This window comes from Ipomoea nil, unplaced genomic scaffold (genome assembly GCF_001879475.1).
Source record: "Ipomoea nil cultivar Tokyo-kokei standard unplaced genomic scaffold, Asagao_1.1 scaffold0688, whole genome shotgun sequence".
Lineage (NCBI taxonomy): Eukaryota > Viridiplantae > Streptophyta > Magnoliopsida > Solanales > Convolvulaceae > Ipomoea > Ipomoea nil.
In genome coordinates, this window is record NW_017617116.1 from 8365952 (window position 1) to 8507500 (window position 141549).

Consider the following 141549-nt stretch of genomic DNA (forward strand, 5'->3'; position numbering starts at 1 on the left):
AAGGGCCCAGAGCTGAACAATCTAATTTGTAACTATTTCCAATCCTTGTTCAAAACTTCTCCTGGAGACATGGAGGATATTCTGGACTGCATTGATAACAAGATCACGGATGAGCAGAATGCCACTCTCACCAAAAGGGTTTCTTATGAGGAGGTTAAATGTGCAGTATTTAGTATGCAACCGGATAAATCCCCAGGGCCCGACGGTTTAAATCCTGGTTTCTACCAAGCATATTGGGATATACTAGGGAACGATCTCGTCCAGTTCTGTAACTCTGTTATTGAGACTGGAAAGCTGCCGGGAATGGTTAACTTCACGCATCTCGTTTTAATTCCCAAAAAGAAGGATCCTGAGGTGATGGGAGATCTGAGACCAATAGCTCTATGCAATGTACTCTATAAGATCATCTCCAAGGTTATAGCAAACAGACTGAAACCCCTTCTCAATAATCTTGTGTCCGAAAACCAGTGTGCGTTTGTCCCTCGCAGGTTGATCACTGATAACATAATGCTGGCCTTCGAATGTCAACATTTCTTGAAGAGAAAAGCCCAAGGCAAGGACGGTTACGCTGCCATCAAGTTGGACATAAGCAAGGCATACGATAGGGTGGAGTGGAAGCTTGTTTAGGCACTGCTGGACAGAATGGGATTTGGAACTCATTGGACTAACCTCATTTATCATTGTGTTTCAACTGTTTCATATTGTGTCTTACAGGAGAATGAGGAGATAGGTCCTATTTTTCCAAGTAGGGGCCTAAGGCAGGGAGACCCTTTATCACCATACCTGTTCATCTTGTTAGCAGAAGGTCTAAGTGCTTTAATAAGGAGGTTGGAGTCAAGAGGGCTACTTCATGGTATATCTATTGCTAGGGGAGCACCGAGGATTTCACACCTATTTTTTGCGGATGACAGCCTCATCTTCATTAAGGCCAATCAACAGGAAAGTGCAATCATAAAAGATACTCTGGAGATCTATGGCAAGGCTTCTGGGCAGTTGATTAACTACGACAAATCTGCTGTGTCTTTCAGTACCAATGTCAATATAGCCATAAGAGATCAGGTCAAAAACATCCTACATATTCAAAGAGAAGGAGCAGAAGGAAATTACCTGGGCCTACCCGCAATCATTGGGAGGAACAAAAGGGGAATCCTGGGTTACATCAAGGGCAGGATTTTGGACAGAATGCAGAGCTGGACTAACAAGTTTCTTACCAAAGCAGGAAGAGAGGTTCTCCTAAAAAATGTGATCCAAGCCATACCTCTGCATGCAATGAGTTTATTTCTGCTGCCTAAGACGCTGGTTAGTGAGATTGAAAGATCCATGAACTCATTTTGGTGGAAAGGTGTCTGCACAAGTAGGCGTGGAATTAACTGGAAAGAATGGAGTCATTTGACTAAACCAAAACCGTTTGGGGGACTTGGCTTCAGGAATTTAAGAGAGTTCAACCTGGCAATGATCGCAAAACAAACATGGAGGATCCTGCAGAACCCAGACTCCTTAGTTGCAAAGGTCTACAAAGCAAAATATTTCCCAGATTGCTCAATTTTGGTAGCAAGGAAAGGGGGCAGTCCATCCTTCATCTGGAGCAGTTTGATTGAGACACATGAGTTAATTAGAAGGCAAAGCAGATGGAGGATAGGCGACGGCAACTCGGTTAGAATTTGGGACGACAAGTGGCTACCGTGTCGTGATAATGCAAGGGTCACTACTCCACCGTTCCCTCTCCTTCAAGACGCCCCAGTTTCTGCTCTTATCAAAGAAGATTTTTCGGGTTGGGATGAAGAGGTGGTCCGTGACATATTTGTGGAAAGGGATGTAAACTTAATTCTGAGTATACCCCTACCCTTAGTGAAGAGACAAGATAAGTTAATATGGAACGATAACAGGAATGGATCTTTCACTGTTAAGGGCTGTTATAAAGACATCTCACCTCAGCTGGATCAAGTTCATCGAAAATCATGGTCGGTTATGTGGAAGCTCAATATCCCTCGCAAAATTAAATCCTTTGTGTGGCAAGCCTGCTCGGGTTGTTTACCGACAACAGACAGCTTGAGGAAGAGACGTGTCCAGTGTCCTGCGGAGTGTCAGATGTGCCAAAGAGATGATGAATCCACATTACATTTGTTGACAGCATGTGACTATGCCAAAGTGGTTTGGAGTATGACTGGGCTGCCATTGAGTTTGAATGGTTACAATTCTTTTGCAGATTGGGCTGACTTCCACTTGCAGAAACTCAATAGTGACATGAGCTGCCTACTCTTGATGGTTTGCTGGAATTTGTGGTTAGCCAGGAACGAGAAAGTTTGGAACGGAAAGCTGATGAGCCCTGTGTGTTTGGTTGAAGGATCTAAACGCTACCTTGCAGATTGGAGAAATGTGGTGGGGAATGCTGATGCGATTTCATCGTCCAGATTCAAGCCGGAACAAAAATGGGAAAAGCCCCACCCAGGATACTTCAAGCTGAACACAGATGCTGCGGTGGACTCTCATCATAATCGGGTGGGCTATGGTTGGGTGCTCAGAGATGATACTGGTCAGTTTCTTGCTGCTGCATGCATCCCCGGAAATGGTCTCTTCACCCCAAAAGAAGCCGAAGCTATGGCTCTCAGGGAGGCGCTCATGTGGACCAAAACGCATGGTGTTAGCAGAATCCAAGTGGAATCAGACGCACTTCAGATTGTTCAAAGCTTAAAACACTGTGCCAATGATTCATCATTCGATCTTGTAGTTTTGGATATCAAAGATATGCTATGTTCACTACCTCACGTACATATCTCTCATGTTAGTCGTACTGTGAATATGGTTGCTCATAGTCTTGCTAGGGAAGCTTGTTCTATGTCTGTACGACAGGAGTGGAATTCTACCCCTCCTTCGTTTATTGTCAACTATCTGTATTTTGATTTGAATTAATGAAGTTTCTTTTTCTCAAAAAAAAAAAAAAAAAAAAACTGTATCTATGTTAAATCCTGAATTAATGTCCCTCTCTCCACCGCTGCTATATATACGCCTATTCTATCCGCCCAACTTCAGTCTCACATCGCAACTGTTTCTTTTCTCACTTGAGCAATGGCGAATCTTTCTTATATTCTCTGCTTCTTCTTCTTCACTCTTTGCCTTACTTCTCCAGTTCTCTCTCGGGTGATCTCAGAAAACCCAAGAACGACGTCGCTCGATATTCCGTCCTCGATACACAAAACACTCACTGTGTTCTCCCCCCTCGGTTTTCAAGCCGAGAAGTCAGTTGAAAGTCAGAAATGGGAGTTTTCTTCTCCGTCTGCGTTCTCTCTTCCGCTACATTCTCGATTGGCTGTTCGGGGAACCTCGGAGAGAGATTACAAGTCGCTAACTTTGGCTCGACTCGAGCGTGACTCGGCCAGAGTACAGTCGCTTCAGACTCGGCTAGATCTGGCGGTTAACGGGATAACGAAGGCGGATCTGAAGCCTATGGAGATGGAGCTCGAGGATGAGAAGCTGGAGGGGCCCATTATCTCCGGAACGAGTCAGGGTAGCGGTGAGTATTTCTCCCGAGTTGGAATCGGTCACCCGGCGAGTGAGGTTTACATGGTGCTCGATACTGGGAGCGATGTGAACTGGCTTCAATGCGCTCCTTGCGCCGATTGTTACCAGCAGGCCGACCCGATTTTCGACCCGGTTAAGTCTTCTACATACTCGCCTCTGTCATGCGACACCAAGCAGTGTCAATCGTTGGACGTTTCGGAGTGCAGGAACAATACGTGTCTGTACGAGGTGAGCTACGGCGACGGGTCGTACACCGTCGGCGATTTTGTGACGGAATCCGTAACCTTCGGCGGGTCGGCTGCGGTGGATAACGTTGCAATCGGGTGCGGACATAGTAATGAAGGGCTGTTTGTTGGAGCGGCGGGATTAATTGGGCTCGGCGGCGGCGCATTGTCGTTTCCTTCTCAGATTAAAGCCTCCTCCTTCTCATACTGCCTCGTGGACCGTGACTCCGACTCGACCTCAACTCTCGAGTTTGACTCGGCCACCCCTCCTGGCGCGGTCACTGCTCCGTTAATCCGCAACTCGAAGCTGGACACATTCTACTACGTGGACCTGACGGGGCTGAGTGTCGCCGGGAACATGCTCCCCATCTCCACCTCCGCTCTGAAGCTAGACGATAACGGTGACGGCGGGGTGATCGTGGACTCGGGAACGGCGGTGACCCGGCTGCAAACAGACGTGTACAACTCCCTCCGCGACGAGTTCGTTAAGGGGACGCGTCACCTGCCGTCAACAAACGGCGTGGCCTTATTCGACACGTGCTTCGACTTGTCAAAGAAGAAGAGCGTTGACGTGCCAACGGTGTCGTTCCACTTCTCAAACGGGAAAGAGTTAGCGTTACCGGCTAAGAACTACCTGATTCCGGTGGACTCGTCAGGGACGTTTTGCTTGGCCTTTGCTCCGACGTCGTCTTCGCTGTCGATCATAGGGAACGTACAGCAACAGGGGACACGTGTCACTTTCGACCTTGCCAACTCCCTCATTGGATTCTCATCCAATAAATGCTAGAAGCCAAGCCACAATATTTAATTTCTTAGTTCTTGGCACTATTTAGTATTTGTATTTGTATTTACCCTCTGAATTTACTTGCTTGTGGGTCCAACCTCACAAGTGTAACGTGACAGGTTTTGGAGAATTTTAGAGCATGTTTGGTGTATAGTACAAGTTATTTATTGCCGTTATGAGGGTATTAATGGAAACATGCCACAATGTAACCAACTGCTACTATTATGGCCGGATACCATTATTTTGTGTCTTCTCTTTAATTATCAGGTCCGATGCGAAGCTTTTAATCTCATCTCATAAGAATAAATCACATCCAACATAGGACTTTAAGAAAATGATAACACTTGACTTTAGTCAACAATAAGTGGAATGCAAACTTGGTACAATAACCCAGATGTGGCGGAATTCAATTCCTGGTCATGACAACATGTGAAAGTGACAAACTTATGCATATTGTGAGAGCATAGAGGGCATTCTACATCTTTTGGTATCTTGTCCAAAGTACATGGATATTTTAGAGCACAACAATAATAGTGTTCCTGAACCTTGGAAGAAGCAAGCATGTCATAACAATCTTTGAATGCTTGGCTAAAACCTTTGTTGTGCACATTGCCACTCCATTTATCATACTCATTCATCACTTTCAACATTTTATCTGATCTCCCAAGTTACATGCAATTATTTCTTCTCCTTTACTCAACAAAGCCCATCCTCCAATTGTGCCTTTAGCTTCATAAGCTAATAACTTTTGGAGTTCTCGTGCAAATAATTGATCCTCGATCGAAACACTTCGAAGTATGGTCCAAAATCACCAATATTCATTAGAGCTAATAAGTGCATAATCACTTAATACCCAATATAGTCCTGGACTTTATGGTTTTACTCAATTTAGTCATCTTGATGATTTTACACAATTTAGTAATATGGTCCTCTAATGATAATTTTTCATTCTCCATCCCATTTGGGATGATTGCTCCACGCAGAAATATATATATATATATATATATATATATATATATATATATATATATATATATAAACAATCATGAATAATATTCAATATAATGTTGTTTGATGAACCTACATCACTATTGATCTCATATTATCGTATCATTGACACCATTTTTTTGAAAACCAGCAACACGATTTTATTAAAATAAACCCAAAATACAATCAGAGGCCCAGAAGCCACCCTCCAAGAACAGAGGATGAACCAGTCATCCGTGCTAGCATGTGAGCGATTCCATGACCTTCTGACATAGCCCCTTCTCACATGGCAAACCAAAGTGTTCCCAATGCCACATGCAGGACACTGTTTAACCAACATAAAAACAATCTGATCTAGTTGAATAGAAATTATTACAAAAGTTTAAACAATCCGACTCAACTACGTAACCAGTCACGGGGCGATCCTTTATCCACGTGAGGGCCTCCTTCCCCCGCCAAAACCTTTGCTAGATACGGGTTGTTACCACAGGGGAGCCGACCACTTTTAGCCGCCACAAAATTACCACAATGATCTCGGAGAACTGCACCATATATATGTCGCTGAATTCCCATGCAGGGCTGCATCCACATTACAAACTAAGGTTCCAGGCGTAGACGTACTGGATGATGTCGGCAAAGCAGCTACAACAACCTCAGTAAATGCACTGGGGGATGATGTCGGCATGGGGGTAACATTCAATGTGCCACCAGTGATGCCACCGTATTTTGCATGGCTGCTAGAGACCATATTTTTCCATGCCACAACCAAACAACGTAACCCAGAATCTAGCTGCCATACATACCGCATCATTGCCATCAGCTTTGCGCAGAGTTGCCCCAACAAACTCAGTAAATGCCTTCCCTTGAAGGACATCACTAAAACCCCACACCACACCTGCTTAGCAATATAATGTTGCAATCACATAACAAATGGAGTAACCGTTTCTGTACCTGAAGAACCATAATCACTAATGTTTTGATATGATAATAATGATTAGACTCAATTAAATTTTCATTAAAAATAAATAAATATTTTAATTTTCACCCGTTTAACATTATCCAAAATTTATTCTCACTTTCATTAATTATTGCATGGTTACCCAAAAAAAAAAAAGCGGAATGGAGAATTTTCACCCGGCCTATGCATTCACTTTCGTACGTTGTGCGGATGGGATGAATGGAGTTTAATTAATTACCACAAGTAAAAGAAGTGGTGATGCACATTTTTTGGAGTCTAGTTAAACACTAAAATCCACATTATATGTTATATATAAAGAACTCATTTGGAAGAGCACTTCATCTATCTCATCTATCTCAATAACAATAAGAGAAGATCGAGTTTGGGGTAAGGCTTGATTTGATCGAAGAGGGTTGAACCCAGAAAAATTCAGGGTTCAACCCACCCTTTTTCCAAAATAAAAATTTTCCCCAAGAAATGGAGGGATTTCAGATCAAGATTTTATCCCTCTTGTTTGTTAGTCTAGCTGCAATAATAATTCCTACAAGCTTGGGTCACATTAGCGAGTTTGATGACGTGTGGCAGAACCGGAAAGAAGAAGCATGGATGCATGCCCTCAAGACTTATGAACCTGATCCTTCTAATGTTACTTCCACCTTGAATCACAATGTTGTCAAGTAAATATTTTACTATCGCTCGCTAATATTAATATTTGTTGTTATATTTATGGGTTGATTTATATATATATTTACATTTTGGTGGCACTGCACAGGGTAATATTAGACTACCGAAATAATAATAATGAGACAGAAACGGAGACAAATAGCACAAGGAGGCATCTAGGAAAAAAAAAGTACCGTGGCCCATGCAATGCCACAAACCCAATCGACCGTTGCTGGCGTTGCGATCCCAATTGGGCTAACAAAAGGAAGAGATTGGCCGATTGCTCTCTAGGGTTTGGGTACAAAGCCAAAGGTGGCAAGAACGGCGATTTCTACACTGTTACCGACAACTCTGATCATCCTCTAAATCCCAAACGTGGGACTCTCCGACACGCGGTGATCCAGATCAAACCCTTGTGGATAATCTTCGCAAGAAGCATGAACATCAAGCTTAAGCAAGAGTTGATGGTGCAAAGCCACAAGACGATCGATGGGCGTGGGGCCCAAGTCCACATCAGTGGTGGGGCCGGGATCACCCTCCAATTCGTGAAGAACGTCATCATTCACGGCATTCGCGTCCATGACATCGTCCACGGTGACGGCGGCATGATCAGAGACTCCATCAACCACTTTGGACTGCGAACCAGGAGCGACGGTGACGGCATTTCCCTGTTCGGAGCAACCGATATTTGGTTAGATCATTTGTCCATGAGGAAATGTGACGACGGGGTGATTGACGCCATTGAAGCTTCCACCGCCATCACTATTTCGAATAGCCACTTCACGGATCATAATGAGGTGATGTTGTTTGGCGCAAATGATCATTCACCAAAAGATAAGATCATGCAAGTCACCATTGCTTTCAACCACTTTGGGAAGAGATTGGTGCAAAGAATGCCGAGGTGCCGATATGGATACTTCCATGTGGTGAACAATGATTACACACACTGGAACATGTATGCCATTGGAGGTAGTTCGGACCCCACCATCATAAGTCAGGGCAATAGGTTCATTGCTCCCTCAGACATTCACAAAAGACAGATAACTCACAGAGTTGGGGCGGCTCCGGAACAGTGGAAGCAGTGGACATGGAGATCAGAGGGAGATACTTACATGAACGGAGCCTATTTTGTTCAGTCCGGGGATCCAAATTTTGTTTCAAAGCACCACAATTTGTACGATGGGATAAAAGCATTCAAGGGTAAAGAAGTGACATGGCTTACTAGGTTTGCAGGGGCACTAAATTGCAAGATTGGATTACCATGTTAGTTCAATCTATTATTATATTATTATTATTGCCACCTCGCGTTGAAGTCGATCTCTTTAATTTCATTACCGCTATTATTGACATACATGATGTCCCAAACAAGTTTTAGGAAGTTTTGTAATTGTTTCGATCTTTAAAATGCTCTGGCAATTTTATTATTATTTTTTTTTGGGTGAAAATTACGTTGTACTTTATTTTTTATGATTGCATGCATGCATGTATAACTAATACAAATCATGCGCTAACTAAATTGGAATAAACAAATTTCACTTGAATTAACATATATATAAAATCCATTCCAGAATGGTAATTAAGTACTGAATAATTAATTAATTAGTTATTGATCCAACCCAACATATATATTATTAGCATATAACTAATTATATTTAATGTAGATCAGAGCTTTTTTTTTTTTAAAAAAAAAAAAAATCTGTTTTCAAGGTATATATATTATATATAGTTCGTATGGTATAATTGATAATATTCAAAACAATTTACCTTGGAGTACGTAAAAACTAAGTTAATCAAGAAAGAGAAATATTGTTCTTTAGAAATTTTTATCATCTAATTATAATTTTTTATGTATTAATAAATAACATTAGATTCTAACACTTTGATTGTTGAAATAGTTATTATAACACTCATTAAAATCTCTATTTCTATTTCTTTCCCGCCAAATGAGATTAGCCATATTTATTGGTAAAGTTTTATATTTAATATAATTTGTGTGTATATATTCATTTAAACCTTAATTATAATTAGTTTGACTCCACATATATAAAAAGAAAAATTATATATAAAATAAACATAGTTCTTACGTTGGAACACGGTTTAATATATACGTTGCCGTCTTAAGTGCTTCATCCCACAACGACTTAGGAAGCTTAGAGTTGCTAAGCATACTCCGCACCATATCCAGAAGGGTCCAGTTTCTTCTTTCAGCTGCACCATTTTGGTCCGGAGAACCAGACATGGTGTATTGGGCAACAATCCCATGCTCTTGAAGAAACTTAGCAAATAGACCAGGTGCTTGCACATTCTCATTGTATCTACCATAGTATTCACCACCCCTATCAGACCTAACTATGTGTATTTTCCTGTTACATTGGTTTTCAACTTCAGCTTTAAATGATTTAAAGGCATCTAATGCTTCATGTTTATGATGAAGTAAATACACATAGGAAAATCTTGAGAAGTCATCAATAAAGGTGGTGAAATATTTCTGACCAGGTATTGTCATATCAGGACAACATATGTCAGTATGAATAATTTCCAACAACGTTGTACTTCTATTGGCACCTTTCTTTGACAAATATTACATGTTATTTTATTTAAATACTTTAGCTATGTAATAAAATTAGCTATTTCAATTTCAAATTCAAATAATAATACAATTAAACTTTTAAAATATTAAATATTACATTGTATTGTTATACATACATTTTTTTAATAAAACTAATTCTGCTTAGTATATATCATACAATGTGTTCATAAATCCATATTATTACTTCTAAAATTCATTATTTACTTATAATAAAAAGTAAATGGGTCACACTTGTGTGATACAATCTAGGGCTGGGCACTTCGAGTTTTGGTTCGGTTTTTTCGGTTTCGGTTTTGGTTTTAAAAAAATTAAACCATTCGGTTTAAAATAGAGTTCGGTTTCGGTTTGAAAAGTTTGGTTTCGTTTTGAAAAGTTCGGTTTCGGTTCGGTATTCGGTTCGGTTTTGGTGAAAGTCTACTATTTGAACGTTTCTTTTTTTGCCTTGATTGTTCAGTTGGCTCACTTGGAGTGCCACTTGAAGTGTTTTGTTGATGAAAAGATGAAGAATCATTCATCTATAGTTAATATTTGAAAAATAAAAATTATTAAAACACCAAATGTTGGGACTTACAACTTGGAGTTGAGATTTGAAGACTTGAGAAGTAAAAATGATTAATTAGTATAACATTCATATATAATACTAGCATTTTGTACGCGTGATGCACGAAAATTTATGTCTAACATTACAAAATTGATAAATGCAAATAATTACAAATTATAGTTCAAATTATATTTCGCAATTCCTTAAAGTAGTAAATTTTAATCATCGTATTTAAAAATTATAGTGATGAACAAAATTTATATTTTTTTTATTAATAATATAAACAATTTTGATATAATTTATATTTTGTTTTTACAATAATTAAATAATATATCTATAACTCTAATCTAGTTCATGGTCACATATATTGATACATGTGTGTATCTTTATATATATACACACATATATGATTTACTATTCATAGAAATTTAATTAAAATATAATCAACAATTAAAGTAATTATATAATGATTTTAATAAAATGATAATTAAAGAATAGGAAAAAGATATCATATATATATATATATATATATATATATATATATATATATATATATATATATATATATATATGTGTGTGTGTGTGTGTGTGTGTGTGTGTGTGTGTGTGTGTGTGTGTGTGTGTGTGTGTGTGTGTGTGTGTGTGTGTGTGATAATAATGATAGAATTATGAAACTTTTAAAATTAAATAGCAACGGTGTAATAACGGTATAATGGTATTTTAGTCTAACAAGAATGTAGTACGGACAATTTTATTCATTATATTTGAAGTGTGCAACATTTAATGAAAAATGTATACCTTTATTAGCATACAAATGTGAATATAGACATGAATGTGGCTATAGCTTAGTGGCTAAAGCTCTTGGTGTATAACCAAATGAGTAAGGGTTTAAACCTCACCTTAAACATTTAATATAATATATATCTATTAATAATAATAAAAAAAAAAATAGAAAACCGATCAGTTTTTCGGTTCGGTTCGGATTTAACCCGAACCGATCGGTTTCCTGGTTCGGATAAACCGAACCGAAATGCCCAGCCCTAGTACAATCTACGGATTTATCCGTTAGACGGGTCGGGTCGGGTTGAATCATTGTACAAATGTAATACTTATAAGTAATAAATATAATACTAATTATGAATAAAATGTTTGTTATGGAAAATGTAATATTTTTATATTTTGATATAAAAGTATTACTATATACATTTTTATATATAAGTAATAAATATTTTATTCCTAATTTAATATTACATTTGCTAGCATATATAAGTGCTACGTTTCATCTTAATACGATCTGTCTCATAGACAAGGATTTGTGAGACGACATCACACAAGTTTTTACCAAAGTAAATAAATAAACAACGTAACATACCAACAATTCGGGGGTGAAAAAATGTATGGATCGGACTTTCCTAAGGACAGATTTTACAACTGTGCATGTACGATCATAAACTTCAAAGTTGATATCTTTTACGGAGTAATAATTTCACTTTAAAAAGATTAGACCTTATTTTCAAATTATCATATTTGTATTCATTCACTTTTTTTTTTTTTTTTAAATTATAATTTCAACTCACTTTGAACTAACAATATAATAATGTCTAAAAACAGTATTATATATGTGAGCTCAAGTTATATTCTCCATATTTTTAGTGCTAATAAATTTGTATATAGAATTTAAAATGATGTACGTTATATTTTAGCTTCACAAAATTGTCCCGTTATAACTCCATTATATTAATCTCCTATATATTAACACTAATCAATTAAGGAACATTTATTGATCATTTTATTAAGGAAATTAAAACAAACTAAAGGAAATATTATGAAAATTTAATTAATCATATTACATTTATTAGTCATTATATTAATTTCATCTCAAAGTTATTGGCTCACATATTTGAATTATTATCATTTTTATCATTATAAATGAAAATAATGTGGTAATAATTAATTTATGATATTTATCAAATTGTATTTTTTTTTCAAAATAGTTGACATATTATTTTGATGTGCTAAAAATCATATTTTTAATAAATATATTTTTAAATTTTTTAAAGAAGTTTAACCGGTATTAATATATTAGGCTCAAACTTTCGCATATTATGCATAAAAATGCCTAGTCATAATAATAATAATAATAATAATAATATTTATAGCCACCTTTAAAAGAAATTTGAGCCAACAAAAATATGTTAGGAACCTTGTATTAGGATTTTGATGATACCAATGTAATGTAGAAAGTAGACCCCTAACTATTAGCTTTTTCAATTGCTGCTTTCGTCCTAGACGAGAGTTGCCATAACTCCTCTGTAATTCGTGTTAAGCTAGACAAACACACGAAAATGAGTTATGACTAGTTGTTAGGGTCTTCAAGACGAAAGAAGACACAAGGCATGATGAACAACAACGAAAGTCAAGCAGGAGTTGTCAACTATCACGAAAGGACAGTTTTGTTAAAGACGATTCTTACCAAGCATTACTTCTTTTCAACAACGAGAAGAATGTTCTATCTGTCTGATTTGACAACATCCTAGGACAATAAGGACCTCATCTTATGGGACACACTAATCAATGAGCATTAAATGAAGGTGTACCATCTCATGGAGCTAAAGGACAAAACCCTAATGCTTTCCATACCTTCAACGGATACATGGTACAACCTCATTAATGGAGCATTTAATGCATGAAGCTCTTCGGTCCTTGCCCACTGGTTAAAAGGTTCGAAAATCTCATCTCCCTCCAACGGATGAATTTTCATCACCTATATAAACCCACCTTCATCGACTAAGAAGGTGCTGGTTCCTTTCACTCGACTCATTTACTTGCAAAAGCTCTTGAACGCTCTCAAATCTCTAAAAGCTTTTGTGAACCAGTGTTAAGGTGTTAAGTTACTTGAAGAAGGTTATTGATCATTTTCTTACACCTTAAAGAAGTCTTGCCATTTGTTCGAAGCAATCATCTCTCACAGTCAAGACTTCATCACGTTGGAGAAATCAAGAAATCATTTTCTACCAACCTCAACCCTAAAGAAGAAGTTGATAGAGGCGGAGTAAACTCGAGGAGTTGAAAAACCTACGAAGGCTGTCCGGCTTAGTGATCAAGGAGGTCTTTGTGTAATTGTACTAAAGAGTGATAGTGCAATCCTTCCATCAGTTGAGGAAGAAGAGTGGAGTAGGCAACGTTAGCCGAACCACTATAAAATCTCTTGTCCTCTCTATCTCTTTACTTACGCATTTCCTTTCTGCATTCATATCATCCTCATTATCACCTTTACCGAAAGCTTTCCTCATATCGTAAACTCGTGCAAAGCAAATAAACGAATCTGACTTTTCCGCTGCGCCAAAACACCGAAAGGTGATTTTTAGGGCATTTCACGAAAAGAGTCTATTCACCCCCCCCCCCCCCCCCTCTAGACTCTCGCTACACTCTATCGGGACCAACAAAATATATCTAGAATTAATTTGCTCGACAAAAGTATATATTTAATTTGAAAGTCTTTCAACTTTTGCAAGCTTTCAAGACTTTTATACATGAAGTAGTAACATAACGTCACATGTGAATGCAATTCTATCCCTTTTGGGAATAAAGAGTATAACCAACGATAATATCCCATGACCAAAAAAAAAGTATTATTTATCTTAATTAATCGTATTATACCACAAGAAAAACTAATTATATCCAATCAATAAGTGTTAATTTTGGATCATCAGAAAGTAGCAACACCATTTCAATGAACAGTTTCATATGTCTTATATATGTTACATTCTTGAATATTTCATATAGATCGGATCTTGGTTCATTAATATTAATATATTATTTCATATATATGTCATGCATCTAATTATGTTGTTGAATATTTCATATGGATGTTGGTTCATTAATATTAATATTTTTTCACGTCTTTTTCACTATATTATGAGCCGGCTAATAAGCTATTGCATGTTGATCTCAACATTTGATAAAAAAGTTTCACATTATATTTAAAAAAAAAAAAAAAAAAAAAAAACATGTAGATCGAAGTACCTTAAAATTAAACATCCTTAAAAATGGGATAGAAAATTTTGACTATCAAATTTACATTTTACTTTATAAACTTTTTTTCCCCCTATTTTTGTTCTGTGGTTGTGAGGAAGTTTACCACAAGAAAAATGAGTGGTAATTAATGCCACCTTTCTAGGATTTAGTTATGGTGTAAAATGAATATATGTGAGTATAAATACTTTAGTATTAAATACATTCTTCAATCACTTAATAAACAGTGTTGTTCGATCAAACCTCTCCGAATAAGAAGAAAAGTTGAGGTTTGGTCGGTTCAATTCAAAAGGGTTGGACCCAAAATAGCGGTTCAACCCCCTATCAAAATAATAATTTATTTTTATATTTAGGAAAAAAAAATGGAGGGATTTAACAAAAATAATTGTTTGTTGTTGTTGGTGGTTTGTGTTGGCGCTATAATCCCCGCAACGGTTGGTCACATTGCTGAGTACGATGAGGTGTGGCGGAGGCGAGAAGCTGAAGCCATAGAACATGCCCAACAGGCTTATGAGCCCAATCCACATAACATTTCAGCATCCTTGATTCACGAAGTTCGAAGGACACTATCAGAAGCAGTAGCTGAGGCTGAGGCTGAGGCTGAGGATGTGACGAGGAACGACACAACTCGGCATCTTCTGGGTTCAAAAAAGTATCATGGGCCGTGTAATGCGACAAACCCGATCGATCGTTGCTGGCGATGCCACGCCGATTGGGCTACCAACCGGAAGAGGTTGGCTGATTGCGCCTTGGGGTTTGGGTACAAAACTAAAGGCGGCAAGTTGGGCAACTTCTACACCGTTACTGACAACGCCGATGATCCATCTAACCCCAAACCCGGAACCCTCCGACACGCGGTCATCCAAAAGAAACCCTTGTGGATAATCTTTTCACACGACATGGACATCAAGCTCCACCAGGAGTTGATCATGCAAGGTGATAAGACGATCGATGGGCGTGGGGCCCAAGTCCACATCAGCGATGGCGCCGGTATAACCATTCAGTTCGTGAAGAACGTGATCATCCACGGGATCCACATCCACCACATCTTCGAAGGTAACGGCGGCCTGATACGAGACGGCCTGGACCACTTTGGACTGCGAACCAAGAGCGACGGCGACGGCATCTCCATCTTTGGTTCTTCCAATGTTTGGATAGACCATGTGTCGATGAGGAACTGTTACGACGGGCTTATTGATGCGATCGAAGCATCCACGGCCATCACAATTTCGAATGGTCACTTCACGGATCATAATGATGTGATGCTGTTCGGTGCAAATGATTTGTCCACAAAAGACAAGATCATGCAAATCACGCTTGCATTCAACCACTTCGGGAAGAGATTGATTCAGAGGATGCCCAGATGTCGGTACGGATACATTCATGTGGTCAACAACGATTATACACACTGGAACATGTACGCCATTGGAGGGAGTTCTCACCCCACCATCATTTGTCAGGGAAACCGATTCATTGCTCCTCCAGACATACACAAAAAAGAGATAACTAAAAGAGTTAAGGGGACTCCGGAAGAATGGAAGACGTGGACATGGAGATCACAGGGAGATATATACATGGAGGGAGCTTTCTTTGTTCAGTCTGGGGATCCAAATTTCATGGACAAGCACCACAAATTGTACGATGGGGTAATGACATTCAAGGCTGAGGATGTGACTTGGCTTACTAGGTTCGCAGGGGCACTTAATTGCAGAGTAGGATCTCCCTGTTAGATTGCATTATTGCATTCCAGGCCGGCCGGCCACCTTGTTTGTACAATTACTTATTGGGATAGGATGTCCCATATTATTGTTTTAACTTTTGAATTTTGCTTCATCAAATCTTCAGATTGATATCAGGTTGCTTTTCATCATTCTGCTGTTGCTTTTCATCATCTTTTTCTTTAATTTTTTCTTCACTACACGACCTGCAGACTCCAATTCTGCCTGTAAATCAAGTTTCCTCAATTTTGTAATAATCAGAACAGGATCAAAATTCCCCGTTACCACTAGCTTATTATCCTGTCCCAAGCTAACAGAGTTAACCCCTGTTGAAAAAATGAAAACATTAAATAAATATAATAATGGCAATTAATTAAGAGAGTTTTAAATAGTCAATAATAATACCTTGGTTCTCTACCTTCATATATCCCAAAATTTCATAAGAGGTGATTGACAATCAAAAAGAGCAAATTAAAGGCATGCATGCATGAATTGGTGCCCAGAGATACTAGACATCTATACTTAATGCATCAATTCTTTTATTTTTTGAAAAAAAAAAAAAAAACAACTTTGCTGACAATTACATATTTTTTTTTTTGATTTTGTCAGAGAAGAGTCCTCCGAATATTTTTCAGCTCGCATAAGTTTCCATATCTTTTTGGAATATGAACAAAGAAGAGAGGATAAGCTCATTATATTCATAAAAAACACAAAAAAACATATGAGAATTTCTTTTTAAAGTAATTGAGCGTGAGAGCCAAATGAATGGAAGAATAATGTACTTTCATTATGTGATTTATTAGATATAAGACATCTGATCTGTACCAACCTAGTTCATTACTCTAAATCTGATCTGTTTAGCAAAGCTTATATATAAGGAGTACAATTTATGTTTATGTTTATTAGTTTAAATATATTAAAATGTGTTGTACATTCAATAAAATAATTATCTTTCTTAAACATGTAAATATGGATTATTTAGTCCATAGTCCATTACACAATAAGTTTACCATACCTGCACTCTGGAAATTAACATCCAAGCATTTAATTTAGAGAGGGTATTGTGCAGTGACTCATGTTAATAGTTCACTTTTTTTTTTTTTTTTTTTCAATGTACATAATAGTTAAAAAAAGAATCTAATAAACTGTAAGTCTACAGACAACAATTTCAAGCAATTGAGAAACACCAGCACTTTTTGGCATCAAGCTAAGAGAATGAACTGAACAAACATAATGATGGTTTTAGGGTTTTCGGGCCCAAGGAGGTCCAACACAACCTTTGGTCGGTGGATACACCTCTCAATAATATATATGTCTAACTCAGAGATAATGTTAGTGCTCGGAAATTCTTTGTTATTCTCCCCTCTTCCGGGTGTCCGAAAGATGTGTCCCCCCCTTTACAAAAATGGAGGAGCCTTTATATAGTGGCTCCTCTTCTGCCGACTTGAAGGCCCTTAATGGCCGACTTCAAGGCTAATCAAGATATGGAGCCGTTGGACGCTATTACTCGGTCGACCAACGGCTCTCCTAGGCTTGTAACAGCCCGACCGGGTCCTGTCTTCAATGCTTCAACGGCTCTCTTTTAAAGGAACCCCTTTAATGCCCTCAACGGCTCCTCGAGCCGGGTCCTTTCCTGGGCTTGGGCCTTGGCCGACTCCTGGACTCGACCTGACTGCTCTTTGGGCTCCTCTCGATGCTGGCCCACTTCTATTTTCTTTGGGCCCCCATCTCTTGGGCCGGGGTCCTTACCCCATCAACTAGTCCCTCACTTTTCCATACCCGGTCCTCCAACCTGGGTTTGGAAAAGTAGCAACCGCTCGTCTCCTTTAATTACCGTATCCGTGCCCTGAATAGCCCCTTGTAACGTCCGGATCATCAGCCATCCTCTCCGGATCTCGCGGAGCCGTTGGGATTCTTTCATCTAGGCTTGGCACCTATAAATGGCCTCCTTCCTTCTCTCTTGTCTTCACAAGTTCATCATGGGTCGCTCTCCCTTGAAAGGGAAGCGAATTGACTTCGGGTCTCCTCGGCGTCCGCTGCCTTCTAAGCGGACTCGTCCTGAGAGGGAAAGCAAGAAAAAAGCTTCTCGTCCGGCTCCTCGGAGATCTCCTGCTGGTGCCACCTCCTCAGCTTCTCAGCTGTCGACCCCACCTCAGCGAGAAGTCGTGCCGCCTTTGCTTCGTCCGCCGACTCCAGCAACCGCCAGGGTGACTTCTCAAGATGGATCCTTTGTGGAGGTGGCCGTCCCTGAACAATTGACTTTCAAAATGACTTTCTCCATCCCGCTGGACGACCCGGACGGGCCGGTCACAGGCCTTATGGACGACGAGGGTTACGCCCGCTACCTGGAGGCGTATCCGGATGATGAGGAACCCATTGCGCCGCCGCTCATGCCAGCTTTCTGGGACTCGTTCTGCCCCTCTCCCCCTGGACCATCGGGGGGATTCTTTGGGGGCGACTCTTCCTCGCCTGGCGAGTGACCTTATGTACCGGGGTCGGTCATAGCTCGGAGGAATCTTTTTTAGGAGCATTTTCATATTCCTTGTTTGTAATAAGCTCCTTGCTGCTTGTACCCTCTTTTCCATAATAATAATAAAAGTGCTATTTTCGTCTTGCCTTATGTTTTGTCGTGTTTTGTTGCGTACCCACCCGGACGACTGGTCAAGGAGTCGGTCACATCGTCAGGTTCTTTTCAGTCTGACACCTGCAAGATTCCCCATAGCTCGGGTAAATCCAATCTTTTCTATGTTGGCGTGCGAATCTTGCTCTTCCCGGGCGGATCTGATGGAACTAATCTCTGACAAAGATTCTCATCATCCGTCCAATCCGGCTCAGTTATGCCAGTCTCTTCCGTAATTATCGCCTAGATATTCGCCTTCCCTGGGCTATATAAAGACCCTTCGCAGTTGATGCAAATCGCAACACTCTTCATTTTGCGAAAGCACGGTGCTATGAGTTACAGGGATGGTGATCGCCGCTGGTCTATTCGCAATAAGGAGCATGCTCGACTGGAGCAGTTGAGGCAGAAAAGGCTGGCTAACGGAGGTCGTCTGGTGGGCGACTCGGCTTCAGACCCCATCGTGGTGCCTCCGGACATGCTGGACCTGATGTGTAGGGAGTCTATCGATGTGGAGATGGAGCCTGTGGTGGAGGATCCCGGACCAGAGGTCGGGAATCCTGCTCCCGAGGAGGAAGAGGTGTGGGAGGTTCCTCCGCTTTTTGGCGTTGCCATGTTGCCGAGCGCTCTGGAGAGGCCTTTACAAATGATTGACGATGGGAAGCCGGCCGTGTATCTGGACGAGATGCCAGAGCCTGAGCCGAGTCCTCTACCATTCCGTCCCCAATACTTTCTAGAGGGTCCTCCGGCTGCCCGCTTGTCGACAGAGAAGGAAGCCAAGCCATGACTCTGTTTTTCTCTTGTAGTTTGCACCGGCCGAGTTCTGGGCCTTGTAATCTTCGTATTAATTTAAATAAACGGTGTGCTTTTCTATCCGACCCCGCAATTTCTTACTATTTTGTCGCCCGACCTCGGATCTATGAGACTGACCCCTAGTCTTGCTATGGCGAGATCCTCCTGCCGAGGGAGTCGCCGAGTCTGATCGCCGACCCCGCAACCGGAATTCCTTCGTGAGCTCGGCCGATATCATTTGATGAGCCGGGTTCTACCGGGTTGCTTCTAGAAGCTTCCAGCTCGTATCTCGTGGGCTCAGAGGCCATGGCCCACTACGTGCTTCCGGCTTAGCAGGCCGGGTCACGTGACGTTCGACCCTAGCCTAGGGCAGACGCGCCGTCTGTGAGCTAACCCTAGACCTGAACCGTCGCCCCGCCTTTTGAGGCATTAAATGCGGCGTCCCTTCACGTCTCGTCACCTCCATCCCCTCCAACGAGAAGGTGGCACGTGGCCGCCCTTTGAAATTCCTACCCTTCAAATAGCCACTTCGTCTCTCTTTCCACTCTCTTCTCCAGTCTTCCTTTTCAGCTTCAACTTCGAGCTTCTCCGGCCACTCTGTTCCTCCTCCAATTTCCTTCCTGACCTAGGTAATGTCTTCTTCCTCACATTCTTCTTCTTCTCGTCGTTACTCGGTTGACAACACCGAGGCGACCTCTCCCTCTTCTTCTTCTCCTTCTTCGTCTTCCTCTTCTCCTCTTCGTCGTATGGAACTTCCGGCGGACGTTCCATTGACGTCTTCCCTCCGTCATACGGAACTTCCCTCGGACGTTCCATCGACATCTTCTCTTCCTCCGAGCCCCTCTTCTTCGGGGGCGGTTACTCCGCTGAGCCCCGCTCCTCTAACGACGGTGGCGGCTCTGCCGGGTGGCGTTATACGGCCGCGGGGCAAGTTCGATCCAATCGTCCGCCCCTCCGGGCCGCCGTCCGTCGCTACTGCGGCGGATCTGGAGATGGCCCAGTACCTTCTTGGGCCCTCGGCCGTAGTCCTTGCCCCGGAGGGCCGGCAAATTTACGACCCACCCGAGGGTTGTGTCGGTATTCACCTACACTCGGTTGCCTTCGGCTTCCGAGTTCCTCCATGTCCTTTTCTCTCTCTTTTTTACCGCCATTATAACTTGGTTCCGGGCCAATTAGTGCCCAATTCTCACCGACTCCTTACTTGCTTCATCAATCTCTGCCACTGGTGGTTGTGCGAGCCGGACCTCGACCTGTTCCGGTATCTTTTTACCGTAAACAAGGTTGGCTCGCACTCGCCGGGCTTTGTTCAAGTCGCCGCTCGCCCGGGGCGACAGCTTTTCGAGGGGCTGTCCGATTCCATCAAGGATTGGAAGCTCCTTTATTTCTTCGTCCGCCCTGCCCTTTCTTCTTTTACTTTTCCGACCCTGTGGCCGGCCGCTCTATTCAAGCCTTGTCCTCGACGTGCCGTTCCCTCCGATGATGCGGTCTTGGGCGGCGAGTTCTTGAAGGGCTTCGGGCCGTACTCCGTCAAGTACTGGTCCCGAGTCCAGGCCATGGCTAAGCGTGGCTTGTTACCGGAGGGTGCGGCCACCGTAGGTAGTCTTCATTACCCCTCATTCTTTTCCTATCTCGCCATATTCCGACTCGGAACACCTCATGCTTTCTCTTTCCTTTTTACAGGTCCATACGACTCCGACTCCTCCAGCTCCGACGAGGCGGTTGAACCGACTCCCGAGATGGCAGACAGAGCCAAAAAGATGAGGCGTCGGCTGATCCAACGCTCTTCCGGTACTGCTGCTGCCTCTTCCTCCCTACCGTCTCCGGCTCCCAGGCCGACTCCTCCTCCTCCTCAAAACGTGGTGGATCTGACTCCGTCGCCAGTGGTGTCGCCCACTCGACAGCCACCTCCTCCTCAGACAGAGAGTTCCGGCTCTAAGCGCCCGGCTGTTCAAACTGACGAGTCGGCTCCCAAAAGGATCCGGCTATGCCATGTGGTAGAGGAGGATGCCCAGATCTGGATGGGCACCTCCTCTGTCCGTAAGTGGTGTGCTAACGTCCTTCTACCTAAGGACGTAGAGGCGACTCATGCTCTGGGGGACGGGTACATCCTCGAGGCCTCACTGCGCCAATCGTACCGCGTAAGTGTTTCCCTTTTGACCTTCCCTTCGTCCTTTCCTTTCATTACCTGACTCGTGTCCGTTTCACAGAACCTCACCTTCCAGATGGAGATGAGTAAGCGGCTGCAGAACTATTTGACCGACATGCGGTCTCTGTCCAACAAGCTGCGTCAGACGGAGGAGGACTTTTCGGAAGAGCGGGCGAAGCACCTCAAGGTGGTGGAGGTGCACAACTCTGAGATGCTGAGGGTTACTCGTCAGTGGGAGGAGGAGCGAGACAAGGTGGCGACGATTGCTGCGACCTCTGTTGAGGAGTACAAGAAGTCGGCCGCCTTCGAGGCGGAGGTGAAGGCGGCGATAGAGGCTCGCCAAAAAGAGATTGCTAAGGAGTGGCTGTCGACGCCGGATGGTGACGAGTTCCTCCTGGACTTGGGCGAGCGCGACTATCGCCTCGGCTTTCGCGAGGCGCAGACTGAGATCCATTCTGCCTTGCTGGTCCGCGACTCTTCTTTCACTCCCGAGAGCTGGGGCCTCAAGCCCATGATAGATGCTCTTCCGGCGACTAAAGGACAGTCGGCGACTGGGGATCCGGCAGCTCTTCCGGCAGCCTCTGATCCGGCGACTCTTCCTTCAGCGACACCTCCTGAGCTCGCCGAGTCCTCTCTTCAGGCCGAGGACCCTTCTTCTGTTCCCCTGACTGGACCAACGGCAGGGGCCCAAGTCGAAGGGATTGATGTCGACACCCCCTCCCCTGTAGTTTAGGGCTGTTCTGTTTGGGGATAGCCCCCTTTTGTAAAGGCTGGCCTCCTTTTCGGGCCTTTTTTAATGAAATTCCCCTTTTCTATTCCTTTTTGTATTATCTTGAGCTCGACGCTTTGTCCTTTAACCTAGTCTCTCTTAACTGCTCACCGAGTCCTTCTGTCGAGGCGACTTTTTAAGGCTTTTCCGCAGGCACGACTAAGGGTCCAGGCCCTTGTTTCCTAACTCTTTCTTGCCGAGTCCCTTGGTCGAGGCGACCCATTAGGCTTTTCTATCTCAGAAACAATTTAGGGTCAGTGCCCCGTCGTTTCTCTCAATACACGCCGAGTCCCTCAGTCGAGGCGACTCCTGTAGGCTTTTCCTCGGAAACGTCTAAGGGGCTGGGCCCTTGTTTCCTATCTTTTCTTGCCGAGTCCCTCGGTCGAGGCGACCCATTAGGCTTTTTCTATCTCAGAAACAGTTTAGGGTCAGTGCCCCGTCGTTTCTCTTAATACTCGCCGAGTCCCTCAGTCGAGGCGACTCCTGTAGGCTTTCCCTCGGAAACGTCTAAGGGTCTAGGCCCTTGTTTCCTATCTTTTCTTGCCGAGTCCCTCGGTCGAGGCGACCCATTAGGCTTTTTCTATCTCAGAAACAGTTTAGGGTCAGTGCCCCGTCATTTCTCTTAATACTCGCCGAGTCCCTCAGTCGAGGCGACTCCTGTAGGCTTTTTCTCGGAAACGTCTAAGGGTCTGGGCCCTTGTTTCCTATCTCTTCTTGCCGAGTCCCTCGGTCGAGGCGACCCATTAGGCTTTTTCTATCTCAGAAATAGTCTAGGGTCAGTGCCCCGTCGTTTCTCTTAATACTCGCTGAGTCCCTCAATCGAGGCGACTCCTGTAGGCTTTTTCTCGGAAACGTCTAAGGGTCTGGGCCCTTGTTTCCCATCTCTTCTTGCCGAGTCCCTCGGTCGAGGCGACCCATTAGGCTTTTTCTATCTCAGAAACAGTCTAGGGTCAGTGCCCCGTCGTTTCTCTTAATACTCGCCGAGTCCCTCAATCGAGGCGACTCCTGTAGGCTTTTTCTCGGAAACGTCTAAGGGTCTGGGCCCTTGTTTCCTATCTCTTCTTGCCGAGTCCCTCGGTCGAGGCGACCCATTAGGCTTTTTCTATCTCAGAAACAGTCTAGGGTCAGTGCCCCGTCGTTTCTCTTAATACTCGCCGAGTCCCTCAATCGAGGCGACTCCTGTAGGCTTTTTCTCGGAAACGTCTAAGGGTCTGGGCCCTTGTTTCCTATCTCTTCTTGCCGAGTCCCTCGGTCGAGGCGACCCATTAGGCTTTTTCTATCTCAGAAACAGTCTAGGGTCAGTGCCCCGTCGTTTCTCTTAATACTCGCCGAGTCCCTCAGTCGAGGCGACTCCTGTAGGATTTTTCTCGGAAACGTCTAAGGGTCTGGGCCCTTGTTTCCTATCTCTTCTTGCCGAGTCCCTCGGTCGAGGCGACCCATTAGGCTTTTTCTATCTCAGAAACAGTCTAGGGTCAGTGCCCCGCCGTTTCTCTTAATACTCGCCGAGTCCCTCAGTCGAGGCGACTCCTGTAGGCTTTTTCTCGGAAACGTCTAAGGGTCTGGGCCCTTGTTTCCTATCTCTTCTTGTCGAGCCCCTCGGTCGATTAACTGTAACCCATGTGCTTTATTTAGATTTTTGGAATCCTTGAGCACGTACGCGGCCTATCCTTTTCTACTGATAGAACCTTCTCAAATGGGTGACATTCCATATGCGATCTATGAGCTTGCCTTCCATAGTCTCTAACTTATAGGTTCCGGCTTGGACCACCGCTGCGATACGGTATGGCCCCTCCCACTTAACCGCAAACTTGCCCCCTTCGGTGGGCTGACTGGCCTGTCGATCGCTTAACACGAGGTCGCCAACCTGGAAGGTCCGCGGGCGAGTCCTCCGGTCGCGATATCTTTTCACCGCCCGCTGGTACTCGACCATCCGTGCACTCGCGGCTTCCCTCCTTTCTTCTAGGAAATTTTTCTCGATCCGCAAATTCTCTTCGTTCGCTGCATCCGAGTAGGTGCGAACCCGGTGGGTGGGCTCGACTACTTCGACTGGAACCTTGGCCTCGAAGCCGTATGCGAGCGAGAACGGGCTCTCCCCCGTCGCTCGCCGCTGGGTAGTGCGATAAGCCCATAGGACTCGGTCAAGCTCGTCCGCCTAACTTCCCCGGATGTCTTCGAGCTTCTTCCGGATCCCATCGACCAACGTTCGATTCACATTCTCGACCTGCCCATTGGCTTGTGGGTACGCCACCGAGACCTTGGTATGCTTGATACCGTGTCGGCGGCAGAAATCAGCGAAGGCCTGGCAGTCAAACTGTCGCCCGTTGTCGCTGACGATGTGCTCGGGCAGGCCGAAGCGACATATCACCCTTTTCCACATAAAACGTCGACATTGGTACTCAGTGATGGTAGCCAATGGTTCTGCCTCGACCCATTTGGTGAAATAGTCGATAGCCACGACACAAAACTTCAGACCTCCCGGGGCGACGGGCAATGGCCCCAACAAGTCTATTCCCCACTTGGCGAAGGGGATAGCAGTGGTGACCGGTGTATAAAAGGTGGCCGGCCGGGTGTTTTTCCTGGCGAATGCTTGACAGACGCCGCACCTGGACATCCATTCGATGCAGTCTCGCATCATGGTCGGCCAATAATACCCCTGGACGACTAACTTCCGGGCGAGCGTGTGGGCGCCTTGGTGCACGGCACAAATGCCTCTATGAGCTTCGTCCATTATTTTCTCGGCCTCGGGTCTAAGCAGGCACTTTAGTAAGGGTCCTCCGAACGACTGTTTGTATAGCTGTCCGCCGATGATCTGGAAGGAAGGGGCTTTCCGCCGAACTCTCGCGGCGACTCCCGGGTCTTCCGGTAACTCGCCTTTTTCTATGAATCGCCGGATGTCCTCTATCCAGAACATTTCGGGATTTTTCCCTCGATCCCATTCCTCGATATCTACTCGCTGGACTTCCAGTGGTGCCTCTTCAACACTCGGCCGATTTAGCTCCTCCTTCTGGCAAATTTTTATCAGGTGGTCCGGTACCCCTTCCAGGGCAATTTTGGACAATAGGTCGGCTTCCATGTTGTCCGCGCGGGGTATGTACTCTATCTCGTAAGCCCCGAACCCTTTTAACATCTCGACCGCACGCTCTTTGTATAGTACCATCCTCGCATTCTTAGTTTCACACGTACCCGAGATCTGTCCGACTACCAGTCTGGAGTCAGTCTTGATTCGCAGCCGCTCGACTCCCAGGGCCTTGGCGAGTCGGAGGCCGTTTAATACCGCTTCGTACTCGGCCTCATTATTTGATGTCGAGAACCGGTATCTCATAGCGTAATATAACCGGAATCCTTCCGGAGTGATGAGCATGACACCGCCTCCACAGTGCTGTCGACTCGATGCTCCGTCCGCGTGCATTTCCCACCACTCGCCTGGGCAGCTCTCCGAGGCGTGTTCTTTTTCTTCCTCACTTGCCGTGCATTCGACCAGGAAGTCGGCCAAGGCTTGACCCTTAATGGAAGGCCGGGGTTGGTACTCAATCCCATACTGAGTCAACTCTACGGTCCACTTTACAAGTCGGCCGGAGGACAAGGGGTTTCTTAGCACGCTTCCGAGCGGCTGGTCTGTCAAAACTCGAACGGTATGGGCTTGGAAATAGGGTGCCAGCTTGCGCACGGTGACTACCAATGCATACACAACCTTTTCCAGAACGGTGTACCGCGTCTCAGCGGCCTTCAGCGAGCGACTTACGTAATAAACCGGGTGCTGGACTCGGTCCTCCTCTCGGACCAACACCGAACTCACTGCTTTGGCTGAGGCGGCGAGGTACAAGAATAAAGGCTCGCCCACCTGGGGGGTAGACAGCACTGGGGGCGTTGAGAGGTACTGTTTCAACTCCTCGAACGATTGTTGGCATTCGGCAGTCCAAGCGAATCCCTCCTTCTTCTTCATGGCTTCGAAGAAAGGTACGGTCTTATCCGCCACTTTGCTCAAGAAGCGGCTAAGGGCGGCCAATCGGCCAGTCAGCCGTTGTAGGTCCCTGACGGTTGTAGGAGGCTGCATGTCGATGATGGCCTGTACTTTTTCCGGATTAGGCTCGATGCCTCGTTTGGTGACCATGTAGCTCAAGAATTTGCCACCTTGGACGGCGAACGCGCACTTTTTGGGGTTTAGCCGAAGGTTGTATTTCACCATTACCTTGAAGCAGTCGGCCAGTTCCTCCGCATGCTTGTCCTCCTCCCGGCTCTTGACGAGCATATCGTCGACGTACGCAGCCATCGATTTCCCAAGCAGATATTGGAACAACCGGGCGACCATTCGGGTGTACGTAGCCCCGGCAATTTTAAGTCCGAAGGGCATGACTCTGTAACAGTAAACTCCGTCCGGTGTCAGGAAGGCGGTCTTCTCCTCATCCGCCTGGTGCATAAATATTTGATGGTACCCTCTGAAGGCGTCCATGAAACTCAGTAGCGCCGACCCGGCCGTTTCGTCGACTAACTGGTCGATCCGAGGTAAGGGAAACGGGTCTTTCGGACAAGCCTTATTAAGGTCGGTGTAGTCCACGCACATTCGCCACGCCGGGGGCTTGGGTACGAGGACCACATTGGCCAACCACTCCGGGTACTTAACCTCGCGGATGTGCCCGGCCGCTAGTAGCGTGCCAACTTCCTTCTTCACAAATTCCCTCCGGTCGTTGGCTAGGTATCGTTTCTTTTGTACGACCGGTCGGTGCTCCGAATCTACGGCGAGTTTGTGCGATATGATTGATCGGTCGACGCCAGGCATGTCCTCCGGGCCCCAGGCGAAAACCGTCCGGTGCTCCCGGAGCACCTTTACAATTTCTTTCTTCAATGTCTCGGAGAGTCCGACTCCAATTCGGACCCGTCGGTCCGGCCATGCAGAGTCGATCTCGACTTCCTCCAACTCGACAGCAGGCTCTGGGCAAGGTAGTATCGTCTTCTTCGGGGGCCTCTCAGTGATCTCATGGATCTGCATCTCGCGTTTGCCCATCCCTCTGCATGCCTGCAGATAGCAGTCGCGGGCGACCTTTCGGTCACAGCGTACCGTGCCTACTCTATTCGGTGTGCGGAATTTCAGGCAGAGATGCTCAATTGAGATCAAGGCTCCTTAATCCTCAAGACCCGGTCGGCCAAGGATCGCGTTATGCGAGCAGGCCAGGTCTACCACAATAAATTTCATGCTGAGTTTCTGTACGTCCGGGTACGTGCCAATCTCCACTGGGAGTGTGATCGACCCTTCCACCTCCACCGAGTCCCCTGTGAAGCCGGCGAGGGGAGTTTTGACGGGGTTCAGCTGTTCTCGAGTCAGCCCCATTTTGGTGAAGGCTTCTAGATATAGCACGTTGACGCTGCTCCCGGTGTCCACCAGGATTCGCCGAACGACGATGCCGTTGACGTCCATGGCTATAACCAACGCATCTCGATGCGGTATTTCTCCGGCTGGTAAATCTCTGTCGGTGAACACGATGGGCTCTCGACACACCTTTTTGGAGTTCTCCTCACGCCCGTACACTGTTCCGACGTACAACTGCTGAGCCCAAGCTTTTCTGGTGTTCGCTGAATCGCCACCTTCCGGCCCGCCGACTATCATGTTGATAACCGGTTTTTGGCGCTGATAAGTGCATTTTTGTCTATATTTTTACCCCTTCTTGAACCCTTTTTATTTGTGAATATCCTAAAAACTTGTGTGAATTGTGACTAAGTTATGTTGGTTTTATTTCAAGGTACAATCATTCACAACAAGTGAGGAATTCAATGATTTGTGGGAAGATACGAGCAATTTTGGGACCAAGAGATCAATCAAAGAGTTTGGAATGCATTTAAGAATTTTCAGCAGCCTCGTACCCCCTTGCGTACGCCCATCCGTCAGCCCATCCAAGATCTCAAAAAAGAAGCAGGTGGCGTACGCCCATACGTATGCCCGTACGCCCTTTCCAATGAACCAAGATTAAATCGTACTACCTCAGGGATGGCCATCCCTAAGGCAGTACCTCTGTGCTCTGTAAAATATTTATGCGATTTTCTTGGATTTTTGGAGGAAGTTAGAACCCTAAATAGCTAGAACTCATTTCTCTTCATTTCCTTAGACTTCCTTAGCTTAGACTAGTCTAGTATTACATCTCTAACTCATCTAGCAAGCTTGTAAACGCGGATTGGAGTGGGATTCAACCACAATTTCTTCATCTTCAATAGAGAAGCTTCTTACTCTTCTTTTAAAGCTCTTGTGCAATGTTTATGATATTTTCTTGTGCTTTGTTGTTATTTATGCTTATGAAGTGTGAGTAGTCCGTTTTTGGGCTCGGATTAGGGTGATATTGCCAACCTAGATGCTAAATAGGTGATTATTGCATAAGGGGGAAGATATCTAACCTAGGGTTCATTTGTTTGTGAAGGATTTATGTTGAATCTTGTTAATATTTGGTACGTAACTCTTATTAACTTGCTTTTGGATAGTTTTTCTCCACAATGAAAGTTGGGGGAAGAATTTAAGCCTCTCCTTTCTCTAAACCCATTTTCTTTCTATGAAAATAGGGAAGAATTGGGGGCCTAAAAGCTTATGTGCTTTAAGAGCTAGGATTTGATACACCATGAAAGTGGGGCAATCCTTGCTCTAATCCTTGTTTATTAGCTTATGAAAATGGCTTTAAGCTAGGATTTTTATGTGCTTTGCCCTTGTGTTCCCTTGGTTGATGTTCTCTCCTAATCCCTAAGTTGTTAAAGCATCTAGAAGGCAACATCCCCTAATTTGAGCCCATCTTTTATCATTGTGTTTACTTGTGTTTAAATTGCATTGTCTTAACTAGTTTTTAGCCTTTAATTATTAACTTTACCCAACCATGAATTTGAATTTGCTTGGATTCTTGTGGGTTCCAATACTTTGGTGCCTAGAATTTTAGTTGTCACTCAAGTACGTGCCATAGTCCCAATCCCTTGCGGAATGACAATTTACACCCGTTACTCACCATCTTTTCAAGAATAAATTTGATTTCCCTATTGGCCAACTCTACTTGCCCACATGTTTGTGAATGGTAGGGCGTAGAGAGCCGGTGATGAATACCATACTTGAGAAGAAGTTTCTCCAAAAGCTTGTTGCAAAAATGTGTGCCATTGTCGGTTATGAAAGCTCTTGGCATGCCAAACCGGGAGAATATATTCTTCTTGACAAACTTGAGCACGGTCTTTGAGTCATTCCTCGGAGTTGCAATTGCTTTTACCCACTTTGACACATAATCCACCACTACAAGGATATACTCATTCCCAAAAGAAGGAGGAAATGGACCCATGAAGTCCATCCCCCACACATCAAACAACTCCACTTCAAGTATACCCTTTTGAGGCATCTCATGTCTTCTTCCAATGTTTCCGGTCCGTTGGCAATTGTCACACTTACGCACAAATTCTCTAGCGGTAGCAAACAAAGTAGGCCAAAATAAACCGGATTGTAGCACTTTTAGAGCCGTGCGGTCCGCACTCATGTGTCCTCCATATGGTGAAGAGTGGCAATGGCTCAAAACACTTAGAAATTCCTCCTCCGGTATGCACCTTCTCACAATTCCATCGGCACATCTCTTAAACAATAGGGGCTCATCCCAAAAGTAATCTCTCACATCATGCAAAAATCTCTTTTTCTTGTTGAAATTGAAATCCTTGGGGATGTACCCGCTCACAAGGTAATTCACAATGTCCGCTAACCAAGGCACATAATTTCTTCCCAATTCACTCAAAATGAAAAGTGTTTCTCCCTTGAATGAGTCATCAATGGGCAACTCATTTTCCTTGTGTCCTTCAAGTCTTGAAAGGTGGTCCGCCACAACATTCTCGGAGCCTTTTTTGTCTCTTATTTCCAAATCAAACTCTTGAAGAAGAAGAACCCAACGGATCAACCTTGGCTTGGCATCTTTCTTTTGGAACAAGTACTTCAAAGCCGCTTGATCGGTGTGAACTATCACCTTGCTTCCCATGAGATGAGATCGAAATTTGTCCATGGCAAACACCACCGCTAGGAGCTCCTTCTCGGTTGTTGCATAATTCACTTGGGCTTCATCAAGCGTATGGCTTGCATAGTGGATCACATGGTAGCTTCGGTTCCTCTTTTGGCACAACACCGCCCCAACCGCATAGTCGCTTGCATCACACATTAACTCAAACGGAAGACTCCAATCGGGGGGTTGAATGATGGGAGCATGGCATAGGGCCTCCTTCAACTTGTCAAATGCTACAAGGCAAGACTCATCAAAATGAAAATCAACATCTTTGGCAAGCAAATGAGTAAGGGGCTTTGCAAGCTTGGAAAAGTCTTTTATGAATCTTCTATAGAACCCGGCATGCCCAAGAAAACTCCTCACTCCCTTCACGGTGGTCGGCGGTGGCAATTTTGATATGACTTCTATCTTTGCCAGGTCCACCTCAATTCCTCTTGCCGAGACCTTGTGCCCAAGAACTATTCCTTCGGTTGCCATGAAGTGGCACTTCTCCCAATTTAGCACGAGATTCACCTCTTGGCACCTACACAAAACTTTGTCAAGATTGATTAAACATTCATCAAATGACTTCCCATAAACGGAGAAGTCATCCATGAACACCTCCATGATCTCCTCCACCAACTCGGAGAAAATAGCCATCATGCATCTTTGAAAAGTGGCCGGCGCGTTACACAAACCAAATGACATCCTTTTAAAGGCAAAGGTGCCATATTGGCATGTGAACGTGGTCATCTCTTGGTCCTTGGGGTGGATAGAAATCTGAAAATATCTTGAAAATCCATCTAAGAAGCAAAAGTATTCGTTTTTGGACATTCTTTCAAGCAATTGGTCAATAAATGGGAGGGGGTAGTGATCCTTCCTAGTAGACTTGTTCAATTTTCTATAATCAATGCACATTCGGTGCCCGGTAACAAGTCTAGTAGGAATCAACTCATTATTCTCATTTTCAGTGACCGTTATACCGCCCCTTTTCGGAATAACATGTATGGGACTAACCCACTTGCTATCCGAAATAGGGTATATAATGTCGGCCTCAAGCAACTTTAAAATCTCTTTCTTTACCACATCTCTCAAGTTAGGATTCAATCTCCTAAGGGGCTCCACAATGGGCTTGGCATTGTCATCTAAATAGATTCTATGCATGCAATACTTAGGATCAATGCCAATCAAATCCCCAATTGTGTACCCAATTACCATCCTATGTTTTCTAAGCACATTAAGCAATTTATCAATTTCATCATTGTGCAAAGAAGAGTTAATAATCACCGGGTAAGTAGAGTTAGAGCCAAGAAAAGCATACCGGAGATTTGGAGGTAAAGGTTTTAATTCTACCTTTGGGGCATGCTCCTCTCCAAGGGGGTCAAGAATGGCAAGAGCTCCCGTCATGTTATCAAAGTTGCTTCTCCACTCTTGCATGCCAAGGTCTACCTTGATTTGGGTGCACTCTCCCAACTTTTCAAAGAAATTTCCCACAAGAGAGCTTCCTTGGTTATCTCCTCCAATTCCAAGCACCTCTCCAACGCATTCTTCTATGGCTTCCACCATGTTGCACTCATCAATGTAAGAAGGTTGGTGCTTGGCCATCTTGAAGATGTCAAACTCAATTTTATGGCCGGCTACCTCCATCACAAGCTTCCCTCTTTTGACATCTATGATTGCCCCGGCGGTGGCTAGAAATGGCCTACCAAGGATTATTGGAACCTTGGTATCCTCCTCTATGTCAAGAATCACGAAATCTCCCGGAATGTAGTATTGATCAATCATGACCGGGATATCTTCAAGTACTCCCACCGGGCGCTTGATGGAACGATCCGCCATTTGGAGTGTCATGGTAGTGGGCTTGGGCTCTCCAAGATTGAGCCTCTTGCATAGAGAGTAGGGCATTAGGCTCACACTAGCCCCGAGATCACATAGAGCACGGCTCACCACAAATCCTCCAACAATGCAAGGGATAGAAAAGCTTCCCGGATCCTTCAACTTGGGAGGCAAATTCTTTTGGAGAACGGCACATGTCAAAGCTCCCTCACTAAGGTCCACCACCGCACTCTTCTCCAATCTCTTCTTGTTACTCAAAATATCCTTCAAGAATTTTTTGTATGAAGGTATTTGAGTAATGGCTTCCACAAAGGGCATAGAAATCTCCAACTTATCAAGCATTGTTTTAAACTTGTTTTCTCTCTCGGTTTCTTTTGTTTTCCACAACCTTTGTGGAAATGGCAACAAGTTGCAAGGAATCACCGAGTCATCTATTTGCTTGCCCTTGTTCACATTCTTCTTACTTGAGTTGTTTCCTTCTTGAATTGGCTCCTTCCCTTTTGACTTGTTTCTTTGAATTAGAGGCTCATCATCATTTTCACTCTCAAGATTTTTTTCAATTTCCTCTTCATTTGGCATTTCCTCATCTTCATCTTTCTCAACATCTTCTTCAATTGTAAGATCATTAGAAGGAAAGGGTGGATCTTTCAAAGATTTTCCACTTCTAGTGGTGATGGCGTTGACATGATTTCTAGGATTTTCGGTGTTAGCCGGAAGTCTACCACTAGAAGATGAGGCTTGTGTAGATCCTTGAGTGCCTCCTCCTTGATTTTGGGTTTGTAGATTCTCCACTTGAGATTGCAACTTGCTAATTTGAGACATTTGAGACATCATCATGTTCATTAATGTCTTCATGTCTACATCTTGAGAAGGTTGAGAGGATCCTTGTTGATTTTGATTGTTTCCATGTCCTTGATTTCCTCTCCATTGTTGATTCAATTGATTTCCACCTCTACTTGCTTGATTTCCTTGAAAACCCGGAGGTGGATTCCTTCCTTGCACACCTTGATTGTTCCAAGAAGACCCAAATTGATTCCTTCCTTGTTGACCATAATTTCCATATCCTTGCCCTTGGTTTTGGGGTCTAGAATACCCAATCATATCCACTTGCTCCATGTTCGATAAAGAGCCTTGGCCACTAGGATCTAACAATTGACAAGCTTGAGAAGCATGGGCTCCTCCACATATGGCACAACAAGCTACTAGTGTCATACTTTGAGAACCGGGAGAATTGCAAGTAGCTTGTGGCAAGGAATACGGAGTAGACATGTAAGATACTTGAGGAGGAATTTGAGTCACCGCTTGCACATTTTGCTTCGGAGCTTGCATCATATTCTTGAGCATGTGTTGAATTGAATCCAATTGAGCTTGCATGGCCATCTTTTCTTCAACCTCAAACATCCCGGCAGTTTTTTCTTTCTTGGGTGGGTCACTTCTTTCATTATACCAATATGCCGTGTTAGAAGTGATCCTCTCAATCAATTGTTCACCATACTCCAGACCCATATCAATAAAAATGCCTCCAAATGAAGATGTGTCAAGAATGGTTTTTGAGCTATCTAACAATCCCTCATAAAAGGATGAGATGAAATCCCCCGGAGTAAGCAAATTCTTTGGACATTGTCTTCTCAACTCCTTAAATCTTTTCCAAGCTTCATACAAATTCTCATTTCCAAATTGTTGGAAATTTTGAATTTGTTTCTTCAATTTGGCGGCCTTGGAAGGAGGGCAATACTCTTGCATGAAGGCCTTGTAAAGTTGTTCCCAAGTTGTGAAATGGTTGGCCGGAAAGGAATTGAGCCAACTCAATGCTTGGTCTCTCAATGAAAAAGGGAATAACCTCAACTTGATTGCATCACTAGGAATCCCATTCATCTTGATTGTTTGACAAATCCGATCAAAGTGGACAACATGAGCCTTAGGATCCTCAACCCTTGAACCTCCAAATTGATTGGCTTGAACCATTTGGATAAGAGAAGTTTTGAGTTCAAAATTGTTGGCATCCACCCCCGGGTAAACAATGCAATCCTCTTCTTCAAACTCCGGAGCTAGATGGGCCGCCACGGGTTGTCTTTGTGGAACACCTTGATAAAAAATAGGAGGAACTCCTTGTGGAAAGTTTTGAGGCATGTTGAACATAGGATTGGCAAAGTTGGGGTGCATTTGATGAAGAAGATTTTGCATACCAACCCCTTGACCTTGTTGTTGTTGAGGTTGCCCATAGCCTTGAGGAATGCCCCCTTGATTCATGTTAGGATAAAATGGGTATTGAGCTTGTGGAAACCCCATTCCTCCTCCAACATAAGGATTGACATTAGGATTTGCCATGAAGTCTTGTGCCGGTAATTGAACGGGAGCAATTGGCACTTGAGAGACATTAGCATGAGCTTCATTGAATTCCCCTTGTCTCGGGCTATGTTGGGTGCTTGTATCATTGGGTGAGATTTGACCGGGATTGCTAGTGTCACCCGTCTCCATGTTTATCTCCAATGATTCAAACTCCTTCAACCAACCGAGCAAGTCTCTTCTTTGTCTCCTTAGCTCCCTTGATAGTTCTTGGTTGAAAGGGTGAAGGTCTTGGCTTCCTTTAGACCTAGTTTGCATGCACCAAGAGAAGTACCTACAACCAAACTCAAGCAAAGACAACTTTGGAAGCACTTAGTCACAATTTAAAACAAACGAACAAAGGAAAATAAAAGAAAATAAAATCTTAATCTCCTTAGAGTTCACTAACTCTAATGCTAGAAAGAAAAAGCAATCACACAATACAACCAAATAAACCAATCCCCGGCAACGGCGCCAAAAAGTTGATGTACGGGAAAGAGATGGTGAGTAACGGGTGTAAATTGTCGTTCCGCAAGGGATTGGGACTATGGCACGTACTTGAGTGACAACTAAAATTCTAGGCACCAAAGTATTGGAACCCACAAGAATCCAAGCAAATTCAAATTCATGGTTGGGTAAAGTTAATAATTAAAGGCTAAAAACTAGTTAACACAATGCAATTTAAACACAAGTAAACACAATGATAAAAGATGGGCTCAAATTAGGGGATGTTGCCTTCTAGATGCTTTAACAACTTAGGGATTAGGAGAGAACATCAACCAAGGGAACACAAGGGCAAAGCACATAAAAATCCTAGCTTAAAGCCATTTTCATAAGCTAATAAACAAGGATTAGAGCAAGGATTGCCCCACTTTCATGGTGTATCAAATCCTAGCTCTTAAAGCACATAAGCTTTTAGGCCCCCAATTCTTCCCTATTTTCATAGAAAGAAAATGGGTTTAGAGAAAGGAGAGGCTTAAATTCTTCCCCCAACTTTCATTGTGGAGAAAAACTATCCAAAAGCAAGTTAATAAGAGTTACGTACCAAATATTAACAAGATTCAACATAAATCCTTCACAAACAAATGAACCCTAGGTTAGATATCTTCCCCCTTATGCAATAATCACCTATTTAGCATCTAGGTTGGCAATATCACCCTAATCCGAGCCCAAAAACGGACTACTCACACTTCATAAGCATAAATAACAACAAAGCACAAGAAAATATCATAAACATTGCACAAGAGCTTTAAAAGAAGAGTAAGAAGCTTCTCTATTGAAGATGAAGAAATTGTGGTTGAATCCCACTCCAATCCGCGTTTACAAGCTTGCTAGATGAGTTAGAGATGTAATACTAGACTAGTCTAAGCTAAGGAAGTCTAAGGAAATGAAGAGAAATGAGTTCTAGCTATTTAGGGTTCTAACTTCCTCCAAAAATCCAAGAAAATCGCATAAATATTTTACAGAGCACAGAGGTACTGCCTTAGGGATGGCCATCCCTGAGGTAGTACGATTTAATCTTGGTTCATTGGAAAGGGCGTACGGGCATACGTATGGGCGTACGCCACCTGCTTCTTTTTTGAGATCTTGGATGGGCTGACGGATGGGCGTACGCAAGGGAGTACGAGGCTGCTGAAAATTCTTAAATGCATTCCAAACTCTTTGATTGATCTCTTGGTCCCAAAATTGCTCGTATCTTCCCACAAATCATTGAATTCCTCACTTGTTGTGAATGATTGTACCTTGAAATAAAACCAACATAACTTAGTCACAATTCACACAAGTTTTTAGGATATTCACAAATAAAAAGGGTTCAAGAAGGGGTAAAAATATAGACAAAAATGCACTTATCAACTCCCCCACACTTAAACTTTTGCTTGTCCTCAAGCAAAGACAAAAATAAATCACTATCCTAGCAAAGAAATTGATCACACTCCCACCTTGCTCAACTTGTCAATCCACAAGCCAACTTGCTACAACACAATTTGTTTCAAGAATCATTTTAGCATTCCACACAAGTTCTATTCTCAAGCCAATAACCAAGCACCAAAATTATTTAAGTGTGTGATGATCAAGTGTGCACAATACTAAGTTGAGATTATGCAAAACTTGGCTTTGAATGAGATCACATAGGCTTGCCCTTCATACTCCCACTAGTTCAACTCTAAGATTGCATGCTAAGATCAAGTAGGACTTTTATTGGCTTGTAACGGGGCTAAGGGTGAAAGGTTAACAAAGAAGGGGTATGGAAATTAAACAAAAGAGAGAACTTCACATTTATTCACGATTAGAGCTAGAAGAGATATAACATCTATGGACTAAGGAGCAAACAAGACTCAAAGGACAAAACAAACCTCTAAAGTGGTGGGGGTTGAGTACAACTCTCAAAACAAATTTCAAACTTTTATTCTTCTTCTTTTCATCACTTTTTCAATACTTTTCTCTTTATTTTTTTCTTTTTTTTTTTACATCATTTTTTTTTTTTTTTACAAATCAACCAACAAACTTATTCAATGAATCAAGACCCCCACACTTAGGCAAAATTATCAAGAGGATTACTTACAAAACAAGCTCCAATAAAGATCTCTTCTAAGAAAAAGAACAAATGCTCTATTCTCTCAAGGGTGGAGGAAAATATTTTTGGCTAAAGGTTGAAGGTTAAAAGATTAGGGTTAACACAAGGAAAAACAACCACAAAGAGTGGACAAGTGCTTAGCACTTATTAAACAAACAAAAGGCTCAACAGGGACAACGAATGATAAAAACATATGTAAGGGTAGGTTTAAAGGCTTGGGCTAAACAAAAATGGCCTAAATCATTTCAAAGCATGCAAATCTTGGGCTTCACTTGGGGAGTAATTAGGCAAGTTCTAGCAAAACCAACAAGAAAGGATTGGTCTTTAAAGCTAGATGATGCACTATGGGCCCTAAGGACCGCATTCAAGACTCCTATTGGTGTTTCTCCGTTTAAACTTGTGTTCGGGAAGTCATGTCATTTGCCGGTTGAGTATGAACACAAGGCATATTGGGCGGTTTCAAGATTGAATTTGGATGAGGACTCGGCAAGAGAAAAGAGGTTGTTACAATTGAATGAGCTTGAAGAGTTCCGGATGGATGCCTATGAAAATGCAAGGATCTACAAGGAAACGACCAAGTACTTTCATGATAAGAGAATTTTGAGAAGGAACTTTGAACCGGGGGACCAAGTGTTACTCTACAATTCAAGGCTCAAGTTGTTTCCCGGTAAACTCAAGTCAAGATGGTCGGGCCCTTTCCGAGTAGTGGAACATTACCCATCGGGCGCCGTTTCAATTGTGGCTAAGTCGGGAGATCCTTTTATGGTCAATGGGCAAAGGTTGAAGCTCTTTAATGAGCCAGAATTCAAAGAAAAGGAGGCCAATGCGGTTTGGGATCTTTTCTATCCCTCATACACTTGAACACCAAAGGTCAAGTCGAGCTAGCGACGTTAAACGTAGCGCTTCATGGGAGGCACCCCATGTTATCTTTTAAATTCTTGCATTTTTCTTTATCGCAATCTTACTTTATTTTCCTTATATGTTTTTTTTTATGTGTTTTAACTAGAGTTAGAAGTGTGTCTCTTGTGTTTTTGTGAGTCCATTAATCCTTTATTGTGTCAATTTTGCTTGCATATCTGGGATGGATTCATTGGTTTTAAGTGGATTTAGTTGAGTAATTGTGTGAGCATTAATCTTAATTGTTTAGGAAGGTGTTGGGAATGGTTTAAGTTTGCATGGTGATATTTTGGTTAAGTTTTTATCTTTTAGAGCCTTAGTTGTTGAGTGAATTGCATGCTATTAAATTTTGAGCTTGTTGGTACTGCCACTGGTACGCCCATCCCATGGGGCGTACGTTTTTTTTCTCCCAAAACCAGCGCTCACTGGAAGGCCACAAAAAAAAAATCGTACTGCCACTCGTACGCCCATCCCTGAGACCATCCTTGTCTATAGCTTTGAAGCAGGTAGCGTACTGCCACTGGTACGCCCATCCCACAGGGCGTACAATACTTCTGCCCAAAACCAGTGCTCACTGGAAAGGCACCCAAAAATGGTACTGCTACTCGTACGCCCATCCCTGAGGCCATCCGTATCTATAAAGTTGAAGCAGGTAGCGGACGGGCTGGCGTACGGCCATCCCTTGGCCAGTACGTATTCTCTATAAAAAAAAAAAAATCAAATTTTTTTTTTCTGCAGCAGCTTTTATTTCCTTTTCCATGCTTCTTCTTCCCTTTCCCGTGACCCCACTTCCCTGCCATTTCCCTTACAAAATCTCTCTTTATTCCCTGAATCTTCCCCCTTCCCTAAGATTCTCTCTTTCTTTCTTTTCTCCCTTCTTTCACGCCACACACACTCACATTTTCTCTCCATCTTTCCCAGTTCAACCAGTGTGAAACCTGAGCTGTTATCCCCTCATTTCATTTTCTTTGCCTTTCTTTTTAAGTATTCAAGGTATTTTTCTCCTTTTTCTTCTTAAAGTTTTTTGTGTTTGTGCTTAGATATAGACTTGATATTCTTAACTAGTATGCTTTAGACTATTTAGTTTATGCAAATGTGTGTTTTAATCTTTGTTGTTTTTCACTCTTTTTATGCTTGCTACTCATGTTTAGAAAATCTCCATTGTTCTTATGTGTTTCCTGTGATTTTTTTTTGTTTGGTTTTAAGCTTTCTTTCTTCTCTAAAAACCAAAAAAAAAAAAAAAAAAAAAAAAAAAAAAAAAAAAGCAGAATAATCTGCCAGTGACGTACTGCCTCAGGGATGGCCATCCTGAGGCAGTATCTCACTGGTAAGTTTTTACTAGTTTACTAAAAAAAATTAAAAAAAAAAAGGCTTTATTTCATTTTCTTTGTTCTTTTCTTTTCCTAACCAGTTTACTCTTACAAAAAAAAAAATCTTATTATTATTATTATTATTATTATTATTATTATTATTATTATTATTATTATTATTTTTCTTTCTTTCTTTCTTTTGCTTTTTCATATGTATATATTGCATATTTACTTCATATTTGAGCACTCAATCCCAAGAATTGGTTGATTTTAGTTCCCTTATCCCATTAATTGTGTTATTTTCTTGAAAGATAAAGAGAACTAAACAGGTGGTAAGGCGTGATGCTCCAAAAGCCTCACCTAACTTTGGAACAGACAAGCTCCATTTCAAAGAGCCAAATTATGAAGCTAGATATATCCAATTCAAGCAGAAACCCATTGCTACAGTGGCAACAATTGACTTGAAGACACTTAAACCTTTTGGATTGGATGCACTGATTGATGAGTTGGTCACAACCCCGGAGTGGAGATACTTGTTGTTTGATTTTCAAGAGAAGACACACATTGACATGTTGCACGAAGCGTTGGTCACAATGCAGGTGTTCCCATTCACTTTCACAACTGCCCGGGCAATAACCTTTAAGCTGGGCAACACAAGGTTTGATTTTTCTTTGGATGATCTGAGCCGATGTATGTGTTTTGATGCCTTACAAGATTTAACTGAATCCCAAAAGGATGCACGGCACCTTGAAGTCCCTAATGAAGACGAATTCTGGCAAGAAATAGTTGAAGGGGCTGTGGCACTGGAGTACTCCCGGAATTCCAATGTTACATTCAAAAGAAGGGAGTACAAAGTTTTGCATTATATTGTTGCTCATTGCATTTGTGCTAGGTATGGCACAACGAACCGGGTTTCTCGACCTGATCTTCTTTGCCTTTATGGCATCATTAAGAAGGAACCGGTTCATATGGGTTATCTCCTTGGGATGCTATTTCACAGCCAGCACCTTCCAAATGTGCATACTCTTTATATCGGGCCATTCTTGACTAGATTGGTGAAGGGTAGTGGAAAAACAGTGAATATCTCAGGGCCATCATCCGATGGAGTGCATCAAATCACCGATCGCAACATGATCAACATTATGAGAGCTGAGTCAAACAAGAAAGAGGGAAAGACGCCACTGAGCCTCCTCCTCTTCGGGAACCGGCTGTTTGCCTCGACTGCTTTCGGCAACGGCGACGGGTTCCTCATCCTCTCGACTGCCCGGCCTCCGCCTCCACTGGTTAGGAGGCGGGGTTCCTTGCTGGATGATGCCCTCCATGATCTTCTTCAGGTAGAAGCACTCCTCCGTACTGTGGGTATAAGATTTATGATAACGACAATACTTAGCGTTCTTACCCATCTCTTCGTTTGTCGCGCGATCGTCGGTCGGCGGAGGCGGAGGCGGGGCAACCGCTTGTACCTCGTGTACCGGACGCTCGGGAATCGGCCGATAGGCGTGGACCACTGGTCGGTCGTACGGCCGTCTAACTTCGGGTCGCCGAGCCACGTCCGGGCGCCTTTCTTTGGCTTCCGCTCGCGTTCTCTTTCCGCTGGCAGATCCGCCGACTTCGCGCTGTCGCTTGTGCTTCATAGCCTGCTCCGTATTGGCCCTCTTGTTGGCCATATGAATGGCTTCTGCGTAGGTGGCCGGCCGATTGTCCCTCAGGTCTCGGTACAGCTGGCCGGACCGCAGCGACTCGATGAAGAAGGTGAGCGCCGTCTGGTCCTCGACCTCTTCTATGGACTGGATTTCTTTCTGCCAGTGGGCCAGATAGGTTTTCAAAGATTCGCCTTCGTCTTGACGGATGTCACCCAAGTGAGTTAGGTCCTTTGTGGCTTAATATTAGCGGCGTAATGGCTCATGAAGCGGTCTGCCAGCTCTTCAAAGTTGTGAATCGACCCTGAGGGCTGCGCCACCAGCCACCTTTGTGCTGACCCTTTCAACGTGGGTAAGAAAGCACGACACATGACCGGGTCTCGTACCCCCAAAACCTGCATCTTGGCCTGATAGCTCAGCAAATGCTCGCGGGGATCGCCGGTTCCATCGAACGTGGCTTGTTCCGGGAACTTGAAGTCACTCGGTATCTTAAAAGTCATAACCTCGTCTGAGAAGGGTAAGGCGGTCAGCAACGTACGTCCTGGGGATTTGGCTTTTCCCTCCATCCGTTCTTTCAAATTTCGCACCTCCTGTACTAGGTTAGCCACTTCGACCCTCTCCCGGGTGCGATTTCCCGTGGATTCCGTGCTTTTGCCGACTTCAGACTCAGCCGGTTGGACGGGGTTGCGAGGAGGTTGCTCCACGCGACGAGTCTCAGTCCTGGCTCTTTTGGTTCGGCTCTTCTCTCGTGCAGCTTGTCGGTCGCGGGCGGCTAACGGGGCACGACTGAGCTCCTTCCGGCCTAATCGTTCCCTTGCCGACCGACGCCCAACGCTGGGACCTAGCCGGGAATGAACGGATTGTACCGGTTGGCTTTCAGCCCGTCGGCTCAATTGCCGGTTGTCGGGCCTCTGAGGCGGTTGCAACTCGCGTTGCGGCTGGCGAGTGATGGACTGTTCTCTCACTCCGAGGCTCGCTTGGGCGCAGGCGCGCCCGATTGCGCGTAACTGCTCCGGGGTGAGCAGCACCTGAGGTAATTGCGGGTTTATCTGCGGCATCGGCGGCGGTGTCGTCTCGTTTTCTTGGCTCCGAGCATTTCTCCTATTCAGCTGGCTTCTCAGGTCGGCCTCCCGTCCGTTGTCGTGACGGCTCGACTGTTCCTCGCTTCCCGCCATGTCTGGAGTTTTCCTGATTCGACTGTTGTTCCTCGGACTCGCCTCACTCAAGAGGACACGTGACTCTTCGTTTCGATCCCCACAGACGGCGCCAGTGATGGATTTAGGGTTTTCGGGCCCAAGGAGGTCCAACACAACCTTTGGTCGGTGGATACACCTCTCAATAATATATATGTCTAACTCAGAGATAATGTTAGTGCTCGGAAATTCTTTGTTATTCTCCCCTCTTCCGGGTGTCCGAAAGATGTGTCCCCCCCTTTACAAAAATGGAGGAGCCTTTATATAGTGGCTCCTCTTCTGCCGACTTGAAGGCCCTTAATGGCCGACTTCAAGGCTAATCAAGATATGGAGCCGTTGGACGCTATTACTCGGTCGACCAACGGCTCTCCTAGGCTTGTAACAGCCCGATCGGGTCCTGTCTTCAATGCTTCAACGGCTCTCTTTTAAAGGAACCCCTTTAATGCCCTCAACGGCTCCTCGAGCCGGGTCCTTTCCTGGGCTTGGGCCTTGGCCGACTCCTGGACTCGACCTGACTGCTCTTTGGGCTCCTCTCGATGCTGGCCCACTTCTATTTTCTTTGGACCCACATCTCTTGGGCTGGGGTCCTTACCCCATCACATAATAAACTCTATCAAGAATATGATAAAATGAATTATATTACTTGAATCTAATAGGATAATAGATAATATTAGAGATAATAATGGACTCAAGTGTGAGAGTCCTAGTAGCCTTCTACTTCTAACTTATATTATCTGTATCAGTTATCATTCCTGATTATCGAATACAAATTACATTACATTCATCTGGTATCAATCACTTTGTTACGATTCTGATTGCTTCCGTTCGCCCCACACTGTCCGATGAGTCCTCCGAATGTACGGTTTCTACCGGACCCTCTGCCTCTCCGGTGGTGGCGCCTCCCACTCTCTCGTCGGCGTACCACTTCGTCTCCATCAAACTATCCTCTAAAAACTACTTGTTTTGGCGTACTCAGATGGTGCTCTTTCTCCGCGGACAAGGGCTGCTCTGGTTTGTTGATGGCTCGCATGAGTGTCCGGCGGTGGTGACCTCCACCTCCGACGGAGTTATCTCGGTGGATAACTCGGCTGTTCTGGTTTGGGAGCAGTAGGATCAAGCCATTTTGTCGATGCTTGTTGCATCATTGTTGGAGGAAGTGATGTACCTGGCAGTGGGGCACTCTACTTCGCGTCAAGTCTGGCAGGCCATCGAAGGTGCCTTTGGTTCTTCCACTCGTGCCCAGGCGTTAGGCCTTCTCAGTCAGTTGCAGGGGTTACTGATAAGTGCATAATTGTTCATATTTATACCCATGTCTACCACATATTTAGCCTTTTTTTTCTTATGAAGTGTCACAATGTTGTTCAAAATGATCTTTATTTTGTTCATTTGATCTATTATGCACAATTCATTATCTTTGAGTAGAAATGAAGGATTTTAGATCATGTTGGATGCATTTGGAGTCAAGGGGAGCCAATGTGAAGCTAAGGAGATGGATGCAACACTTCCAAAGGAGCCAAAGAGTGATGTTTTCAATGGTGTTGATCATATGGACAAATTAAACCAAAGGCAAAAGTGGAACAAGTGTCAACAAGTTGAAATTCTCGCATGGTTTGGCCACTGTTCTGTTTTCGGGGCATATCTCGGTCTAGAAATATCCAATTTATGTGATTCTTGTCCCATTGGAAAGAAGACTCAAAGAGCTACAACTCATATTCAGAAATCAAAGCCTAAAAAGGAAGCCACAGGGGTCTAAATTATCCTTGAAGTTGAAGTTCCAAACTTACAATTCAAAACTGACCACTGTTTTGTTTTTGGACCATATCTCAGCCTAGGAATGTCCAAATGAAGTGATTATTGCGCCATTGGAAAGATAACTTGAAGGGCTACAACTTTGATTCAAGCACCAAATGCTAATTCAAACGTTTGGGGGTGAAAAATAACCTAGAAGACAGACTCAGTGCACAGGCAGTGCACACTGCCTTGTGGCCACGGGTCTGGCCACGGCCGTGGCCACTGGGCAGTATACACTGCCTTTCTGGCTACAGGTGTGGCCAAGGGCGTGGCCACACCCGTGGCCAGGCCTCTGCAACATTTCTCAGCTCGTTTTTGCTTGTTTAAAAGGGGATTTTTGACCCCAAAAACACATCTTTCACTTCCTTTCATTTCTTTTCATTTCCTTAGCTTAGATTAGCCTAGTATTTCATCTCTAACTCATCTACAAAGCTTGTAATCATGGATTGGAGTGGGATTCAACCACAAAATCTTCATCTTCAATAGAGAAGTTTCTTACTCTTCTTTTTAAGTTTTTGTGCAATGTTTATGATATTTTCTTGTGTTTTGTTGTTATTTATGCTTATGAAGTGTGAGTAGTTCATTTTTGGGCTTGGATTAGGGTGATATTGCCAACCTAGATGCTAAATAGGTGATTATTGCATAAGGGGGAAGAACCCTAACCTAGGGTTCATTTGTTTGAGTTGGTTTTATGTTGAATCTTGCTAATGTTTGGTACGTAACTCTTATTAGCTTGTTTTTGGATAGTTCTTCTCCACAATGAAAGTTGGGGGAAGAACTTAAGCCTCACCTTTCTCAAATCCCATTTTCCTTCTATGAAAATAGGGAAGAATTGGGGGCCTAAATTCTTTGTGTGCTTGATGGACTTGGAATTGATTCACCACGAAAGTGGGGTAATTCCTTGTTCTAATCCTTGTTTATTAATCATGAGAATGGTTCGTAGACTAGGATACCTACGTGCATTCCGGCTTGATTCCTTGGTTACTTGTTCTCCCTAATCCCTGAGGTTGTTAAAGCATCTAGATGATAATGCTCCCTAGCTTGAGTCCTATTTCTTTATTTTGTGTTTATCTTTGTGTATATGTGTTAGTCTTATCATTTCCTTAAACTTGTAGTTTGCTTAGCTTCTTGTTGATTTCCTTATGCTAGTGCCTAGTTTATTGTGATTGCATATTGCGTGCCATATCCCCCAATCCCCTGAGGACGATATAACACACCCGAGCTCACATCTCATTTTTGCTACAATCAGTTACGCCAAAGAGACAACACACCTGCGGATTTCTTGGGTCATGCGAAGGTGATTGTGGAAGAGCTTGCCATGGCCGGCCGCCCGGTTTCGCTCGATGAGCAGAATTTGTATGTTTTCCGGGGCTTGCGGCCGGAATTCCGGGCTATGGCATCTTCTCTCGTCACCTTGGGTAATTCGGTCACCATCTCTCAATTATCTGATTTTTTGTTGGCTCAACAATTCATCTGCAATGATGATTTCTCCCCGGCTATGGAGTCCCAGCCGGTGGCTATGGTGTCGCAGCAAGGTGGTGGCCGCCAGTCAGGTTCTGGTGGTTCTGGACGTGGTGGTCGCGAAGGTGTCCGTGGTGGTGGACGTTGGTCTCGTGCTGGCGGTCGTGGACCCCGGTGTCAGATCTGCCGTAGCCACGGCCACACTACCGCGTTTTGCTTCCGGCGGTACTTCGAGCAGCCGCCACAGGCGCATGTTGCCGCGACTGCTGATGGCGGAGAGGTGGCATCGTCGGCGTCGTCCGTGTCGTGGTACCCCGACACCGATGCCACTCATCACGCTGCTCCTTCGGAGGTTGGACTGACGGAGACGGAGCCCTACCATGGTTCGGATACGCTACGTGTCGGTAGCGGTGAAGATTTGTATATTACCCGTATCGGTCATGCCCGTGTTCCGTCTCCTGTTTCTAATTCTCTTAAATTGTCTAGTGTGTTCATTGTTCCTGGTTTATCCAATCATTTAATTCCTGTTCAAAAGTTTGCTCATGACAATCGTGCTTACTTTGAGTTTTTTCCATCTTATTTTGTGATTAAACCATTAAGAACATCGCTACCAACACCGTTCTGCTTAGGGGGCCGAGTTCTGGGGGGTTGTACTCGTTGCGGCTTCCTATGTCCTCATCCGCGGCGTTCTTTTATGCTCGGGCTCCATCTAGTGTGTGGCACAGTCGTTTGGGGCATCCCCATTTTCGTGTGTTGAATAAAGTATTGCAGCATTGTCTTGTTAGTAAATTTGATGTTAGTTCGTCCACTATATGTTCATCGTGTCAGTTAGGGAAATTATCCCGTTTTCCCTTACCCCGTATTAATCTGCTAGTCAGGCTGTATTGGACTTGATTTATACGGACATTTGGGGTCATGCCCCTGTATTATCTATTTCGGGTTATTGTTATTTCGTTTTGTTTGTTGACGATTTTTCCCGTTTTTGTTGGTTGTTTCCTTTACGGCTTAAATATGATCTGTATGCTGTTTTCAATACTTTTCGCATGATGGTTGAGCGGCTGTTTTCCCGCAAAATTAAGGTCGTTTAGTCTGACTTGGGGGCTGAGTATCGTAAATTGTCGTCTGTTTTCTCGTCCCTCAGTATAGTTCATCGCCAGTCATGTGCGTATACACACGGGCAGAATGGCCGTGTTGAGCGTTGTCATTGGCATGTGGTCAAGACTGGTCTTGCCCTATTGGCTCAGGGGTCAGTTCCTTTGAAATATTGGGGCTTTGCCTTTGAGTCGGCCGTGTTTTTGATTAATCGTCTGCCCTCGTCTGTTTTACAAATGCGTAGTCCGTGCTATACACTGTTTCAATCTGAGCCTTCTATTTCCTATCTTAAAGTGTTTGGGTGTTTGTGTTACCTTTATCTCCGGCCATACAATAAGCACAAATTTGTTTTTCGGTCGTCTCCTTGTGTTTTCTTGGGATACCCGTCTTCGTTTCGTGGGTATCGGTGCGTGGACCTTGATACGGGTAAATTGTTTACATGCCGACATGTTCAGTTTGATGAGGGTGTGTTTCCCTTTGCTAAATCCTTTGTGCATGACTGTTCCCAGGATTGCTGTGTTGGTGACCCGTGGGGTGTTAGTCCGATTGTTGTGCTGTCACCCGCTGGGTTGCCTGAACCGCGTACGAGTGCTATACTACCGGCTGGTCACGGTGTTGTTACGAGTAAGCCCAAGCGCCGAGCCAGGGCGGTGCCGTCGCCCCGCTCTCATTTTATGCTTTTGCGGCACATGGAGCATACTAAGCCTCTTCAGGCTATGGTGGCTAGCTCGGGTGATCCTTCGTGCTATTCCCAGGCCGTCTTACATCCGGAGTGGCGTGTTGCGATGGATGAGCAGTTCAATGCGCTCCTCCATAATCACACTTGGCAACTGGTTCCGGCTACGTCCGACATGAATGTCGTGGGGTGCAAATGGGTGTACCGGACCAAGCGTAAGGCTGACGGTTCAGTTGAGCGGTATAAGGTGCGGTTGGTTGCCAAAGGCTTTAATCAGGTTGTCGGGGAGGATTTCTTTGACACTTTCAGCCCGGTGGTCAAGCCTACTACAGTTCGTCTCCTTTTGTCTTATGTTTTGTCTCGTGGTTGGACTCTTCGGCAACTGGATGTGCATAACGCCTTCTTTAATGGGCGTTTGGCTGAATCTGTGTTTATGAAGCAGCCTCCAGGCTATGTTGATCCGGCTTTTCTGGAACATGTGTGTCATTTGCAACGGTCTCTTTATGGTCTGAAGCAGGCTCCGCGGGCTTGGTTCAGGCGTCTGCATGATTATCTGCTCTCAGTTGGGTTTAAGTCGTCCAAGACCGACGTTTCTTTATTTTATTATACTCTTGCGAGGGCACAGGTTTTCTTGCTTGTATACGTTGACGACATCCTTTTGATGGGTGGCGATTCGGTTTTGGTTGATTCGCTATTAAGGCAGCTTGCTACAGCCTTTAAGATTCGTGATCTGGGTTCCCCGAACTTCTTTCTCGGGATACAGTTGGTTCCTATTGATGGTGGTTTTGTGTTGTCTCAGCGCCGTTATATGTCTGATATTTTGACTCGGGTTGGTATGGTGGACTATAAGCCCCTTGCTACTCCTCTGTCGGTTTCCCAGTCGTCTGAGATGTATACTGAGCCTTTTGCAAGTCCCACACAGTATCGGAGTCTGGCGGGTGCGTTGCAGTACTTGACCGTCACTCGACCGGATTTGTCATATGGTGTCAATCAGCTCTGTCAGCATATGCAGTCTCCCACAGTTTCTGACTGGGTTATGTTGAAGCGTGTTCATTCTTCGTTATGCCAAGGGCACATTGGATTTTGGTTTGCGTCTTCGGCCTTCGTCTCACTCTACTTTGCATGCGTACTTAGACTCGGATTGGTCCGGGGATCCGGCAGAGCGAAAGTCTACCAGCGGGTTTGCTGTTTATCTTGGCCGCAACTTAGTTTCTTGGGTATGTCGCAAGCAGCGCACGGTCGCTCGGTCGTCGATTGAGGCTGAGTATAAGGGCTTAGCTGTGATGTGGCTGCAGAGGTTACATGGATTGTGTCCTTGTTGACTGAGATTGGCTTACCGGTTTCTTCACCACCGACCCTCTGGTGTGATAATCTTGGGGTTATGTACATGTGCGCCAATCCTGTTTTCCATGCGCGTACGAAGCATGTGGAGGTCGATTACCATTTCGTCCGTGACAAGGTGTCTTCTGGTGCCTTCAAGGTTCATTATGTTTCTACTCAGGAGCAAGTTGCTCACATTTTTACTAAACCGCTCGCTGCTAAACGGTTCGGGGTTCTTCGTGACAACCTTAATGTTATTTCTTTGCCACCTTAAGCTTGAGGGGGTGTAATAGGATAATAGATAATATTAGAGATAATAATGGACTCGAGTGTGAGAGTCCTAGTAGCCTTCTACTTCTAACTTATATTATCTGTATCAGTTATCATTCTTGATTATCGAATACAAAATTACGTTACATTCATCGAATCAAACTTCTAGGAGAAGGTTGGAGAGAATTAGTGGTAAGGTAAGAAAATTCTTTCGATTACATAATACATTCATTCTTCCAAAGGCTGAACCCCAACCCTAAGGGCCCCCCACACCCCGACCCGACAGAGCATTTGTAGGTCTTCTGACTTGAGAATCCTAATCAAAGAGTGGAGATGATCTATTGGTTGCTTCACTTTGAATTTTCAACAATAAATCTTGCTTCAAGAGTAGCAATATTCCCAAAGCAAGAAGGTACTTCCTTGAGTATGATACATCTTCGTAAAATTAGTCTCTTAAGGCAGGGAAAAGAACTAGTTAAGGCCCTCTAGTATACAATGGAGCAATAATACTGTGTAGTTTCAAATAGTTTGGTTGGCGTGGCCGTGCACTCTTGAACTGCCTAGTCCGGTTGGACCACTTATATCACTTCATAAAATCCAAAATAAATACCCCTTTGACTCCTAATTATTACTCCACTTAATTACCCACAAAGCAGAGTAGCCGTTGTCCTCTTTGTAACCCCATCACTAGGGCTGTGCGTCGGACAGGTTTGGGACGGATCGGATATGAGAACCGGGAAATCGTTCGAATATCGGATTACATAGATTATTCCCCTATCCGTTTATTTTTTTGGGTTCAACTCATCGGATATTTCATAATCGAATTACGGACGATTGTGTTCGGATTTCGAATTAATTCGGATTGGAATAAAAAATAATAAAAAATACAGATTAACTAATGAAGTACTAAATAACTAAATAAGTTTCCTCCCAACAAAAAAAAAATAACTAAATAAGTAAATCAATAAAAAGTGGTTTAAGTAAAGTTAAGTAGTAACTAGTTACTTGTCAAAAAAAAAAAGTAGTAACTAGTTAACTACGGACGATTTTGTTCGGATTTCGGATTACGGACGATTTTGTTCGGATTTCGGATTAATTCGGATTGGAATAAAAAATAATAAAAAATACAGATTAACTAATGAAATACTAAATAACTTAATAAGTTTCCTCCAAAAAAAAAAAAAAACTAAATAAGTAAATTAAAAAAAAAAAACTGGTTTAAGTAAAGTTAAGTAGTAACTAGTTAACTACTATGTAGTTAACAACGTAACTTACAACTTAGAAATCAAAACTTAAAAGCTAGCACTAAGCCACTAACAGAGTAACAGCTTACAAGTTACAACTGATCGACTGAAAATACTACAAAAAATTAATTACATTGAACAAATTTACAAAAAAAATAGTTGAGCACTAGCAGTTAAGTAATCATTGTTGAATATTTCATATGGATGTTGGTTCATTAATATTAATATATTGTTTCATATATCTGTCGTGCAGGTAATTATGTTGTTGAATATTTCATATGGATGTTGGTTCATTAATATTAATATTAATATTTTTTCCACATCTTTGTCACTATATTATGAGCCGGCTAAGCTATTGCATGTCGATCTCAACATTTGATCAAGAAGAGTGATTTTATTGGCGTTGTTTTACATTAGAATTTTTTTTTTTAAAATTACTTGTGAAGTACCTTAAAACATCCTTAAAAATGGGATAAAAAATCACTCATTTTTGCTACAATCAACGTCACATGTGAATGCAATTTTATCCCTTTTGAGAATAAAGAGTGTAACACACGATTATATCCCATGACAAAAAAAAAAAAAAAAAGTATTATGTATCTTAATTAATCGTATTATACCACAAGAAAAACTAATTATATCCAATCAATAAGTGTTAATTTTGAGTCATCAGAAAGTAGCAACACCATTTCAATGAACAGTTTCATATGTCTTATATATGTTACATTGTTGAATATTTCATATAGATCGGATGTTGGTTCATTAATATTAATATATTGGTTCACAAACTAACTCCTCTGTAATTTGTGTTAAGCTGGACAAACACACGAAAATGAGTTATGACTAGTTGTTAGGGTCTTCAAGACGAAAGAAGACACAAGGCATGATGAACAACAACGAAAGTCAAGTAGGAGTTGTCAACTATCACGAAAGGACAGTTTTGTTAAAGACGATTCTTACCAAGCATTACTTCTTTTCAACAACGAGAAGAATGTTCTATCTGTCTGATTTGACAACATCCTAGGACAATAAGGACCTCATCTTATGGGACACACTAATCAATGAGCATTAAATGAAGGTGTACCATCTCCTGGAGCTAAAGGACAAAACCCTAATGCTTTCCATACCTTCAACGGATACATGGTACAACCTCATTAATGGAGCATTTAATGCATGAAGCTCTTCGGTCCTTGCCCACTGGTTAAAAGGTTCAAAAATCTCATCTCCCTCCAACGGATGAATTTTCATCACCTATATAAACCCACCTTCATCGACTAAGAAGGTGCTGGTTCCTTTCACTCGACTCATTTACTTGCAAAAGCTCTTGAACGCTCTCAAATCTCTAAAAGCTTTTGTGAACCAGTGTTAAGGTGTTAAGTTACTTGAAGAAGGTTATTGATCATTTTCTTACACCTTAAAGAAGTCTTGCCATTTGTTCGAAGCAATCATCTCTCACAGTCAAGACTTCATCACGTTGGAGAAATCAAGAAATCATTTTCTACCAACCTCAACTCTGAAGAAGAAGTTGATAGAGGCGGAGTAAACTCGAGGAGTTGAAAAACCTACGAAGGCTGTCCGGCTTAGTGATCAAGGAGGTCTTTGTGTAATTGTACTAAAGAGTGATAGTGCAATCCTTCCATCAGTTGAGGAAGAAGAGTGGAGTAGGCAACGTTAGCCGAACCACTATAAAATCTCTTTCCTCTCTATCTCTTTACTTACGCATTTCCTTTCTGCATTCATATCATCCTCATTATCACCTTTACCGAAAGCTTTCCTCATATCGTAAACTCGTGCAAAGCAAATAAACGAATCTGACTTTTCCGCTACGCCAAAACACCGAAAGGTGATTTTTAGGGCATTTCACGAAAAGAGTCTATTCACCCCCCCCCCCCTCCCCCCCCCCCCCCCTCTAGACTCTCGCTACACTCTATCGGGACCAACAAAATATATCTAGAATTAATTTGCTCGACAAAAGTATATATTTAATTTGAAAGTCTTTCAACTTTTGCAAGCTTTCAAGACTTTTATACATGAAGTAGTAACATAACGTCACATGTGAATGCAATTCTATCCCTTTTGGGAATAAAGAGTATAACCAACGATAATATCCCATGACCAAAAAAAAAGTATTATTTATCTTAATTAATCGTATTATACCACAAGAAAAACTAATTATATCCAATCAATAAGTGTTAATTTTGGATCATCAGAAAGTAGCAACACCATTTCAATGAACAGTTTCATATGTCTTATATATGTTACATTCTTGAATATTTCATATAGATCGGATCTTGGTTCATTAATATTAATATATTATTTCATATATATGTCATGCATCTAATTATGTTGTTGAATATTTCATATGGATGTTGGTTCATTAATATTAATATTTTTTCACGTCTTTTTCACTATATTATGAGCCGGCTAATAAGCTATTGCATGTTGATCTCAACATTTGATAAAAAAGTTTCACATTATATTTAAAAAAAAAAAAAAAAAAAAAAACATGTAGATCGAAGTACCTTAAAATTAAACATCCTTAAAAATGGGATAGAAAATTTTGACTATCAAATTTACATTTTACTTTATAAACTTTTTTTCCCCCTATTTTTGTTCTGTGGTTGTGAGGAAGTTTACCACAAGAAAAATGAGTGGTAATTAATGCCACCTTTCTAGGATTTAGTTATGGTGTAAAATGAATATATGTGAGTATAAATACTTTAGTATTAAATACATTCTTCAATCACTTAATAAACAGTGTTGTTCGATCAAACCTCTCCGAATAAGAAGAAAAGTTGAGGTTTGGTCGGTTCAATTCAAAAGGGTTGGACCCAAAATAGCGGTTCAACCCCCTATCAAAATAATAATTTATTTTTATATTTAGGAAAAAAAAATGGAGGGATTTAACAAAAATAATTGTTTGTTGTTGTTGGTGGTTTGTGTTGGCGCTATAATCCCCGCAACGGTTGGTCACATTGCTGAGTACGATGAGGTGTGGCGGAGGCGAGAAGCTGAAGCCATAGAACATGCCCAACAGGCTTATGAGCCCAATCCACATAACATTTCAGCATCCTTGATTCACGAAGTTCGAAGGACACTATCAGAAGCAGTAGCTGAGGCTGAGGCTGAGGCTGAGGATGTGACGAGGAACGACACAACTCGGCATCTTCTGGGTTCAAAAAAGTATCATGGGCCGTGTAATGCGACAAACCCGATCGATCGTTGCTGGCGATGCCACGCCGATTGGGCTACCAACCGGAAGAGGTTGGCTGATTGCGCCTTGGGGTTTGGGTACAAAACTAAAGGCGGCAAGTTGGGCAACTTCTACACCGTTACTGACAACGCCGATGATCCATCTAACCCCAAACCCGGAACCCTCCGACACGCGGTCATCCAAAAGAAACCCTTGTGGATAATCTTTTCACACGACATGGACATCAAGCTCCACCAGGAGTTGATCATGCAAGGTGATAAGACGATCGATGGGCGTGGGGCCCAAGTCCACATCAGCGATGGCGCCGGTATAACCATTCAGTTCGTGAAGAACGTGATCATCCACGGGATCCACATCCACCACATCTTCGAAGGTAACGGCGGCCTGATACGAGACGGCCTGGACCACTTTGGACTGCGAACCAAGAGCGACGGCGACGGCATCTCCATCTTTGGTTCTTCCAATGTTTGGATAGACCATGTGTCGATGAGGAACTGTTACGACGGGCTTATTGATGCGATCGAAGCATCCACGGCCATCACAATTTCGAATGGTCACTTCACGGATCATAATGATGTGATGCTGTTCGGTGCAAATGATTTGTCCACAAAAGACAAGATCATGCAAATCACGCTTGCATTCAACCACTTCGGGAAGAGATTGATTCAGAGGATGCCCAGATGTCGGTACGGATACATTCATGTGGTCAACAACGATTATACACACTGGAACATGTACGCCATTGGAGGGAGTTCTCACCCCACCATCATTTGTCAGGGAAACCGATTCATTGCTCCTCCAGACATACACAAAAAAGAGATAACTAAAAGAGTTAAGGGGACTCCGGAAGAATGGAAGACGTGGACATGGAGATCACAGGGAGATATATACATGGAGGGAGCTTTCTTTGTTCAGTCTGGGGATCCAAATTTCATGGACAAGCACCACAAATTGTACGATGGGGTAATGACATTCAAGGCTGAGGATGTGACTTGGCTTACTAGGTTCGCAGGGGCACTTAATTGCAGAGTAGGATCTCCCTGTTAGATTGCATTATTGCATTCTAGACCGGCCACCCATGCAATATTATTTTATTATTCACACTTCTCTTGGTGTTTCTGATGGACCGCCTAGCCTGGTTGGATCACTTAAACCCCTCATAAAATTTCCTTTTGACTCCCAACAATTACCTAATTATTACTCTACTTACCCACAAAGCAAAGTAGCCGTTGTCCTCTTTGTAAGCTCATCAGTCCAAACAAGTTATTAGGAAGTTTTGTAATTGTTTCGATCTTTACACTTTGGTTTTTATTAAAATGCTCTGGCAAATTTATTTTTTTGGGGCGAAAATTGCGTACTTTATTTTTTATGATTGCATGCATGCATAACTAATAGAAATCATGCGCTAACTAAATTGGAATAAATAAATTCCACTTGAATAACATATAAAATCCAGTATTCGAAAAAAAAAAAAACATATAAAATCCATTCTAGAATTGTGCAAAAGCTACCTGAGTACTGAATAATTAATTAATTAGTTATTGATCCATCCAACTCAACATATTATTAGCATATAACTAATTATATTTAATGTAGATCAGAGCTTCATTTTTTTAAAATTTGTTTTCAAGGTATATATATATTATATATAGTTCGTATGGTATAATTGATAATCAAAACAATATACCTTGGGAGTACATAAAAATTAAGTTAATCAAGAAAGAGAAATATTGTTCTTCATGTTAAACAATATCTATTAATCTTTGGTTGTTATAAATATATCATTATGTGGACATTATTATAGATTATATAACAGTTGTAACGGTTTTTTATTTATGTCTCCATTATGTCTTTCGTTATATTTGTATATTATATATAGATGTGTTATGGTTGTATGTAACACATAGAGATGAATGGATATGAGATTCCCCTTTTTCTCTCTATTCTATTTTTCCCTTATAACACGTTATCAGCCTTTGCTCTACATCCTAAACGTTAGGCCACAATCCGGCGATCTCCGCGAAAACTCCCAAGATGGTCGGATGGCAAAAATCCGGTGGTCGGAATGGTAGGTTCGTGTCTATGGATGTGCGACGCCAATCCAGCATACTGTATTGGAAAATCTATCCTCTGTATACTGCATCTTCGGTTTCCTTCCCGCAACGGCTGCAGCGAGAGGTGGCAGATGGCAATCGGAGCGATCGGTTCCCCCGCGTGATCCTCGTTCTTTCCACTCTAGAACCGGCCAGCGATCAAGACGAGGGCAGGTTGGTTTTCGCGGACGAAGATCGAGGGTGGCTGGTTTTGCAGGCCAAGTGCTTCGGATCGATCACGCACCAGGTGGCGACCGGCGATCTACAATCGACGTAGGCTGGAGATTCGTGGCGGCTGGCAACCTGCATCCGTTGGAAGCGGTTTGACGGCGATGCACCAGAGTCGCGATCTGCCGGTGGCTTAATCATGGGGACTCGGTTTTTGGGTGGCCAGGAATGAAGTGTCGCTTCCATTAGCGAGACGTGGTGGCCGGCGGAGCCTGTCCGCGGTCGAAGCTGGTGGACGTACTAGGACTGCTCTGTGGCAGTGGAAGGTTGATTAGTCCAAGAGATGAGTTCTGAAAGTCAAAAGTTGTGAGGTTGGTGACTCTTCTCTTAACCCACTGAAAATTCTCAAGTTATGGATATAAATTCTGAAAAGTTATCTGGTAGTGATTCTAATTTTGAGTACTGCCCTACTTGATTTCACATCTTTTGCATTATGACCTACGACATTGAAATATGTCTTTAATTATCCATTCAAAATTTGTGAGGGTTTTCCCACTTTCATTGATAGTCAAACACTGAGGTTTTGATCATGAATTGTGATCAATTTGGCATTTTGATGAAATGGTTGAAAGAATCTCACAGTGGCTTCCTTTCATCATATTGACAATATATCAGTGTGCATCTTGTTGTGGTTGCTTATATGGATATCACGAAACAAAGCTTTAAACAAATATAAATTGATCAAGCATCATCACCACATCACCACAGGGAGAGTATGGTTTTGGTTTATGTTCCACATAATAGACACAGATGGTTCAAGTCTCTTCTATTATCTCTCTAAGATTATGGTTTTTACACTAGTTTGTGATTCCACTCTGAGGCTGTTGCGTAAATGTTAGAGAGCATAACATAAGTTGTTGGTTCAGTTGGTTCTAACTCAATCAACATTTAAGCTATTTGTTATGTTTTCCTGAAAATCTGATTGACACAGCTTGAAAATTAAATTCGTGAAAAATACTTGTTGAACTACTTTTGGTCTGAGTTTTTTTCTGGAGAACCTAGACTTGTGATATTTGATGTCTGTAAAAATATTTCGTTAAAAATATGCTTTGATTTTTCCAGAAAAATTATAATGTTTTGGCAGTGTGCTGCCAATTAATTTTCTGCCTGGCGCAATGTTGGGAAATTTTTTGGGAAAAATATTTCCAGACCTTTGATTGACATGAAATTTTTTATGAACATTCTAGACTTGCTGAATTACATATCTGCAATTTTATTTTTTTTGCAAAAACGTGTTACCGCTTTTCCCCAGAAAATTCTGCAATCTGGGTCAAAGTTCCTGAAATTTGCTATCAATTTTAGTATCTTGAATTATTTGAGCATCTTGAGAAGTTGATTATTTGAGAATATACACATATATTTGCATGCTGATAGAAATACTCACATTGCATCAGACTTGGTATTTGAATGCCTAATTGGTTTTTGGGATAGCAAATTATGATGTTGGCAACACAGTTTCATTTGTTCATAATGTGCTCAGAATTTGAGAACTTCTATTTGTTCAAATTTGCTTTGTAGCTATGTGAACCATAAAACAAAGAGGATTTGTTGTTTTCTCTTGATGATAACAAATATTTGCTATAGGCCATGAATGCTACAACGTGAAGCAAACTTTTAAGACAAATATTTTTAAAGGCATAGTATTATTTGAGCTTTAAACCATAAATCAGTGAGATAGTTCTGTTAAGGTGCACCTGCCGTTGCTAAACCTTAAGCTTGCATGTGATTAAATGCTACTATGACCTGTTAAATTTATTTGCATAAAATTTGTTAGGCTTACTGTTGCTCGGGCATTGTACAATGCTCTTGGCTTTGCTCAAGCAAAAATTTTAACAATGATATGGAGCGGGATTATATTATGAGAGTTGTGGCTACTCTTTCACCAGAAGTGAAAATTCGACAAGATTTTTTTTGAATGTTTGGTGTCTAATTTCATCAACATACTACGAGATGTTAGCTCCATGCATGCAGGTCATATTTTTGCTCATATTATTTATGACATTTTTTTCGGAAAGCAAATTAAGCATTTGGAGGAAATATTTTTTTTGGGGACCTTCAAAATTGAAAAATCAATATGTTGATCCACTACATATCACATACGCTAGTACATGATGCATTTCCTTATCTGCGTTCAATTTTTTTTAATATGCAACCCTTCTAGCTATATCTCATCATGTGAAATCAACAGTGATATTGGTTGCATTATAAGATCTTTTCTCGGCATTAGGGGGAGATTTGAAATTTATAATTAATTAAATGCCGAGAAATTGATAAAAATCTTCAAACCCATGTACTAGCCTTATAGAACCAGAAGTTCAGTCATGGAACAAATTATCTGCTAGAAATCTCAATGAGTGACTAAGTCCATAGAAAATATTTTAAGAGTTGAAATCCCCAACTAGGACTAAAAATCTCTACCATTATGCCAGAAGCATATATTGATTTAAGAATTTACAAAACTAGATCTAGTATAGAAATTTCGTCACTCCAGAAATATAGAAATTTTATCCTGAAGATATTCGTCTAGAAGGCGAAAACCCCCAGTAAAATTGTAGGTGCACCAAATAACTAAAATACTGGGGAAGCGGAACAACCAAATCCAAATACTCTTGGGAAATGCCATATATTTGGTTACAAAATTGCCATGTGTATAAAAAATATTTACAAAGCTGTTACAGTTGTCGACAACATATTTTGCCTCTATTGCTCATAAAATCTGGATCCAGAAATGAAAATAGTAGTATAACGCCTGCAGCGTGCTAACTGTTTTCATAGAAAATAGCAATTAAGGCATACAAATCAGAATTCGCTAATAAAAGGCGAGTGGAGGGTTTTCGCAGAGACCCAATTATAATCATGGCTTTATATTCCGCTATTCAATAAAACTAGCAGTAAATAAATTAGATATGTAGCTAACAGTTATAGTTATCACATATTTATATGGATAACTTGTTACTTATATTTAAAATCTTTGATGGATTTTCTCAAAATGTGATGAATGAAAATCACAAAATAAGAAGTATAAAAGTTAGTAAGTTACTAACTATGATCTTTCTTATAGTCAATAAATTGACTAAAGGCATTTCCCCCCAGAACAAAGTATGAAAATATATTATCATAAACATGCCTAGTAATGTTATATGTGATTGGGAAACTCAAATATAGTTTCCTCTTGAAAATATCCTAAATATATCCTCTAGTTTATCTTGAAAAATCCCTAATGGATTTATAATTCCCGAAATGAGGATTTATTTAAGTGTCATTATTTACTTTTTAGAGAGTTGCGAATGGGGTTATTATCCTCATATAGAAGGAATAATATGTACCATTATGTGCTCAATAAAGAGTTGATAATGGACTTATTTATTATCTCAGTCAATATTTGTGGTGTAAACATCAATGAAATATATAAAGAGTTTAATGATGTTAAGTTATGAGATGAGATAACGAATAGCAAATCAATGTACAAATACTCGTATTGATGCTTTTTGGCATGAAGTCATCATACTTGTTACAGATAAAAACGTATATAGTTTTTCATGATATAAAATACCTTGATCCACATGAACTCCAGAAGAGTGATAAAATATTTGTTCAGAAGGTTTGCTCTAGTGACAAGTTAGCAAATGTATACCTACAAATATTCATAAGATTGATATGTGTAAGTAAAGAAAAATTATTATATTTAGGGGAGCAACAAAATATAAACTATAAATTAAATAATTTTATTAGTCCAGATGATCATAAGAAAATATGATGACAATCCTGAAGATTGTACCATATCCCTTCTCTGCACCATTTAGAAACAATGATTTTACAGGCAATATAGAATTTGAAGATTGTTATCTTCAGGGGAGACAGGAAGTACATTCACTCGAGTCAATCCTGTAGATTGGTCAATCATATAAGATTGGGTCTTAAAAGGACTAATAGTTATACTTTTTTTGCAGCATATACATATCATGTAATCTTTTCCTCACTAGGTTTTTCCCAATGGGTTTTCTAGTGTGGTTTTTAACGAGGCATGAGTATGATATAGTAATGACAATGGGGAAAAGTTGCAAAATAATTGGTTAATAAATGAACAAACTTCAAAATCCTGAAGATTATGCAGATTATGTCTTGAAGACTTATAGTTGTACTCTTTTTCCCTTAACTAAGTTTTTCCCACAGGGTTTTCTTGAGTTAAGGTTTTTAATGAGGCAACCAATACAATATATGATTTTTACATATATCATGTACTCTTTTCTTCAACTGGGTTTTTTCCCACGTGGTTTTCCTAGTGAAGTTTTTAATGAGGCGTGAATATATTTTCTACTATACTCTTTTCTTGTCTAGGTTTTTCCCACAGGGTTTTCCTAGCAAGTCTTTAACGAGGCAAGGTCATGGACAAATAATGTCCAAGGGGGAGTGTTATAAATATATCATTATGTGGACATTATTATAGATTATATAACAGTTGTAACAGTTTTTTATTTATGTCTCCATTATGTCTTCCGTTATATTTGTATATTATATATAGATGTGTTATGGTTGTATGTAACACATAGAGATGAATGGATATGAGATTCCCCTTTTTCTCTCTATTCTATTTTTCCCTTATAACATGATATTAGTAGAATCTATGTTACGCTGGAGAGATAGCATTGATAGCATTGAGGGAATCGAGAGAGAGAGAGAAAATTCAGACAATATGATAGTGCTCAGAGAATATGTACAAGAGATTCTGATTCATCATCCATCAAAAGACTCCAGTGTACAATATAAATGCTTCCCTATAAATTACGAAGCATAACTAACTAATGAAGCATAATGACCACAAACTAAGTCTTCATAACATGCTAAGATAATGGCCATACACAGAAAATAATTACAACTTCAGACATTTTATCATCTAATTATAATTTTTTGTGTCGTAATAAACAACATTAGACTCTAACACTTTGTCCATATTTTTAGTGCTATCTTTTACGATCATAGACTTTAAAGTTGATATCTTTTAATAATTTCACTTTAAAAAGATTAGACCTTATTTTCAAATTATCATATTTGTATTCATTCACTTTTTCTTTTTCTTTTTTTCTCTAATTACAATTTCAACTCACTTTCAACTAACAAATATTATTATATATATGAACGCAAGTTATATTCTTTATTTTTTCCATATTTTTAGTGCTAATAAATTTGTATATCGAATTTAAAATGATGTACGTTATATTTTAGCTTCACAAAATTGTCCCGTTATAACTCCATTATTATATTAATCTCCTATATATTAGCACTAATCAATTGAGGAACATTTATTGATCATTTTATTAAGGAAATTAAAACAAACTAAAGGATATATTATGAAAATTTAATTAATCATATTACATTTATTAGTCATTATATTATTTTTATATAAAGTTATTGGCTCACATATTTGACAATAGTTATGCCGTGCAACCGAATGTACCATGCGCATGGTGCATATGATGCAAAACGACGTCGTTTTGACTAAAAACGCGCGTCCCACTTTAAAAAAAAAAAAATCAGGTTCGACTCTCGGCAATAGCATTATTGTGGATATATAGTTATGAATTTGTGGATATATAGTTATAAATTTGTGGATATATAGTTATGAATTTATGGATATATAGTTATGAATTTCTGGATATATAGTTATGAATTTATGGATATTTAGTTCATTCATTGTGGATATTTAGTTCATTCATTGTGGATGTTTAGTTCATTCATTGTGGATTTTTACTTCATTCATTCATTCATTGTGGATTTTTACTTCATTCATTCACTGTGGATATATAGTTATGAATTTCTGGATATATAGTTATGAATTTCTGGATATATAAAAATGCTATTACCGGGAATCGAACCTGATTTCTTCTTTAAGTGGGACGCGCATTTTTTTAAACCAAAACGGCGCCGTTTTGCAACCGTATGCACCTTGCAAGGTGCATTCGGTTGCACAGCATAATTTGCGCATATTTGAATTATTATAATTTTTATCATTATAAATGAAAACAATATGGTAATTATTGGTTTTAGGGTTTTTGAGCCCAGGGAAGTCCAACACAACCGTGGTTGGTGGATTCACCTTTCAAATAAAGCTAGCTAAAAATATGGGCTCGATAATTTTTACGTGGAAACCGAAAGGTGAAAACCACGGGCCTTTTTGGGTGGTGCCAAGCCTAAATTCACTATATATTTTGTAGGTGTTTTTGTACATATTGTAGAGCTATTTTGTACATGTAGTAATGTAAGAATAAAGCTATATCCCCTTCTTCTCAAATATTTGGGGCCTCCTTGTAGTGAGAAAGAGCTAGTGTGAGGTTTTCTCGTATAGAAAAGAGTGGTGGAGTCTTCCTTGGGTATTTTAGGTGGAAGAGTGCTTGAACTAATGTAGGTGGGAGTCTTTCTATGGGTGTGTAGATGAATGAGATGCCCCCTCCTTGTGCTCTTCTTCTCCTTCTTATAGCTAGCTCATCTAAAAATGTCCGTTGAGAAATTTAGTAGGGTATTGATGGGTAGTAAATGGGGTAACAAATGGTAGGTTATGATGAGGTAAGTAAATAGGTGTTTTAATAGGACTTTATGAGTAGATAATTAGAGGGGTTAGGAATTGAGGGTAATAATTAGGAGATTAATATGGGTTAACGGCTAGTTTAATTTGACTTTAGGTGGGCCAATCGGGGTTAGGCGGTCCAATTAGGCCCAAATATTGAATAGCCATCAGTAATAATTAATTTATGATATTTATAAAATTGTATTTTTTTTTTTCAAAATGGTTGACATATTATTTTGATGTGCTAAAAATAATATTTTTAATAAATATTTTTTATTTTTTAAAGAAGTTTTACCGATATTAATATATTAGGCTCAAACTTTCGCATATTATGCATAAAAATGCCCAGTCATAATAGTAATAGTAATAGTAATAGTAATAGTAATAGCCACCTTTAAAAGAAATTTGAGCCAATTCACAAAAATATATCTAGAATTCTTTTGCTGTACAAAAGTATATTTGAAAGTCAAACTCTTGCAAGCTTTCAAGACTTTTATACATGAAGTAGTAACATAACGTTACATGTGAATGCAATTTTATCTTTGGGAATAAAGAGTGTAACATACGATTGTATCCCGTGGCAAAAAAAAAAAAAAAAAGGTATTATTTATATATCTTAATTAACCGTATTATACTATAAAGAAAAATAATTATATCCCATCAATAAGTGGTTAATTTTGGCTCATCAGACAGTAACAACGCCATTTTGGCTCATCAGAAAGTAGCAACACCATTTTGGCTCATATGTCTTATGTTACATTGTTGAATATTTCATATGGATGTTGGTTCATTAATATTAATATTAATATTTTTTCCACATCTTTGTCACAATATTATGAGCCGGCTAATCAAGAAGAGTGATTTTATTGGCGTTGTTTCACATTAGATTTAAAAAAAAAAAAAAAAATTACTTGTGGAGTACCTTAAAACATGTTTAAAAATGGGATAGAAAATTTTGACCATCCAATTCACATTTATTTTATAAACTTTTCTTCCCCTATTTTTGTTCTTTGGTTGTGAGGAGGTTTACCACAAGAAAAATGAGTGGTAATGCCACTTGTCTAGGATTTAGTTATGGTCTAAAATCAAATATATGTCAGTATAAATACTTTAGTATTAAATACATTCTTCAATCACTTAATAAACAGTGTTCGATCAAACCTCTTTGAATAAGAAGAAAAGTTGAGGTTCGGTCGGTTCAATTCAAAAGGGTTGAACCCAAAATAGCGGTTCAACCCCTATCAAAATAATATTTTTTTTTTTCTTTAGGAAAAAAAAAATAACCATCAAAATGGAGAGATTTAACAAAAATAATTGCTTCTTCTTGTTCGTGGTTTCTGTTGCCGCGATAATTCCCGCAACGGTTGGTCACATTGCTGAGTATGATGAGGTGTGGCGGAGGCGAGCAGCTGAAGCCTGGAAACATGCCCAACAGGCTTATGAGCCCAATCCACATAACATTTCTGCTTCCTTGATTCACCAAGTTCGAAGGACATTGTCAGAAGCCGTAGCTGAGGATTTGACGACGAACACCACAGGTCGGCATCTTCTTGGTTCAAAAAAGTATCGTGGGCCGTGTAATGCGACAAACCCGATCGATCGTTGCTGGCGTTGCCACGCCGATTGGGCTAGCAACCGGAAGAGGTTGGCTGATTGCGCAATGGGGTTTGGGTACAAAACCAAAGGCGGCAAGTCTGGCAAATTCTACACCGTTACAGACAAGTCCGATGATCAATCAAACCCCAAACCCGGAACCCTCCGACACGCGGTCATCCAAAAGAAACCCTTGTGGATAATCTTCGCACACGACATGAACATCAAGCTCCACCAGGAGTTGATCATGCAAGGTGATAAGACGATCGATGGGCGTGGGGCCCAAGTCCACATCAGCCATGGCGCCGGTATAACCATTCAGTTCGTGAAGAACGTGATCATCCACGGGATCCACATCCACCACATCTTCGAAGGTAACGGCGGCCTGATACGAGATGGCCTGGACCACTTTGGACTGCGAACCAAGAGCGACGGCGATGGCATCTCCATCTTTGGTTCTTCCAATGTTTGGATAGACCATGTGTCGATGAGGAACTGTTACGACGGGCTTATTGATGCGATCGAAGCATCCACGGCCATCACAATTTCGAATGGTCACTTCACAGATCATAATGATGTGATGCTGTTCGGTGCAAATGATTTGTCCACAAAAGACAAGATCATGCAAATCACCATTGCTTTCAACCACTTCGGGAAGAGATTGATTCAGAGGATGCCCAGATGTCGGTTCGGATACATCCATGTGGTGAACAACGATTACACACACTGGAACATGTACGCCATTGGAGGGAGTGCTAACCCCACCATCATCTGTCAGGGAAATCGATTCATCGCTCCTCCAGACATACACAAAAAAGAGATAACTCATAGAACTGCGGGGACTCCGGCAGAATGGAAGACGTGGACATGGAGATCAGAGGGAGATATATATATGGGCGGAGCTTTCTTTGTTCAGTCGGGAGATCCAGATTTCATGAAAAAGCATAATGAATTGTACGATGGGGTACAGACATTCAAGGCTGAGGATGTGACTTGGCTTACTAGGTTCGCAGGGGCGCTTAATTGCAGAGTAGGATCGCCTTGTTAGATTGCATTATTGCATTCCGGCTGGCCACTCATGTAGCATTATATTATTTTAGAGTTAATAACCAAAATGGTCCATCGATTGTGTTGTAATTATATTTGATCCTCAATTATTATTTTTACTCAATTAAGTCCTATGTAATTTTTACTCAATTTAATACTCTGTTAATTTATCAATTTGTTGACTATCATATCAAAATTTGGAGCAAAATTGTAATTCTATAAGCTTTCTCCCATTCTTGCTCAAGTGAAGCAGCCAAGCTCCTGAACCTGACTTAGTGAAGTTGGAGCACTGTTGTAGGGTGATGAGGGTGTACGTGAATCCTTTAGGTAGATCCCTTTTTCCTTTTCACGATTCTCTTGATTTTTAGTAGTAAAATAATAAAAAAGACTAGATCTTTCAAACTGGGAAATAGGGTTTTTGTCATCCATTTTCTTTGATAGGAGTTTCTGCCAAATCTCAAAGCTTATAAATGGTCCATACTGATACTTGTTCACCGTCCTACCACCCGCGCGCATTGATATCATTCAAACACCTATCCATTGAATTCATAGATTTACATAAACATATGAAATAATGAACCCAGTTACTATCTTTGCTTTTGATTTTGTTGCAAGCAATTGAATTATATTTCTAACTAAAAAACGATTTATGTATGACATGAAGCTTTTGATGATTGATTCCGGTATGAAGCTTTTGATGATGGATTCCGGTCAATACTTGTTGATATGACCAGAGAAGATCAACTAAGGGTAGACTTTAGAAATAAGAGAATGAAGAAATATTGAAATACTAGGATGTTCCAATCACAACAATATAATTATCTTAAAACTGAAATGTATAATTAAAAAATGTAATATTGTTGAATATTAGTTCTCCAAACGAGTGAGGTACTTGTAGCTCAACAAATATCCAATAGCAGAATTTAAAAAATGCAATATTGTTGAATATTAGTTCTCCAAATTTTGCTTGATTTGAAATGTTATTGTTGAGATTTGAATTGCTCTAATACCACTTGTTAAATCAAGCGCTTACAACTCACGCAAGAATTGATCTGGTAAAGTAGCAAGTTATGGCAATCTATTATAGTTTAATGTTACTAAGAACTTTGTTCTGTCATGCAATCGTGTTGTACATACAATGAATATGATGAGGAATGTAAAGATATCAAAAATCGAGTTGTAGATGCTGCTTTTGAAGCAAAATACAGAATTGATTCATTTTTTTGAGGGAACATCCTCTTTGGTATTATTTGTTGGCATTTTTTGGTCAGAGAAAAGATTTTGCCCATTAAAAGATGGGTCATTACGATTTTTAACAAGAATCTGGAAGCTAGAGGTAAAAGTGCTCAAGAGATGAACACCCAAGTATTAAAGCGCTATTATATTGTCAATTTTATATTGTGTATGTCTCATATGTATTAGATTAGAAGATAAAATATATGTAGCAGAGTGTTATTATCAGAGCAAAGTATGTATATGAGTGTTATTATCATAGTATGTTGGGGTGCGGGAAAATGCCCGACCCTTGTGATACAATACATTGTATTTTTTTTATTATTATTATTATCATTTGACAATCTGATATGTATAACTGCACAAAGATTCAGATTAATAGATAGATGTATTTGTAGTGTTGTGTCAAGTTGAGGACATAAAAGATCTGCTTACTAAACTCTCTAGGCATCGAGTGACTACCTACTATGAATTCGTAGCAAGTTAACAGAAAAAAATATTACCTACCCCAGAAATAGATTGGTGGAATAATGTGTTTCGATCTTTTTCAGGTTTTTAAATGATTTTGTTTTATAAAGTTATGAGAGCTTAGTATATATAAAATGTATTTTCATTTTGAAAAAAACTTGTAAGTCTTGAATGTATGTATGTAGTATTGTTGGATTTTGGCTTTAATGCTCAGAACTCTTTAATATTGAGTGTTTTTTACAAAGTTTGAACCTCCAATATTGTAATTGCATTAACAATTCACTTACTAATTACATGTATATGAGTTTCATATATACTCATTTTATTATAGTTGAAGTAAAGTTAAAGGAACACAATATATGTTTGATCATTAGTTAAATAAATAAGGATAATTGCTTATCATTCAAACCATGAAAATGTTTATTATTATAAACATTTAGTTTGCAAGTCTTTTAAAGCATCAACTCTCTTTCTCCCCTATCCGTATCCGTATAAACAAAATATATTTGTAACGTAATATTAAATTAAAGGAAAGACTTTGGCGGTATTCAATGAAACAAATATTAATATAATGCAACAAAATGAACAGAACACAAGCAAGCGTATATAATCCATAATACAATATTACAGAAACATATAGGAGAAGAGACGACCATGCATGCATATATGGAAGGAGCTGAGAGGGCAGAGAGAGATCGAGCAGGCTTAATTAACGAGTCATTTTTGAGGTAATAGGCATTGGCGGCACGGTAAGAACTTCCCTTCCCAAAATTTCAGCATTGCCTTCCCACCCTGTAAGTGCGTATAGTATGTAGGTACAATCATTTTAGCTATCTTAGCTTAGCAGTTAGCATAGCATATATATATATATATATATGATCGATGGAAGGAAATAAAGAAGGTAGCTAAACGTACCGAGAGAAGGATCGATGCCGCGATTTTTGAGTTCTCTGTACTCTTGGGATAGAGAACAGACGCAGCAGCAACAATGAAGCAGATGATCTGAGGAAGGAGCTTCCGGCAAGTTGAAGAGTTTACGCAGTTTTGAACGGTAAATGCTTCCGTATAGCCATCCGCAGTGAATGCTTCCCATAGCATACGAGATTAGGCATCCAACACCACTGGCTGTTCATATATGATATAATATAATATATTTCCAAGCTAGCTTAAATGGTCGATCGCAAGGTAAATATAGCTAGCTAAGCTAGTGAAAATAATTAATTTGAGTACTACTACTTACATGTTGTTCCTCTATCAAGTATCTCAACAAGCTGCCCATGGATAACGCACGGACAAACACAACTCTTAACACCTTCAATTCCATCAAAACCAAACAATAATCAATCAAATCAAATAATTATATATCCATATCGTCTATGGTATTTAAGTTATGTTCTAAAAGATCGATATAAAGGATGAAGGAAAAGACTAATTATATTTAAAACCACCAAAAATCAGATAGATAGATAATTACAAAGGGAAGGGTCATCCCAACAATCATAGAGTCCAGTAGTCCACTGGCCTTCCACTTCGAGGCTCAATTTTGGACCCAACTTTTCTGTATTATTCATCCTAGCTGCTTTCAATTCGGATAGATTACCAAACAAACTAACCTGCTAAAGCTTTAATTTGTTTGTATATCTATCTGTATTAAGGTTTCAGGTATATATATATATATATATATATATATATATATATATATATATATATATATATATATATATATATATATATATATATATATATATATATGTGCAGGTAGGTAGGCAATCATCTGATCTGGCAATGTGCCTACCCCATTCTTATACTACGTGATGCTAGCTGATAATGAATTTTCTTAGAAAGTTCACGAAAATCTGCAGTTGACTTTCAATCACATTTTTATAACATGGTTTTCTTGACCACAAATAAATAATGAATTTCTTATTATTTTAAATAAGTGATTATCCGCTTCATCAAGTTACGTTTATATGTATTTTACTGTTATTATTATTATTAAGTTTATCTGTTTAGGATAGATTATTGTTACTGTCATTATACAAAATTATAATAAGCATTACTACTTGAGCTAGCCATGCTTACGTAGAGTTACATTGAGCATTGAGGTGATAATATTGATTATTTAGATTGAGCTTTGATTTTAATCTCCCAATTATATTGTTATTTAATTTTTTAACTTTAATTTGAAGATGTACTCAACTATCAATGTTGATAGCATGCAATATATAGGCTTCCAACTATTCAAGTTTATTAAAATTTTAGAAACTCAAAAGAGATTAATTCAATTATTTATAATTATGTATTTGGGATACTCCATATTACATTATATTCCAACTTACTTAGATATTAGTTAGTTTAATGCCAAAAATTAGTTAATTAAGCTTTCGCTATTTTTGCCGCAGGAATCATGACGAACAGACATTGCAACTTATGGAATATTTAATTTATTTGGCAACGAAATCTTTATCGTACAAGAAACCATTGTTATATATTTCAAGCCACCTTAGACGTTAGAGACAATGTGCACAGAAAAATAAATTTTAATAAAAAAAATGAAAATAAAGAAAAGAGAAAATATGTGAAATTTGACTTTTTCAAAAATCTTATGTGATCATAGGTGGGGTGTCTTTCTCACTCTAAGGAAGTCTACCATCATATATATAATATACTGATTTAAGGTATAACTTAGTTTTTAAAATTTTATTCAAATAATAAACTCAAATTTCAATTTGATTATACTAGTATTAACGAATAATGGTATGCTAAAGGGTTAGTTGTAAATAAGAATTTTCGCTGCTCATGAGTATACAATAATATATATATATTTTTTTTTTTTGAATGCTACTAGCTCTATTACATTGTAGTATCTGTTCATATACTTTCTCAACCTACTGAAACACAAAGAGCTAATAACGCCTCCACTAAGGCTCGAACTTACAACCTTCCAAATGGAAGTCCAACCCGGATACCATTAGACCACATAGTCCTGGTATACAATAATATATATAATTTAGCAAGTTTTACTGATTTTCATGCATGAAATAATGTTTAAGCCAGAAACATAATTATTAAACTAAACAATTGATTATCATAACTAAATAATAATGTCTAGAACTTGCATGAAAGTTGTAAATACATAAACAAAGTACCAAAAGTAATATAATTATCCAACATTATTAATGTCTAAGCTAGTTGCCTAGAATTTACATAGAAGTTGTAAGCAAATTAAATAACCAAATCTTTGAATTCGTAGTTTGCATAAATAATCTGCATTATCCCAGCCATGCACTTAATCCAGGTCAAAGTTTTATAAATACAGATAGACAAGAGATAATCTTTTGATCTTGCCAAAATCAACAGCCCAGCCCAGAATGAAGAACAATTAAAATAAAATGCGGTAGTATTATGATCATTTTGCATAAGGTCACAATTTAAGGTGCATAAATTCAAAATTTAAGGTGTAAAAGTTTATAACTTTCAAAAAAAAGTTTGTAGCTTAAGGTGTGTAAGTTTATAGCGTTAGGTGCCTAAGTTTAAAGTTTAATGTGCGTAAAGTTTATAGCTTAAGGTGCGTAAAGTTTATAGCTTAAGGTGCGTATGTTTAAAATTTAAGGTGCATAAGTTTATAGCTTAAGGTGCGTATGTTTAAAGCTTAAGGTGCATTATTTTCCAACTTAAGGTGCATAAGTTCGAAGCTTGGTGTGTAAGTTTATAGCTTTAGGTGCCTACGTTTAAAGCTTAACTAAGGTGCATAAGTTTATAGCTTAAGGTGTGTATGTTTAAAGCTTAAAGTGTTTCACTTTAATTTCTAGTTTAAGGTACATCAATTTAACTCTTAAGTGTGTATGTTTAAAGCTCACCGTGCATTATTTTCCAGCTTAAATTAAAGTGCATAAGTTCGAAGCTTAAGGTGCGTCAATTCAAGCACTGCTAGAAATTATGAAATTTCCGACCACCTGAAAGTGATCTTATATCAATTCGAAAGCAAAAAGTGATCGGAAATAGCAACAAATGTTTTTCCGGATAACAAAAGTGGTCGGAACAAGGCTTTTGACTTGATTCAAGATAATTTTCAGGTGGTCGGAAATTTCATAATTTCCAACATTTTTTTTGGTGTCAACCACACATGGTGGTCCGGGTCTTTCTCTGTCAGTTTAACGGTCCAGGTCCACCTGGTTCCCGGTTCGCTCCGAGAGGCACAGAAGCTGGCCCAAAGGGGATCGTCACTTGTCGGGATCGAACCCGGGTTATCCCAAAATTTTTCCCCACAAAGAAAGCTCATTTGCCACTTGAGCTACCCTGTTGGGTTCATAATTTTCAACATTGAAGACACTTGATCATTTACATTTATGTTGTCAGAAAGAGGGTTTTTTTTTTCCTTCAATTTAAGTCATTGATCTAGATTAAATCAACGGCTCAAATCTCACCTAATTTTTCACTTGGGAGAAACTTCATGAACCATCCCTTATAAGAAGATAGTTGTAAACAAATGATCAATTCTTTTTGACATTGCAACTAACTTGCCCTATTCCCCGGCCGCCCTTGGTCCTGGTCAAGATAATTTTTTTTTTTAAATGCTGACGAAACAAGCAAGTATAGCTATGCTCAAGCTGATGAACTCATGGTGGTGAAGTGAAGAGAAGAAAAATGGAGAGTGTTCACTGTTGCATTCATCTGGAAGATCGGAAAGTGAAGTTACAAGCCAAAGAAGGATAACTGCCATCCTTTATACTGAGGAGGCAGTTATAACAGAAAAAACAGAAATACAAATAAGCTAGAAAAGACAAGATTGCCCTCAGCTTCATTCTTCACCCTTTCTCATTGGACATGGCAGTATCACATCTATCCTTCATCACCCCCCCGTAAGCTGGAGCATGGATGTCTCGCAAGCCCAGCTTAAGTTGAAAGATGTCAAAGGCAGGAGTACTCAAAGCCTTTGTGAAGCCATCAGCAACTTGTTGCCTTGAAGGAATGGGTAGCAGCTTGACCAATCCTTCATTAACCTTCTGCTTGACAATGTGGCAGTCTATTTCTATATGTTATGTTCGTTCATGGAACACATGATTCTCTCCAATGGCTATTGCTGAACGATTATCACAGAATAGAGTAGCAAGATCATCAAAGTTCACTTGTAAGTCTGTAAGCAAATAATAGAGCCATTGGATTTCACATACAGTGGATGCCAAAGCCCTGTATTCAGCTTTAGAGGAGGACTTGGAGACAGTGACTTGCTTCTTAGTTCTCCAAGAGATTAGATTAGGTCCAAGATAAACACAATAGCCTGTGATTGACTTCCTGGTATCTGAACAATTTGCCCAATCTGAATCTGAAAAACCTTGCAATTTGAGCTGAGAATTTTTATGGTAGAAGAGTCCTTTTCCTGGGGATTTTTTGAGGTATCTTAACACCCTGTGTGCAGCAATGAGATGAGTGTCTCTGGGTTTATCAACAAATTGGCTCAATTGTTGGACAACATGGGATATATCTGGCCTGGTGTTGGTAAGGTACAAGAGTTTGCCAATCAATCTTCTATATTCTTCAGGATTAGCAATAAGAGACCCTTCTGTTTTATTGAGTTTGGAACCTGGAGTGGCTGGGCTGCTAGCAGGTTTTGATTCCAGAAAACCATACTCCTTTAAGATGTCCAGAGTATATTTCATTTGAAACAAGCTGACCCCATCATTAGAGTTAAAGGCCTCAATTCCCAGAAAATAGTGAAGGGAACCAAGGTCTTTTATCTTGAAAGACACATCTAGGAATGTCTTTAGGGCTTTGATATCTTCTGGATCAGTCCCAGTAACAAGGATATCATCCACATATATGAGTAAGGCTGTGAAGAAAGTACCTGAGGCTTTGGTGAATAGAGAGGGGTCTGCTGTGGACTGATGGTATCCATTTTCTAACAGAGCCTTTGTCAATTTGAAGTTCCACTGTCTGCTGGCCTGCTTTAAACCATACAGAGACCTTAACAATTTGCACACCTGCTTAGGCTTCTCACTATGAAACCCTGGTGGTAAGACCATATACACCTCTTCATTGAGGTCCCCATGGAGGAAAGCATTGTTGATGTCCAACTGTTGGATATCCCATCCCCTTGCAATGGCCACAGCTAGGAAGGCTCTTATGGTGGTCATTCTTGCAACAGGTGAAAAGGTCTCATTATAATCCACTCCCATTTGCTGTGTATAACCTTTGGCCACAAGTCTGGCTTTGTACCTCTCTATAGTACCATCAGCCCTGTGTTTCACTTTAAATACCCATTTGCATGCAATTGGGATTTTGCCCTCAGGGAGATCTGTCAGCAGCCAAGTACCATTTGCAATTAAAGCTTCTATCTCATTGGACATAGCTTGCCTCCATGACTCAAATTTAGCAGCTTCACTATAAGACTGTGGCTCATGAGTAGATAAAATGGATGATGCACAGACCTTATAACTCATAGGAAGAGAATCATAAGATATGACATTATCCAAAGAGTGTGGAGAGGTTTTCTTCTGTGACTGAGTTGTGAGAAAGGACTGGCAGTAATAATCTTGTAATTTTGTTGGCAAATTTCTCATCCTTCCAGACCTTCTAGGCTGCTGCTGGTTGGATTCCCTCTCAAGGGGAATGTCTATCACTATGCCCTCATTATCAGTGAGGGGGAAATCATGGTTCACATTTTCACTTCCAGAGGCAGCATCTTGATCAGCCTCAGCATCATTCTCATTCATAAAGGCAGTGTGTGATTCATCTTCAGTATAGGAGTTGTGCTGCTCACACTCAGTAGGACTAGGTAGACCACTTTGGCTAGGAGTAAAAAACACCTGCTCATCAACTGGAATCAAAGGCAAGGGAGGACTAGCAATTCCATTATGTGGCTGTGTGGGGTTCACAGCTTTGAAAGGATAAACTCCTTCATAAAATTTGACATCCCTGGAAATGAAAGTATGGTTATCATCTAGATCATATAGAACATATCCTTTGGTATTGGCTGGGTAGCCTAGAAAGATACTCTTTCTTGCCCTTGGCATCATTTTGTTTCTACCCTGAGGAGTGGTGGCACCAAAACATAGACAACCAAAAGTCCTTAGATGATCATAATCTACTGACTTGTTGAGTAAGAGTTCATAGGGTGCCTTTCCATCATTGACTGGTGTAGGTAGTCTATTAATCAGATATGAGGCATGTAATACACAGTGACCCCAGAAGCTCAAAGAAACCCCAGCCTGAAATCTGAGAGCTCTTGCCACATTCAATATATGCTGGTGTTTTCTCTCAGCAACTCCATTTTGCTGTGGTGTGTAAGCACAAGATTTCTTGTGAATAATGCCCTTGTCATTAAAGAAAGAAGTCATGAAAAACTCAGTTCCATTTTCAGACCTTACTGCCTTAATTTTCTTTGAGAACTGTGTAGCAACATAAGAATAGAAGTTTTGAAATAATCCCTTGACTTCTGTTTTGTGTTTCATCAGATGAATCCAAGTAAACCTGCTATAGTCATCCACAATAGTCAAGAAGTAATGTTCTCCCTTAAGGGAGGCAGTGGCAAAAGGCCCCCAAACATCCAAGTGTATTAAATCAAAAGTTTTCTCTGCCCTTGTACTGCTAACAGGAAAACTAGATCTTTTTTGTTTAGCAAAGTGGCATATGTCACAAACAAAATCAAGAGACTTATAACATTGTATTTGTTTTATTCCATTCAAACCATGAATCTTATCTATGGGGTAATGCCCCAATCTATTGTGCCATAGTTGCACAGATAGACTATTACAGTATTTTCCATTCTCAACATACTGTCTAATCTTGGCAGGAGGATGACTGAGCAGATAGAGACCATCTTTTGTCTTAGCAAAACCATCCACTATCCCATGCGCCCCCTAGATATTACAAAAATCAGCATTCATAACAAGACTGCATTTATTTTGCATGGTTAGCTTGCTAACAGATATTATGTTAAAAGTGAAGGAAGGTATGCATAAGACATTTCTCAATATCAAGTTGGGAAAAATTCTGATTTCCCCTATGTGTGTGACTTGCACTGATTGTCCATTAGGCAGCTTGACACAGACACCATGGATTTTGTGACAGTTCTCAACATAATCTAAAGAACAAGTGATGTGGTCAGTGGCTCCTGAATCAACAATCCACATATTTGCACAAGTTAAGGCAGCATTAATATGAAATTCAGAGATAAACCTGCCTTCCTTGGAGTCTGATGATCCTGTGAATTCTGAAAGCATTCCACTTCTGCTCATTGTGATAGCAGCACTAGTGGAAGCTTGGCTATTCTGACCTCCCTGGTTCTGACCTTGAAGGAGGGAAACCAGCCTTTGGAACTGTTCAGATGACATCCCAATATCACCAACTTGATTGACTGAAGAAGTGTGGCTGTGTTGACTGTCTTGGTTCTGTCTATTCTTAGCCTTATATCCAGGTATCCACCCGGGAGGGTAACCATGCTTCTTAAAGCATTTATCAACAGTATGTCCATTCATACCACAATGTGTACATTTTGGTACATTTTTGCTTCCTTGACCATTAAACTTCTTCTTATTAAAAGAACTTGCCATTGCCACAACATTCTGGTCATCACCACTTTGATTTTGGATAGCATTGGACATGGCAATCTCACTAGTTTTATAGCTACTGGAATTATTGAGCTTCCTTTCCAGTTTCAGAGCCATATTCAGGACTTTCTCCATGGTTGGAAGAGGATCCATGACAAGAGCACCTGCTTTTATGGTTTCAAACTCATCATTCAGCCCTTCCAAGAACCTAATCACTTGATCGTCTTCCCTCTCTTTTCTGATTTTACTCATAAGAGTACAATTGCATCTAGGAATGCACTCACATATAGGCAAAGGCCTTACAGCTTTCAACTGCTCCCAGAGAGCATTGCATTTGGTAAAAAAACTCATTAACAGACATATTACCCTGCATACTTTTGTAGATCTGATTTTGGATTTCTGCTATCTTGTGTGGATCGGCCTGAGAATACCTCTGTTTCAGCGTGTTCCATATCTCTTCTGCTGTTTCGTAATATAGAACACTCTCGGCTATAGAGGAACTAAGAGATCTCAGAATCCGATCCAAGCACATACTATGTCATTGCACCTTTTCCAAGTTCCATACCTAGGATCGGATTGACCTGGACAAGCAATTTCACCATTCACGAAGCCAAGTTTGTTCTTGACTCCTAATGCTATCTTCATGGATCTACTCCATGTTGAGTAATTGCACTCTGACAGGGGAGGGGATACAAGGATGGTATTCGGATTCTCAGTAGCATGTAAATACATCGGATCATCAAGTTCATCAAGCCTATGCGTCTGATTCTGAGGCACATGAATCTGATTGACCGGTGTTGACGCCCCTGCTGCATTTCCAGTAGGGTTTGCTCCGGCATTCTCTTGATCCATGACTACAGCAGCAGCGTAGCTTCGACGCTCTGATACCATGACGAAACAAGCAAGTATAGCTATGCTCAAGCTGATGAACTCATGGTGGTGAAGTGAAGAGAAGAAAAATGGAGAGTGTTCACTGTTGCATTCATCTGGAAGATCGGAAAGTGAAGTTACAAGCCAAAGAAGGATAACTGCCATCCTTTATACTGAGGAGGCAGTTATAACAGAAAAAACAGAAATACAAATAAGCTAGAAAAGACAAGATTGCCCTCAGCTTCATTCTTCACCCTTTCTCATTGGACATGGCAGTATCACATCTATCCTTCATCAAATGCAACTACTATACAATATTTATTTGTGAGAGCATTTAAGGGTTTATTTAGGGAAAGATTTATGAAAAAACTTACTGCATTTAATTTATCCGAATGTGTGTTTAGGATAAAACTCGCTTTAATTTGTAGCCTTAGTTAACAAAAGATTACATGAAGATAAACCAACCTAAGTTGCACATAGGTGACAGACTCAAATCGAGAAAGCTAATAATTAAGTGGCTTTCACGCTCGACTTGGGTTGCTCCCTGCAGCGCCTTCCTTTCATATCATATATAGGTTCTATCTGCTTGGTAATGGAAGGTAACTATTAGTCATCTGTGGAATAGATTATCTTAAAGTTTTAGCAAACACAGATACCCTGTAAATTTAGCATTAGGCACATGTTGGTATCGTTGATGTTAATATATATATGATGTGAAATAATGTGCACATATTCGAGCAACTGGATGGCCGGGTTAGATATTTGATAGATGTTGATTGAATCCCATGTGACAGTCGTGATTTAATATAATTCCACATCAACTTGATTATTGTACTAACCTAGCTAATCCTTCCCAGGCCACTTTCTTTTATGTATTCCTATTCCCGGCCATATCTGATCCATACAGCACATTTTGCACTGTGCTTGAATTGCATTTTCTATATAATATCCGAATCTCAGTCGTCTACAACAAAAGGACTTCTTCTAAAGCTCTCTTGCTTTTGATATATATTCAAGATTTGAATCTTATCTCATCAAAAGCATGTCACTCTCTGTCCCGGCCTGGACGTGGTAGTTGGTTAATATAGATTACCCAAATTATGTTGTGGAAACGTGTTCACCACATGGTGAACACACTGGTAGATCCAAAATTTCTATGTTTTAGATTCATAATTTTGTTTTTCATTTGTTGTTAACGACGATTCTCTCTTCGCAATCTCATTATTTCGTCTTCGCAGTACAGAAATTACGAATCTATAGTATAGAAATTATAAATTTACAATATAAAAATTATTAATCTAGAAATTATATATGAATCTACAGTATAGATGTTATGAATTTACAGTATAAAAATTATGAATCTACAGCTTAGAAATTATAAATCTATCACATGTTCACCATGCGCATGGTGAACACCGATTCCACAGCATAACTATTGTATAGATTATAAAGGACAGCTATATATCTGCGCTATGGCAATATATATGATGTATGTTTTTGATTGGTGAAAAAAATGACCAATATGATAAATAATAGCGAATATCTAGTTATTATGATTAATTATAACATTTCAATCACACCATCTTCCTATGAAATTTTACTATTAGGATAGCGATGAGCTCTTCTAAATGCACTTTAAGTAGTGTCCATGTTTGTTCAAACAATTAATACTACCATAATCACCTAAGTTTAAAAATAATAATAATATCATATAACCCGCATGAGCAGCCAGTTAGTCATAGGGGTGGAGTTTAGAAACAATGATCAGGGATGGAAGAGCAACCTCTCAAAGTGGGGGAGGCTCCTTGTGCGCAATAAGCAAAAGTATAGCTTCTGTGTTCAACTGAGTTACCATGATTTACATCCTCTTAGATGCGCTGTCGGGTCGGGACGTTGGGATCCTTGAGGTTGAGGATTCAACCTTTTGGGAACAATAATAATACCATAATAAATGTATTTTTGAGTTCATCTTGATGCTATAATTCAAAATTCATGGTCATGTTTGGTAAATGGATGTTAGCTGTTGGCTGATTGGGTTAATTAGAGGGTATAACTAGTTGATAACATTAGTTAATTGTAGAAAGGTGTTTTGGTAAATTAGCTGTTAGTTGATAGTTGTTTGATATAATTTCTTTTCTCAAAAAAGCTAATTGAAAAAGTTGGTTGGAGCAGCTTTTTGAATTTTAGCATTTTAGAGGTAAAAAAATTTATATTAATTTTTTAACCAAATCAAAAAGTTAATTTATTTTTACCAAACAGGGCCATAATATCCTTAAAATACTTCTCCAATCCGCCAACATTTTAATTCTACAAAAATCTTGGAGCAATTTCTTCTTCTTCTTCTTCTTTTCCTTTAAAGATACCCTTTAGACCAACTAGGGGAAATGATTCCACTTCTTTATCTTGATCGATCCTTTCAACCTATGTACAAGAATCGTCTTGGAAGAGGTTCTCATGCTTAGATCTCATCCTACATACTTTTGGAAACCAAAAATAAAATTATATGAAAAGATTTAAAAATACCTTTCAAAGAATAAATAGAGAAAATGGTTTTGGAATTGTCAAGTAATTGGGTGGATTTTATTCCATCACCAAATTACAGTATAATAAACTATTTTCTATTGGTTTTACATCTCTTATGTCTCGAAATGTGCTCTCAAAAATAAAGTGAATTGAATGATGGGAAGTCACAAAGAATGGTTAACAATACTAAATTTTAAAGTATATAACAACTATACAATGAGATAAAATGAATATATCTTTAAAATTTTAGTTAATGTTATTATTTATCATCATAAAAATAAAATAAAGATTTATTATTCTAAAATAGAATCATCATAATTAAATGTAACTAAATAGACTAAAAATGGAGAGAGTATGAAACTATATAAACATATACTATATTTTCAAAAAAAAATATAAACATATACTATCTTAGCTAGCAGGTTTGTAGCATGCATGCATATAAACAAGCTATAGAAATGCCCTTGGTCAAAACTCAAAAGCAGTACTAACACCTCAGAAAAAGATTAACCTTTTAAAAAAATATAAAGTGAAACATATATTATAAATATATAAATGATCATGAGTTTAATACCACCACCCAATATTCCTCACTCAAATTTGAATTATATTTAGTTATAGAATCTAAAGCATGCATGTTCCATCCATGTCCTCATCAGAGTAGGCAATCAAAGATCACTTCTGGTCTAGATAAAAAGTTGGAAGCTGATTGGGGTCTATAAATTAAAGCAACTAAACCACTTGCCCATTTCAACTTCAATTCCCACTAAAAAGAAAATCATATCCTAAAATTTTTTACATTATTAACTTCAAATAATTTGTCTCAAATAGAATAATTTACCTTAAGTTTCGCAATCTTTTTGTATTGAATATATATAAATTTAGTCGATTTAAATGAATAAATTCAAAGAAGGTACATACATATATAATTTTTTCAGGAAATATATATGGAATTGGGGGAAGGGGGTTGACGTCTTGACAGCAGAATAATAGGTTGCAATGAAAAGATGCTACTGGGGAACAGCCTAAATAAAGTTAGGTTTGACAGTAGCTAGCTGGCATGGATGCATTATTTTGTATTGTGGTTGGCTTCCTAATTGTCTGCTACCCCACACGTACTGCCTTTTCATTTTAATTTATTTAGTGCCTTCTTTTTATAATTCCGATTAAATTCTAAATTGTATAAGTAATTTCAAATTATATTTTTATTTATAAGAAATGTTCACATTATTAATCAAAATTTTAAATGACTCTTTAAATTTTCAGTGAAGTCTAAACCTTCATACATTGATTAGGCGACCACCATGGCATTATTTAGTCCATTATTGATAAGCTTTACATAGTACCATTCAAGCATGAGTTCAATTCCATATGATCTATTTCTATTAAATTGAGTGGAGAAGACATTGGGTCAAACTTTGGACACACGAATGTGGACCATAAAGGCATAAGCTATTGAAATACCACAAACGTAGACATCCACGAAGAGAATGCATTTCATGTGAAATGAAATGTGATCAAAATCCTTTTAATAATAATAACGCCACTGACCCATGATATGATATGATGTCATTACCAAAAACATTTGAATATCTGAGTTCACACCATAGAAAAATGCAAACTAAAGATCCAAACAATGCAGATATTACTTTTTTCTTGTGATTAATGTGATTATAGAACTAAGCCAATAGGTCAAACTTTTTAACTAAATGTTTACAAATATGAATAATATTAATTACGACATGTGTTGGTCATTTTGTTGTCTTAAACTATTGGCAAAAAAATATAAATTCTAATGTTGGTCAAAATGAAAAAAAATCAAAGACAAAAATAAAATGAGAAATATAAGTCTCAGAAAATCACATTCTCATGCGGACTAAAGATTAAAAATCTCTTAAAAGGCTATATAAAGATTTCCAGCCAAGAAAGAAAGCTAAGGTGTGCATTTAATTCTCTATCTTTATGTACTAAGAGTTGAGAAGTATTGAGAAGAGAGATGAATTTCTCTTAGGAGTTGTACTAGAGTTAGTTTTCAATAGGGAGAGATAGTGAGATTTAAATTATAATGTGTAAAAGTGTTTCTCAACTCTGTACTTTGAAGTGGATTCATGCTTTTTCTCAATACGAGAATAATATAGAGAGAGTGAGAATAAATTATATTTTAGAATACAGAATCCTAACACATTTTAGCAATGTGCATTAATATAAGCACAAAAGTGATTCATTGACCAAAACACTCAACCACCCATCCATATATAATCGTTTCGAGGCAATTCAAGCCAGGCCCGAAAGTGATAAGAAGCATTATGCGTTTCGCCAAAAGCACTAGAGCAGCCCGCCCACCATTGTCAACTCCATGTGAAGACGTGTGGAAGCTAGGATAGCATCCCAATTTCCCACTTGTCATCTACAAAGTGGCCAATAATCCACCCCTCAATCTCCACGTACATTCTTATCGATGCTTTCATTCTCCTAGCTTGGCTTCTATATAAAGATAGACCAACCATTCACCTATGCAATTCTTGACCCAAACATTATTTGATATTATATAGTAGTGTCAACTTCCTTAGCTTCTTGTTTCCTTCCTTCCATTTCTATCATATATATATATATTCACATCTTATATATGAGAAGAAGAAAAATGCCATCCATTACAGTAGATCCTAGTTTAGGCCTCCAAATCAGCAAACAACATAAAATAGAAGAGGAAATTCCGGGACTGATTAAAGTTTACCGAGATGGTCACGTGGAGAGAGCACAGATTATCCCGAATGTTTCGTGTTCATTGCCTCCAGAATTCTGTGTGACCTGTACTGATGTGAAAATTGATAAGAGCACGAACATTTGGGCGCGTTGTTACGTTCCGAGATGTGATTATAAGGTTCCGCTACTGGTATATTTTCATGGAGGTGGATTTTGCGTCGGCTCGGCTTCTTGGAGTTGTTACCATGAATTCCTGGCAAAATTGGCAAGAAAAGCAAATTGTGTGGTATTGTCAGTGAACTATAGGTTGGCACCGGAAAATCCACTTCCGGCAGCGTACGATGACGGCGTTAAGGCAGTTATGTGGTTAAGGCAACATGCGGCGGCGGCCATGGGTAGTGTAGCCGCCAAAGAATATTATTGCTGGTCAAACAAATGTGACTTTTCTAGTGTTTTCCTAGGTGGTGACAGTGCGGGCGCCAATATAGCCTACAATGTTGCCCTAAGGTTATGTCCCAGAAGTGACCAAGAATTTAAACCCTTAAACCCTTTGGTCATAAAAGGGACCATTCTCATACAACCATTTGTGGGAGGAGAATCAAGAACTTATTCGGAGATATACACGGCGCAACCATCGCACTCGCCGCTCACATTGGCGGCCTCCGACACGTATTGGCGGCTAGCACTCCCGGTGGGGGCTAACCGTGAACACCCGTGGTGCAACCCCAGCGTGAAAGGGTGCACAAATATGAGGGTTCCACCAAGTCTAGTGCTCATATCGGAGCTAGATATATTGAAAGATAGGAGCTTGGAGTTGTGTGGGGCTTTGAGTAGAGCTGGTAAGAAAGTGGAGTTGTTTATGTGCAAAGGTGTTGGGCATGCATTTCATATTCTTAGCAAGTCACAGATCGCACAAACAAGAACTGATGAATTGATTGCTCAAATCAAGACCTTCACCGCCACCTAGCTTAGCTAGCTACTATACATCCTATCATCATTACAAGAAGCTAGCGCTAGCCATGATTTAATGTCCCTCGTCTGATCTACTGTAAATTATATTATTACATGTTTTAGTATAATGCAAAAGTAAAAGAAGCAGCTAGATATATATGTTACATAACTTACCTTGTTTTGCCTTTTTACATTTTGTTCATGTATTATATATATTGTTACATTTTGTTTGGGAACGTTTTTGCATTTCAAATATGTTTGTCTCCACAGAAGTTTAACTTGTATTCAGGTATAAAGATGGACCCAAAACATGATGCATATATATATATATATATATATATATATATATATATATATATATATATATATATATGTCAATCTTCTGATTTACACTAATAATATTTTCCATTTGTGTGGTATTTTTTTTTCTTAATGCTACTGACTCTATTACATTGTAGTATGTGTTCAAACATACTTTCTCAACCTAATGAAGCACACAACCTCCACTTAAAGTTCGATCTCATAATGTCCCACATGGGAGAGGTCACTACATGCTATCTGAGCACAAGGTACTTGGAATTTTGTGTGGTACTCGGTTTCACCCAAATCCCAATGACAAAGTTGTTCATATTGGGAGAAGCTAAGAGACCATGTCTTATTGAGGATTCTGGGCTGCAATAAATAGCATATGCAGCAAGTTGGGTTACCTCAATTGGACTTCCATACACATGTATAGGCCAGTGAAAAACTAAGGCCCAGCTTCAGTTGCAACTGTATGTCTATAGTGTATAGTGCCTTATCCTCTCAACTCTCAACTCTCAAGTCTCAACCACCTGCTGCGCTGCAATCCAACTACTGTACCTTCCGTTCCGACATAGAATTCAAAAATCTCCATCTCCAGACTCAGAGAAAACTAACCATGTTATCAATGTCGTCAGTTCAAGCCAACATAAAGGGAACTTTCGCTTGCCCGTCTTCTTTATTTTCCAACAAACCATTCTCTGTAAAGCCCAGAGCTCCTGCAACAATAATTCTTCAAGCCAAAACCACACCCATTAGAAGAGACTTCAAGATTGCAGCTACGGCTGCTTTGGAGGCTCCCACCCAGGTAATTAAAAACTTTATTCCAATTCTTAGCTCATAATTATATATTTAGTTGTAAACTAGCTACTACTTAAGTTAAGTTCAAGTTTGTGGTTCAAATGAGTAATTAATAGTCAGTTTAAAGCTAGGCTGTAAGTTTGGACAAAAAGTTTGCATCTTTGGGCAATATAATATGATAATGTATATGCTGGGATTGCTGGGTGGTTAAGTAATAAGTAATATACATACAATTAATTAATCAAAATTGGGTGAATTGTATTGCAGAAGAGTGGAGCGGGGGTGAAGAAGGTGGGGAAGACAAAACTGGTGTTGAAGTTCGTGTGGATGGAAAAGAACATAGGGTTAGGACTTGATCAAGAAATAGCAGGGCACGGTACAGTTCCTTTGAGTCCATACTTTTTTTGGCCAAGGAAAGATGCATGGGAAGAGCTGAAGACCACACTAGAGAGCAAGCCTTGGATATCCCAGAAGAAAATGATCATATTACTCAATCAGGCCACTGATATCATCAATTTGTGGCAGCAAAGTGGTGTCAACATCTCCTCTTAATTCTATTTAATTATTTTGTAATTCCTGCTGCTCTCATCTCCCCCCAATAACCAATACTCTATCTTGTTTCATTTTAATTTTAATTTTAATTTGCTCCCTTTCTTTTTTTGATATATAGTGTGTGACATCGATCATGTCATGCGCGATTTAAAAGTATAATCAATGAGTTTCTCCTGCGGCGGCTATTGAACTAACTACTCAGGATCGATGTTTTGCAGCTAAAAACTAAAAACTGTATTCTGAAATCACACCAACATGCATGCATTTCATCTACGATTAATTGTCATCGAGGTTTAGACAAAGGCAGTAGGCAGCTAAGCCAACTACTGGGACAAACCTAAGATACTTCACCACACCAACCTTGTCCTTCTCAATGTTTTGCAAGTTGTCTCCTATGAGCCATGGTTGGAAAATCGTGTACAGACAAATGTCCCAGATGAAGGCGTACGCAAGTCTTTCCGATCCTAGATAACTCACCACGAACTCCCATCTTTCTGATATGTCCCCAAAATTACCATCCCCGCGCCCAAAGATTGCCCAAAATGTTGACACCAAACAGACACCAACACCAATTAGACCAACAATGCGTGCACCACTAGTCATCACAGAACCTAATTCAGAGGTGCTCTTTCTTGGATCATCATCTGTGCCGCCACCATTTAGCCTAATGGCCATGTATGGTATTAAGAATGCTGCAGGATATACAAACATACAGTTCAATTACTTAACTGCTGCCAAACAGAGTTTTCAGTTTTGTATATTCCATTTGTCCACCAAAATAAACCTTTGAGTTTGAGACAAAACTACTTACTGTTTGTGAGGAACATTTGGAGGCCCCACAGAACATCCAGTGATCCTTTATACCCGTCCCTCTTACGATCAGTGAACAACAAAGGTGCGAACATAAATGTCCACCCGATAACAAAATTGAATAATCCTTCAGACATCTGAGGGAGAGAGAAAACAACGACAAAATTAAAGCAGCACTTCAGCAAAGAGTTTCATGTCAATCAGTTATTAGTTTGATGATGAATAAGTTGATCAAGTTTGTACTTACAGGATGAAGCACTGGTGCCTCTAAGAAATGAATGCCAACTACTCTGCCAAACAATCGTCATCACACAAAAGCAAGATTCAACTCTAAACTAAAGCCTATGGAAACTACAAAGAGAATCCATTTATGTAATATGATAGTAACTAACATCTTAGTACCAAAATCCCTAAAAAAAGTTGTAGCATATAAAGGAGCACTCAGTTAACTTAAATCCACCTTAGGTAAGAAACATACCAATGTTGGATAGAGGCAGAATAAAAAAGAAATTGAGGGAAAGACCAACAATATCATTCACTGTGGCTGAACTGATTCTCCATACAGGATCACCCTGCATTACACAAGATAACATACAATACAATTAGAGGCCGTTTAGTACTTTCTCATCAATTAAATTCCTGGGAAAGTGTTTCCCGAGAATATATTTGATGGGAAAAATTACATTGGAAGAGCACAAATGTCTTGCTCCACTTAAATTAAATGTGCTTGTAGAAAGCAATTAATTAAGCAGCACCAATTGAAAGATGTTATAAGCATGCATTTTCTTAATTATAAGTGGAAGAAGTATAATCGTCAAGTATGAAGCACAATAATATAAATACAGAAAGTATTATCAATAGAGATAATTAATCGAAAACTGATATATTAATGAAACAAAAATGCAGGCAGGCGCAAAACAAACAGAAATTTAACACAAAATTTGATACGAGTTAGTTGTAGTAGAATGAAGATTAGATTACAGGTGCGTAGGGGAGCAAAAAGAGCCAAAGCACATAGACCCCCTCTGCAATCCATAGAATAGTCTGTATGAATCTTCTCCTCTGAACATTATCGTGGTTTTCTAGAATGGAGCCATCGCCACTGCCGCCGGATTTCGCAGCGAGAACTACCTTCCCGCGGTTCCAATTGAGTGTGCTGAATTTGACAAGTTTTTCTCTTGTGCGCAAAGATCCCAACTTTATGCTACCATGAGGCCATTTCGTAGCCTTGATATGAACAAGGAAGTTTTGTGTTCCCCGGAGTAAAGGCCCCGTAGTGGATAGCAGCAAAGGCACCGTCGTCATCGCCGGCGGTCGCCTCAAGTTCTCTACTGTCCTTTTAGTGTATAGTACAGTAGTTGTTATCGTTGGTGTATCGTGGCTGACGCGTGTTCAAGTGTTTGGCCGTCCTGATTCGTAATAAAGTGGCAGAGGCAGGGGCAATTTCGAAACACTGGACTTATGGTCTATCACTCTGCTTGTAGACTTGTAGTCTTGTACTGTGAGGCTTAACTCTTTAAGTTTGTTTTTTTTTTGGCAAACAAAAAACATTAAATTAATTCAAATCCCTAGATAACACATTACAACCCTGCAGAAGTAGATGAAAGGAAGAGTTTCCTAATTTTACATTAAGCCCCATGTACCACCTAGAGAGAATCCGTCTCAATGATCACTCTGTTCATATTGTATGTATATATGTAAATACTGGATCGAGCTCTGATCTGATGAAGTATTATTTTTCATTTCCTTGCCACCAGCGATGTTTGGGTTTAGTTCTCATTGAGATAGGCTTCCTATCTTCATTTAAATTTTCTGCAGTAGCACTTTTATTATTATTATCTTGTGTTTTTGCAGGTTGAGTTTCGGGGTTGAATCCACCACCTTCATTCACAATATCTTTTTCCTCATCATTAGTTTGGATGTTAATAGTGTCTGGATGGGAGCTTTTGTTATCTGCAACGAATCTGGGAGTATTATATGGAGGATGATGATGAGATCCAGTAGTAGTAGCGGATTCTGAGCGAGAAAGCTGGACGGCAGCTCTGGCAGCTGCGGCCGCATAAGCTGCTGATTGAAATGCTGCCTGGGCGGCATCGGCCACGTCCTTGTACTTTCCCTTCACTTCCATTTCTGCACCATCTTCATCAAACACAAGAGGGATACGATGAGCAGTCCCCCGGTCTTCCACACCCTTTTCCTCCTGCAATATAATCACCAATATATAGATTTTACTGGCCCGGCCCGGACTAGAAAAATGAAACCAATTATTCAAGTATTTAATTAATTAATTATACCTTTGTTGCTTCTTCAAGATCTGTCATCGTCTCCTCTAGCTGCAAAACAATGTTATTTTCCTTTGCGATTTCTTTAAGGACCTTCAATCTGTTTTCGTGGCTAGGCATCCTAGTCGACAGCTTTTGAATCATCTGCATTATGCATGCATAATGTAAGGGAAGTGGATATATATATATATATATATATATATATATATATATATATATATATATATATATATATATATATGGATGGTAGTGGTTCAATTTGTTGTTAATATATATATATATATATATATATATATATACATTGTCGTAAATTAATAAAAGTAAGAAAACATTATTATATTATATTAATTGTTTCTTTACAATTAAGTGCATGTATACATAAGATGAGATGTGCATGCAGTTACGTACCTTTGGATTGACTCCGCAGTTGTTCCTGAGCTCAACAGCCCGGGCCGTGAATTCCTTTCCAAATTTTGCAGTGAAAATGGCACGGAGCTCTTGAAGTTCTGGGAATTCCCCACACCTTGTAGCTGCAAATATCAAACTGGATATGCCTTCCTTCAACTCATCAGGACAAACCCTGTACGTATGTACAAATTAAAAGCTGATCGAATTGAAGTCGATCAAATTAAAACATGCATGAAACAAATGTATGTGATACTTTTGTTCCATTCCATCAATTCTTGTCAAGTGTGAATGAAAGAAAGACCACTTACTTTTCGTGTTCTAACTGGTTGACCCTTTCTGTCAACAGATTACAGTAGCCTTCAACTATAACAAACACATCCAGCATGTTCTGCTCCTTCATCACATGCTCAACCTGATGAAACCCAAATCAAAACAAACAACTAAGATTAATTCATTCGTATCATCGATCAGATCACATGCATGCACTTTTAGTTACGTTATCAGATAAGATCAGATCAGAGAACCCAATTAACCCACTAAACAAAACATTAATTAATGATTACCCGAAGAAGAGCTCTGTCGTGTTGGCCGAGGTTGAGCAACTGAAGCACATCGGAGCGGGCTATGGAACACTTGGCCTGGCGCTGGTTCTTAAGAACGGCAAGGCGTGAAATGGCCAGGTTTGCGGTGGCTTTGAGCTTAGCGGTGTTGAGGCTACTTCTTCCAAGCAAGGCGTCGATCCTCTTTCCCATCACTGTACGTACGTATTTCGATCGATCGGCTCGTTTGTTAGTTGTATAGCCTTTGACAACGTAACGTAGTAGGCGGGGGGGAACAAACGAGCCTTAGCTTGTCTGATTACACCTTTTGGTGTATAATATTAGATTATTATTGGAGTTTATATATGGATGTAAGCGAGTGAAATGATCTGAGGGGGGCCGGCGTGTGGGGATAATAATTATGTATTTACCTTATAGGCTAAGTCTTGCGAGAAGAAGCTAAGGAAATTACATTGCGATGGCCTGGGGAACGTCACGCGGTTAGACTTTTTTTGCGGCTGTCTTGTCTCACGCGGTCCAATTTTGTCACTTTCAACATATAACGTTGTGCGTACGTACGTTTGGGGAAAGGTGGACTATGTTGATTGCAATTATACGTTATGTTCTTGCCAGCCAGCAGCCGCTATTTACTATTCACTAATTTTCGTAATCTATGTGTTTCAGGCCAGGTTAACCCTAAAACCAATTGCAATTGATTCTAGCTTGTTGAATTGGTTGGGACTTGGGAATCGTGGAAGAGTGAACCAGCCAACTGCTAGTCCTTTTCCTTTTCTTCCACCAAAAATCAGTTTGGTAACCTAAAAGTACGTCTATCTTCATAAACACCTTAGCTTGCCCCTGCATGTTCTTTATATTTAATTTATTATTAGTCTTGTAACTATTATGCATGTATGATTTACTACAAGTTTAACCAAGTTGATTGCTCGTCTAGCGAATGTCTGTCTCACTTGGTTTAAGGTTCTTTAATTTGCCCAATTCAATTCAAATTAAACCATGATCATCCTCAATTACCTGTACTTATACTAAAAGTGATGCTACGTTCTACTCTGGTCTTTAATTTGCTTGAAGAGAAGAATAATGAGTACAAGTGTGTTTGCAATTTCTCAACTAAAGTAGTAATATATTTCCAAGGAAGATCCAAAATGTAGAGTACATACAAAACTACTGTATAAAATAATCAGATTTCAAAAATAGATACAGTACACCCAGCCTGTGGAATGAGATCGAAAAGGAGTGACGTAGTTGAGAAAGTGATTTCCCAGATGAGTTGATCTTATGTATTTGGAGAACGTTCCACAACATACAATTTCATTAGCAAATGACCCTGACCCACCCTAACAAGGAGGACAAATTGTTGTGTGAATCATGATCCACATAACTGTGTAAACCATGAATGTAATATACATTTTTAATATACTAAAAGTACATTTTATATATATATATATATATATATATATATATATATATATATATAATTATGTACTTTTTGTATATTAAAAATATAATTTTTATCCATGGAATAATGATTGAATAAGATGCAGAAGTAATCAAGACTAGGGGAATTTCTATTTATTTGCCAAAGACACGTACACAACTTACCACTTACGCTGCTGCATTCGATTTTCATGTATGTGAAACCAACACAAGTATATAAATGACTTTGACTTTTGAGGAAGGAGTTGGTCCAATGAAATCAAAACCAATTACCTTACCTACTTCTTCTGGAAACAACTTACAAGTCGGACTAATTAATAGCAAATGATGAAGAAAAAAAAAAGAAGAGTAAAGCAGTCGGAAACTGCTGGTTCAACTTTGAGAGAGATGGATAATTCGTCAGACCTGGATTTAGCCTATGCCTTCCAACTTCTTAATCAAACTAATATTTGTTTGTTTGTCTACAAAACTCCACTACTTCAACTATCTCCAAACAAACACTTTACCAACTCAATAGCACTATAATTGGGCATGGCTTTGTTTTAAAAGAAATGATTTATGTGGATTGACCTGGCAGTCATCAAATAAATGCTGACAAAGTTATCCTGTCATACACACCACACTCATCTTTCCAGTTTTATGTTTCTTTTCTTTTTTGTCAGAACCAAAGAGCATCCAAAAATACAAAGTTAAGGAAAACTGTTCCATGTGACTGGATCATCAAGAAGCAAAGAGAAATTAGCAGACTACATGATGAGCTGCTGCTGCTGCTGCATTATTAATTACCAAAATTTGGTTGAATGACCAACCAAGAAACAAGTCAGCCACCAATAATTTAGACATTCCTTTGAATCTAATATGTACATACAACAAAATATATTAGGATGATACTCATCTACTTCCCGGTTGACCACAGGAACAAGATGACTGACAGTAATAAAGCACCCCCCAGATACTTGCTCATCAAAAATAATATAAACCAAGTCGAGTGTAAACAAGAGTACTTGCTATAGTTGCAGAACCATGAAGCCAACCCCTTACCCCTCCTATCAACACACAAAGTCCAATAAATTTAAAAAAAAAAAAACAAAAACAAAAAAAACAAAAAAAACAAAAAAAAACAATCTTTAGCAAAACTTTCTTATCAACAATCAACAGCACAAAAATTGAAAGGACAACTCACTCTTGAACACTTTCTCAGTTCAAGGCTTCTTAACATCTCCAGACATTCATTGCTCCAGCATGTGACCACACCATGGATCAGACGCAATACAATATGATTAGTAAAATGATATTTACGCAAAAAGTTGACAGAAGCAAAAACAATGTGTTTAAGTAAAGGTCACTGAATCAGTTACCCCATATTGGGAGGCATCACAATACATTCAGGACTTGCATTAAAAAATGTCCCATGCATACAAAAAAAAATTGCATAGAAAGGAAATGTCTGGTCACCATCATCTACTACACCTTCCCAACTCTTGACAGTTAAATTAGAAACACTGACATTCCTCCACTATGAGACACATATGTGTGTGTGTGTGTGTGTATATATATATATATATATATATATATATATATATATATATATATATATATATATATATATATATATATATATATGTATGTATATATATATACAATCAACTAATCAAGATTCAAACTATCCACAAATTGTGGGCCCAAATTCTAATGCAGAATAAGTCTACAATCACCAACAGGACTAATATCAGCAAATAAGCAAAGTTGGCATTAATGGGACACAAAAAGCATAATAACTGCAGATGTTGTTGTCACAATAAGCTCCTAACAAACAAACCAAGGTACCTTCTCCAGGGTGCCTTTCAAGCAACTAAACAACCGAATGCTTGTCCCATAATCCTGGTAGATATCCTGAATTAAAAACCATGTTAGATTTTCCAGGACCCAAACAATTTCAAACATAAAAGGGATATAATGATATGAGATGTAGAACATTAGAAAAATAGATCACAAGGATTCAAATTAAGACTAAACCAAACATGGCCAAAATCAGTAAAATCTCATTTACACGTACATTGATAAACATGCTTCTATCAATGTGAAATCTTTTAATGTGTCTTGAACCATCACAATTGCAACAATTGTGTCCAAGTACATCTTTAAACAATGATTAACAGGAGAAAACATGTTGTGTAGAGCTTGCTAATGGTGACCATTAAGAATTGAGTACAAAAAGAAAAATGCCATTAGCAAGTTATCTTACAATAGAAACAGAAAATAGTCCACTGAAAGAACAGCCAAGAAAGAGGCCTCTCCCAGTCAGCTGTCTTCTCTTCCCCCCTTCAATCACCACAATCACTCTGACCACAGCGTTTAAGCCAGCAGAGTAGATAAAAACAGATAAATGCCCAATGGTTAGACTGAATGTAAATTTAGTTATCATAATTCTACAGGAATCTAGGGCAACAGCATGTCTGCAGTCAAAATCATCATCATTGATCACTTGCCCGTAATGAAAGGATGGCTTAATGCTTGTGAAACTGTGAGTCTCTTATCTGGATCTAGCATGAATATTCTCTCAAGAAGATCTTTAAAATTTGTGAACATTTTTGGATCCTCACCAGGAGAGCCCAAAACAATTGTACCAATATCTTTTGGCTTGATATTAGTAATCAGCTTTCTTACAGCCTGCATGTCAAATAGGAAGTCCTAATTAAAACCAATAAAATTTTCATCAACTATCAAAAACAATAAGGAATGCAATCTGTAAAAATATTAATACCTTTTTTGTGACAGGGTCCTCTTCTGTTGCAAGAAAATTAAGATCTTGATCAAAGTGTCGGTCTGTAAATGCTCCCTGTAATAGTTTTGAAGGAATGCAAAGATGAGTATCCACTTCAGTTCATGCTTTACAAGTTGCAAATACAATGCAAGGACAATAGGAACAATCACCCAACATTATCAACAAACAAAAGGATTCTCAATCTCTAAAACACATTAACCAGATTTAAATGCAAAAGAGGTGCACTTTAACTGACTGATTATACTGACCTTTCTAAGCATTTTCTTTGGAAATGGACCCTTCAATTCCATATGAAGACGAAGCATGTCATTGTTTGTTGGACCAGGAAACAAAACTTTTCCAGTATAAAGCTCATACAAGCAGCAACCGACTGACCACATATCCATTGGGTGGTCATAGGTCAAGCCCAAAACTGAAGTAATAAAAAAATAAAAACTTAGAATAGTGACAACAAGATATCAGGGAGTGAAGAAAAAAAAAAAAGGATGCATCCTAATTTAAGGGGCACTATAAAGCAGCTCATGAGTCAAGAGGTATGAAATCAACTCATTCCTTCTGGGGATTTAAAGAGAAAAAACAAACTGCTGAAGAAAATATCAAGAAATAAGAACGCTTACTAATCTCAGGGGAACGATAAAAACGGCTCACTAGGTATGGAGTAATCTCATTTTTCCCCACAAACATGGCATTACCAAAATCACAAAGCTTCAGAACATTTTTTGCTTCATTCACCTGACAATCAAATGCATTCAAGCCCAAACATTAGCACAAATGTAATATAACAAAAAGACAACCATCATATCTGGATTGGGAGCAAGGAGGAGGCCATGAATAGGGAAGCATGAAAGAAAAGGTCGCATACCAGCATGTTATCTGGTTTAATATCACAATGAAGAACACCACAGTTCTTTAAATGTTTCAAAGCAATGAATAGCTGCTTCGCATATGCCCTCACAGCAGTAAGTTTTAGTCCAATATTCCGGCCAAACTTCTTCAAAACCTCACGAAGATTCATATGAAGAGATTCAAACACTAAGCAAAGATGATTCCGGTACTTGAAGCTAGAAAGAAAGCGAACACAGTGACGCCTATCCTCAGGATCTGTACCAACTAACTTCTTCAATATCACCAACTCTTCCATACCAGCCTTGTACCTATGTGTAACATCACCAAGAAATTAGGTTGCTTGTAAAGCAGGCAGCAAGTGCAGGAACCGGGAAAGGAATAAAACAGAAGAACATACATTGTTTCATTATTACGGATCATTTTTATTGCTACCTCTTGAGGATCGCCAGGTTTAGCCTTTAGATCTTTAGCACGGACAACCATTGAGAACACTCCTTTTCCATGGGCTGCAATGATCTCATATCGGCCATCAAGCACTTCTCCCAAACGGTAGCCTTTGTAAAGGAAAAGATGTAAAAGTATTAGATTGTATGACCACGAATGTGATGACAAGAGAGAGAGAGAGAGAGAGAGAGAAATTAATAAAGCTCAGTTACACAATTATGTTGGACATTGATGTTCTGTATATTGAATGAAAGTTGTGCATTTCCCCTAAGCATAGGGTTATTTACTATGAATAGGTAGTATATGTGTCACGAGACAATCGTTTTTATCACAACATTAGGAATTTAAAATCAGAAACCATAATGCTCTATACTTGCCATATATAAGTTTACAGAAGAATTATAATTAGAAATCCATGAAAAAGAGTTATAAAGGAAAATGATGACAGGTCACCATCATAAAGGAAGACCAATGACAATCATAAAATGGCAGACAAAGGAGCTAACTTACTATAATACCCCTCTGCATCATCCCAGTTATCATTAAGACCACTTCTTTCAATAGCTAAACCATCTCCTTTACCCTGAGAGACAAAAGAAAAAGCTAAAGTTGAGAATATGCAGAACATAATAAATTTAATGAGACATGCTCAACTGAAAGCACTCCAGAATCAAATGGTCACTTCAAAATGTGAGAAAAATAAATAAATAAATAAATAAATATTCACACCCATATTATGGCAAAGGAAGGTATCTTCCTTCTCATAGTATAAGCGGTACTCCATCACTAAGGGGGTATTCTAGATCCTAGGATGGGAAAAGAGAGATGGGGAAGATTCATAAAGTCCAAAAGCCTTAAATTGATATAGTTAACAGTAAAAACCAAAAGCTACCACATGAAAAATAACTGATAGCCAATATCCCCACTTTTCTACAACAAAAAAACTTACCATGTTAGTGTAACCTTGTGCAAGAAAAACTAACATATTAAAATATGGGATTGTATATCATCTCCTACAGTTAATCATGTATGGTCCTAAACATTCGAACAGAAGATGACTTTATTCCAATTACAAAAACAAAACCAAATCCACGACCAGCATGACATGAAAAATAGATGCAACTGCAAACATACTGTCACCTTTCCTTCCTTCGATATTGTATCATTTTTTTAAACCACAATCAAATGCTCACAGTTTGATATTAAAATTAAAGAAAAATAATAATTATATATATATATATATATATATATATATATATATATATATATATATATATATATATATATAAAGAAGAAGAAGAGGATTTGATCTATCAAAATCAAACATAAAACATGAGATTGCTATCATGCTATGATGAATATGTCAACTTCTGTATAGCCAATCCCCACTTTAACATGTCAAGTCCAACAACACCTTCAGAGATGTGTTGATGTCAAAGTAAACAAAGAAATGTTAGTGTGCATAGTTATATTTAAGACTTACTTGTTTGCGAACTCCTGCAGGTGATTCTCCAAATATATCATCACAGAACATGTCATTTGACCTCTCACTCTGCAATATTTAACAATTCTAAGCTGTCAATGAGCTATGTCAGTGAACACTTAAAATGCTTAATTAAAAAATATTATCCATATTCACTTTACATATACACACACAGAGGGAAAAAAAATTAAGGAAAACCAGAAAAGATAGAAATCCATCCATCAATATATTTCCCATACAAAGATATAAATGAAGTTGCAGTAAGAATTCATAATGGAAACCGAGAATTTAAAAATATATAGCAGTTGCAATAAAACTTGGAGTACCTTTGGACTACCCTGTCCCAGTCCACCGACTCCAGAAGTCTGCTCATTCACAGAAAGGTTATCCTGGTGAGGAGATTTTCCAACAGAAAACTCTTGGTCACCAACATAAGTGTCTGCATCATCAGTTCTAGCATCAACTTCTGATGCAAGATTAACACCTTGAACTGGCTGAGCAGACTGCTTTACTAGACCCTTATCTGTTTAATCCACAAAAGGTCATTGTTAAGGAATACGTGATGGCGTGATGCATAACCCATAAAGAGAGAGAACAAGGCAAAAAATCAAGGGCCATAAACTACAAACATATGTGAACTATGAGCTAATAATATTAGATAAATAGCCTACTAAAAGAACTCTAATATTGTAAGAAACCAATGCTGATATACAAGTGTATAAAGTATGCTATAACCAAAATGTTTGTTCAGCAGAACAACCATTGGAACAGCTTAGAACTTGTAGTATACATAAAATATTTCACCCTAAAATGAAATTAAAGAACAAGATTACGCGCACAGCATTAAAGCAGAAGCATCTAAATAGCTGAATCTATGGAACTGCATATAGAGAGGAGGGAAAAAAAAAAAAAAAAAAAAAAAAAGATAAGAGACCAATAAAAATATTAAAAGTTAAAGTGAGGAAAGACTTGCCACTTTCTTCTGAGTGGATTTTAGGGTGCGTCTGTTGCTGCTGATTCTTGTATTTTTCAAGTATAGCTTGCCTTCGCCTTCTACTCTCCTCCTTTATACTCTCTATATCTTCTTCTTGTTCAGCAAGTTGCATCGTGATTTTTTCCTGATACTCCTCCTGTTCATCATCATCTCTGCAATCCACCAAAGCACATAAAAGAGTATTCCTATTAAAATAAGAACTTTTAAATACAGGATGTACAGACATGAGAAAGATATACCTTCTGAATTTCTCATTTCCCATTTCAACTAGTTTTTTGTCAGAATTACTTTCTTCTACATTGTTTGACGTCTCTCTGTGACTGTGGCGAGTCTCATCATCTCTAATATGCCTGGAAGCACTGTACCTATCTCGATCACCATAGCTACTACCCAAGTCATCATATCCACAACACCTGCTGGATCTATCACTATCCCTATCTCTTTCTCTGTCTCCATTTCTACCTCTTCTGTTCTCCCTATCCTTATCTCTCCTCTCTCTCCCCCTCTCCCGATCACTATCAATATCCCTATGTCTATCCCTATCCTTCTCCTTCTCTCTATCCCGGGTTTTTTCTCTTTCGCTCTCCCTCCCCCTCTCCCTCTCCCTCTCCCTTACCCTGTAATTTTCTCTTGCCCTTTCCTTATCTTTATCTCTGACTCTATCCCTGTTAATTTCTAGGCTTGCCTCCCTATATCTTTCAATAGTCTCCCGGCTATGATGCCTTTCCTCCCGGCTAACATATCTACCATGACTGGGACTACGCTCTCCTTTTTCCCTTGAAATATCTCGGCTCCCATGCCGATAGTCTCTGCTACGTCTAGTCATTCTCTCATTATCTGAATCATTTTTGTATTTCCAATCCTTATAATACTTATCATCCAACTCAGATGGCCCAGACAGATTGGGAGATTTTGATTCCTTCCTAGAACGACCTTTTTTATAGTATCCATCATGAGGAGAGGCTCCATCACCAGCCTTGTGTCTCTTCCCAGCATCCTCAGTTGTCAACGAATTTTTCTGATTGAAATCATTTTCATCACCACGGTAGCTCTTTTGCTTTCTATCTTCTTTATCAGGAGAGCGTTTTCCATCACGTTGTCTATGGTCCCCTTTATGATATTCTCCAACAGAATTGCCATTGGCATGATATCCCTCACTAGACATTATTTCCCGACCTACATGCTTGTGAATCTTATCATCATCATGTTCTCTATCTTTCCTCTTTGCATTGTACCCTCCTGAACTTATTGAATTCCTGTCAGATTTTTCCAAATTGCTTTCAGAAGGCAGACTGGGATTAGGGGCATCTACTTGAGCTTCATGAAGTTTCTGCAAGTAAAATACAAAACAAAAGAAATGATTAAATGCACAAGGTCCTGCACTTTACCATCATAAATAAATTACAGAAATGAACATTGTGATGGCAATTGCATTTTGCAAACCACTAACTATTGCTTACACATAAAATGAAAGCCATCAGTCTTCGGAATACACCTAAAGTACTTTGCCCGAACAATATAGTCTAATACTGTGCATGGCTCTGAACAGAATACAAATTATCAGGTCTATGACATGCATACTGGCGGTAACCCCTTGATTCTATAATACAATTAAAACACAATTAATGCATCATATAAATGACACTATGGAATGCTCCAAAAAAAAAAAAAAAAAAAAAAAAAAAAAAAAAAAAAAAAAAAAAAAAAAAAAAGTGCAAAGCCCTTACTGGTTGCTTAGTAAAAGAATCGTGGAAGCTGGACATAAAAGATGTTAGATTAACAAGGATTGTGAAACAAGATTAAACCACATTTAGCATGGTACAATACACAAATGAAGTAACATTTGCATATTTTTTAAGCAATCAAATGTACACTTGTGAAGAACAAATATTTACTGAATTTCCTGATACAACATGAGGGGAATAGAACACACCATGTCTGAATTACTGAGTTTGACAAGAGGATGGTTTTGAAGTAGTTCATCTTCTGTCTCCCTATCTAAATCCAATTCCTTTGTCCTCGCAGTACCATCCACGTCGTCATCGTCATGAGCAACAGCAGCAGCAGCAGAAGGTAAAATATCGTCAACAATCTCCCCTTCCTCCATATCGTAATCAATCCCCAAATTCGAACTGCCCACTACCACACCCATAGCACCGCTGCCAAGTGCCTGCTTTTCGTTCTCAATTTCAGCCCCAGCCTCAGCAATCTCATTTTCGGACTTGGAATCACTCTCTTCGTGCTTCTTGCTGCGGCGATGGTGGCGGTGATGGTGATGGTGACGGTGCTTACGGCGTTTTGAAGCATCCTTAGCTTCGTCATCGGAAGGAGAGGAGCGACGGTGCTTGCGACGAGAGAGGTCAGTGGAATCACTAGCCATTGAGGGTTTAATTGAAGGGAAAGCCTAGAATTAGGGTTAGGGCTTGATTTTGCAGGAGTTGAAGATTGAGGAAACGGGTACGAATTCCTATTTTTGGGTTCTGATCGCAAGATGATGAAATAATCACAAAATCTTGCCGGGGATATGTTTTTGTTAATATATAGTAAGGACTTCAGAAAATGAATTTTATGCAAGGACCCCCCAAATTACTTAATATCTTGTTTTTAACAAACTAATATTACTACTGCAGACTTGCAAAGTATATCAAACTAACTTTGTTTTTTTCCATTTGAAGTAATGAAGTATAGAGACCAAACTATATGAATCTTGTTCACGACTTATTCATAATGTCAACATATAAAAATATATGTAAAAACTTGTGTAAGTATTTCTCGGATACTTATCAGTGATTCAGGTCGAGTTAATATGTAAAATATAAGAAACAATATAATAACTTTTAATGAAGAAAGTAATATTTGATGTGCATTAAATGTAAAAGTATGACTAACAAACATTTTATTCTTAATTAGTATGGAGTATTACATTTGCTAGTATATGTATTACATTTACATATTGAGTTGACCCGACTCGGCAGTTTATAATGTGCACCCAGGCACAAAATTCGCGCGTTTCAATTGTTGACGTCACTTTGTCCGTCCAAACGGCCAAAACCCCATTATGTATATTCAATTAAAAGTTTTTGTGTATTGTGTTATGAGTTTTTGTGTATTCAGCTGTTTGTGTGTATTCATTTAAGAGTTTATATGTATTCAGTTAAGAGTTTATGTCTATTCAATTAAAAGTTTATGCGTATTCAGTTAAGAGTTCTGTGTATTATGTATCATGTTAGATTATGTGTATTCAGTTATGAGTTTATGTGTATTCGAAACAAATATTTTTTTTTTTTTTGACAATGCACCAAAACGACGTCGTTTTGGGAGGCGCTAGACGCACATTGCTATGCGTGCCCTGGTGCACGGTATAACGATTGACCCGATTCACAAATAATGATATGTGAGACAATATTACACAAGTGTGGCCCATAAAAATAGCGTGTGTGTGTGTGTATATATATATATATGTATATATATAGCTCTTATGGATAGGATCATAGTGATGTAATTGAATAAGCTTTATATGGTCAGAGGATAAACCATTGATGATATAATGCAATACTATTCAGGCACTAAAAAATAAATAAAAAAGGAAGTTCAGTTGGAAGTTGGAAGTTTGAATCAAACAGGTCGTCCTAGCTAGCTAGCTCTGACGCTCTGCAGGAAACACTGAGTTTCAGGTACAGTTGCCAACAATTGCTGAAATTAAACATAGAAATAAGCAAATGAAGTGTAGGTACAAAGGAGGAGTCGTACACTAATCTATCTGTATATGAAAGAAAATTAATAAGTACAACGAACAATCTTGTTTACATTCTCTTTCGATCGAACAGCTTTAAGCTAGGTTTCAGTTTACAAGTACAATCCCAGAAAATTAAAGAGAATAATACATATAAAAAGTACAAACTAACTAACTGCTGTCAAATTAAAGACTTTGAATCTATAAAAGGGAATCTGTGAAAAAAAATCTGTTGTTCTTTTGGGGGGTTGGGTTTCCTGTAAAATGCAGAGCTATATATGTATCTTTATATATACTAGGTACATAAGTGGGAATTGAAGTGAAGTGATATGATGAATTAAGTACGGGAAGGAAGAAAGAAAGCCAGAAAAACGGAAGCAACTTTGTTAATAGGATTATTGCAGAAAAAGGAAACAGCAGGAGGAGGAGGAGGAGGAGGTTGTTGTTTAGAAATGTTGAGCCTCGGAAATTTGCAGGTTACTGTGATCTTCTTTTCCAGCACGCTCACCACCACTGATTCTGTTTCTCCTATATTTACAATTAAGAATCACAAACGTATAACAACAACAGTACACATGGTAAGATCAACATTAATTAAGAAACAACATTATCTATATATATCAGACTTCTATTTCATCATCATCATATATATATATATATATATATATATATATATATATGCTTTAATTTCTTAGCTAGCTAGGTTGCACAATTAAGGCAATAACCCCAGCCCAGATTATAGTATGATCTGTCGTTTAGTAGTGCCAAATTAGTTTAAGCAGCTAGCTATAGCGCAGCCACAAATGCAAGAATAGGAAGAAAGAAAATCCAGAATGATAGGATGATGCATGAGGACGGAGAAAAAGATAAAATTAAAGCTAGCTGCCACTGCACTGCACTAACTTTAGCAAAAAGGGACCACTTGCACCATACCAAAATTAAATAAATTAAAGAAAGTTAGAAAAAATTAAAGTATTTCACGTGATTATTTTGTCCAAATTGAAGAAAATGAAATGTAAATTTTTGACTTTTACCTACAAGTATATATATATATATGTTGATATTATTAGAGAATAAGATATATAATTATTAAATGTTAAGGAATAATAATGAAAAAAAAAAATAGTTGGAGATCGACAGATGTCTACTTGAAACATATATATAAAACATAAAATTGTAGAAATTTGAGCAAGCTGAGGTGAGGCTCTTGATTACTACGTGCAGGCAGGGTGGACCAGGGTGGGGGAAATTGCTACCACACTACAGCTGCGCGCATTGTAGTGGGGATGCAACGTTCACCTACGCACTGTCACATCACCCAACGTTAAAAAAAAAAAAAAAAGACTACTCCGATCCGATCATCGATTCGGGCGGCCGGGGAACTTACCGTTCATTTTGGACATAACTTCGGCCACCCTGTTCTGGCACCTGGCGCACCGGTAGTCCGCCAAGAACACCACTTCCTGCACCTAATCGCCGCCACCCACAACCAGCAGTACAGTACAGTTAAACACCACCACCACGACGGGAACTAAAGTAACATACAGACGAAAACGTAGGGCAACTTACGAGAGGTATGGCCAAGGATTCAATGGATGCAAGCGTGACTTTCGGAATTGGCTTCATCTTGGGATTCCTCTTCTTCATATCAATGCCTGCCATTTCGCCACCTACTTAATTATTAGTTCATGAAAGAGATCCAGCTCATCTTATATATACAACATCATCTATCTATATATCTATCGTACGTACTTGAATTGTGAGCTGAGAAAGTAAGAAGCCCAAACCAGGCTAGCTAGCCTTATAATAATTTAATCTCAGACTGAAAACGATTTATGAACAGATGCTTGTAGAATGAAAGAGGAGTCCCATCTTTATGAGAAGTTGATCTTTTATGGGAAAATAAGGTCGGGAATATTGAGGATAGATAGATGGAGATAAATCAATTTTGGAGGGACAGAATCATAAGTTGGAAAAGGTGGTTGAGTTGACAATAACAACAAATAATAATTAAATAATGTTTCATTATATATATTAAAACCCATTCTATACAATTTCCCTACGTACATACTTTCTAGCTTCTACCCTCTATATATACATTGATTTCTTTTTTTTTTTTTTTAAGCATATGATGTTTGTTTTTCAGAGTGGAACAAACTTAAACGAATTAAAGAATATCTAGTGCCTTACTAATTGTGTTATTTTCCACACAGGCACCCAATATTCTTCTGAGATAATTATTGCAATTAAGGTTGCTTGGATGACCAGATCTCTCTATATATGTTTTCCCACTTTATGTTATAAATTACCAACTAGGATGTAGGTGTTTAGGTGAAAAACAGCCCCACATCATATTAAAACTAATGTGCTGTAAAACATTATAATAAGACGTTCATTACTAATTAATATAAAATCAAGTTATTATCAAGTGAATTTGATAAAGCTTATGGTATTCAACTATTCGTGAAGAAATAATCAAAATAGTTAATAAAGTGTTAAACTTTTTTTATAAATTAAATATTTAAAAAGCATGTGATATGATGGATTGATTATGTATACTGTAATTTACCATCATAATTAGGATCTTATCCAAATCCCAGTAGTGGGTTATGTTATTACTATGTATAATAATATATATAATAATACTGTACTAGCTACTACAAATATTTTTGTCTTAGAGCCCATAGGCTCCACTAATTAACAATGTTGTGCATCCGTATGCACCATGCATGGTCCATACGGATGTCAAAACGATGTCGTTTTATTAAAAAACGCGTGTTTTCCTTTTAAAAAAAATTCAGGTTCGATTCCCAGCAACAACATTATATTGTTAATTCATTCTGGAATTTTAGTTCATAGATTATGAAATTATAGTTCATTGATTATGGAATTATAGTTCATCAATTATGGAATTATAGTTCATCAATTATGGAATTGTAGTTCATCGATTCTGAAATTTTAGTTTATAGATTATGGAATTTTAGTTCATAGATTAGATTATGGAATTATAGTTCATCGATTATGGAATTATAGTTCATCGATTATGAAATTATAGTTCATATGTTGTTGCTGGGAATCGAACCTGATTTTTTTTTTTAAGGGGAGACACGCGTTTTTTTAAAACGACGTCGTTTTTGCATCCGTATGCACCATGCATACGGATGTACAGCATAATTTGCCACTAATCAATCCCTCAAAGAAATGGAAAAACAAATTGTACAAAATAATTATGCCCATTTGACGACGATGCGCGCATAACTAAATAACATATTCTTCAAATTGCAATTTAGATGTTTTTTTAAATTAAAGCATATTTGACCATTTTTATGAATCAGGCCATCCAACTCTTCTCCGTTATTTAAATTAATATTAAGCAATAAAAAGTATTTATTTATGAATTGAATGAAGAGGAGTGCATGCATGTTGTGATAGATGAATTGAGACTTTGAATGGGGAATTTAACTTGCAATATTTTAAGGTGTGCAATGTAAATTGAAGACGCTAAGGTTTGGATAGTGATAAAGGAGCTTCAACTTATATGGATAAGGTGGCGTTGTCGAGTTTGGTTAGAATTGCATTTTGAGTTAATGGACAAATGAGTCACATGAGATGATATGCATTTCAGTCTCATATAGAATCTTGTAGATGCTTGTAAAAGAGAGATAGGTAAGTAGTGAGTGGTTGGCGAGTAAGGATATTTTTAGAGAATAGAATTGAAATGCAAATTGTCTTAGCTTGGAAACCGTTCTTGTCAATATGCTCGAGAATTTTTAAGTGTTTGATCATTCTCCTTTGTATGTGCAACAAGCTCTATTAAGAGATGTTGGCATCCCTCGATTGAGAAAGATTCCTTCTGTTTCATTGTTGAGTTGTGTTTGGATTATATCTATATAGAGAAGATCAAGAATGAGTTCAAATTTGAGGTTTCATTCAAACAAAAATGCATATAGATCAATTAACTTGACCATATAAATATTGAAAATATCTAGTTGATTCATCGTCTGACTTAAAGGTCATGATTGGAGACGACAGTGTGGTGCCAAACTGCCAGAGAACTGATTGCGTGACTCGCGATTTACCTAATCACCAAAGTTTGATAATATTTCACCATAATACTATTAATAGAACGAAATTAATACAAGTTCATATATAACTCATAAACTAGAGTTATTAGAGAATAATTAAGCTAGGAAGGAGTCAAGCACCTACCTGTCTTCTTCAAAAAATAGAAAGGATTAACTCTTAAAGCAAGAGTTTAAGTCAAGTACCTACCCCAATTCCTTTGGCTTAATCAATCCCCTCCCCATCATATCCCTACTTCAGCATCTGCACAGTTCAGTTTCAACAAACACTAAACTACAATTATCATTAAACTAAGCAATTAAGTAATAATACCATACAAACAATAAACAAACAAGATCATTAAGATATGATTAACGTAATGCAGAATATGGTGTTCTATTTTTAAATAACCAAACTCGATCAGCAAAAATACATACTGTTCACTGATGTAACATCAGCTTGATTATTGCTAGCTTTCTTCAAGATGCAATGAACCTGCATCATTACACACATGCTGTGTTGGACTGGACAAAATTTGGGAAAATGATATGAGATGTATTTATTGTCTGGATGTAGAGTAACAAAATGAAAGAAAACTAATCTTAATTTGTATGTTAATTAATAAACTTTTTTTCTGCCTCCGAATATGCTTGTAAACATAATGTGATACGGATCATAATATCTTTTTATTAGGTGATGCACCTAAACTTATGTTATGGCACATTCATGTAAAATATTTAATTTTATAATGTTATTAGTTGATGAAATAGTTTGATTAAACAGTTATGTTTGTGTTGTTTAGCTTCTTGTCAGAGAGAGCAGAGGTAGAATGGAAATAAATGCAGTGTAGTTGGAAGAGTAAGATATTGATTTACGATAATGAAGAAAGAAGAAAACTTTATTGGTATCGCAAAGAAAGCAATTGCAGAATACAAGCAGAAATTTAGGAACATAACTCTGACCTCTAAAAGGTTATTCTATTGAATCAAAACTGATTCCTGATGGTCAGTATACACACCAGGCAGGCTACCTCCTACTTCTTACAAATTTATACAGGGGAATGGATTTTTGGAATGCCTCACCAGCTTCACTAAAAACATTTCCCATGCTGAAAAGAAAACCTGTCAAAGGCCTACAACAACTGCTTCAGATCATTTTGAACCATGTACACAACACACACTCTAAACTGATTGTGAAGTGAAGGTGGTCATCACCTAGACATGACCAGGTTAGTTAATGGAGACACAACAGAGGAGTTGAAGAGGGAATCGGTGATGTATTTACAATTGTCAAGATCCACCTTCAAGGATGATGGGATGAAGAGCGTCTCCTTAATTTGCATACCAGATTCCTTGGTGACATTTCGATTTCTCTCAGAACTCAAACGCACCTTGTTAACAGGGCTTCTACACCGTCTTCTCTTCCCCGATGTCTTCCACCTTAACTGAGCCAGTCGATTATCTTTAGACAGATCACGGACCCCCTCCAACACTTTTAATCTCTCACCAGCATCTGCATCAGTATTACCTGATCCTGATGCAACTTCATCTCTTGGTTTTTCAGTACTTAGATGATGGACACCATTGCTACATGTGGTATGTTGTTCCAGTATGACATCACTTGACTCTTTTACTGTTTGCTTCACTGTTGAGTCACCCAACAACACTGATACAAGCTCATGTCTTTCCTTAAGATGTTTCCAACCATCAGCCAACCATTCTTGTGAATGCCTCAAGTCACCGTGACCAAAGATATGCGTTTCTTTCTCTCCTGCAGGATTTAGAAGAAAATAATATTGTCAGATATATTCAACTTTTGCATCATTATAAGCATAAAATCCTAGAAATTGAGAATACAAGTTAAAAACAAGGAAATGATGACTTTTAGGAAATCAGATCTGACCTGGAAAATAGATATGTAGCCTGTCTTCAGATTCTTTCCTGACAACAATGCCTTCCCACCACCCTTCATTCCACCATGCATCCACAATTGCTCCAACATTGACAACCCATGAAACCCTGCCCTTATACGATGAAGGAGAAGGCCGAAGAACTGTCCTCCCATGTATCCGGATGCCCAATTTGTCAGATGCAGCTAACTTGGTTGCCAAAACCCACTCCTGCATCATAAAAATAAAGTCTCATTAAGCAAATAGATAAAATAAATAATGATAATAAACAAATTCAAGAGCTAATATCTTGCTTAGTTGCTTGTAAGGTTGTGCAGGCAAAGAACACTACAGTAGTTAACACTCACCTCAAGATTCTTAGCTTCATCTTCAGCATCCTTGACATCTTTATACTGCACTTTCACCTTATTGTTGTGCTTCTTGATGACCAAAGCTCTAAACCAACACCCTCTAATGCCACTATCTTGAGAAAGTATTTCAACTTCAGAGCCAATGTCAAAATTCTGCTGAGGCTTCTCTGTTACTACTTTCCCGGATATTGATCCATCAAAACAGCCTCCTTTCGAAGTGCGTATTTCCATGGTAGCTACAGAACTGCCATTGCAATGCTCTTGACAAGCTTTAGCAGGCCCTTTCTGAGGAACTGACTGGGAGGATATGTTAGACTCCTTTGAAAAGCGTAGCCTTTTGTTAGGCCTGCTTCCAACAAAGCCTGTGACCCTATCATCTAACTTCAATTCACCAAGAGGAGATGGTTGAGCTCTCAAAGGAGATGAAAAAGACATGTGTTTTAATAACTCTTGATTCCAGTATCCTTTAACATTGGTTATGTCAAAGGGTTTGAGGTCATCATTATCAAACAGCCTTTGGCAGACAAATGGTTCTGATTGAGTGTGCCTTACGTCATTCAAAAATCTCTCATAATGCTGGGGACTGAGGACAGTAGCCCGTCCATCTACGCATTCAATACTGAGATTTTGAAGACAAAGAGAAAATAAAATCTCTCTGTCATTATAGTTATGAGGCAAAAGAATACCAACTTCATCAATTTTGTGAAACCAGCGTACCACAACCATCCTATTGCCTCTGGTGTCTTCATACATATCATCCAGGTAAGCAACAAGCCGCTTATCTTCTTCAGCTAATACATAAACAAACTCATGGACCTGGATATGTACAAGAAAACAAGAAGTCAGCTAATAGTCACATAGTAGGACAAGCTGCAGTATCATCCATTGCAAAAAGAATCGTTTTTAAGTAGAGTCCACTTACTGAAATTGTAACACCATTCCTACAAAATGAAGTATAATGACAACGCTTCTTCCTACAGGTCCATGAAGAACCTAGCCACATGAATTCTGTGACATGCTGGCCCTGTCTCCGCAAATGAACATCCTAATAAGTATTAAAGAAAGAATTGAATGAGAATATAGTCACACCATGCAAGCCAATCATATGGGTAAATAAAAATAAAAATAAAAATAAAACTGACCTTCAATGTGTTCATATCATTAAGAACTGCATCTGTACCTTCACAGGGTTGAGAATCATCTCTTATATCCCGATGGTGACGCAAATCTGCAACTAAATGTCATATATACAATCAGAACTTGAAGAACCATAATTTACTTAAAAAGATAATACAGTCAGCAAAGCATAAAGCACCACAGTTTATTCATGAATGGCACATAAAAGGCAGAAAAAGAAGCTCAAACTTTAAAAGGATTAATTTAACCAAAAAAATACAATAAGACATTCTGATATTGAAAATAAAATAGTTTTGTCCATAAGAAAACATTGTAGAACTTGACCTAGATTGAGGGCATAGGAATCTTGAAGCTCTCAACCAATTTATTGACATTCCTGCAGCCCAGACCATTGGTCAGATTATCATACATGAGCACCATGTGAACTTAGAACACAAATCATGTGTTTCAATCAAATGCAATTATGAATAAAATACAAACTGTTCCATAAAATCCAATGACATCAAGCTAATATCAAACCATAAAAATTATTCATTTAGTATCACCCCTCACTGGTAGTTATGAAAAAGCACACTACCTTCCCCACAAAAATTTAAATTGAAATAATAATAATAATAATAATTATTATTATTATTTAAAAAAACAAAACAAAACAAAAGCCAAAAAAACCAGCATAAACAACAACATATTGCTAGAGGAAACTATAAAATAACAAATGCTTGCAAACTTACTTCAATTCAAATTTCATCTAAATCTAAAAAAAAAAGTATTTACCAAAGGAAAAAAGGGAACTTTCCCAAAGGGCTAGCAGGAAAAAAAATTTAATATACCATTATGATTTTACAACACCAAAATAAGAAGAATATGACAAAGAAAAGCCTGTTTGAATTACAACTTTACAAGTACGGAGAATTACTTAATCTCAGCAATCCCACCCATTTCTAGACAAATAAAATATAAAACGGAGTAAAAATCCCTCTGCATCCAAAATCAACATTTCTCTAATCAAAGATATAGACAAAACTACACTGGCTAAAAATCCTGAGACCTAAACCATTTTACAAATCAATCAATAAGTTCCCAAAAAAAAAAAAAAAAAGTTCCAAACAAAAAAAAAAAAGAAAGATAAGAGATATAAATTCCAGACTGAAAGAGTCACAAAAATTGAATTTTTGTCAATTATATTAGTAATTTAAATCTAAATATGCACAAATAAGTTCAAAAGAAAATAATTATCCCAAATTGATCTTAAGAAACTGAAAAATACGGGTAGAGAAAAAAAAAAACCCTATTTTTTATGCAATACAGCGTATTGTTTTCCACAAAATTAAAACATAAGACGGAAAACGTATGAATTCCATAGATCTAGTATCCTAACTCCGTCTCAGTGTAGAAATTGCTAGAAGAGCTTCCTTATGAAACTTCAAAATTGTATAGAAAGGCTCAATAGAGAAAGAGAGAGAGCTAGAGAACCCTAAACCCCTCCTACCGGCTGGCTTTGGACGATACACTCCGAAGAATTCAGGAATTCAGAAACATGCTAGGGAGTTTCACAGAAGATCTACCATCATCACACAGGGGGGAAAAAAACTGCTACCAAATTAATGAGAAAAAACTAAAGACAGGCATCCACATAGAAGTGCATATATATATAGCTATATATGTATGTTAAAAGGCACCTGAAACAATAGAATTCAGCCAATCAACGACCTCTCTTCGGGTCCGGAGCTTCGAAAGAGAAGAAGAATTCGATACCGATAGTAAAGACATGCCCTTTATAGCGTAGTGATATGAGATGTGCCTCATGGCTTTCTCTGTCCCAACCACCGCCAGATCTGAGAGTCCATCCCTCCGTTTGAGATAGTAGTGAACCTCCTTCCTGCCTTTATCGGTAGACAAACAGACCTCATCCCAACTCACATAAACTGGAGCCTTCGCCGCCGTGGCCATCCGCCAATAACCGCCGTATGAGGGTGCCGGAGTATAGTGGAAATAACGTGAAAAAACCGAATTAAATCAAGAGAGCTTCGAAGAAGGGAGAGGAGTTTCGAACGGAGACTTTGAGAGAGGGATTTATAGAGGCTAGGGTTTGGAGATGAACGGTGAGGATTTGGAATCCGCATAGGGGGGAAATTAGAAGGAAATTTCGGGATCCCGGATATGACCCTGGGGAAATGGAGGATTTGCATGTCATGCCCCTCACGTGTTATTCGTCGTTACTCGCGAGACGAGACTCGCTCTGTTGTCTGTACCCATCCCAGCTGGCAAGTCTTGGATTTCATTTTTCTATCTGCGGAGTAATTTTATACTCCATAACTTATAACAAAATCGTTTTCAATACAATAACGTAATTCTAATTTGGGAATTTGATGTTTTCGCATGTTGGGACCCTTACCCACTTACGACAAAACAATATCGTAACCGTAAGATTTTTGCAATGGTCTGCCTGGCGCCTACTGATGCTGGCCGGCCTTAATGAAGGAGTTATGGAGTTGAATATGGTTTTTTGGTATTTGTTGATTTCTTGAGTTGAATGATTTGGTTCCTCTCATTGTTTTTTTTGTTCTTGAGTATTGCTTTGGTCCTCGCTAGGGCTTGAATCCATAACGTCATTCTTCATCTGATTATTATTAAGTATAAATTGTTTTGTAAATGCATGAGATCATACTTCTTCTAGTAATAATATATCTTTCTATTTAGATTTTTAGCATAAAATGATATTTAAATGGTTATTTTTTGGTTAAAACATATGTAAGTCCACTCACATTTTGGTCGGATCAAAGTGAATTTGAGTTCTTCGTATTGAGACAAATAAATTGATATATTGTACTCTCAAAATGAATAATCCGTGAATGAAAAATTTAATCTCAAAGTAAACACATTTTTTGAGTTGCAAAATGAAGGTGTAAAGATTTTGGAAAAACATGTGTTCCACATTAGTTTCGGAAGTGTCTAAACAAAGGCTCTGTTTGGCAAACTTAGCTGAAAAGCTATAAGCTAAGAGCTGAAAGTTGAAAAGCTATAAGCTCAGAGCTAAAAACTGAAGAGTTGTTAAGCTAGCTGTTATGATTGAAAGTGTTTGGTAAATTTAGCTTTTTGATGAGCTGATAAATGTAAAAATACTAAAAAGGACATCTTCATAAAATTAAAATTAGTTTGTTTACGTATTAAAATTTAACATTTTATCTTTAAAAAAAAATTAACATTTTGAAATACAACTATTAACATAATCATGATCTAGCATCTCATAATGAAGTAGCAATATTGTTGCAAATAATAATGATAATAATAATAATAATAATAATAATAATATTTGCGGTGAAAGTTACAGATAAATGAGAATAGAAAAAGGTTTTAATGGGGAAGGGTAAATTATGTCATTTATTTAAAATAATAAGGATAAAGATGAAAAAAAAAAGTTAGGAAGCTATGAGCTTATTTTGGAACGCTACCTAGGTAGCGTTCCAAAATAAGCTCTTATTTTAAGCTAGGAGCTTATTTTAGGAACATTACTAAACAGAGCTTATAGCTTATTAGTAGCTTAATATAAGTTATAAGGTCCTAAATAAGCTCTGCCAAATAGAGCCAAAATAAAAATAAACAAAAATGAAATAAATAAACGAGTTTTTCTCAAAGGCTCCGTTTGGCAAACCTAGCTGAAAATGAGCTGAAAGCTGAAAAGCTATAAGCTCGGAGCTGAAAACTGAAGAGCTGTTAAGCTAGCTGTTATGATTGAAAGTGTTTGGTAAAATTAGCTTTTTGATAAGCTGATAAATGTAAAAAGACTAAAAAGGACATCTTCATAAAATTTAAATTAGTTTGTTTACATATTAAAATTTAACATTTTGTCTTTAAAAAAAGAATAAATACCCAAAATTGTCCCTCGACTATAGCTAAATTCACAAATTGGTAATCGACTTTCAATTTCAACCAATTAAGTCCTTAACTTTGCAATTTTGACACGATTTGGTCCTCTATCTATTTGACCGTTTGTTGACCGCGATCTTTGAGGATATATATGTAGTTTCACGTGCAAAGTTCAAGAGAATGCTCTTGGAGGTGACATCGTTGTTTCGGAGGGGGAAGTGCTTCTCCGCTTGCTGCTTGGGGATCACGAGCCAGTTCAGCTTAGAGAACGCTCTTGGAGGTGACAGCGCCGTTTCGGAGGGGGAAATGATTATCCGCTTGCTGCTTGGGGATCCCGAGCAGGTTCAGCTTGCCTACATCGCTTGGAGTCATGGCTTTCTCGAAGAGCCACTCCAGGGACTTCGGCGATCTATCTATCAAAAGCTATAATCTCTCCGGCATGGGTGCGTCGCCGACAATGGATTCAAATGTAACAGTGCGGTCTAGAAATGCAACCGGAACCTTAAAAAACCGACGATGGATCATGAAGTTACATATATATCCTAAAAAAGTGCAGTAAACAAACGGTCAAATAGACAAAGGACCAAATTGTGTTAAAATTGCAAAGTTAAGGACTTAATTGGTTGAAATTAAAAGTCGATGACCAATTTGTGATTTTAGCTATAGTCGAGGGACCATTTTGGGTATTTACTCTTAAAAAAAAAAATTAACATTTCGAAATAAAACTATTAGCATAATCATGATCTAACATTTCATAATGAAATAGCAATATCGTTGCAAATAATAATAATAATAATAATAATAATAATAATAATAATAATAATAATAATAATAATAATAATAATATTTGCAGTGAAAGTTGCGGATAAAGGAGAAGAAAAAAGGGTTTTAATTGGGAATGGTAAATTATGTTATTTCTTTAAAATAATAAGGATAAAGATGGGAAAAAAGTTAGGAATCTAGGAACTTATTTTTAAACGCTACCTAAGGTAGCGTTCCAAAATAAGCTCCTATTTTAAGCTGGGAGCTTATTTTGAGAAGATTACCAAACAGAGCTTATAGCTTATTAGTAGCTTAAAATGAGCTATAAGCTTCTAAATAAGCTATGCCAAACAGAGTCAAAATGGTCCCTCGACTATTTCCAAAATGGTCACTTAACTATTTCTCAATGTATATTAGGCATACAATAGGTAAACGGCCGAAAATACCCTCTATTTTAACACTAATTAGACAAAATATGTAACGAATGACTGGATTGGGTGAGTTTTTGAACCTCGAAGGACTACATTTGATGTAATTGAAAGTCAAAATGCAAAATTGAAAATAAACAATAGTTAAAGGACCATTTTGGGAAAAGACTCAATTCTTAATTGTGGGGCAAACGTTGTAGCGTCAATCATTGAAGTCAATGTATACAATATTGCAAAAGGTCAAGTAGGAGCAATTGCATGGGTGGTGTGTTATGAAATTGCTTTTGAGGGATGGATCAATGAGTTCACAAAGGAATATGCGTTTCACAACATACTAATGAGTTTATTGTAAACTTTCATTAGAACAATAAAGAGTTGGTTTCACAACATACTAATGAGTTTATTGTAAACTTTCATTAGAACAATAAAGAGTATAACCGTTTTTAGACAAGATAAATTTGAATCCTTACTTAGAACTTATGTATGGAGGAGCCCACCTTACTTCACCAACACATTCATCCCCTTATATATATATATATATATATATATATATATATATATATATATATATATATATATATATATATATATATATATATATACATGTATTTTAATTAAAAATAAAATAGGTTAGTTGGTATATATGTCAAACATGCATGATTTTTGTTTAAAAGGTAAGGGAACTAAAACTTTTTTTATTACACATTTTAACTAAAATTTCTCCATACACTTAAAAAGGTTTCTTTTTATTAATAAAAAATTATCCCTATAAACCTTTTATAAATACACATATTATGAGACCTCTTCCAAACTGATATGGCTTCCACTATATATATGTTTGTATATATGTGTTTATTTCCGTATTTTTTTATTTATTTCTCCAAATTACACACACATACTATACACTAAATTATTTATTTTTTGTTTGCTATTTGTATATATATTGTCTGGAATTATATTTTTATTATGTTTATTTTGTTATTTTATGGTGGGTGAGTATGTATATATTTGTGTTTCAAATATAGACATTTTGGTTATTTAAATGATATTTATTTTGTATTCCACAGTCTAATTCAACCATGCAACCAAACGCAATAGTATGATTCATCATATAATTATATGATTATTCACATTAAGAATCAAACAGTAGAATAATATTCAATTCATATTGTATTCCTTCTTTATTTTACTTATGTTATTATAATTATATTATTATACTACTCTCATTATTTGTATTCTTTAAACCAAACTTCACATTTGTGTTTAGGGCGAGGATCTAAACTGCCATTTAATATGAAATCTACATCAAATGCATATACACTTGTCAATGTACTAGTTTAATCGATAAAATAATCATTTAATCTTAAATACTATTCACAATTTATTGTGAAACTCATGCATGATTGTATCACTGCTCACCATTTGAAAAGCCAACATCCGTCTAAATCTTATCAAGTATTTACAGCACCATATGAACGAATGCTTATCACTCTAGACTAGTTCTTGATACCAAATACGGAGTAATTCATTATCATTATCCATTGTTAGTAATTTTAACTTTTGTTTTTTCACCTTTTCGTGGAACGAATGTGTAAAAGGGAAATATATAGAGTGATATGCCAATTGTTCACAACAACTGTTGGAACTTGAAAATGGCAGGGTTATATATAATATCTTATATCATAAATGTCACCATATTTCACGGGCTATGAGACACGTCATATCTAATAAAAATTGGTCATAGCATAATTATATATATAATAACTACTTAAGCCTTATATATAATATCTTATATCATAAATGTAATACTTTATAGCGAATTGTAATAAATAATTTGCAGAAAACAAAACAAAACAATACCATAACATAACATAATTGCATATATAATTAATATTTCAAGTCTTACTTTATATTATAAATGTAATATTTTATATCAAAATTGTAATAAACAATTTATAATAAATAAAGTAATAATGTAACAGAATTGTAAATATAATCAATACTTTAAGTTTTATATGTAATACTTGATAACGTAAATGTAATGCACGTTTTTTAATGAGTAATGTAATAACATAACATAATACATATATTATCAATACTTTAAACCTTATAAATAATACTTTATAGCATAAATATAGATCTTTACTTAAAATGAAATAGACAATTTGCAAGAAATAAAATATCAGTACATAGCATAATTATATATATAATCAATATTTTAAACATTATATATAATATTTTAATACTTTATAGTAAAATTATACAGAGTAAATAATATTACTAATCACATTAATATAAGACCAAAATTCTCATTACTTGATTGAGACCTGTAAAACTGCGTCACATAAAAATTTGCACGGTTAGAAAAACTTACCCAGAAAATAGAAGGGTCTGGAAACTAGAATACAAATTAAAAAAAAACAATTGTTTGACGTAAAGAAATGGGGAAGCGATAAAGCCAAAGTGACAGCTAAGTCGGTCCCGCCGCTTGGGTCCCACCGGAAGCGCGGCAAGACTTTTTCAAAATAAAGGAATTTGCCAATTGCTGCGGATTCCCTGGTTGAATTTGCTTCCTTTTTCTGACCGGCTGCTTGCTTCAACCATATTCTTTATTCACCTGCTTTTCCCGGTGAGGATGGACGACGTGGCATCCTTAGCTGCAGGTCAACACGTGAGCACCACCCCATCCAAATATCCAGTAAATCATGATTTACATAGTGTTATCTCAAATAAAAACATAATAGAATTAAAATAATATTTTAATATTGTTATAATAAAATTAGTATGTTGTGAAAAATGAAATTAACAAACATAGTTTATTAAATAATTTATATTGTCAGATGAAATTGTAATATACTTAAAATGATACTTTAAAGTATTATTAAATGAAACTGTTCCTATTATAAAATTAGTGTGCATGAAAAATAAAATTAAAATTCATAGCACATACAATAACATATATTAAAATAAAACTTCAGCATTACTATAATTAAACTAGTATGTGTAGAAACTGAAACTAAAAAATAAAAAAAAAATGATGTTTTGATATTGTTATAATGAAATTAGTATGTATGAAAAATGAAATTAAAAAATAGAGTAATATTGTCAAATAAAACTAAAGTGTAATTAGAATGATACTTATTTCATGATTTACGCTGCTACATGGACTATGGTCCACAATAAAATTTGCCCTTATCCCACCCCGGCTCTAGTCCTTCATGATATATATTAATGGAAAAAATAACTAAACATTTATAGTTTCACGTCCAACGAACATGGCTGCCAAACACCACAAATAGTTCTCTGACTATTAGACTAGTACTCCTTTGGTCCTTTTAGCTATTGATTTTTTTCAATTCGATCAAAACACGTCCCGAGAAATATTGGTATATTTGATCACCATTTTTTGTATTAACTATTTTTTTTTTATTTTTTATATTTTTACTTTTCTCTCTCTTATAGGTTAACGGTTAACCTGGGAAAAAAAAAAAAACAAAAAAAAAAACTCACACTTAAATTTTACCACTATGGTGCTCTTAGTAATTGATATTTTGTATTTAAACACCAATTATTGAGACTGCAGGGAAGGCAAGGGCATGTGGCAAGTTGGGGATAAAAGGGTCCCACGCAAGCAATCATGGACTCATGGTGTATACGGATTGAACAAAGTTTGATTTTGATTAGTGCTTGGTAGTTATTGGTTGACTCTAAATTGCAAAGTAATGAATGGGCACTAAAGATATTTTAATAATATGAAAACGTTAAAAGGAATAAGTTTTGGATTTTTGTTTAACGTCATTCCAACTCAACATCATATAATTATATTGTGAAAATATAACAATGTCTATATAACAAAACATTGTCAACGCAAAACTAATTACATAAATCATAATAAGTTTTAGATGATAATTTTTTAAAACACAACTATGTGATTTGATTATTCATTCAATTAAAAACTTATTCCCTATTTAATAAGTGTATCATTCAATCATATTGGTATTGTGATTTTTGAATTTGAATTAATGCTTTTAGATTTTTTGTTTTTGATTTTTTTTTTTTTCATATTAGTGCTTCGGATGTCATTATATTATAATCAAATGCCTTGATTATATATATATATATATATATATATATATATATGGAATGGATCAGGTGCAGGTGGTGCTTCTCATGCGGTTGTGCGGTGGACGCACATTAAGCATTACACTGATGCACTTTGAGTACACAACGCATGCACATTAAACACACAAACGAAATACATTCAGAACACAAACTCACGCACCTTAAACACAAAAGTCACCCATATTAAGCACAACTCTCACGCACCTTAAGCACAAAACTCACGCACCTTAAGTTTTAACTTTTAACAACAACTCAAATTAAGTACACACTCACGCACCTTAAGCACAAGACTCACGCATCTTAAGCACAAAACTCACGCACATTAAGCACAAAACTCATGCACTTTAAAGTTTCAACAACAACTTACATTAAGTACACACTCACGCACATTAAGCACAAAACTCACGCACATTAGGCACAATACTCACGCACCCTTAAGTACAAAATTCACGCACATTAAGTATCACACACTCACGCACATTAAGCACAATACTCACGCACATTAAATATCACACACTCACGCACATTAAGCACAATACTCACGCACATTAAACACAATACTCACGCATATTAAGTACAAAACTCGCGCACATTAATCACCCGCACAACCGCACAGGAAACCTTCACCCGCACTGGAACTTAAACATACATACATACATACATACATATGTACATACATACATATATATATATATATATATATATATATATATATATATATATATATATATATATATATATATATATATATTAGAGTTTCTCTATGACTTATGAGGGATGTCTTCAACTCTTCAAGTGTGTTCTTTGGAATGAATGAATGGTTCTATTTATAAGGGAGGATATGAAAGCCTTTCACTAGAACTTGAACTCTTCAATATTATCTTTATATTATCAATAAATATTTAGGATAATATGAATATGTATCCAATATGTATATAACCACAGCTGGTTCATGATCTTATCACATATTTAAATTAAATATATGAATATATTATTACATATTTAAATTAACTAATTAATTTAAATATAGAAATATTTTCTTCTTGGGCCAAATATGAATTAGACCATCATCATTATTGGCTGGATTCATTTAACAAGTCTAATTAACATAATCTGAGCCCATAAGCTTTCAATTATATTTAATTCTGACAGTTGGGCCAACTTAATTAATCCAAATAAATTAATAATAGAAAAATAGCATTTTTTCTCCTTGTGTTGTTTACTAATAGCACATTTTTTCTCTGTGTCATTTATATAACACTTTATCTCCCTCAATTGTTTTTGGAGTGGTTATTTTTCCCCTTCTCCGTTAAATAAGTGTTAAGACGGTTAAATATGAGGGTAAAAATGACATTTCACTTATTATTATTATTATTATTATTATTATTATTATTATTATTATGTTGCAATCACTATTCCGATTCCTATGCAGACTTCAATTCATTTACTATTGCATTTCCGGCCAGTAGCAGTTATATTGAATTTTTTTGTTTTTTTTTTTTGTTTTTTTGTAATCCATTTCATTTCATTTCAGAATGAGAGGCCTAGCCTGGAATCCTGCTGGTCAAATGATCTACTACGACGACCCGAATTTTCGCAAATCTCAAAATCTTAAAGGTGCCATTTTCCAATAATAATAATAATAATAATAATTGAAATGTCATTTGTACCCTCATATTTAACAGCCCTAATACTTATTTAACGGAGAGGAGGAAAATAGCCACTTCAAAAACAATTGAGGGGATAAAGTGGTTACGTAAACAACACAGGAGGAAAATGTGCTATTAGTAAACAACACAAGGGAAAAGTGGCTTTTCCCATTAATAATTAACCCAATTACATCAAAACAAAGCCCAAAACACATATGAATCAGCATATTTTCCCCTTTAATTTTTCGTTTTCTACAGTATACTCATTTGTTCTCACCTTAAATAGACAGCTGAAAAATGCACTTAAGATTTCTGTAAAATGTTGTTTGAATCTTAAGTGGGCCTGCCTGGTAGAAATATAATGCATGATAATGTGATATACAATTGAAAAGCCAACAGTATAAAGTATATATAAACACAACCTTAATTAGCTTAACTTGAGTCTTGGAATTATAGATCAATGCATATATACATACAATTTGTTGACTGAATGAGGAACTAGTACAATGCATGCTTATATTGTTGTTCTTGGATTGACTGAATAAGCTAGGTTGCACCATGCAACCACTAAACCTCAATCTTTTGCAGCATATATTGGCCTGCAGGTAATTAATTCTCCTCAGATCAATATTATGTTTGCACAGTTGCAGTACTATATATATATAGTTGCTTAATTAATCTGGGATATATATGATCATATCTGTTTTCCATTTTACAATACAGATTAATTGTATGTGCGTGATTAAAGATCAGTATGTAGTGCAATACATGATTTCTTGTTGGATATGATGTTTAGTTTCCTACTACAGCAGTACAGGCCGGATATATATATATATATATATATATATATAGTATACTCTTTAAATCTATCCCAGATCGAGCTAGTATAGAGCTATGGATGCCAAAGTGTATATACTACTATACATACGTACATATCAAGGCCTGGCCCAAATTAAATTAAAGATGCATATGCTAGTTAATTTGATCTTATATATTACTACATATAATAATCAAATTAATAGCTAAACATTGTTTGCAAGTTGAATCGTCCCATTCCTTTTGGGCTCATCACCACCTTCCATCTTCTGGATCTGAATTGGCTTGAAAGTATAGAATTTTGCACAGAAAAGATAGTAAACAAAGTTGAAGAGTTGCAGCAATGTGAGGAGCCAGTAAAAGTACTCCAACTTGCCCTTGTTCAAATTGTTATCGGGAAGCCAGTTTGATCCGCCGGGGCCAGCGCTGAACTTGTGGACCAGAGAAACCAAGAGAGTGCTCATGTAATTCCCGGCGGAGATGGCGGTCCAGAACAGCGCCGACGCCGTGCTCCTCATGCTCTCCGGGGCTTGATCGTAGAAGAACTCCAGGTGGCCGATTGACATGAAGGCCTCTGCCATCCCGTGCAGGCAGTACTGCGGCACCAGCCAGAAAACCGGAATGGGAATCATTGCGTCGGGCTTATCAGTTATTCCGTGGGCAGCGGCGGCGTGTTTCCGCTTCATTTCTACGAAGCCGGCCACCAGAGTTGCGAGGATGGAGATGAAGAAGCCAATGCCCATGCGGCTGAGAAAGGAGATGCCACGCTCGAGTCCGGTGACTTTTCTGGCCAAGGGGACGAAGACGCGGTCGTAGAAGACTATGGTGCATAGCATGGATGATAAGGTGAAGACGGACATGGAAGCAGCGGGGATTTGGAAGGATTTTGTAAGGTGTCTGTCCATGGTTTTTGCCTGTTGGATTGAGAATGTGTTTTGTTGGGCATATGCAGTGATGAGAATGATTCCGGAGGCCCATATTGGACCCATTCGGATCACGGATTTTAGTTCCTCAACCCGGTGGACCGTATTTAGCCTCCATAAGTTGGGGGATTTTGAGTCGTCCTCCTCCGTTATAACTGCAGCCTTGTCCAAAAATCTGCATCACATTTACAACCCAACAAAAAAATTCAATTTTGGGTCCAACTTTAATTATTTTATTCGAATTTAAACCAGATTTTTCTAATATATAATATAAAGCCATATATAATTGCTTTCAATACTGCCAATAAAAAAAAAAAACAATCCATAGTCATTCAGTCAAACATTATTATTATTTAAGATAATATTTTGTTGGCAGGGCATGGAAGAACCAAAGGCGGTTGGCTAGCTGATCTGATCTGAAAGAGTTATATTACAAATTAATTAATTAATTATTGGAACCGAACCGAACAACGAATTAAAATCATTCTTCGCCCATTAATGATAACAATGTTTGGATTGTTTACATGTGCAAAGGATAGTGATGTTCAATGATTTGTATAAAGGACAACATTCATGAGTTGTCTATATCCCACTGTGTTTGTGGTACCCAATTGCATCTGTTTCACATATGAACTAGCTAGGAATATAAGTATGTACATACATACCAATTTAAGTTACTGTAATTTATCATAATTCAATAATGTTTATTATATTTCACCCAAAAAAAAAAAATGCTCCGTTTGTATGTTACCATATATGTTAAATTAAATAGATGTGGGAAAAATAAAATTAAAAGACTTACTGCATGTGTTTAGTATGAAGAAGGTTCCCGGCGAGCGAAATAGCAGCATCAATCTGGTGGTTCTGATAAAGCAAGGCGGGATTGGAAACCATGGGCACCTTCCTCTTCTTGTAGGCGGCGACGCAGACTTGCACAAGGCGCGTGAAGGGGCTGCCGGCGGGGTCCAGATTCCGGTACAAAGGGTAGCCGAAGATGAAGGCGAGGATTGAGAGAGCCATGGCTATGGTTGGGACACCAAACCCCCAACCCCAACCAATGTTATCTTGTATATACACCACCACCGTGACGGCCACCAGCATGGATGACCCCATGCAGAAGTAGTACCAGTTGAAGAATCTCCAGGTTTTTGTCTTCTGATTGGGGTCGAATTGGTCGGCGCCGAACGCCACCACGCACGGCCGGATTCCACCCGAACCCAGGGCGGTTAGGAGGAGGGAGACATAGAGGATGGCGACTTGGCCGGAGTTTGCTTCCTGGCAAACTTGGTCGGGCTTGCATGGTGGAGGTCTTAGTTTTGGAAGTATTGCTGAAGTTGTTAACAGAGTCATTCCCTAGTAATCAAAATACTTAGTTAATTAATTAACTTTGATTTGATTAATTTGATGTGATGGATGAGAGAGAAGAGATAGAGATAGAGATATACTAGTTGATAAATGATTGAGGCAATAGTGATAGTCCAAAATCTCCCGGCGAAGGTGTCGGCAAGAAAAGCTCCAAGCAAGGGGGTCAAGCTGGCGGTTCCGCCGAAGTTGGTGAGAGTATTGGCCGCTTTAGTTAGTGGAAGATGCAATTGAGTTGTCAAATATATGATCATGTTTGCAGCAAATCCCACTACGGCCAACTTCTCACACACTTCATTCGCTGCATATTATAACACATACATTATTAAACACAACTTAACAAACAAAAGGTTGCTAATTTGCCAAATATAGTACAACTAACTAACGATTAACAAAAAGCACGGCTCCTTAAATTAATCCTAACCTAAGTGCCAGATTCTTGAACTCTTTGAGTACATATCCGGCCAGACATGTATGTGTGTTCCAGAGGTACAGATAGACCACAACTCACAAGATACAGAAGCTAGCTAGATTCCAAGGTTAATTATTGACTAGGAGATAAACGGGTACAGTTCTACAGACTTCTTGAAATACACAAACTTTAAACTACAAATCTTGAACAACTCCATCTTTTAAGATTGGAGGTTCATGATGAGGGAATAATCTAACATATATTGATCGATTGATGGAACTGAAGAAGCTTAGCTTAGCTTACCAAATATGAATGGCATGGTGATCATCCCGCCCTTCACCCTTTCTACTTTGCCACTTTTTTTCGCCGCCATCTCTTCATTCATTTTGATATGATGTAGCGTAGCTTAGCTACTTGGTTGGTTCTAGCTTGTATGAATTATATGGGAGTTGGTTGCAGGTTTTATAGGTGACACAATGCATGAAATTTTCACTGTGGTAACTTTAATTTCTTTTCTGATCTCACGCATGCCATCCTTTTTTGTCTGTCTCCTTTTTTAACTTTCTGGGATTTAATGATTATGAGGTTATGGCCGAAAAGCGTTCACAAGCTAAGTGATAATAAAGCGGATGCATTCTAGTTGGAAGGTCAATACAAAATCATATTATTGGTACGATCTTTTTTCTTTCATTTCTGCCGGCAAAACCTACCGTTTTTTTTTTTTTTTTCCTCAAAATTAACCTACCGTTTTTGATATAGCTTTAATTTATTTTTCTTAAGGATATGAGTGTTTGGTTCAATATAATTCATTTAAGATTAGCTAGGTAATGTAAGTATGATAATGATAATCTTGAGACAACGTAACTCTAACCAAATTTGTCGAATAATAGGTTTGGTAACTATATTAAATTCAATTCGGTTATATTAGCATTCTCAAGTTCAAATAAAATTAGTCCACGCACGCATACATTCTCATGAGACTATCTGACTATAAGGTCATAATACAATGTTTCAAGTTTGACTCTATTAGCATTTTCAACAAGTTCAAATGATATTAGCTTGTGAACAAACAATATGAACTGATCAAATGATGTCAAATAATTAAAAATTTCCTAATTTGACACATGCAGCATTGTAAAAGAGTAAAAAAAAATGTATTTACATATTCTAACTTTTTTTTTTTTTTTTTTTTTGTGAAAATATCTAAGAAATAATTATTTATTTTACTACTTCGTGTTATGAGACGTAATAAAACATTAATAAGTAGTTAATTGACTTAACTAATGATTCGTTTTAACTTTCAGAATAAAAATACATGTAAATTGTATTAAATTTCCACAATTCGAGACTCAGCCCAGAATAACATTATCGATTTGGATTGCCCGATCTATATGTGTGGTGCATATTATAAGGTACCATTCACCTAGTCCATAAAAGTAATGACCACCATTTGAGATTTTTATGATTATTATTATTTTTTTTTTTAAATTTTTAGGTGTAGAATTCGGTATTCCAAACATGTAAAATTAATCTAGTTTCAGTTCAAATTGCATTAGTAAAATTTAAGTGAAACATATCCTCCAACCTTGCGGTATGTTATTAGTGGTCTATTTTACCTATATTCATGTTTATTTGATAAAAAAACTATTGGGGATTGAATTTGTGATCTTTAGATCCTGTTTGGTAACATAGTTAGCTTATTAACTAAATTTGACTTATTTGATCACTATTACTTGTTTGACTTAGTTAAACAATCAATATGAGTGTTTAATTAATTTACTATCTGTAACAGCTTATTGTTCCAAAATGCTAAAATTCAAAAAACTGCTCAAAGCAGTTTTTTCGATCAGTTTTTTAAGAAAGTCATTTTGCATGTAATCAACTATCAGGTAACAACTAATTCACCAAACAGTTTTCTACCATCAGTTAATGCTATCAACTAGTCAAACCCTCTAACACAACCAGCTAACAGCTATTTACCAAACGTCCATATGTTTTTAATATTATGAACTACTTAAACAAGAACTTTTGAAAGATTTTACAATAAGCTGTGATATAAATATTTTAATGCTAATAAAACTTTCAATTCCGAAAATAAATCCAATATCTCCCAAGGGTTTGTACTAGCTAGTAGTAAATAACGTATGGTTCATAGGAAAAGAGTATCGTAAGGGGGATTCAAAAGGACAAACATATTGATGACAGACGTACAACTTCAATTCAACTCTCTTCCACTTGCTTTACATGTATATCTCCATTCGCCTTGTCACTTTCTATACATTTTTTTCTTCTAAAGTTGATTAACCTTGTTGCACATATAGCCTAAATCAATTCTCTATGTGATTGATTGAATGCTTTTGTTTTATATGCATGTTTCGCTCATTCATTTCAGGTGCGATTTATAAATTTAAATGTCTTTCCTCTTAAAGTGGTCTTAGATTTTAAATATCGTATCATTCAGTTCTATTGTTTATACATGTGGGAGGTTTGTAACACAATTCAATCAAAGAAAAAGAAAGAAAGCTAAAAGCGTACTTGACGATTTACCTTGCCAATGATGAGTTCCAATGACAATTTTCAAGATAAAAACTGAGAATATCGATTTACTCTAAGTTTATCTAAAAAGAACAAAACACCATATTTAATTTGGCATTTCATGAATCATAAGAATTGCCATTTTGTTGTGCGTGGGTAGTGCAAGATCTGTAGTAAGAATGACAAGCATAAGATATATAATAAGATATATATATATATATGATTCATACAACTATATATCTATTTTTTTTAATGTAATGAAGTTCATGTTTTTATATTTAAAAGGATACGCCTTTTTTTTTTTAAATCTTGGTGGGGGGAGACCCCATAACAAACAATTAGAGTTTACACTGTATTACACACATGGCGCCAAGAGGGCAATCCCATAATGTCATCTTCTACTATGCCCATTATTGCTACAGGAGGATCATCTAGTATATGGACACCTTTGGGAAAATTCCTCGCAAGCTTGGCCAGTTTGTCTGCTGCTTGGTTTTGCTCACGGGATATATTAGTCACCTCCCAGGCTTCTAACCTTTGCAATTCCTTCTTGCACCCTTCCAGTATGTTGTGGGCGGCCGTCGTTGGTTGTCTTGAATCCGTCATATAGTTCACCAACAGAGAGGAATCTGATTCAAACATAGCTTTTTTAACTCCCATTTGAATGGCAAGCTGAATGCCCTTTAAAAGTGCCCAAGATTCCGCTTCAAATGGGGTGCAGTTTCCCATATTAAACATGAATCCTTTTTTCCAGCTTCCACTATTGTCTCTGATGATTCCTCCACAAGAAGCCCTGTTTGTCAATAGATCCACCGAGCCATCAATGTTTATTTTAACGAAGTCCTCTTTCGGTTTTGACCATGAGAGCATCTTCCAAATGCTGGACTCATCTGCCGTAACTCGACCCAAGGCTCTATCAAAGGCTGTTGTTGTCTCCTTGGCTTGCATCTTGATCCATGATATCTTATACTGTAAGGGTCTCGATGATCCATTGAATACTCTTTCGTTCCTCCATTTCCAAATCCACCAGAGGGTTGTGGAAAACAGCGTGCTTTTACTTGCTGGTTCTCTTCCTTTCCTTTTATCAGATAGGCCATCTTCCAACCATTCTTGAAAGGGGGCCTCCTTCATTCTTTCATAATCAAGTCGGGATATTGATTTCCATACTTCCTCTGCTGCCGGGCACCGCCTAAGGACATGCTCAATGTCTTCGGTCTTGGTGTTGCATAAATCACACTTGTCGCAATCAGTTAGTCTTCGCCTAGCTCTGTTACTGTTGCACATTATCCTGCCATGCTTAACAAGCCAAAGAAATGTTCGAATACGGTTGGGTACCTTCAACTTCCATATGCTATTCCATTTTGCAGCTTCCACTGGTTCCAACATTCCTGTGGCAATGTCGTATGCCGAAGCAACCGAGAATCCTCCGGAGTCTTCCATTTTCCAGCATACATTGTCATTACTTTCCTCTTCCTCATGAATGAGATACAGAGCCAGTTTGTTTAGTGTTTCCGCCGGTAAGAACTGAGTAAGCTCATCCCACTGCCAACCTAGATCTGCCTTCCAGTAGCTGGCCACCAGTCGATCCTGATCAGAAGATGGTATTGTTCTGGTTGCATGCTCTAGTAGTGGGGCTTCTTCTAGCCATTCCTGTGTCCAGAATAGAGTGTTGCGTCCATTTCTCACATGCCTTTTGATTCCTTTCTCCAGAATTGGGATGGCTTTTAGGATTCCTTTCATCGCATTGGACATGTTACTCCTAGCTTGCCACAATCGACAATCAACATCAGAAAGATGGTATTTTGCCTTAAAAATTCTGATCCATAGGCTATCTTCCCCTTGTAGGATTCTCCATCCCAACTTAGCCATGAAAGAATGATTCATCTTTTCTAACCTCTTGATTCCCAGCCCACCATGAGCCTTACTTTTGGTTACCGTATCCCAATTAACCAGGTGAGCTTTTCTGCCATCACTGTCACCTCCCCATATAAAGCTCCGGATTAATTTTTCTATGGCTGATATCACTCCATTCGGTAAGAGGGTGGTCTGCATGGCATAAAATGGGACCGTAGATAGGACTGACTGTGCCAACACATGTCTTCCTGCAAGTGAAAGTGATTTTGCTTTCCAACCAGTCAATTTGGACCGGATTCTATCGATGATACCTTCAAATGAATCTTGTTTGAGCCTCCCATGAATGGACTGGACTCCCAGGTACTTTCCTAAGTTGGTAACTTTAGGGATGCCGAGGGTGTCAACGATTCTTTTTTGCACCTCTTCATTAGTATTTTTGGAGAAAAACACTGACGATTTATGGTAGTTTACTCTCTGCCCCGAACTCATGCAAAATAGATCAATACACCTCTTCATTTCAACTGCTTGTTCTACTGTTGCTTCCCCAAATAAGGTCATGTCGTCTGCAAACAAAAGGTGAGAAACATAAGGGCCAAGTCTAGATATTTTTATCCCTTTCCATCTACCTTGTCTAACGGAGTTAAGAATAATGTGACTGAATCTTTCAATGCATAAAACGAAAAGTAGAGGGGATAGAGGGTCTCCCTGTCTAATTCCCCTTCCCGAGTGAAACCAATCTGTTTGCTGCCCGTTCCAAAGTATTGCCATCCTAGGTGAGGAGATGCAATGCATGATATTCCTTGTCCATGTTTGGTTGAAGCCAATCTCTACCAATGTGTCTTCGATTGTACTCCAAGAGAGTCTATCATAAGCTTTTTCAAGGTCTATTTTCATCACCATCCATCCTACCTTTCCTTTTTTAGTCTTCATTGAGTTCAAGGCCTCTTGATAAACTAGGATATTGTCTGTGATTTGTTTGCCCGGCACAAAGCTAGCTTGAAATGGGCCGATCAACTTGCTGAGGATGGTTCTTAACCTTACTGCCATCATTTTTGTTATGAGCTTATATGCGACGTTACAAAGCCCGATTGGTCGAAACTGTTTTATTGATTCCGGGTTGCCCACTTTGGGGATCAGGGATATGAAGGTATCATTACATCCTTGAAACAGCTTGCCGTCTCTAAAAAATTCTTCTGTGAACTTAATCAAGCTATCTCCTACTAAGCTCCAAGCTTTTTGATAGAATCATGCTGTATACCCATCTGGCCCTGGTGATTTGCATGGGGCCATTTCAAATAATGCTTCCTTAACTTCGTTGGCGCCAAAAGGTTTGTTAATCTCTGCCCAATCAGTGGTAGATAGTCTCGGGAAAGCCCCTTGCAATAGTGGCTGTGAGCAGGCATTTGGTTCCTTTGAGAATAAGGCCATGAAGTATCTTTGAACGTGTTCTCTTATTTCACTTTCATCAGTAAGTATGTGCCCGTTTTCATCCTTCAGAACTTTAATCCTATCGTGTTTGTTTTTTGCTGATGTTGCCGCGTGATAGAATCTTGTATTGCGGTCTCCTGACACAATCCATTCTTCTTTAGAGCGTTGGAACCATAGCAACTCTTCTTGGTAAAGAGTTTCTTCAAATTCATGCCTTAATTTTGTTTCTAATTTTAGGAGATCTCTTCTTGGTTGGACTGTCATGCATTGCTGAATCCCGTTTAGCCTTGCTAGCAGTCTCTTTTTCCTATGAAAAATGTTGCCGAATGTGCTAATATTCCAATCTTTGAGTGCTTCTGCCATCCTCTTCAAATTTGGCTTCAACTCATCATTGGTGCTCCAAGTTCCATATACCAAAGCATGAAAGGTAGCATGAGTAGTCCATGCCATATTAAATCTAAAACTTCTGCTTGCGGGTATTGTCCGGGTTTTCCTGGTATTGACAAGCAACGGGCAGTGATCTGAGCAAAGCATTGGTAAATGAACTACTGCTGCGTCCGGGAATTTAATTTTCCAGTCCAAATTTCCTAGAGCTCTATCAAGCCGAGCTCCTTTGAACGTTTCTGTATTGGTCCCCCTCTTCCAAGTGTACTTCGATCCTTCATATCCTAAATCGATTAAGCCTTGCCTAAATATCCAATCATTAAAATCGCTGCATCTGGTAGATGAAAAGCTTGCTGGATTGCTCACTTCCTCATGTCCTGTCACTGCGTTAAAATCTCCAACAGCTAACCAGGAAGGTTGTGGATCAAGATTCTGATGCGAAAGCTCAGCAAACATCTTCCTTTTAAGACTTTGGCAAGGGCTTCCATATACTAAGGACAACACCCAAGGACCCATCTCGCAATCGTTCACCTGAACAGAAATATATTGAGGATTAGTCCTAATTATTTCAATGCTGATATAGTTTTTCCAGAGGATCCAAATGCCTCCCGAAAAGCCCACTGCTTCTACCCTAATCCACTCATCAAAGCCAAAGCTATTGCATAGCTTATTGGCTTGATTGCCTGAAACCTTAGGCTCGAGTAGACATATCAACGAGGGATTAGAATCCCTACAAAACTGACGAAGGGTGCGCTTAAAAGAACTAGAAGCTGCACCCTGACAATTCCAAACAATAAATATCATAAAAACAGAGGACAAAAGAGCGCTCAAGAGCGCATGTGGCTTAGTGCCACATCACCATCCTGATTCATAAAATCCTCTTGCTCCTGCAAGGCCACATCCGGTGGTTCGTCAAGATCAACATTTCGGTTGGTGTGGGCAGTATCTGGTGGATCATCCATGTATGCCTTCTCTAGTCCAGCCATGTATGAAGATTCTGGGTGGTCCTCAGTATGGTGGACCTGGGTAGTAGTTATGTTCTTTCCTTTGTTTGATCCTCTTACTACTGTGTGGCTGTCCTCAGCAGCGGCTCGGTTAGGCATCGGTCTTTGGCTCGATTGGCCTCTGAATCCTCCACGAGTGGCTGCTACAGGTTGCCTTGGTATGTCCCTTTGTGTCCCATTGTTTGGCATCTCATTCGCCACCCCTCTCTGTTCATTTTGGTCTGGTGTCTTGTTTCGTCTGGTTCTAATTCTGGGCAGTGTAGGTCCAGTCTGTTGTGCTGTCGGGCTCCTTCCTTGCTCTCTTTGATCATGCTCCATTCCAGTATCCTCCAGTCCATCCAAAGAGGCAAAACTAGATTGCACTCCTATACTATTATCTGCAGCTTGGTTAGGCTTGGGCGAAGACTGATATCTTCCCCTTTGTACTCCTGCTCCTGATGTGTTGTCCCTTTTTGGGTATCTTCTCGCTTTTCGGGTAACTAACATCCAAGTACCATATTTCTCTTTTGGTACTTGGTTGTTGATTTGCCTTTTCTCAGGTAAAGCATTTCCTTCACCCGGTTCATTTTCTGCCTGTATCTCCGGGCTGCACTGCTCCGTTCGATGGCCATACCGTCCACAAGAAAAGCATATTGAGTGTATTCCTTCATATTCTATAGGCCATTCCTCAAAGTTTAGGACAAATTTCGATTCTAAAGGCTTGGATATATCGATCTCTAGACAAATCCTTGCGAACTTCCCCTTAGATGCAAGGCTCGTAGCACTATCAATTTTAACCGGTCGTCCCACTGTTTTTCCAATTTTCTTGAGGAATTCATCATCGAAGTACTCAATAGGTATGTCTGGAAATCGCACCCACACCAGAACTTTTCTGGTCTTATTCTTCCGTGGACTGAAGTTAGGTTGCCATTCCTGAACTACCACATAGTGGTCCATAATCATCCATGGTCCCTCATATTTCGCATATTCATAGTCTCTGAGCGATTCAAATTTCGCTATGTAATAATCATGGCTGAGAGCAATCAAGTCGAAGTGGGCCTCCGATCTCCACATTTTCCTTAAACGTTGAAGAAGATACGGGTAGCTAACAGTTCTACCCAAGATTTTGATTATGAGTGACCGGCGCCATGGCCGGCGCAACCTCTCTTTTTCTTCCTTGGTTACCCGGATAATTGGGTGTTCCGAGACACCATATTTAATTTGGCATTTCATGAATCATAAGAATTGCCATTTTGTTGTGCGTGGGTAGTGCAAGATCTGTAGTAAGAATGACAAGCATAAGATATATAATAAGATATATATATATATATATATGATTCATACAACTATATATCTATTTTTTTTAATGTAATGAAGTTCATGTTTTTATATTTAAAAGGATACGCCTTTTGTCTTAAAATATAAATGATATTTATGCGATACACGCAAATAATGTTTAAAAATAAAATATATTTTCTTTTTGAGATTATCATTCTTTCTTTCTATATTTGCAAATTAAATTTAAATCAAATGAAAATATAATTGCCCAACTTCTTGGATTTGGCAAGGTCATTCTCTTTACAACATTTATGACAAAAACAATTATCTAACTCATGCTTGTGCAAATTTAAAAGCCACACAATATGTAAAAGTAACAACAAATTAAAGTCCAAAATCCATAAAACATTTCTAAAAACTAAATACAAAATACAAGTGATACTAGTTTAATTTCATAAAGGTTAGGTATATTTTTCATATTTGTGTACTTATTTTCATGAGGTTAGGTATATTTTTCATAGTTGTGTACTTATTTTCAATTCAATTTATTTAATAACTACTCATGCTTTTTCTCAAGATGTTGAATATATGCCGGGCTTAGCTCAGTGTTTTAGTAGGCAGTATTTGGGAAGAGAGATCAATGTTTGAAACTCAGCAGCGACAGTGTGAGGATTCCTTGCGTGCACCGACATTTAATTTGGCCCTGAGTTACTGTGATTTACCTCCTCCCACATATTCTATCGGATCGAGATGTGGAGGCCCTTAATTAAGGTTGAGGATTCAACCTTTTGGGAGAAGAACTAAGAAGATGGTGAATATATACACATTATATTACAATTAATTAATGATTGAATTTCTCGAATATCATCTATAAATATATCCAATACAATTAAAATGAACTAAATGCAAAACTCCTAATAGCATTATTGGACTTGGATCGTATACATGTATTTTGATTTTTGAGAAATGTTGTAGAAAGGGTTTGATATTTATTAATAAGGTTTATAAAGTTAAAATTTATATTTTATAAATTAGAAATTTACAATTTGAAAATTTATAATTATACAAGTTAAATAATTACTGCATAATACATAATTACATATATAAACATTCTTGTAAATTACCAATCTAAGTGTGAAACTATTTATATAAGTTTTTGGAATCAATTTTACAAGAAATTGAAATTTTACATTCTTAACCTACAAACTCAAATTAAAAAAAAAAAAAAAAAACAGGAAAACAATAAAATTAATGTAGGCCTTGGCCAAGCCACATTACATGGAGGTGGCCTGACATAGCCTCGTATACAGGACCGCCAAACACAATAAAATATGAGATGTGTCTGAGTTAATCGATGTGGGTTGAATCCATGTGAATTTAGCGGGCATTGCTATCTTTATGTATAACCTCATCATCTCCAAATAAGTACTCAGCACAAAATAATTATGTATCATATATAATATAATAAATGCTGATTATTTTACCATTTGGTGTGAATTAAAACAAAACTTTAAAACCATTTGTTTTAGGATATTGACCTCAGGAACTTGAGGTTATTTGTGTTGTAATGACCATTCAAGCCCATAGGAGGGAAGGGAAAGGGTGATTTCTTTTTATTGATTAAGATAGGTTTATCATTTTATCTTTTTGGATTTGATTTTGATTAAACATATTATTCATTAAAAATCAAATATTTCATCATTATGTTAAAAATAAAAAGTCTCGAAATCCACTCGTGTTAATCTCCTTATCGCAATAAATCTAGTACTGACAATATGTTTAGCGACAGAGAGAAAAAAAAAAAAAGAAGAGAAAATGGTATGTATATTAGATGTTTGGCTCATAAATAATATAACAAAATACATATATATTGATGTGACAAAGGTACACTAATTAGATCGACAAATCATATCATATTATGAACTTAGCTGCTAAATAGTGACCACACGGAGTGAATTGAAGATGAACCAATTCAAGATGCATCCATCTGATCTGATCTACAAAGTTATGATTATTTTCTCCGCCATGTTTTCTTCCTCATACAGCATTAGCGTCAATGTTGATCCTTTTATGGGTAATTATGTTATATCCATTAATGATAGAAATTAAATGAAGCGCAGTGCGCACATGTTATTAACGTTCTAATCATGACAACAACAACATATGTATGAACACTAACTTTTTACCCACTAAAATCATATCACCAGTATATATACCACTACTCAACAGGTTAAGGATTAAATCTATTATCACGATTCACATCTCACAAGCTAATGTAGGTTGACCTATAGTCTTGGATATTGAGTGCAGATAAGGATCGGATAATATAAAGGCCCTGTTTGGTAAATTACTGTTAGATGTTAGCTAATTGGGTTAATTGGATGGTATAACTAGTTGATAACATTAGCTGATTGTAAAAAGGTGTTTGGTAAATTAGCTGTTAACTGATAGTTGTTTGATATAATTTCTTTTATCAAAAAGCTAATTGAAAAAGTTTCTTTGAGTAGCTTTTTAAATTTTAGCATTTTGAAGTACAAAAAGCTAATTAACCAAACACTTATATATTAATTTTTAAACCAAGTCAAACAACTAACAATGGTCAAATAAGCCAAAATTGACTTATAGTCTAACTATTTTACCAAACAAGCCAAAATGATTGAATTGATATATAAGAAATGATGATACAAGGCTATGCTTTTCTTTGATTTATGGGAAAGGTTGTAGCCGTTATCCAAATTAAAGTCGCAGTCTATGGGAAGCTCATCTTGTGATCCTAATAACTAGCAAATAATCACAAAAAAGTAAATCAAATAATTTAGGTTGTTTATAGTTGATAATCACGAATGTGCACTCTGTGTGAAGTGTCTTATGATTCTAACCGACAAAGAACTACGAGTTGCCTCAAACTAAGAAGGTCAATAGGTAACTTCCACATAAAGTCCAACTTAAACTTTGTAATTGCCTAACTGTCAGACCAACTCAATTAGAGTGGCCTAGCTATATTTTTCTTTCATGTATTGTGTATTTATTATGAGAGATAAAAATTGGTTTTCTATTTCAAATTATAACTAGATTGACTATAATAATTTTGGTATGTAGTTACATTATATTGTGAAATATTAATATTCTCCCATTTTCGTAATTATATTGGTTTCATAATAATTAAACACACCTTTAAATCAGCAAAATCAATTAAATCCAATACCAGATGGATCTCTCTATTTTCACTTTTTTCTTGAGGGTTATAAAAGCTTGTCTTATTTCAAGCTATAAAGATTAATGGAGGTTTTGAAAAATTAGCTAGTCTGGTGAAAAGACAAATACAAGACATTACAAAATTTTTGATTTGACAAAGATCTCCTCGGATTTATATATATATATATATATATATATATATATATATATATATATATATAAAAGTATAATTTTACGCATGTTCAACTTGAGACCAATTGTGCAATATATAATGGCAATCAAATGTACGTCTTAAGGGAACGTCGATTGTGTAATTACAATCAAATAGCTTAAGGAAAGGAAACACTTAATGGAACATGAATAAGAAGTGAAGATTATAGAATAAAATAGAGCTACGTATAAATTGGAAGATGATAGTGCTTTGGCTTTGATAATCTACATATATGTTTCATTCTCTGATCTTACGAGAATTCTTAAAAAATATGAGTTGGGTGAGAGATAGTTTGTGATTATTCTTAGAACTGAGCTAGGAGTTAACAAACTCCGTTTTGGATGTCTATTTTTTTTTTATTTTTTTTTTGTCTTGTTTTTTTACACATTCATCAAATAATTAACGTGTCAATTATAATTCTTTATGCTTAATTATAGCTGTTGTAACCAAGTGGCTTGTGGTCCGCTGGTACTTGGTCACTCCCCTAAGTGGGAAGTGATAGGTTTGAATCTCACTTGAGGCAAGTAATGTGTAAGTGGTATTGTGTTTCACAACCACAATCCAAACATCTTTGACGAGATGAATGAAGCAATATAAAACCAAGCATAAAAGGCTAACATGTCATTGCCTAATTCCGAAAAGAAGTGATTTGCATTATATTGCCCACTCAAAATTAAATAAATCTATTAAGATTCGCAAGGATGACACACATTGACCCTATAGTCTTGGATCAATGGAATGGAATGGAAGGTTTAAAAAGAGATGTCTAACAAATTATTACTAACCATTCATATTTCAATCTCTTTCCTCTTTTTTTTTTTTTTTTTTTTTTTTTTTTTAATTATTTTCCATTTTCTATTATTATGGTATTATTGGATATATACACAAATTAAATTTGCAAACCTTTTATTTTGTGTCCCATCAAATTGATTGTGTAAAGTCATGTATGACGTAAAAGATTTAATAAACTTTATTTTAAAAAAAAAAATTAAAGTAGTATATTTTCATGATAATTGTATATATACAAACGAAATCATTAATCTAGATTACAAATTGTCGATATCATGATCTGAAAAATCACAAAATTAAAACAACGTAACAATAGATAACGACATTATAAACAAATAAATAAATAAATAAATAATGTAAATAATGAATGTTTTCTACAACGTAAGTTGAGATATTTTGTGGTGTGTAATTGGTAGTTATGACGTCAGGTGTGACATCATGCTCCAAAATAACCTTTGGGGTGTATTCAGTCATGACTTTCGTAGAGTTTTAAAGACTTTTATGAACTTTCAAAGTTTGGAGGTATTCAATTCAAACTTTTAGAGAGTCTTTAAAAGTCCGGTGGTATTCAATCAAGATTTTTAAAGAGTCTTTAAAAGTCGTGTGGTATTCGATTAAGACTTTTAAAGAGTCTTTAAAAGTCATGTGGTATTCAAAAAGTTATAAATTTTTGTAGACTTTTTAATTTTAAGACTTTTGTAGACTTTTCCTTCTCAAATATAAATAATTGAAATCCAACCATTAACCCCAAGATTTCAAAATTTTCTTTCTAACAACTTTGACAGCACGTTTGGTTCACGGAATGAATTTTGAGGTAATAGGAATGCTATTCCATAAGGAATGGAATAGTTAAGGAATAGAATAGGAATTGTATTCTAATATTTGGTTCATGGAAGGAATAGACTTTAGAATTACATTACAGTGTTTGGTTGATTTAAGGAATAGAAATGAAATATGTTTTAAAAGACATAAATACCCTTTAAAAATATGTGATGGTGGCGATAGTGGTGGTGGTGGTGGCGGCGGCAACGGCGGTGGTGGGCGGTGGCTGTGGTGCTGCTAGGGTGGTGGTGTTGGTGGCAGTGGCGGCGGTGGTGGTGGCGATGACGACGACGATGTCAATGATAGCGGTGGCAGTGGTGGTGATGGTGGTGGCGGTGCTAGGGTGGTGGTAGCGATAGTGACGACGACAGCGCCGGTGGCAATGGTGGCGGTCGCAGTGGTGAAATAGGAAGTAAATTTAATTGGGGGGGGGGGGGGGGGGTAAAATAGGAAATAGAAACTTTAGGCTATTCCCGAGAACTCAGGAATAGCCTAATACCAAGGCCCCCCTAGGAATCTCTATTCCCTTTGCAAGGGGAATAGGTCATTCCCGGGAACAATGTTCCTGGGAATACAAGGGGTTACCAAACAGACGAATAGGTCTATTACTGAAAATGCTATGCCATTCCTGGCCTATTCCGTGAACCAAACACCCCATGATTGTTTTCTCTCTTTATTTAAACTCTATTTTTCCTCACTATTAAAACTTTATAAACCTATCTAAATTCAATAAAATTATTATTTTTCTTCATTATCCTATATTTTCCTCATACCTAAACTCTATCAATTTCTCTCTCTCTCCTACACTTTACAATCTTCATCTAAAAATTCGAAATAATATTATTTTTACTTCATTATTGCTTATTTATATTAATTTTTATTTTTATCTATGAATTTTTTATCTCTAACTTTCTCTAATTCTCCCTAAATATATGAACAAAGCAAATTTTTCATCCCTCAAATTTTAGTATATGTTTCATAATATTCATATAAATACTTATATATTTTGATTTTTATTCTTTTTATGTTTATATTCGTAATATATATTTTTCCTTTTTTTTTTTTTAACAATAGGTTACTTCGAATAGCGAACTACTATTCGCAACAACAATTTGGGGTTGCAAACAATAGCACCTTGTTGTTGTTCGCAGTCTCAAATTGCTATTGCAAATAAGATTTCTAATTTGCTTGATGCCTAGCAATAAAGTATAAATTTATATATGTATTATTAATATAAATTTTTGTTATTTTATGCAACTTGTAATTATATTTTTAAATACTTTATTTGATCAATTCTTTTATTATAAATTTTATTGTTCAATATTGTTATGAATTTATAATGAAATAATTTTTTTTTGTTGATGTTTATTAATAATATATATAAGTAATTAGCATATAAGTCTCAGCATACTATGGATAAAAATAATAATGTTGAGAATGCTGATGTGGGTGAAAAACCATATAACAAAAAGAATTTTATGATATATTATAAATGTTTTGTAAGAAAATTATATAAATGATAAGGATCAAAATCATTGAAAGTTTGTAAGGATGTATTCAATTTAGAATTTCAATGACTTGTGTAGACTTTTTAAAATAAAAAGTTGATAAAAGTCTATGAATATTTTTTATATAGACTTTTATAAAATCTTATAACGTTTTAAAAAGTCTTTAAAACTCTACAAAATCATGATTGAATACATCCCTTTAGTCCGTCGGAGGAGCATGTTGTGGTGTACATATATATCTGCCCATCCCATGTATGTTACAAATTTTGCAGCCGGATTGTTTCAACGAGATGATACCACGTGTCCACTGTGTGCAGTGATGAATAATCTTTGAATTGCCGCACCATGATTTTGCATGCCGGTTGGATTGTCGATTATATTGATGAAAGGCTTTTTAGACTTTTGTCCATTATTATTAATGGCTTCCCACGAACCACCTTGCTATTATCTATTACTCCGTATTCTATTCTTCCAAAAGGTTAAATCTTTAACTCCAAAGGATTCTTTCATACTCCAGCTCGACAGAGTTGAACAACAGAAATTAGACTATTATTAACATCTTTATTTACTGTGCACAATAAGCCTCCTTTATTTTGAGAGATTACTCTCACATATATTATTGTTGGTAAGACTCAATTTCTGGTCATTCTTCTCAAACTTATCCATTGATGCGGGCTTATCTATTATTATATTATATATGTAGGTGCAGTGGATGCAACAGGAAATGTTGTAGAATTGTACGTTTAAGTAGGTGATTTGGTTGTACAATTTTATTCACAGTCCTCGCACAACATTATCATGAGAATATTTATGTGTGTTATACACATAGTATATATGGTAAAGCTATCAAAATAATGATAATAATGTAATGTTTTAATTAGTACTTATATTATTTTGTTATTCTCTCAAATACTATTTACTGAACCAACTAGCTAGCTAAGTTTGTGCGGACTTTATTACTGTGTTCTTAGTCATAGAAATAGTAATGATAGATTGATATCAGTAAATTAAAAATTCTATTTATGTAAATTAAATGAATGCATCTTGTAATTAAATAATAATACGGAGTAATTATTTTAAGAAATCACAATATATTAATATATATAATATAATAATGGGTTCTAAGGTATGTTGATTGATATGATATGATGTTGAAATGGGTTCTAGAAGTATTCCATTGTCTTGCAGTGGTCCTCATAAAATTGGTCCAAACTAATGGACTCCACTAGTAAGTAGTAAAGGAATGTGGGCAGTTGTACGTTGTTGACTTGTGTGTTCTCATCTATTGGTTAGAATGCTAATATAATCTTTAAATTTTAGATAAATTATTGTTTCCTATCTTTTAAGGAAGATTGGACAACTTTTATAACACAAGAATGATAAGATTTTACCATAAAAAAGTGGGGAGGGGATTGTAAACGAATGAAATTTAACTTTATATATAGTATATTTAAACAATACATATAATACTTTCAAAAAAAAAAAAAACAATACATATAATAATTATATGTTGATATATATTATTTTATCAAGTTAGCTGACGGTATTCATTTTTTTTTTTCCAATTTAGTGCAATCAATAAGTATGTATTTAATTTGTTTAATTTTTTATATATAATTTAACTTTAATAAATTTTATATTTGTAAAATACAAGTAAGTAATTTTCTCTCACGCATGTATCATATTTAATATATATGATGATGAGCAATATCATATATTTACATATTGATTTGAAAAGATTACAGTAAGCTAATTAAGGTGAGATGTGATTGTGAGAATTGGTATTGGAGTGTGATATGTAACAAAGACATGTACAAAGTGAAATCGCACAAGGCATGTCCTCCTCCACAAGATAATGAATCATAAGACATTGCGCTAAATTACATATATAAAGAGTTAAGTTGATGGTCCAGCTATAGCTAGCTAGCGCATGCAGCATGCAATGCACGAAGAATATATATATATATATATATATATATATATATATATATATATATATATATATATATATATATATATATATATATATATATACTCCGTAGTATATATAATAAATTACTATACGTGAGCTGTGGGTATTGGGAATTGAATTGACTGCTAGGTAGCAAGGCTCCATTGCAGGCCAGTAGTACTTACGTGACGGTTTATTATATAGTATAGTAGCAATCTATCTAGCTAAATATACGTGACATCCCGTCATTCACATGCATGCAAATTGTAATATGTACGTGATGGAGCATAATTAGCCGATACCCTCTATCTCTCTCCATTGTCTTTTCTTTTCCTTTAAAAAAAAAAAAAAACAAACATAATCATCTTCTCTTCATTAAGGTGTTTAAAATTCTTTAGCTTGTCTAGTATAAAAAAGTGTAACTTGATCCCAAAAAGTATAAGAATTTAAAGCAAGCTAAGGCAACTAGCATGCAAAAAGCGTCGCATATGTGAAATGATGATCCTAAACCCTAACAGAGCGTTCGATTAGAGAGAATTACAATTTCATTACCACTTAATTATGAAAGCAAATGATTTCCTTCATTACGGGAATTGCAATTTCGTCATTTTCATAGAATTAGAATCCAATGTCCCCTGATATTTCAATTCCATGAATTTTAGGAAGAAAAAAAAAAAAGAATAATCCTGAGACAAAATTACTTCTATATTTTTTAACCTAAAATTGACGTGACAACAGAGAGCATCCTTCCTAAAATTACCTCTATATATATATTTTTTTCTAGATTATAGCGTGTATTATTCTTCAACTGTCAACAGAGAACACCGCTCCTAAGCAATAATAATCATCCTAGGCCAACTTTATCAAGTATGTTTTCTCAAAACTCATAAGTATTTAAATTTGGTATGTGTATATAACGTATTTACCTAAATTTTGAAGAGCAAAATTTTCATTCTGTGCGCCAATGGTGGATGTGTAACGTTGTATAATGTTCATAGTGAATGGCGTGAGTGTGTATGTTTATAATAGCGAATGAATATTTTAGGAAAAATGACACTTTTTCTCCCTAAGTTATATACTTATAGCACTTTTTCCCCCTCAATTATTTATGTAAGCATATTAGCCCCCTCAATTATTTTAAAAGTGGTGGTTTTTCCTCCTAATATATTAAATTGATATTTCTACCCTTAAAGTAAACATTTTATTTATTTTACTTCTCCAACAAATTATTGCGTATATGTAGAGATTACCACGGTTCGGTTCGAACTGAACCAGACACTATAGCAATCGAATTAAAAGTTTTCAATTATGATTCAGATTTAGAACTCAATATTTGAATTTTAATTTATTAAATTTAAGAATAAAAAAAATTGGATCATGAACCGTGAACCGGCGGTTCCGGATCCAGTTCGCGATTTTGAACCGTCTTTATTTTAAAATAGTCTAAATTCAACAATAAATGTATTTTATTTTTTCAGTTCGAAACATTAACCGGCCATTCCAGTTCGCGATTTTAATAAACTCTAAATATCGCGTTTTGATTATAAATTGTAATTGGAATATTTTGGTTTGGTTGCTATAGTATCTGTTTGGTTTGAACAAAATTATAGTAATAATTTGTTGGAGAATAAAAATAAATGAAATATTTATTTTAAGGGTAAATATGTCCATTTAACATTTTAGGGGGAAAAAGAGCCACTTAAATAATTCAGGGGGGAAAAGTGCTATAAGTATATAACTTAGGGAGAAAAATTATCATTTTCCCAATATTTTATCTGTGTGTGTCATACTGTCATGCAATGTGTGTATATATATATATATATATATATATATATATGAGCACAACAAGTTTTTTTTTTTTTAATAGAAATATGTATATAGTAGGTTTGTTAACTTCATCAACATGTATGTATGTCATGTTTTATATTCACAAGATCTAAATTATGTTGATAAAATATTTATATGTATAATATTTTAAAAATTGAGTATTAGATTCTTTGAACAAAAAATATTTAATAAAGTATAATACAGATACTAACTTATTAGTATTTAAAAAAAAAAAAGAGTTTTAGAATGAAGAATACAGATTACTATAATTAAGAAGAATATTTTATTAAACTAGAGGTGCAGCGTGTTGTTAGTGCATGGCAGCAGTTGAAATCAATGGCACAACCTGGTAAAAGTCACCCCAATACCAAGGACGGAGTCAAAGGGGCAGGGGCAGGGGCAATTGCCCCTCACCTTACCCATATATAACTTTTGTATGTATATATGTATATATAATGTAAGTTTTAGTATTAGTATAAAACTAGTATTTGCACCCGTGCGATGCACGGAATGAATTTGTTAAGAATATATGAATTTATATATAATTATTTAAATTAGAACATCAAATATTATATAATGCACTTAAAGATATAGTTTAGATCGTTTATATATTTTAATGACATAATTTCTTGAATTTGTGCAAATAATTGCTCAAATTAATAGCTAATGTCTAGATGTACGCATGCGGTGCTGCTATAACTTTAAATATTTTATTTATCATTGTTTAGTATTTTCATAAATTAGGCAAATGTGCTCGTACTCTAACAACTCAGTTATTATAGAAATGAATTGCTATCCTTATTCATTTGTATGGAAGATATATATTTTTGTCTAGATATATAACAATGTTTTTCATTTAAAAAAAAAAACTTAATATCACAGATTATATTTACACATTATTGAAACCACTTTCTAGACGACATTGCTAGTGGCAACACAATCTTGTTCATCTTCATCTAGAGCTAACAACTTTAATCCAACATGACGGGTTACTTGGGTGAAAATATATAATGGTAGAATCTCAATTAGTTGTCCTTTTATATTTTCAGTCAATTAGAATATCAAATGCAGTGATATTTTTACATAATTTTCGTTCCATTTTTAATTGATGATGTAGATATTATTATTGAAATATTTCCATTCTTTACTTTTACTATTTTTTAAAATATGCATTTACTATTGATAATGTAGAATATTATTATTGAAATATTTCCCTCCAGTTTTTAATTTTCATTACATTTTTAATTAAAATGCAATGATCTGACCATTTTTTTCTTGTGTTTTAGTCAATTATGGATCATTTTTTTTATTTGCAGTCAATTATTAATATTCATTTCCTCTTATAATTTCAGTCAATTTGTAATATTAGATTCATTTTCAGTCAATTTTTTTAATAATAATAATAATAATAATAATAATAATAATAATAATAATAATAATAATAATAATAATAATAATATTATTATTATTATTATTATTATTATTATTATTTGATTATTGATAAATTCGTCAAAATTTTAACCAATTCGTCAAATTATATAATAATTCAGTAATTTGCTCCAAATGGCTAAAA

The 141549-nt window shown here is 37.9% G+C and overlaps 15 protein-coding genes and 2 long non-coding RNA genes across 27 annotated transcripts; 8 read left to right on the forward strand and 9 right to left on the reverse strand.

Annotated features, from left to right (window-relative positions):
* Positions 1 to 3025: 3025 nt before the first annotated feature.
* LOC109175939 (protein ASPARTIC PROTEASE IN GUARD CELL 1) lies at positions 3026 to 4775 on the forward strand. The gene has a single exon (XM_019325325.1). It carries the CDS (start codon positions 3067 to 3069, stop codon positions 4528 to 4530), a length of 1464 nt encoding a protein of 487 aa, XP_019180870.1. The 5' UTR covers positions 3026 to 3066; the 3' UTR covers positions 4531 to 4775.
* Positions 4776 to 6807: 2032 nt separating this feature from the next.
* LOC109175941 (probable pectate lyase P59) lies at positions 6808 to 8529 on the forward strand. The gene is made up of 2 exons (XM_019325327.1): positions 6808 to 7149; positions 7245 to 8529. The coding sequence occupies exons 1-2, from the start codon at positions 6950 to 6952 to the stop codon at positions 8401 to 8403; spliced, it is 1359 nt and encodes a 452-aa protein (XP_019180872.1). The 5' UTR covers positions 6808 to 6949; the 3' UTR covers positions 8404 to 8529.
* Positions 8530 to 14517: 5988 nt separating this feature from the next.
* Positions 14518 to 16166, forward strand: LOC109175596 (probable pectate lyase P59). Its single transcript, XM_019324883.1, has one exon. The coding sequence runs from the start codon at positions 14664 to 14666 to the stop codon at positions 16029 to 16031; it is 1368 nt and encodes a 455-aa protein (XP_019180428.1). The 5' UTR covers positions 14518 to 14663; the 3' UTR covers positions 16032 to 16166.
* Positions 16167 to 16212: 46 nt separating this feature from the next.
* Positions 16213 to 36779, reverse strand: LOC109175606. The gene is made up of 3 exons (XR_002053293.1): positions 36626 to 36779; positions 21208 to 21219; positions 16213 to 16225 (listed from the first exon to the last, which is right to left on the reverse strand). It is a non-coding gene; the product is annotated as an uncharacterized LOC109175606 (long non-coding RNA).
* A 15914-nt stretch (positions 36780 to 52693) lies between these two features.
* On the forward strand, positions 52694 to 54457 carry LOC109175595 (probable pectate lyase P59). Its single transcript, XM_019324882.1, has one exon. It carries the CDS (start codon positions 52840 to 52842, stop codon positions 54205 to 54207), a length of 1368 nt encoding a protein of 455 aa, XP_019180427.1. The 5' UTR covers positions 52694 to 52839; the 3' UTR covers positions 54208 to 54457.
* An 8731-nt stretch (positions 54458 to 63188) lies between these two features.
* LOC109175597 (probable pectate lyase P59) lies at positions 63189 to 64693 on the forward strand. Its single transcript, XM_019324884.1, has one exon. It carries the CDS (start codon positions 63335 to 63337, stop codon positions 64682 to 64684), a length of 1350 nt encoding a protein of 449 aa, XP_019180429.1. The 5' UTR covers positions 63189 to 63334; the 3' UTR covers positions 64685 to 64693.
* Positions 64694 to 67081: 2388 nt separating this feature from the next.
* On the reverse strand, positions 67082 to 90659 carry LOC109175603 (protein PLANT CADMIUM RESISTANCE 9-like). The gene is made up of 6 exons (XM_019324890.1): positions 90311 to 90659; positions 90136 to 90173; positions 67859 to 67956; positions 67625 to 67696; positions 67300 to 67509; positions 67082 to 67176 (listed from the first exon to the last, which is right to left on the reverse strand). The coding sequence occupies exons 3-6, from the start codon at positions 67953 to 67955 to the stop codon at positions 67094 to 67096; spliced, it is 462 nt and encodes a 153-aa protein (XP_019180435.1). The 5' UTR covers position 67956; positions 90136 to 90173; positions 90311 to 90659; the 3' UTR covers positions 67082 to 67093.
* Positions 80519 to 82216, forward strand: LOC109175599 (probable carboxylesterase 6). The gene has a single exon (XM_019324887.1). It carries the CDS (start codon positions 80953 to 80955, stop codon positions 81994 to 81996), a length of 1044 nt encoding a protein of 347 aa, XP_019180432.1. The 5' UTR covers positions 80519 to 80952; the 3' UTR covers positions 81997 to 82216.
* On the forward strand, positions 82769 to 83734 carry LOC109175602 (30S ribosomal protein 3-1, chloroplastic). The gene is made up of 2 exons (XM_019324889.1): positions 82769 to 83088; positions 83349 to 83734. The coding sequence occupies exons 1-2, from the start codon at positions 82900 to 82902 to the stop codon at positions 83631 to 83633; spliced, it is 474 nt and encodes a 157-aa protein (XP_019180434.1). The 5' UTR covers positions 82769 to 82899; the 3' UTR covers positions 83634 to 83734.
* LOC109175600 lies at positions 83879 to 85912 on the reverse strand. The gene is made up of 5 exons (XM_019324888.1): positions 85425 to 85912; positions 84922 to 85015; positions 84691 to 84728; positions 84445 to 84580; positions 83879 to 84325 (listed from the first exon to the last, which is right to left on the reverse strand). Exons 1-5 carry the CDS (start codon positions 85746 to 85748, stop codon positions 83910 to 83912), a joined length of 1008 nt encoding a protein of 335 aa, XP_019180433.1. The 5' UTR covers positions 85749 to 85912; the 3' UTR covers positions 83879 to 83909.
* On the reverse strand, positions 85969 to 88021 carry LOC109175598. Of its 2 annotated transcripts, XM_019324886.1 has the most exons (6): positions 87697 to 88021; positions 87442 to 87545; positions 87134 to 87305; positions 86738 to 86869; positions 86287 to 86643; positions 85969 to 86256 (listed from the first exon to the last, which is right to left on the reverse strand). In XM_019324886.1, exons 1-6 carry the CDS (start codon positions 87883 to 87885, stop codon positions 86176 to 86178), a joined length of 1035 nt encoding a protein of 344 aa, XP_019180431.1. In that variant the 5' UTR covers positions 87886 to 88021; the 3' UTR covers positions 85969 to 86175. The 2 variants fall into 2 exon arrangements, with proteins under 2 accessions (XP_019180431.1, XP_019180430.1); XM_019324885.1 differs by having other exon boundaries at positions 85969 to 86643.
* Positions 90660 to 90854: 195 nt separating the features above from the next.
* Positions 90855 to 98190, reverse strand: LOC109175592 (serine/threonine-protein kinase prpf4B). Of its 5 annotated transcripts, none has more exons than XR_002053289.1 (14): positions 97613 to 98190; positions 95919 to 97009; positions 95659 to 95831; positions 95343 to 95352; positions 95012 to 95051; positions 94686 to 94754; positions 93713 to 93785; positions 93156 to 93312; positions 92775 to 93066; positions 92530 to 92644; positions 92161 to 92324; positions 91892 to 91966; positions 91373 to 91797; positions 90855 to 91020 (listed from the first exon to the last, which is right to left on the reverse strand). XR_002053289.1 is itself a non-coding variant. In XM_019324876.1 (12 exons), exons 1-12 carry the CDS (start codon positions 98057 to 98059, stop codon positions 91609 to 91611), a joined length of 3042 nt encoding a protein of 1013 aa, XP_019180421.1. In that variant the 5' UTR covers positions 98060 to 98190; the 3' UTR covers positions 91132 to 91608. The 5 variants fall into 5 exon arrangements, 1 of the variants encoding a protein (XP_019180421.1); XR_002053291.1 differs by lacking the exon at positions 95343 to 95352 and adding an exon at positions 97140 to 97220 and having other exon boundaries at positions 95012 to 95208; positions 97613 to 97729; XR_002053290.1 differs by lacking the exon at positions 95343 to 95352 and having other exon boundaries at positions 95012 to 95040.
* LOC109175605 lies at positions 95343 to 95622 on the forward strand. The gene is made up of 2 exons (XR_002053292.1): positions 95343 to 95408; positions 95541 to 95622. It is a non-coding gene; the product is annotated as an uncharacterized LOC109175605 (long non-coding RNA).
* A 1236-nt stretch (positions 98191 to 99426) lies between the features above and the next one.
* On the reverse strand, positions 99427 to 101387 carry LOC109175604. 3 transcript variants are annotated; one of them, XM_019324891.1, is made up of 4 exons: positions 101165 to 101387; positions 100982 to 101082; positions 100800 to 100881; positions 99427 to 99940 (listed from the first exon to the last, which is right to left on the reverse strand). In XM_019324891.1, exons 2-4 carry the CDS (start codon positions 101072 to 101074, stop codon positions 99750 to 99752), a joined length of 366 nt encoding a protein of 121 aa, XP_019180436.1. In that variant the 5' UTR covers positions 101075 to 101082; positions 101165 to 101387; the 3' UTR covers positions 99427 to 99749. The 3 variants fall into 3 exon arrangements, with proteins under 3 accessions (XP_019180436.1, XP_019180438.1, XP_019180437.1); XM_019324893.1 differs by having other exon boundaries at positions 100982 to 101067; positions 101165 to 101385; XM_019324892.1 differs by lacking the exon at positions 101165 to 101387 and having other exon boundaries at positions 100800 to 100875; positions 100982 to 101134.
* Positions 101388 to 104351: 2964 nt separating this feature from the next.
* LOC109175594 lies at positions 104352 to 108916 on the reverse strand. Of its 4 annotated transcripts, none has more exons than XM_019324879.1 (7): positions 108550 to 108915; positions 106876 to 106967; positions 106656 to 106778; positions 106451 to 106549; positions 105731 to 106114; positions 105377 to 105593; positions 104352 to 105244 (listed from the first exon to the last, which is right to left on the reverse strand). In XM_019324879.1, the coding sequence occupies exons 1-7, from the start codon at positions 108818 to 108820 to the stop codon at positions 104685 to 104687; spliced, it is 1746 nt and encodes a 581-aa protein (XP_019180424.1). In that variant the 5' UTR covers positions 108821 to 108915; the 3' UTR covers positions 104352 to 104684. The 4 variants fall into 4 exon arrangements, with proteins under 4 accessions (XP_019180424.1, XP_019180426.1, XP_019180423.1 ...); XM_019324881.1 differs by adding an exon at positions 107195 to 107246 and having other exon boundaries at positions 105731 to 106549; positions 106876 to 106961; positions 108550 to 108914; XM_019324878.1 differs by having other exon boundaries at positions 105731 to 106549; positions 106876 to 106961; positions 108550 to 108916.
* A 9537-nt stretch (positions 108917 to 118453) lies between these two features.
* On the reverse strand, positions 118454 to 121665 carry LOC109176119 (protein NRT1/ PTR FAMILY 3.1). Its single transcript, XM_019325549.1, has 4 exons — positions 121515 to 121665; positions 120883 to 121100; positions 120240 to 120790; positions 118454 to 119612 (listed from the first exon to the last, which is right to left on the reverse strand). The coding sequence occupies exons 1-4, from the start codon at positions 121594 to 121596 to the stop codon at positions 118721 to 118723; spliced, it is 1743 nt and encodes a 580-aa protein (XP_019181094.1). The 5' UTR covers positions 121597 to 121665; the 3' UTR covers positions 118454 to 118720.
* Positions 121666 to 126845: 5180 nt separating this feature from the next.
* LOC109175482 lies at positions 126846 to 129469 on the reverse strand. The gene is made up of 2 exons (XM_019324741.1): positions 128264 to 129469; positions 126846 to 128189 (listed from the first exon to the last, which is right to left on the reverse strand). Exons 1-2 carry the CDS (start codon positions 129467 to 129469, stop codon positions 126846 to 126848), a joined length of 2550 nt encoding a protein of 849 aa, XP_019180286.1.
* Positions 129470 to 141549: the final 12080 nt, after the last annotated feature.

Coding starts and splice junctions, on each gene's coding strand:
- LOC109175592 (XM_019324876.1), bottom strand. CDS start 98,059: ATGGCTAGTGATTCCACTGACCTCTCTCGTCGCAAGCACCGTCGCTCC. Junction 97,010..97,612: donor AACTCAGTAATTCAGACATG/GTGTGTTCTATT, acceptor TTTTACTTGCAG/AAACTTCATGAAGCTCAAGT. Junction 93,786..94,685: donor CTGCAGGAGTTCGCAAACAA/GTAAGTCTTAAA, acceptor TTTGTCTCTCAG/GGTAAAGGAGATGGTTTAGC.
- LOC109175604 (XM_019324891.1), bottom strand. CDS start 101,074: ATGGCAGGCATTGATATGAAGAAGAGGAATCCCAAGATGAAGCCAATT. Junction 100,882..100,981: donor AATCCTTGGCCATACCTCTC/GTAAGTTGCCCT, acceptor GGCGGCGATTAG/GTGCAGGAAGTGGTGTTCTT. Junction 99,941..100,799: donor AGTTATGTCCAAAATGAACG/GTAAGTTCCCCG, acceptor TTGTAAATATAG/GAGAAACAGAATCAGTGGTG.
- LOC109175594 (XM_019324877.1), bottom strand. CDS start 108,820: ATGGCCACGGCGGCGAAGGCTCCAGTTTATGTGAGTTGGGATGAGGTC. Junction 106,968..108,549: donor GCTGAATTCTATTGTTTCAG/GTGCCTTTTAAC, acceptor TATGACATTTAG/TTGCAGATTTGCGTCACCAT. Junction 105,245..105,376: donor GCTACATATCTATTTTCCAG/GTCAGATCTGAT, acceptor TAAATCCTGCAG/GAGAGAAAGAAACGCATATC.
- LOC109176119 (XM_019325549.1), bottom strand. CDS start 121,596: ATGAATGAAGAGATGGCGGCGAAAAAAAGTGGCAAAGTAGAAAGGGTG. Junction 121,101..121,514: donor CACCATGCCATTCATATTTG/GTAAGCTAAGCT, acceptor TATAATATGCAG/CGAATGAAGTGTGTGAGAAG. Junction 119,613..120,239: donor CTTCATACTAAACACATGCA/GTAAGTCTTTTA, acceptor AATGTGATGCAG/ATTTTTGGACAAGGCTGCAG.
- LOC109175595 (XM_019324882.1), top strand. CDS start 52,840: ATGGAGGGATTTAACAAAAATAATTGTTTGTTGTTGTTGGTGGTTTGT.
- LOC109175603 (XM_019324890.1), bottom strand. CDS start 67,955: ATGAATAATACAGAAAAGTTGGGTCCAAAATTGAGCCTCGAAGTGGAA. Junction 67,697..67,858: donor TTGGGATGACCCTTCCCTTT/GTAATTATCTAT, acceptor ATGGAATTGAAG/GTGTTAAGAGTTGTGTTTGT. Junction 67,510..67,624: donor ACTTGATAGAGGAACAACAT/GTAAGTAGTAGT, acceptor ATATATGAACAG/CCAGTGGTGTTGGATGCCTA.
- LOC109175600 (XM_019324888.1), bottom strand. CDS start 85,748: ATGACGACGGTGCCTTTGCTGCTATCCACTACGGGGCCTTTACTCCGG. Junction 84,729..84,921: donor TCTGCCTCTATCCAACATTG/GTATGTTTCTTA, acceptor TTGGCAGAGTAG/TTGGCATTCATTTCTTAGAG. Junction 84,326..84,444: donor CCAAATGTTCCTCACAAACA/GTAAGTAGTTTT, acceptor TATATCCTGCAG/CATTCTTAATACCATACATG.
- LOC109175598 (XM_019324885.1), bottom strand. CDS start 87,885: ATGGGAAAGAGGATCGACGCCTTGCTTGGAAGAAGTAGCCTCAACACC. Junction 87,546..87,696: donor ACGACAGAGCTCTTCTTCGG/GTAATCATTAAT, acceptor GGGTTTCATCAG/GTTGAGCATGTGATGAAGGA. Junction 86,870..87,133: donor ACTGCGGAGTCAATCCAAAG/GTACGTAACTGC, acceptor TGCATAATGCAG/ATGATTCAAAAGCTGTCGAC.
- LOC109175599 (XM_019324887.1), top strand. CDS start 80,953: ATGAGAAGAAGAAAAATGCCATCCATTACAGTAGATCCTAGTTTAGGC.
- LOC109175939 (XM_019325325.1), top strand. CDS start 3,067: ATGGCGAATCTTTCTTATATTCTCTGCTTCTTCTTCTTCACTCTTTGC.
- LOC109175596 (XM_019324883.1), top strand. CDS start 14,664: ATGGAGGGATTTAACAAAAATAATTGTTTGTTGTTGTTGGTGGTTTGT.
- LOC109175482 (XM_019324741.1), bottom strand. CDS start 129,469: ATGTGGAGATCGGAGGCCCACTTCGACTTGATTGCTCTCAGCCATGAT. Junction 128,190..128,263: donor TGAATCAGGATGGTGATGTG/GCACTAAGCCAC, acceptor TGGAATTGTCAG/GGTGCAGCTTCTAGTTCTTT.
- LOC109175597 (XM_019324884.1), top strand. CDS start 63,335: ATGGAGAGATTTAACAAAAATAATTGCTTCTTCTTGTTCGTGGTTTCT.
- LOC109175602 (XM_019324889.1), top strand. CDS start 82,900: ATGTTATCAATGTCGTCAGTTCAAGCCAACATAAAGGGAACTTTCGCT. Junction 83,089..83,348: donor CTTTGGAGGCTCCCACCCAG/GTAATTAAAAAC, acceptor ATTGTATTGCAG/AAGAGTGGAGCGGGGGTGAA.
- LOC109175941 (XM_019325327.1), top strand. CDS start 6,950: ATGGAGGGATTTCAGATCAAGATTTTATCCCTCTTGTTTGTTAGTCTA. Junction 7,150..7,244: donor TTGAATCACAATGTTGTCAA/GTAAATATTTTA, acceptor GGCACTGCACAG/GGTAATATTAGACTACCGAA.